The sequence below is a fragment of the Molothrus aeneus genome, chromosome 1 (assembly GCF_037042795.1).
Source record: "Molothrus aeneus isolate 106 chromosome 1, BPBGC_Maene_1.0, whole genome shotgun sequence".
Taxonomy (NCBI): domain Eukaryota; kingdom Metazoa; phylum Chordata; class Aves; order Passeriformes; family Icteridae; genus Molothrus; species Molothrus aeneus.
Genome location: NC_089646.1, coordinates 122,833,174 through 122,977,352, shown reverse-complemented (window position 1 = coordinate 122,977,352; position 144,179 = coordinate 122,833,174). Strand labels below are relative to the sequence as shown.

General features: G+C 34.7%; 2 long non-coding RNA genes across 2 annotated transcripts; both read right to left on the bottom strand.

The window, feature by feature from the left end:
- Positions 1-52,624: 52,624 nt before the first annotated feature.
- On the bottom strand, positions 52,625-56,443 carry LOC136554918 (uncharacterized). The gene is made up of 3 exons (XR_010783397.1): positions 56,273-56,443; positions 53,533-53,886; positions 52,625-52,949 (listed from the first exon to the last, which is right to left on the bottom strand). It is a non-coding gene; the product is annotated as an uncharacterized lncRNA (long non-coding RNA).
- A 14,177-nt stretch (positions 56,444-70,620) lies between these two features.
- On the bottom strand, positions 70,621-107,068 carry LOC136554912 (uncharacterized). The gene is made up of 3 exons (XR_010783396.1): positions 106,890-107,068; positions 106,411-106,602; positions 70,621-70,772 (listed from the first exon to the last, which is right to left on the bottom strand). It is a non-coding gene; the product is annotated as an uncharacterized lncRNA (long non-coding RNA).
- Positions 107,069-144,179: the final 37,111 nt, after the last annotated feature.

Genomic DNA, 144,179 nt, shown 5'->3' with positions numbered 1-144,179 from the left:
TAAATTTAATTTATAATATTGTACCAAGTATCCACTGCTACACTGTCATTGAGATTATTGAAATGATAGTTCTGCTAGATAATCTATCAATCCAAACTGCAGGACTTGGGCCAATCTCGTCTATATTAAAATTACCTTCCCTGTAAGAAGGACATAATTCTTCTCCTTTCTTTCACAACTTTGCCTTCTGTTTTGAGTTTTATGAATAATTGCTTTCTACTGATCAAAACCAAATTCAAATATACTGCACAGATGGTCATTGATCACTATAAGCACTAATGTATAAATAAAAATATGTTTATGTTTCAAACTAAAACTGACATCTCTATAATAAGACCTCATACAGGCAAGCTAGTACATTACTATACCATACCCAGAGAGGCTGATTGCTCAGCTTCTGTGAGAGATTTTCCAGCTGAAATATGGATCCTATATTAATGAAATATAGAAATATTAGTATATATTTTCTGTGCAAAAAACCCTCTATGTATTTGATTGTTAAATTAACTGAACCCTAGGATTCTCCATTAATTAAGATAGTACTGCAGGTATATATTTTAACCAAAGTACATTTACAACTTTGTCTTGGTATACCACTATAAACCTGTTTTCTAATTCTGTTTTAGATGAAAAGTTGTCTGATATTCCTTTCCCAATCTCTAGTGGATAATTACCCATGCCACATGATCACCATGCAATTTACGTACAATTGCTCATCTGTTGTTGATAAAGGTCATAAATAAATATATGGCAAGTCAGAACTGTGATGCACTAGAAATGCTTTGAGGGCTATTTACCCTTGAAAAACTTAAGTAAATATGAGTAAAGGGAGAGGAGAGGAGAGGAGAGGAGAGGAGAGGAGAGGAGAGGAGAGGAGAGGAGAGGAGAGGAGAGGAGAGGAGAGGAGAATTTAGTTCAGTTTTTAAAAATTACCTGAGCATGATTTTTTATTTCTCATGCACCATGTAATCTATATTAGGTTTGACAAGTGTAGACCAACAGTTTAGAAATAAATGAAAACAGGTGTCTACCCTGAAATTCTCCATACCTTCTCTGTAGAGAATTTTTCCTTGCTGATTGTAAGAGGGGCTGCTAAGTGTAAAATCCAAACCAGGACCCCAAACCTATTAAAAAAAACCAACAAAACAACAAAAAACTAAAAAAATAACTAATCAAAGCTTGTTACAGAAAGGTCTAAATTGAAAATAACTTATGGCTTTGGTAAGATTTGAATATTTTGTATTTCTTTAAATACATGACTTTAGTTCATCCATTAACTAAGGTCTTCTTCCCAAAGTTACTGTGCTATATAATGTGCTTCTAAGATTAGGCTGCCTTCACTGAATCCTGAAAGTAGCTCAAGTGTTGTAAGCATTGTCTGCTCTCCTTTTCCACATAGAAGCAAGGAAACTCATAGAAAGTAATAAAAATCTCAGTGGTTTGAATCTAACCTTGACAATGGTATAGGAAGAGCATTTTTCTTTCATGGGATATTGTCTGCTTTCTTCTTATTGGACTTGAAAGGTTCTATTAAGTAGGTCGGGATAGTTCTCAATTCTTCTGCTCTTAGGTGACATAGAAAAAGGATCTTAGAATTTAATTATAACTTCCCACTCTGGAAATTTCCCAAGAAAGTTCTTTGTTTTTTTCCTCTATCCATAAAGAGAATTTTTTGGTCACTTTGGCAAATAATGCACTTCATTACTGCAATAGGAAAAGTGTTGTTATTGAGCAGTATTTTAAAGGAAGATTATAAAAAGAAAAAATCAGAAAATACAATTTTTTATCCTTTTTTTACCTTTTTTTCTGTCCACTTTCTATTTTTTCCCTTCTAATGCTACTTCCCTTTTCTAAACCTCACTAATCAAAGCACCTTCTCTTTTCTTTAGGTGTCTCAAAGAGAAATGAAGCTCATGATTCATGCCACTTAAAAATGATGCCTTCCCAGTGCTACTGCTGAGAAAAAAAAGAGAGAGTTTTGTCTACAGAGTGTTGGCCAAAATAAGGTATGTAAGGATGAACAGAAGAAACACTCTAGAGTGAAGAAAGAAATAGAAATTTGCAGATGAACATGGCGTCTGACTGGCAACTACTTACCTGTGCAAGGTACAAAAGGTATTGTAAGAAAAGGAAACTCAGTCCCCACCTTTTGGGGTATATATGGCAGAAAAAGGTATATAGACACTGGAATATATAAAAGACAAAAAAAAAAATGTCTAACACTTGCCACCGTTTCAAGAGTCTGTAAGCCATTAACTGATAAAAACCCCTTCTTGATTATCCTGCATAGATGTGAATCTATGACTGAATCTTATTTAATTTCTCCATAAAAGCACAGTTTGGTAATATTTTCTATTTAGTGTTATTATGCTATTTTTTATTATAGTGCTTTCCAAAGTAATATCTAGGTTTCTAATGGGCAAGTTGTGGGCCAAATCAATTCCTATTGCTTTCTATTCTTTCAGCAACAGAGGTCTTCCTAACAGATCTCTTGGAGTGCTCCAATCATGTCAGTGAGACACAAAGTCAAAAGCATTTCTGTTCCTGGAACCAAAAATCTCAAAATGGAAAAGCAAACCCCCAAGCTTTGCTTGGTGAAACAATGAGAGGTCTCCTCCTGAGTTCTGCCTGGATCAAATTCCTCTATTACTGTAAGAGTGATATATTGCCCTCATAACTGATGTTCAATGGCTATAAATATTGATGTCTGCCCCCTTCCAATTATGACTAAACCCAAATTGCATAAGAGAAGTTTACTTTAAAACACAGTTAATATGCAGAATAGATTTCTTTCCCCTGTCAAGAAAGCCATGTGTTGTTATGGCTTGCCTTTCATTCAGGTTTTGAACTAGTTGCTAAATAACCATCATTGTTATGAAGACTTATTGTATGCTCCTAGCTTCCCACTTCCCTTCCACAGAGGCAAGGCAACTGTCACTTTTACATTCCATCTTACTGGATACCTTAGATCTCTCAAATGACACTAGAAGTCTGTGTGGAGAACCAACTCTGTGACCAGCAAAGAGCACTATTCTTACTCTAAAATATATATTGCATTAGATGTCAAATCTGGGTTTGAATCTTGTTTTAAAAATACTTAACATAATGAAGAACTCAGGATAGTTGAGTTGCTAAGAGGCTTTGTGTCAAATATATCAACATAATTTTATAAGTAAGAATCTTTAAAGCATTAAATTCCAAAATCCACGTACATTCAAGCTGTACTCCATTTTATTTTCCAAAATATAAGCATATGGTCCATTTAAAATTAATTAGTTGCCTACCATGGCATTTTTATTACTGAGTATGTGCACTATTTATCTAAATATATTCCAATCATTATCATATACTAAAATCCAATAAATTTTAAATATAACACAAAATAAATATTTTACTCTGTTCCTAAATGCAGCCTGGTTACCGAATAATTACCGATTGATAACAAATGTTTAATTTAGTATTTAGGTGTATTATAGGCCAAAGTAAAGGCATACCTGGGACATGGGGCCACATTCCATGACAGAAAGGTTCCAGAGAACTGTTTGATCATTCTTTGTGATGCATAAAATATGTCACAGCTGTACTATAAAAGATATCAGCCATCAGGTAAGGCTGTCATTTGCCCTTGCTGGATAGTATTGGAAAAACACAGTGTTTCTGCCTTGTACTTGTGTGGGATTACTGCTGGGGAAAACACAACCTATTTAGTCTACATACATATTACCATTACCCTGCTCTATTTCAAAAGAAAGTAGTCATAAAATAAACATGGTGAGGAGAATAGATCTGGTTGATATTTTGTTTCAACATACACCCATTTCATAAGTTGTGAATATGCTAAGTACTGGTCTACATTAAAGCTAGGGTCTACAAAAGGATTGCATATTTCTCTGGGGACTAGTTCTTTTCATTTGATTTCTGTTATGCACACATCTTATTTTAGTTCAAAATCTAAGCCTATGTCACAAATAACATGTATAACAAAAGAACAATGGCAGTAAAAAAAGACCAAAATTTATAAACATTTACTACATTTTCCGTTAACTCACAGATTTTTTTAAAACGTATTTATTAAAGCATCCATACTATTACCTACTCATCAAGATACATAGAAATTATAACTGCTAGAATTTTAGTAGAATTTAAAGATTTTGTGTACACTATGTTTGCCCATCAGGAAACACCTTTATCAAAAATTAATACCTCATTATTTATTGGGTAGAGAGGAAATTTGATACTCTACCATAGCAAAAATTGCCTGTTAAAATAACCTTGGAGACTCGCCTTTGTGAACATTTATTAAATGTAGCATGGTCATATAAAATATAATATTTTAATATGGGAGATGTAGGAAGCACACCAAACTGTGCTGGGAAGACCAGTAGTTAAAGTTTATAACAGCTATTGCATCAAACAGTATCTTTACTGAGATGTAGAGATAGATGCTATTCTCTTCTTCTAGTTTAATGTATTTACACTTTGAAGTAATGAGTTTAGTGTTGACGATTTGAGAATTTTCTCTGGGGTCCATTGGTATTCAAAATTACTTTAATTTACAGAATGAAACACTATCATTAGTTAAAAAAAAGCCACAAGAAAAACAGAAATGCAAGCTAAGGAATATTATCATAAAGGTAAATTTATTCAGATTCGCATGAAATGATACACAAGCTGATGAATAACAATCACAGCTTTCAAGACCATTAGAATCAATTTTACCTGTTGTGTAAATATCTTGGGGCTTTCAAAAACTTTTCAAACTTAAACAGACGTATCTAAATCACAGTTTTAACATTAGTTGCTCAGTAAGAAAATGAAAGTCATTATTTTTTTAATTGAGTTTGAAGAAACACTTTTCAGAGAGAATTAACATACGGCACAACAGACAAAATCGATTAAGGCCCGCCATCTGGCAGAAGTCTAGAAAAGTTGCTGCCATATGTTTTGACCAAGACTGCAAAATAAACTGTTTTATACTGTCAGCACCTCCAGTTCTGTTTTATAAATTACATTTGGTTTTATTATATATATGAAAAAGATTAGGAAAGGTTTCATCTAAGACTGGCTGCTTAATTGGAAAACAGACGCTATATAAAATTTTAAAACAGGCACAGGGTGATTTGAGCTCAGTTTGAAAGCTGTTTGACAGCTGTAAGTAACAAAAGTGCAAGGATTGCTATAAATTGTTTATTAGGCAGATCTTTAATTCTTAATAGGTTATATTGAAATCATTCTTCAAGATTCAACAATTGTAGCTTTTCTTTGACAATTACAGAAGAAAGTGTAATACAAAATTCCTAGGCAGAGGGGAAGAACGTTCATGAAATTCATAGGTAACATCAAGAAGTGGTGAAATGAAAAAAAAACGAACAAAACACTTTTTTTCTTAAAAGGATGTAGTTTCATAAAGAATAGATTTTAAAAATCAGTATATATGTATGTTTCTGTTGGAGAAATAGCATCTCAGGTTCAAATGAAATTTAGGAATGTTAATCTCTTTTGCAGCTGCTATTTTTGTTTTATGGTATTTTTACAGCTGTTTTTAATTTCTTTTAAGAAATACTAAACCTTTCAGAGTATTCCCAAGTGAAACACCATGGTACAGATAATTGGTTTCATTGCAATTCAGATTATGAACATCATTTTTCAGTTGTTACTTTCAAACTATATACACAGCTAAATCTGTAAGCCATTTTCTTTATTTCAGCTACTATCAAAAAAGTAGAAAATAGCATAAAGTATCACAAAACCTTAATGCCTTGTGAGGATTTGTGATGTTTGAAAGTGTTTACTCTCTAATGAGAAATGTTCATAGTAAATGCAAAACTATCTTCTAAGATATTTATGTTTATATATATATATATATATATATGTAAACAGATCAATTAGTCCTGGCATAAGGCATTATAAATTGACCTCTGTATGCATCAAAAAATCCCTGAATCCCTGTATTCTGAAGAGGTCCATTCTGAAGAGAATATGGGTAAAGAAGAATTTTAATTCAGTTTTGAATAAGTTTCATGACAACTGTAACTGAAGAGCTGTTAATAAAATCTACAACATTGCCTCTGTCCTGTGCTTTGCACACACCACATACTAGTTTGCTGTCAAAACTCTTGTAGGAAAAAAAACTATTTTTTCTCCCACCCTTTCCCTCCCCTGAGCCTCTGGAAGTACAGAGGACAAAGGGCTAAGAAACACCTGGATATTTCTTTTTATCCTTATGTTCAACATGTGGCTCCACATTGTATTTACGACATATCCTCTAAGCCCTGAAGCAAATAAGCTTTTATTTTTCTTCATGGGCTTCTATCTATGTCATTGCTGTAATATCATTGTGCTTCATAAGGAGTAATGAATTTATTCTCAGAACACTCTTATGAGATCAGGAAATACTTGAATGAATATTTACTATGACAGAACAGAGAGAGCCACTGAGAGGTATAGTGACATTTCAAGCAAAGCAGAAGCCCAGAGTACTTAATTTTAACCCATGGCATCTTTCACAAGACAACTCTCAACTTTTCCAGAGGATCTTAGCTCACTCAGGTTGATCAAAACTTGCTTTATTGTTGCCCAATGGAGATCTAACTCATACAGAGCTGAACTTGTACAGTTTGATTTTGACCTGAAATTAAATGGAGAACAAAAGTCAAATACTTATGTGATCAAATAATAAAGGACCTTATCAAAACATGTGCACACAAGGAAGTCAAGTTCATGCTGCATGTGTAACCTCGACTTTGTCATTTCCATACACCAAGTGTTTCTCTTTTTTTGCACATTTCACTTAACACTAGAGGTAGGAGGCAGTGTCGACATTAAAAAATATTTGTAAAGAGCACTTGACAAATGCAGACAATTCAAAAATATTTTGTTGCTTGGCAAACCAACAGTGAAATTTTTATTCAATATATCCTTTATCCATACTTTTTTTTTAATATCCTTATATATATTTACAAATGGTGAGACAGACAGGCTCATTCCATAAATATCTATAATATAATTCTATATGTATATATGTCTTTGAAGTCTTGCTTTCATATGCATCTTCACTTAATTAAAACAAAAGAAAAAGAAGGACATTTTTAAGTTCTGCTTTACTCCCTATGGACTGTCACTCATTTTGGAATTTCTGTGAGCTAGACACATGCAGAGAACCACAAAGAATATAAAGCAGACATTTATGACAACAGTTACAGATTTCACCATTAATTCATGTAAACCCTTAGCCTGCTTCACACATCAACACCAATTTCACTGCAGCACTAAGAGACACGGTAAGACTGATCCCCAGGCCAAATTTCATTTCTTTAGGCAAATACTCATTGTCATCTTGGTGACTTAGGAACCCCTCTTTTTAAAAATGGAATATACAGGAGTACATTTATCTAATCTTAACTTTGAGACTTAGGGTTTATTAAAAGAGAAGAAAGTGATTAGAAGAACAATTAAAAAATATATCATGCAGGAATTTCTATTTTGTAGCTAGCTATTAGGACCTTGCTTGTTTGCTTTCAGCTCAGGTCTTCATTCAAAAATAAGTTTTGCAATTGAAATTGGTAAAATAATAATTCTTCATGAGCATTCTTCATCAAATTTCTCAGGAAACCATGTTCTAAGGTAAAGTGTTGCTTTTACTGACAGCTACTTTGTATTTTTATTGATAATCTGAAAAAACATTAAATTTTTGCTGGCAAAGCTTTCAGGCCATGTAAGAATTGATGAAGAAGAAAGTTATTATGAGGACACATTAGTATTAGCAAGTGATACATATTTCTTGTGTAACTGATCTCAGACCAACAGCATACACCTTATGGCAGACACATGGACAGTTGTACATCTGGCAACAGAACTGGATGATTATACTTTGGAAATTAGTCTTAATTAGTATTAATATCTGTATTAGATATTAATATGTGTATTAGTATTAATATCTGTGACTACCAGCACCGTTTGGTCACTATGGTGGACCTGGTCCCTGGTTATATAGACAAGGAAATAATGAGGATAATATTCAACCTTGTAGAGTCAGATATTGAAGAAGTCCTCAATTTATTAAGGTGATGAAGGTCCTGGGAGTCACCAGTTCCTAAAATAAAAGAATTGTATAAACAAGAGAGTTTTCTTACACATTCTGGGCGTCTTTGACCATAATAAATTTGTAGGGCCAAAGCATTTATAGAGAAAATAGAATGAGAGAAATATGGAAATTAATGTATATTTTATGAAAGAATTCATTACATTATGTGCAAAATTAGAATAGAAAATGTGGAATTTTTGGCCAATATTTTAATACTGAAAAAAAAGTAAAAATATATTATATTATATGGTTCAGTATTTATAGCAATTACTTCTGGATCAAAATTCTCTTTGGATATACTAAAAGTATAAGTTATAAATAGCCAAGTTGTTTTCAGGTAGAGGTTTGGTTTGTTTTTTTTCTTTCTTAAAGACAGACTCAATTTATAACTCACATTTTATAAGAAAAAAACCCCATATCCATCATTGTTATTTATAACACATACTTAATATATCTAAAGATTACAGAATGGAGACATTGTGGGCATTTGTATTTTTTCTATCTTTTCACTTTTTGCTACTAACAGGATTTGGCATATGGTTTTTCATAATTTCTTTCACACAAGCAATCAGGTGGTGTTTCTTTTGTTTTATGAATGTTTGCCAGGGGAATAAGAGACTGAACTTTACTCTCACCCCCCCCAAAAATACGAACATATAAAAGAAATGATATGAAAACCACAAAAGCTTACAGAATAACTCAAGGGGAAATCTCCTGTCTGACTGTTTTCCAATAACCTGGATTCAAAGGCATAATGTCCTTAGAACACTAAAGACTGCTCCATTCCTGAAATGACTGAATGGAAATTTATCAGGCAATATAATTATAACATAAACAAAAAACAAACAGAGCAACAGTAAGAGTAATATGAGAGAGAGAAAGAGAGAGAGACACACACACACAGACAGAGAGGGAGAGATTTGGTAAATTAAATGTCAAGGTAAATGGAAGCAAGATTCAACGGAAAGTTAATTGCTGAAAGCAAATAAGATTTAGAACTTCACAATAAGATACTCAAGTGAAAGATATACATGGAAAGGGACAGGTTTCAAAGCATCACTTTCCAGATTTATTCATTTTAACTGAAGTAGGGAATGACTACTTCTCAGAGCTCATCTATTCTATCAGGTACAATGGAAAATGTAAAGATGAAATGTAGAGAACCACCTAAGATGAGGTTTGTTCACTTCAACCCATTTTTTACTGCTCTCAAGACACAGCTAATGAGGGACCATGACAGGGCTTCTGAGGGTTACATGTTCTTATTCACTGCTTCTTCAATTTTGTACTTCCTTACTTCCTCCACAGCCTTTACAAGAAAATAATATATTCTCCCTTACTGTATGATAATACTGAGAGTCAGTAGTGCTAAGCCAGAAGAGGGGTTTTTTTTTTTTTGTTTTTTGTTTTGGTTTTTTTTTTTTACAGATTCCAGCTGAAAAATTTTAAGGAAGGAAGAATACTTCAATTTACCAAACCTAGTAGGTTATCCAGCCTTACTCAGGGTCTTAAAGGGCATGGATGAGTACAGACATGCCTAACATGCCTAAACTCCTCTTCTGATATCTCTAGTTGTTTCACAGGAAATCTGCTTTAACTTAAAAATCACATAGCTTGTTCATTTTTCTGTCTAAACTTGAAGGAATTGTTTGGCCTGATGGCTTTAAATTTATTGCCTTGCTCCTTCAGTGCTCTAGCAAAAGAGCATTTCCCCACATTAAGTTACCGTTGTTTGGTACAACTGTTTTAAACAGTGAGGTTCCTCTGAAAAGGGAAAATACTCCCTAATCCTGGATCCTGGACATCACTGTGATTGCAACAGAGGTGAAAATCCATTCCAGTCCTTAAACTGTCTGTTCTGCCAGAAACATGGCATCTTAGAAACATGGCATCTTAGAAACATGCACACAGTTGAGAATGGAGAGGAAGCAATGCCTCTCTTCATTCTCAACCAGATGCCAAGACTGCTGCAGAATGCCAGCAGAGGCTGAAGATAAGGGCCACGTGTCCCATCATGTTCAGGGAGGCCAGCATGCTTTGAGACACAGAGAGAGAGAGGCTTCAAGGAGGCACAGGTTATATATATATTTATGGCTATCTATTGGAATCTTACTGCAATTTAGCTATTAGAAAGGCTACCTTACAAAGCCATAAATGTGGAATATGTACATAAAAATTGTGTATAATGTAAACATTATAAACAATGTTTATAAAAAGCATTGTTGAAACCTGGTCACATGGAATAAAAGAACAGAACCAGATTAGGATCTGTAAATTTTCCTGAATTTTGAATTTATTTTTTTTTTTACATTTGTGGTACTTCTTTTGGTATGATGATTTTCACTGATACACATAAACAGACTAAAAGTGAGTAAAGATTCCTGCTGCAATCAAGAATTAAGTGTATTTAACAAATAAATGCTATTTTTACTGGAAAACAAATGTTATACTACTAAACTAATATAGAATATGACACACAAACAAAAAAAAAGGTCTTTTTCACCTTAAAAAATAAAGTGGCACTTACCTTTCTTTTCAGTAAGACCAATGAGGAGTGGATTTTGCACTCTCATCTTCCTAGGTTTTTTATGCTAATACACATAACAAGAATCTGTTTAGGTAGCATATTATTCTTTTTATACTTGGAAATAGCTTACTACAACAAAGTTAGAGTAAATTATTTAATGTTTGTCCTAATTTTTCAAATCAGTACACCACAAGCTCACAGATAGCCTGCATTTCTTATAGTCCTTGCTCTTGATAAGGTATTAATACACACCAAGCATACATCTATTGCTCAGGCATCAAATACTTTATTATAATATATCCTAGAGATATTGCAATTTTGAGTCTATATTCAACTCTTTTGAATCTGAAATACTGTGTCATTTAGGAACATGAACACTTTCTGTCTCTGCCCTGAATTGTGAAGAGAGAAAAGTTGTTCCTAACTCAGGACTTAGTGACATGTTACCTTCCCCTGTAGAGCTCAGAGGGAAATGTATGCACAAACAGAATACCACCTTAAGGTCACCATTTTCCTCATGACACACTAAGCATAAAACATGTTATTCTGGCAGGGGCATTTTCTGTTTTTGTGAAGTTCACTTTTTAAAACCAGACATAGATATGCCCATGGCCATAATAGCATCTCAAGGGGGAAAAAACCAGCACTTTCTTTCTTGTCTGTAAAACCACATACCCCCAGTAAAGCTAAATTGAACAAAACTACCCTCATGTTTTCAGGATTTTCAAAGAAATAATGTAACAGTAGCCTACAGGTGGTAACATTTTAAGAAAAGTGCATCTGAATGGAGACCAAAGATTCCAATGCCCGTTACAGGACAAAAAGCAGGACCTGAAGGAAGAGGAGGTGCATGCCTCTATTTAACATAAGTCCCAGTGTTGAGCTCTTCATCTACAGCGGGAGGTGGCCCCTCCTAAGGCTAAGTGCCTTAAATTGTACATGCACAGTTCAGAAGTGGGGGTCTCTGGGGAAAACTTCATGAGGAAGGAATAATGCTTTTTAAAAAAATTTATTTCCAAGTAAAGTAAAAAGTTTAATTCAATATACAGATGTGCTTTTTTTCCCCCCTCTTTGATCTCTGAAAAGCTCTGGGTAAACACATCTAACAGCTCTCAGCTGCATTTGTTTAGCTTAGGTAGCTGGAATTTTACAACAGGCAGTTGGAAGAACAATTGGATTTCTACTGCAATTGTTCTGAAAGAGACTGAGCAGTCTTTTCAAGCTATATAGGACTCCAGAACAGAAATTTACCTGTTGTAAATTTAGATTAATTGCAATCGAGATAAACAGAACTACTGATGACTTATTCTCTGTTGCTGATTCCAAGTTTGATCTGTAAATCTCAAACAAAGATAGAAAATATTACTATGCTCAAATTTTGAACCATGTATTTTTATCTTTAAAAGATACAACACACAACAAAATGTATCCCTGGTAACATCTATAATTTTTTTCCTTGCTGGTCAATATCATATTCTTAAAAAATCTGCACAAGTAGCATTTAGGTTGTAGGCTTTTACAGTTATTCCCCAGTTTTCTGGAGTGCATCTGATACTAATACATGAAAAAAATTGAGTCTTTCAGTCAGAAATATGTTCTGAAAAAGGAATCATAATTTTTAAAAGCGGTGGTGTTGTGGTAGTGATATGGTGTATTTGAGATGTGTATGCAGGCACATGCACACAGCAGATTGAAATATGTGATGTAGGAAGGCTCTTCAGGCAGCAGCCTGGAGTGCAAATGTAAATCATTTCCTCTTTTTAGCACTTAGGCAAGTGTACAAAATGTTGTCTTACCATCATCTGTAGACCAAATACAGAGCATATTATGTATACCTATGCATACCGATACACACACACACACACACGCCATGCAAATAGTGAAATATAAAATGCTTATAAATAAATCCACATTACAAAATTGTGTTTATATGAATTTACTTTGCCACATAACCATAAGTACACCCATACAAACATATGAATACAAATGTATATTTTCCATCAAAATAGAAGTAATTTATTTTGCATGTATGCGTCCTTACTTCTTGTAAAGTATATTAAAATACCTTTGATCTCTTTATGTAGTTTGGCTAAAAATCTATAACACATTTTAGCAAATGCTGACAGTGAGTTTTCAGTTGTTGGATATCTCCTCAGCCTCACCTGATGTCATTAAAACTAAAGGACAGGGTGAACACCTCTATGTGAAAAAAAGAATGTGTCAGTGTGAATTATTCTGAGGTGGTAGATATGAGCCTTATCCCTTTCTTCTTTAAAATAAATGAAGTGATTTTAGCTTTTCTTAAACTCAAATGTACAGTAATGGATTTTTCCCTGAGTATCTGAGTTCCCTGTAATAGATCGTATTTTAAGGATAAAATGTTTGTACTACCAGAAACATAGACCGGATCTAACTTAGCACTAAAACAGCCAGACTGTCTTAATACCAGGTCCCTAGTCAAAGCACATGAAAACAATTAAAAAATAATTAGAAAAAAAAATTAGAAACCCTATAAAAACACAGACCTACATCTAAGTTATATCATTAACTGTTAAATAAGTAAAATTAACTATATTGTTGCTGCTGAATAGAGTGGAGAGAAATAACAAAGGGACAGCATAAACTGGTCACACCCTCACATGTGTTGATTTGATGTGTAAGATTCGGTGTCACATTTGTCTAAACTCAGTTTTGCTTCTTCTTAGTTTTTTAACAATAAAATAAGCCAAAAAAATCTTAACTGAAAGATTTTTTTGGAAAATATGTGACAATGAACAGTACTGCTGAGAGAATGCGTTAACCTAAGTGAGAGTTTTTTATAAAAATGTAAACATTTTTTACACTGATTATCTTTAGCTGCCATAATGAAGCCATATTCTAAAACATATTTTTCTCTTATGTTAGTCTTCCTACTAATAGCCATTTCAAAAAACATCTGTATATATTGAACTCCTAACTCCTTCAGGTACCTTACTTTCAGAGACAGACATGGCTCCCAGGGCAGTTATCCCACTCATCAGTTCTGGTTTCACTAGCAATCACACCCTGATAGATGGAGATTCCCCTGCCTCAGTCTCTGGAACCCAAACGCATGGACTCTCCTGACCCATGTCTCCAGCTGCTGGCACACCCCATACAGTCGCACATATACATTCAACTCTTCACCCTCAAAAAGAAAAATGAAGTTAAATTGAGAATACAGGACAGACTGCAGTGATGAGGCCACAGAGAGGCAAGTATTGACCAGGTAATTGTTCAAATAGGACTGCCCTTAATTATTCAATTAACCACCTATTTTCCTGCTTTCCTGCTTTTCCTTCCCCAAACCTTAATCTCTCTTTCCCTGGCCTTGGTTATTTCTTTAAACAACCAATAATAAGGCCTCCCAAAATCCCAAATACTCTTCCCATCATGCATCCCTTAATATGTTCAATGCTGTAGGCAGTAACCCCCTTGATCTGTGGCCCATAGAGCCTTATGTCTGACTGCTGGTGCTCTCTGTTCCATGGATATGCAGTCCTAAGAATGCCCTGCAACAGCCCTTGGAGAGGTCAGGCAAAGATTTTGTCTCTTTGACCTGGATATTGAGATTACACTGCCTAATCATGTACTCTTGAGCTCCTCTGGGCTTGGGGAAACAGGCCTTTGATGGCCTGATATCCCAGGAGATTATTATTCGGGTTACCCAACCTGCCATAGTCTCTCTGTGCTCCTTTGTACGTGTGCAGGGAGTTTCTGTTGCATAACCTGATAAAAGCCAATGCAATGCAAGTGTGTTATTTTTCCCATGACACTTTACCTCAGGATTGTGTCCAGAGAGTTTTTGAATATTTCCAGCAAGGAGACTCTACAGCCTCTGTGGGAAACCTTGGTCACCTCCACTGCAAAGTTCTTCCTCATGTTCAGATGGAACTTCATGTGTTTCAGTTTCTGCCCATTGCCTCCCGTCCCATTGATTGGCACCACTGAGAAGAGCCTGGCTCCATCCTCTCGGCACCTTCCCTTTAGTTGCTTGTAAACCTTGATATGATCCCCTCTCAGTCTTCTTTCTTCATAAGTGAGGTGCTCCTCATCACCTTTATAGTCCTCTGCTGGACTCACTTCAGGATCTCCATGTATCTCTTGAACTGGAGAGCCCACAACTAGACACAGCACTCCTTATGTGGCCTCATGAGGACTGAGCAGAGGGGCACAGTCACTGTCCTTGGCCTGCTGGCAACGTCCTTCCTAATCCTCTACAGGATACCATTGGCCTTCTTGGCCACAAGGTCACACTGCTGGCTCATGGACAGCTTGTTATCCACCAGGATCCCCAGGTCCTTCTCTGTAGTGCTACTTAAAAACCTCAACAGTTCTGAGTCCTTCAACTCTTGAAAAAACTTACTAAATTACTTATTTCATGCCTGGCACAAACTAGCAAGTCATTTAACAAAATGAATCTTAAAATCACACCTACTTCCAGAGAGAAGTTCTGCTTCTCAAGTCTTTGCTCATCTGGGATTGCAGTGTAAGATGTAGATCAATATGTACTACTGGAAATTTCTGTCCAAGGTTGTGCTTTGTCATACAAGTTCTGAATTTATTTAATAGTAAACAGACTTGTATCGTAGATGCAAAAAGAGGTTGTTTGGAGCATTTGTTCAAGTACTTTGACTGCACTAAAATATTTATTGAAACCAATAGAAAACTACTGCAACTCATACGAATGCAAACAAGTGTTATAAAAAAAATCATTGCCCACTTAGCAGATCACCAGCATCATCAGCATCATAGTATCCCAATTTAAAATCTGTTATGAGTATATAATCATGTTGAAGCAACCCATTCTGTAGGTAAGACATATATACTATGACGTGGAAGTTCATATCTGAAATAGAGAAATACAGTTTTAGTCAGAAAAAAAGCCTGATCTATAATTGTGACCATTTAATTTAGGCCAGAGATTTGAGATGCTGCAGTTTTACAATAGTAGCAAAAAAATGATCAGATATCCCTTAGTCAAATGCACAAAATCCTTGTCTCTAAACTGGAGAGACATGGATTTGACAGATGGACCACTCAGTGGATAAATATTCCAGATGGTCATGCTCAAAGATTTGCAGTCAACTCAATGTCGAAGTGGAGAGCAGTGGCACTTGATATTCCTCGGAGGTCGATATTGGAACTTGCACTTCTTAACATATTTATTGGGACTGTATGCACCCTCAGAAAGTCTGCTGATGATACCAAGTTGGGTGGCTAACATGCTAGAGGAAAGAGATGCCGTCCAGAGAGACCTTGACAGGTTTGAGTGGTGGTCCTGTGTGAACCCCATGAAGTTCAACAAGGCCAAGTGCAAGGTGCTGCACCTGGGTCTGGGCAATCCCAACAGAAATACAGGCTGGGCAGAAAATAGATTGAGACTACCTCTGGGGAGAAGGACTTGGGAGTGTTCATAGACAAGAAGCCCAATGTGACTTGGCAATGGGTGCTGGCAGCCCAGAAAGCCAAACACATCCTGGGCTGCATCAAAACTCATGTGAAAGCAGGTCAAGAGAGGTGATTCTTCCTCTCTACCCTGCCATGGTGAAAGCCCACCTGGAGCGCCACATTTTGGGGCTCCAACACAAGAAGGACATAGACCTGTTAGAGTGAGTCCAGAGCAGGACCATGAAGATGATCAGAGTTCTGGAGCACTTCTCCTCTGAAGGCAGGTTGAGAGAGTAGGAGTTGTTCAGCATGGAGAAGAAAAGGCTCCAGGGAGACTTTATATGAGTCTTCCTCATATAAAATCCTAAAGGGATTTGACAAGTAATCTGGAAAGGAAGCTTTTTCAAGGGCACCTAGTAATAGGATAAAGGGGGATGGCCCTAAGCTGAAAGAGGGCAAGTTTAGGCTAGATGTTAGAAAGAAATTCTTTACTGTGAAGGAGGCACAGGAACAGGTTGACCAGAGAAATTATGGATGGCCCATTCCTGGGAGTATTCAAGGCCAGGCTGGACAGAGCTTTGAGTAGCCTGGTCTGCTGGAGAGTTTGCTGTCCAAGGCAGAAGGTTTTGAGCTATGTGAGTGTGGTGGTTTTGCATGGGAGGCACTGCTGGGATTTGAACCCCGGTCTTTAAGGTCCCTTCCAACTCTAATCATTCTATGACAAAAAAATTTATCAACACTGCTGTTCCTTCCTGTTGCATCCTCCAATATAGCAACATCACCTTCAGATTTATCAGCATATACTTTAACTAACTGGATTTCATTCTTTGCGAGACCTCCCACAGATAGTACTTTTGCAACCCTTACTACTAAATAGATCAAGGAAGATACAGTTATAAAAAAGATCATCAATTTTCAGAAGTAAGATGGTCCTCCTCAACTTTACTTTGTATTATAATGGATATATTTTTACTGTATCAAATGTCATTAACTCCTGTCTCCAGCTACTACATCTGTTAAAAGCATGATTTTTGTCTGTGCTTTTTTGTTGTTTTTGGAATTCCCTCTACTGAAGGGAATTCTGAAATAATACATTAAATAAAGTACTGAAAGTATTGAAATAATACATTAAATAAATACGAGGAAAACATGAAAAGGATCTGTCAACTTTTGTACAAAGTATTTGGTATTTTGTGATATATCCAAAAGGATTGCTAAAGAGCAATTTGCATCCATTTACTAGCCCATGAGACTGAAATATACTGATTTTTTTTTTTCTTTCAGAAGAAAAACTGAAGTTTCTTAGAGTTCATAAAAAATTTCTTTCATGGGGTACAGATAGTTTAGGAAAAGACTGAGTAGATACATTATTCAAGGTTTTTGAAAACATAGTGGTAACATAAAGGTGCTTATCCTGATATCTTTGAGTGTGTCATAGGCAAGTATTCATGGCCTTACAAAAAATACTCCAGCTGGGGACCCAGTGTATTTCTTGCTTCTGGGTTATCCCTTGGTGCTAATCCAAATGATTAATATCAAGAAGTTAATGCAGCACAGCCACATGCTATATAATGGTGCCAGATTAAAGGCATCAGGGTGATATAATTATCACAGTCATAAGAGAAAGATTTCAATTAAAGGTACCATAGCAGCATGCCACTAAAAACAGCACAGCAGCATGCTAATTAAACTGCAAAAATCTACAGCAAGCATTGTGGCTTATGCTACTTGAGGCAATGAAACAGCCAACAAAGCAGCATAATAGTATTCTAAAATCCAATAAAATAATGCTAATAAAATAATTATACAGTATTATAACAATAAAGGATAAGGTCAAAGGTTTTAAAGTTGTTGCTTGAATGCTATGGACATTCTTTGAACAATTTAATGAAAATGTAGTTTTGAGATATTTTTTACCTTATATAGTAAAACCAACCTGAAAGCATCCAAAATAACTTTGTTTTCCTGTTCGTGAGGTATTTTAACTCTTAGAGTAATATATTTCTTTTTCTCTACAATCAGAAGAAAGTAAGCATCAATCATATATCATAATTCCAGAAAAACACAGCAGCTTTGACTGTTGGACTGAGTGAAACACAACTGAGAAAACAACTATGTGGGGCAATGTCATCTTATGGAAAACAATGGAAGACAGTGAGCTAAATAAAATGTATTGTCTTCAGAGAAGCAGTTTGGAAATTAATTTCAGTTGTCGAAGCTGTACATCACTTCAGCAAGAGGACTTCATCAAGAAGAACTTGAAAGCATGGCTTATAGATAAACAGGAATTGTTCAATCAATTGTTCAATCTGATATTGTCTGAGTGCTGAGCAACTACATTTCATTAAAAAATTTACAAAATAACATGAGCACTTCATACATAATGTCAACACTTTTGAGGTTCCCTTTCCTTACTATGCAGAAGCATAGAGTATCTCCAGCTCCTACCAGCAACACTGAGAAATGAAAATGGCCAGAACAACCAAGGAATGTCCCATTCATCCCTGGTGATACACAGACTTGCAAATAACTTTCATACTTTTGATGGGTTAAAGAAAGAGCCAAATTTCAAAGAGGTACTTGCTCAATTCTACCCCTCAGCAGGACAGGGGGAAAAATAGAGCAAGAAAGCTCATAGGTCAAGGTAAAAGACAGGACAACCACTTATCAATTACTGTCATGGACAAAACAGACTTATTGGGGAAAAATTAACGTATTTCCAATGAAAATATATATGAATAGTGAGAAACAAATATTAAAGCAACATCTTTGATCCCTCATTGTCCCAGGCTCAATTTGGGTCCTTCATTCCTGTTTCATCCACTCTCAATCCCCAAGCAGCTCAGTAAGATGAGAAATGGAGTTTAGGGTCAATCCATAACAGTTCCATCTATCCCTCCTTCCTCAGTATGCTTTTTCCCTGCTCCATTGCAGGGCTTCCCCATGGGCTTCAGTTCTTCAGGATAGACCTGCTTCAGCATGGGCTCTCCACAGGATCAGCTCCTTCAGGAAATATCTAACTGCTTCACGGGCAGCAGTAGGGATATCTGCTCTGGTGTGGTCTTCTCCATGGGCTGCAGGGGAATCTCATCTTGCAATGTATATATATATATATATATCTATATATATATACTTGGCATTGTAAAATCAAAGACATTATTGTCTATTTTTTGTGTACTTATGTACTTTTCGGTTTTCAAAAGCTATTAATATGGCAAAAAGTAATATGCATAGAAAGGTTATTAAAAAAATCTACTTAATCACAGAAATAAGACATTTCCTCAGACAATATGACTTTGTGCCTTGGACAACAGGCTATCTGTATGATGAGAAATCACTTCTAAAGTTGAACACTTTCAGTAGTTTTAGTTTGATTCCAGAAGTGTGTATATGTATGAGAATTCAAAAACAAGCAGAATGGAATTAGCAACTTTAAGAGATACTTGAAGGAAACTGAGAGTGACATCTCAGAAGCTTTTGCTTCTTAGAAAGTCAGATGACTTTCTAAATATCTTGTGAATTTTCTATGTTAAATCATCTCAAAGTTCTTGAAAATTTCTATAAATAGTAGGCATGTCATGTGAAATATTGATATTTTCAGAGAAAGAAAATTTAAGGGAGTTATTTCTCTCCAACAAATGACACAGAAAGAATATAGATAAAATGAAAGAGTAGAGTTATTCCTGTGCTTTTTTTATATTTTGCTATTTACCTGCTTAATTACAGTAATGGAGAACCCGTAAAACATATTCTTCTGTCCTTTTAGTACATATAAGTTTCTACACTAGTTCTATATTTTGACTACACAGAGGAACAGTGATGACTTCTGTGCTGGGAATGTCACAAAGATCTGTACAAACATTATTCAGGAGCTCCTGGTATCCTAATGTGTGTTAGGATAAATGAGTAAATCATGAGTAAAAGAAGACATTCAAAATACCTAGTCCAGAAAATTTCTTAATACACTCCAGTTGAGGAAAATGGTACATTCATACTTGTTTGGAAAAAGAGATTCAATTTACTCAGGAGAAGAGAAAGAGCTTGCCTCATATCAGGTGAAACCAGGAATGTCTGTAGGGACAACACATCATTCTACTCTGCTCCCATACCATTCCTGCCCTGTTCTCCATGAAAATGTTCATGAAAATGGAGCTACAGCTAGAAAGAACTATCACCCACAAAATTCGCAACTCTTCACCTTTTCCTTCTTTCTCTTACTCTCATGTTACTACTTTTTCTATTTTTTTTAACATAGATGCTCAAATCTTCCCTTAAACTTGGTCCCCTTTTATCAGATCCCTGTTACTGCTTGTACCCTCAGTATTGCCAGTCTTCATCCACTTACCTCTTAGTACTCCCTGAAAATGTTCCTATGTGCAAGTTGTTTTGTATTAAAAATACTGAATTTTCTCAATTCAAGTGATATTCTCTCAAAAAAAAAAAAAAAAAACCAAACCCCAACCGTAAACCCCACTCTTTGACAAATCAATCCTGAAAAAAGAAGCACCTTTTCATCACATGCAAAGGATTTATCCAAAATTTTCATACATTTTTCTACAATCTACAGTGACCCTTCAGAATAATCTCGACTATTTTTCTGAGCTCCAGCAGGAGTCCAGCTGAGTACTCCTTGACCTGGATGCTACTAACTCAGAGGTGGTCTGGTAAAAATTAAGGCAATGCAGACCCTTGAAGAATTAAAAAAAAAAAAAAAAAAAAAAAAAAAAAAAAAAAAAAAAATTGGAAGGCTTGTTTGTATTCCTTGGGGAAAAAAAAGGGCAAAGGAATATGAGAAGATAAGGATGGTCTGTACACAAAAAGAGAAATTCACCTGCAAAAAGCTAAGCCCTGTAGAAACTGGGCTATCTGTAAAAGACATTTTGCATTCTATTTCAGTTTTCTGTATGTGGTACTATAACATCGAATAAATAAATAATATTCATGGAGTGGGGGAAAAAAATACCATATCAGAAATTCCCATTCCTGAGGGCCTGAAACCACTTTCATTCTTCAAATATGTTATGAATTGTAGTCCTTCAATCTTTTCCCTACAACCATATTCCCTAACAAACCTAAATGTTTAAAAAATATGGCAAATCAAACCCCCTTGGACTAAAATTCCTATAATATTTATTGCATTGATTGACTTAGAAGAAATTCTTCTCTTCGGTGGATATATTTTCTTTTCTGTTTTCTGTCTTGTGGTGCCTGCTAATTCTATTGCAACTAAAAAATGGTTGAACACTTTTATAAACCTAAGGGCTAATATAAATAGCTTAAGCAAAAAAGAAAGATGGTATAATGTTGGAGGAACAGCCTAGATTAACAGCTCTAATTGAAACAAAAGTTTTCTACACATCAACTACTGTACAGATGATGGCTGTACAAGTTGCCCTATGATAAAAATCTCAGCTCTGTTCACAAGGGCCCACTTTCATGGATGAGAGGGAAGTTTAAGGTAAATTCTTAACATCTCTGCTAGAATTCCAAACAAAAGTACAGTTTTTTTAGTAGGACTGTTGTTCAGCATTCAGATATTTTGTGAAGAATTCTGGATTGCATTCCTGTGGCTTAGAAGGAATAAAGGTGTTTCACATAATTCAACTCTCTGCAGACAGTTTATCAATATATGCTCTTACATGACTTCATTACAGAGTAAAATAAAAATACTATTTTTTACCTCTTTTTGTATATTAAATGATCTTCTGGATGAGGGTCTTGCTGAATATAGAGGCAAGAAGGTCCTGGGAAACCACTCTATTCATATTCAAAAACATTAAAAATTTTTAGGAAAGACAAGGAATTTTCATTTGGATCATATATACCTGATCATTCTAAATATTTATTAAAATCGTGGCTTTTTAGTCACTAAATAATGTCTTTGGCTCACTGTCACAAGAATTCACCTCAAGTAATATACCTGAAATCCTAAGGGATGAAACAAAATATTTTTGTTCAGAAGTAGTAAGGATTAGGATTATTATGTTTCACTTTTCAGGATGTAAACTTCTTACTTGGAGGGAAATAAGCTTCCTGTGTCTTTGATGCTTTATTTTAATGGTGCCTAAAATATTTCTAACTGATGGACACTGACAGGTTATATAATTTTGTTGAAAATATAATTTTATAGCAAATGCTAGGTTTTGTTCAGGCGAAGTATAAAATACCTATATCTCTTCCTCAAGTTTTTAAAACCAGAAAATTATTTGAAAAATTACCTGAATACCAAAAACACTTTTATAAAGTATCTCTCAGAAAATTCTTTTTACTGTTAAAGCTAATAAACAATTCAGATACTTGTAGAAAAATACAGAGGATGTCTACTTAAAAAGGATTTCCTTGAGAAATAAAAAGAAATAATGTAATAGCCACATCTGAAAATAAATTAGTATTTCGTGAGGGAAGAAATGCACTATTTCAAAGATTTAGTGAGAAAAGCTACAATTATGTAGCCTTCATAAATGATATCATAATGATAGTGCTTTATCTGATTCATAGAAAGTGATTCAGCTTGAGACAAAGGAATAAACAATAATGAAACTCAACAATCTAAAGTTAAATGACTAAGATACTCAGCAGCAGTTATGTCTGTACAATAGATGTTTCTTTTCAAAAGACTGAAGAAAACACTCTGGGACTGGAAGGTTTAGGGAAGAGGTAATGAGATACAGAGCCTTGCACCTCTAGGTCATTAAGTTCAATTGCATTTCGGGTTGCTACTGACTGAAATTTGCTTCAGCTGATGGGTATTCAATAGTCTAATGTGAAATGAGTTGGAGGCCTCAATCCCATCCCTACTGCAAAAGTAACCACATAAGGTTTAGCAGTCAACAGCCATAACACCTGCAGCACGTACAGTGCACCATCACCCCGTGTCTTCCAAAACAAGTCATAAAGGCATCAAACTTTGCTGCAGTGCAGGAGTCACTCATAGTTCTGAGAAAAACAACAGTTCTGACAAAATTTCACACAAAAATTTCATTTTAATTACTTAAATTTTTTAATATAAGTAATTAAATATGAAAATTAACAAACAAGTCTTCTTATCTCAATTATATTTCCTATGGGAATTTAATTATCTTATGTTCCCCCACATAAATGTTTTTTAGCTTTGTTTTACAATTTTGCACCACTTACACTGCCCTGTGCAGAGGTACCCCTGATGAGAGCATCCATGAGATGTTCACTCTGTCCTTACACTGTTTTTCTGAAAATCTCACATCATAAATTCTCTCTTGTAGGCATTTTCTGAAGTATGCTGAAAAATTAGGGAGTTATGCATGGATAGGTTGAGGTTAAGGAACCTAAGAAACACTGGAAGGATTAGAAACTTCTAAGAATTACAGTGCATGAACTGTCTCTACTACTGGGCTGTAGAGAAAATAATTCACCTAGGTGGTCATGGCAACATGATATTTGTGGCTTCCTTGAATCTATTAAAATAGGATTTCACTGTTTTGGAATTGTATAGTCTTGGTTATTTTATTCTTCAATAGATCTCTTTGCTTATGTATGACATTTGCCAGGATTATTTCAGACTTGCTATTATAAATCCTGAAAGGATCCTGAGCAATCAATATTTTTTATATCATTTAGAAAGTCACATCACAGTGTAAGGAAAGAAAGAGAAACAGCCAATTCCACTTTAAAAGAAGTAGTCTGATCACAATATAAATATAAATATTAATCAAACAATGAAGAAAAAGACAGAAATGAAATTACATTCAATATCCTTATGCTTAATCACATGAAGAGAGAAGTAAATCTTGTACGTGTTTGGAACAATAGTACACAGTTTAAACACATGCCATGATGTTTCTCAACTACTGATTTTAATTTGGATCACAGACTGCTTTTGGAGGAGACTAAAGCTTGGCTCAAAATCTGCTTCAAACAAGCTTCACTGACACAAAGTTTGGAGGCAAGTCAGTAGTGGGTACCCCAGGGACTGACACTGTCAGTACAGTTTAAACTCTTCATTACTGACTTGGATGATGTGGAACGGTGAAGGTCAGGAAATTTGCGATGATGCAAAACTGGAAGGAGTGGCTAGTAGAGTAGGTGCTACTACAGGGGACCTAGATAGAGTGAGTAATTGGGCTGAAAGGAGTTTTATGAAATTCAGCAAAGGGAAATGTAAGCGCTTGCCTCTTGGGAGGAATGACCCCAGGCACCAGTGCACTGCTATAACTGGCTGGAAGGCATCTCTGCAGAGAAGGACCATGGGTTATTGATGGTCAGCAAATTGAAGCAACATGTGTCATGAACCAAAAATGTGTCTGTTGCAAAGAAAGATAGTGATATTTTGAGCTGAATTAGGAAGTCTTGCCTGCAGAGACTTAGTAGGTCAAGAGGTGGTCCTTCATCTCTACCCACTACTGATAAGATATCTGAGTATTGTGTCCAGTTCTGGGCTCTGCAATACAAGCAAAATATGGACTTACTGGAGTGAGCCCAGCACAGGGCCACAAATATCACCAAAGGATGATCATCCTTTGTATGAGGAGGGACTGAAGGAGCTTGAACTGTTCAGCATGAAGACATTTGTTACCAATATGTACAAATATCTGATTGAATAGAATGAAGAAGAGAGAGCTAGACTCTTCCCAGTGATGCCTGGTAATACAACAGGAAACAATTGACATAAAATTAATCCCATGAAATTCAATACAGAAAAACTCTTTTATTGCGACTGTGATCAAATGCTGGAACAGGTTGATTGGGAAGTTGTGGAGTCTCCACCTGTGTAGACATTCAAAAACTGACTGACACGATCCTGGACAATGTGTTCTACCTGATATTACTTGAGCAAGAGGGTTGGATTAGACAATCTCAAGAGGTGCCTTCCAACCTAAATGATGCTGTGATTCTGTTGTATTCTGTGAACTTTTTCAACACATGATCCAATAAGAAGGACTTTACTTGTGATATCTCAAGTTGTTTCTTGCTCTTCATTATATCAGTCCATGGTTCTGATTTTAACATCAACTACAAGATATCAAATCTCTGAGATGTAGCTGTCCCTCTTCTATCCAACCTCTCTTCTACCTTTTACATAAATTACCCTATTCTTCTTTGCCTATCTTATTTTCTTTTGATGTTCCTCATTACCAAATCCTCTTCTAAAATCCTTTTCTATTACTCTGTATCATTCTGCTCTGTCCTGAGGTTTACACCAATCTTCTGAGTCTTCCAGAAAAATCTTAGATGGTGTCAGCTGTGCCTTTAAAAAGCTGTGCCTTTGTCTCCTCAGAAGCAGGGTAATCCAGCAGCAGAAAGAGTCAGTTATACTCATGACTTCCCCTTGATAAGAGAATGTTGCACATAGTTCAAGGAGATTAACTTGGTCACCTTATCATCTTAACAGCAATTGCATCTGGCACGTGGCATGGCAGATATGCTCCTATTATGGAAATATTGAAGAGGTCTTCTCTCAGGGATATCTTAAGACAAACAGATTGATTCAGATCCTGCAACTTTAGAAGAGCCCAGAGGGCATCTGTTGCTGCTTCAGGTGTCATTTTCTTGACCCAGAATAAAATCACTGCAAGGCTCATCAGTTTTCAAGGGAAACCTTTTTTATTCACTCCGCACTAAAGTCAACATCAACTCTTATGGTTAAAGCAAGTAAGTCATAATTACTTCTTTATTTGCATGATTTTATTATGGGATGAGGAAAGAAGTTGGAGGGAGGGACTTCTGGTGTGGGCAGTAGTTGTCAGGTCTACAGAACACACGATTGCTGCCACTCTGATCATAAAGGCTGTTCTGCTACTGAAAGCAAGTCCACTGAGACCCTGAGCTATGAAATATTCCACATAGCTGTATTGGAGAGTACCTGCTCAATCCTGTGTAACTGCCTAATTCCATCCCTGCATGTGAGTACACTGTAATGTAGTCCCCCTGGGCTTTTTTGCTACCTCTTCCCAAACACAAGAGTTGAAGTTAATGGTAATGGGGCTATGCAGAACAACTTTTAAGATCTTGTGTTCTGGGTGAGGTTAGAGACATAAAAAAAACCAGGGACTGTGTATCCTTTCTGTGGCATCTTCTGATTTGTGTGCCTTGCAGCTAATACCCTAGGACAGGCACTAAATTGAAATGTGCATCTTGCTGGCACTGCCTAGACAGTTAAGGAATCAATGAAGAATAAAGCCCTGGATGATCTTCTCAACATCTCTCACTTGAACTGCTGAAGCCATGTTGAATAGTGAACTGCTGCCTTAGAGGGCCTGTGTCTGACTGCCCTCAGTGAACTTGTCCATCCCAAGCCAGTTAGCACTGGAAAACAGAGACAAAAGTAAAGAGAATCTGTGGTGGCAACCACCTCTTTGGGTACAGGCATCTACTGCCAGAATTTCATATGGGCAGCAAAGTTCTGTCCTCACTGCAAGCTGTCCTACAGAATAGGCTATTCTTTCAAAATCAAATTCATTGTTTTCATGAAATCAAAACCTATCAAGAACTATTAATTGCTAAGAAACTGTAAATTCCTGTTTCAGAGGAATTGGTAGAAGTTGCTAAGGAATTATACTGGGTGAAACACAACTGCATCCTGTAGCTGGTACTGTTCACTGAGCAGGGACAGGACACGGTAGTCTAACCTTGCAGTCATGTCCGTCAAAAATTAGGCCCATCAACTCAGTCGTCTGTGATTTTGAGTTTTTCCATATTGCTATAATAATAATTCATGTGTATTTGGTTCAATGATGGAATAAAATAACTGTTTTACCAACATTAATTAGATAACCATAGAAGTAACAATGAATTTAAAGTAAATATGAAACTGTTCAGTCCAGGAATAGAGTAAGGCAATTTTTTTAAGGGAAGATATCCTCAATAAAATGGTTGCAATAGGAGAGGGGTTCATATTTACAAACATTACAGGAAAAAAAGGGAAAATAAATCAAACCCATGTATTGTATATATGTCACTGAAGTTAATGCAAGACTTGACTTACTCTTATTTTGTTTCTATGGTGTGGACAGATTGTTAATGATTTTAAGGCAAACCTCCAGCTGGTCAAGAATCAAGTAAAGAATATGTGATCACAACAAAAGTGAAATTTTATCTGTATTCTGTTTCAACCTGCAAAATTCTAGTGAAATTAGAAAGTAGTGGTATTAATTTTAGATTGCTATTTCCATGCTAAATATGAAATTATGTTAAGAAAAACAAAAATTATATCATTGCAATGTATTAACAGCTGCAGTAGAACAACAAAAAAGGACCTTGCTGAGCTGCCAAAATGCACTTCCACAAAAGTGCAGGCAGACAACTCTCTTTCTTATACGAGACAATCTCAAAGACAGAAAAAAATCTAAATCCTTGATATTTTTTTAATTGGATAAGAATTTGGCTTTCAAAATATACATTTGCATGCCTCAGTCAAAGAACAATAAACATCAAGATAGATGACTTCATTCAAGCCATTTCTTTCAAAGAAAAGAGCCTCTATTCCATATTATTGCCATTCCAGTTGATTAACTCCTGCATATCTATTCCATTCACTTTAATTTAAATTTCATTAAATCTGGTTCTCACGGAGTTCAAAGAATCTTTTATTTTTAAACTTCCACCGTGAAACTAATTTGTTCTCATCAATATCATTATTTGCTGTATCTGAGAATGTCTTTCATAAGAACTACTTCCTTGAATATTATAGTCAGAGAATCATAAACATTAAAAAGATAAAAGACTTCTTATACTGCACCCAACCTCTCCTTTTTCAGGAGGCTTCCTCAGGCATATTGTAGGTCCAAAAAGGCACTTCTTCTAATTCCACTCACTCTGTGGTCTGCCATCTTCACAATTCCACCCTTGCAATGTTACAGTCAATGCTGCATAACCCAATTACCAAATCAATAAGAAAAGGTAAATTATGAAGAAGGCAGACATTTTCTGAACACTGAGAGTCTCACTCATGCAGCCTACCACAGTGGCCAGGATTGAGTTCGACATCTCCTGTGGCAGCAATGAACAGTACAGGTCAGGTAGTATTTAGAACCATCAGATCCCAGTCTATATTTCTGCATCTGTGTTAGCAAGCTAAATGGTGCCGGATGATATTCCCAGATTCCCAGACCAAAAAGTACAGAATCATTTGTGCTTGTGCTAGATTCTACTCTTTTAACCTCTAGAAAGAATCTGCCATATGGAAAGTACCTGCAAGAAATTAGTCATACCCACTTCCAGAGTGCTTCCTGGGAATGGCTTCTGTGAGTGGTAGCTGATAAATGAGAGCCTCTCCAGTAGTAAATCGAAAATTTTTAGCAGACCAAACTTTGTTTTTAAGGATATATTTTATGCTAACTTAAAAACTAGCTAAAAGATTCCTTTAGCTACAATGCTTATTTCTCCAGTCCATTTTCTATTAGGGAAAAATGAAAAAAAAAAGCTCCCATATTCGACTTTTCTGCAAAGGTAATAAGAGAAGAGGAAGGCATCAGCATGACTGTACAAAGATGAATCTTTATCTCCTTGTTAATAACTTGAATTGCCAAATCAATTTCAGTGTACGTAAAGGATTAATCATTTCTATATACTAATTATTATTGAATACTGTCTTCATGCTTCTGTTGACCAGTAGATAGTCTTTTTTTCTATTGAGAAATGTTTACTCTGACAAGATTATTTTATATCTCCAATGAAAAAAACATAAGTTAAACTATGAATTCTTTCTCCAGAATATTTTTTAAAAGTTCAGACATAAGATCAGAATATTTGAGAAGTGATTTAAACTTTTTGAATTGAAGAGGTCTTTTTTAATATTCATATCTGTAATACTGAATCTAAATGTTAACCTAGTCAATACATATTCAGTGCTCTAGATAATTATGGTATTTTTCCTCAAAGCAATAATAGAAACTAAAATTGACAGTTAAGGACTAACGAGAGTTAATACTGAGAAAAAGGAAACTGAGATGAAGACAAAACTTCAGCTAAAAGTTATATTTTTTGTGTGACAACCAAGGCTGAGAGATAAATGACATCAGGAAATATAAGGCATACATGATCCAAAACTACAAGAAGATATAACTGAAGAGTTTCACAGACTGAAAATAAATAATTGTTGAGAACAAAGAGCGCCATCGCTGTCATTATTCATTGAACAAAATTCCTATTAATAATTAATACTGGCAGTTTTGATAGAACAAGGACTGAAGAATTTTCCCTTCAAAGATAAAGAAAATTGCAAATGTGAGAAGTGCTGTAGAAAAATCCCAGCTTTCTTGTATTCAATGTTGAGAACTCTGCTGTTCAAAGGTCAGTATTTCTATATGTGTTCTGAAGTTCTAGAGCCCAGGTTCACTTCCTTGGCTTTGTTATAACTTACAGTCATAGATTCAAATCTAAGTTATCTGCATAAAATGTTCCCAGCATATAATCTTCTCACTCCTCTTTCACCTTTCCTAGATATTTTTACAGGTCAGAAATATCAACATTTTTGCATATATTTGAACAAAAATGCAATGATATTTGTTATTGGCATAAACAGTTTTGCTTGTGGGTTTGGTTTTTTTTTTTAATTTTTAAATACAGCCAAAATTACTTCATTAGTGTCAAAACCGATAATTCACAAGATTTATTTCACAGAATCACAATCACTAGGTCAGAAGAGACCTTAAAGATCATTGAGTCCAACCCATGTCCCAACATCTCAACTAAACCATGGCACTGAGTGACGCATCCAATATTTTTTTAAACACATCCAGGTATGGTGGCTCCACCACCTCCCCAGGCAAACCATTCCAATACTTTATGACCATTTCTGTAAAATTTTTTTTCCTAATATCCATCGTATATTTCCCTTGGCTGGTTCCTCATGTTCATCTACACAATCCAAATACCTGGGGAGCATACCCAAGCAGTGCTTACATGAGGTGGAAGATAGCAGAGTTGCCTTCTCCACGTTCATGGCAGTGTAAGGATGAGCAGCAGCAGCAGCACAGAATCATGTGAGAGTCCATTCAGCAGATCTGCACACTTGCAGCTCAAACCTGTCCTGTTAAAAGAGGAAAAGGGAAGGCGTCTCATTTCTACTCATAAGAAATCCAATCTGCAAAAATTTTAGACAGAATTTTTTAAGAATGGATGAAGATGGGCAGGGGTGTGAATTATGCATGGAAAAGCTTCTCAGGAGAACACAAATGATTAAGTAACAGGAGGACAGGGCGAATATGAGGAGAGATATTTCAGTCTCTGGGGAGAGAAAAACAAAGTAGAGACACTGATCCCCTTTTTGAATGTTTGAAATTACTGTAATTGCAGTAAAAAATAAAGCCCAGGTTTGGGGATGAGGATGATGTTAACAACTTAAAACTTTTAACACTTACCTTGTAGAAAAGAATACAAAAGAGAGAAGGAACAACTCATTGATTACTACAAGGAGGCCTTGAGATTGAATTAATTCATTCTAATATAGGGCTAAACACTTCCTATTTGTTCTGCCCATTAAAAAGTAAATACACATGTTATGACCAGATTGGACTGCTGCTAATGAAGGCAGAGTTAAGACTGCATGAGTGTTTTCTGTATTTCCGTACTTCTTGGATTTAGAAGTCCAAATTTGAAATTTTGCATTTCTCTATTTACAGCTGTTTCCATTCAGTTTGGCTCTGTGCTCTGGAAGAACATGAAGTGCCATTCCACATCCTTCCTTAATAATAATTTTTTAGCAAATAATCATATTTTTTTAAATATATGTGAAATAAGGCAAAACCAATGACTGCACCTTTTGACTCAACTTTTCAGTTAAAATCACACATATTATACAATATTATTACTTCACAAATTAGAGAATTAGGTAGGTTTTAGTTTGAAGATAATTTTTGCTGAATCCTAACATTATCATTTGCTATAGTTTGTTTTGGTTTTTTTTTCAAATCTCAGACCAGCTGGCTGCCAAATATCTCCCTTCTCTGCAGTAATCAAGATATAGGCAGTAGGATGTGCTACTGATTAGAGATTTTTTCAGTACATCTGCAAACACTATTTTCCACTCTTATCTGAAGAGACTGTTTCACATGAACTCCCACTAGGAGCCCTTAAGCCTGAAAATATCCCAGCTTTCTTCAAACATATAAATCTAGATGCTTTCCTTGCATAAGAATACAGAGGAATTTTCTTTTATTGAAAACATCATAAACAAAAGCTCCAAGAAGCACGACTTTTAAAAGTGAAAATCAAACTTCAAGACAGGGTTTTATGTATCTGTCAGGAAAAGTTTCTTCTTCAGTCTTTGCAACAATTAGGAGGAGAAAATCAGCTAAGGCAGAATATTTATACTGCAGAAATTTCCTGTTTTTTTTTTTCATAAGATCGTACATATTCAAATGGAAGAAAAATGACAAATGCTGGAGGTAAAGCATTTTAGGTTTAGCATTATTTTTAAGAGAATTGAAATATTGAGAACAGCAAAAATACATCAAAGGTTGTTTTGTTTAATTTTTATGAAGAGCAAGAATATCCACCGTTTTAAGGCCAGAACGTTCTTACTAATGACTGCTGGCAAAAAGGGTCTGTTGACCCTGTGTTTCTCTGATATGCCATGTTACCAACACCTGCAGGCCAGAGAGGAAGAGGAGGAGGAAGAGCAAGCCAGGCATGGATCGACCCAACCTCAGTGATTCACTGTTGACACAGAGGGCAAATCACACTCAACTGATTTGATGCATAGACCAAAGGAGCTTTATTCCTCACATGAGTCCTTCTGCAGACATGTATAAGGTTTGGTCATTTAGTAACAAGAATAATTATTTAATATCATCTTTAATACAAAAATGCACCAACCCAAATAGATCACCTTAGTATCATTTTTGCAGCAAATATTTTTATTTTGAAGAACCCAGGTTCTGAACCTAAGGCAATGTAAGATTTTGCAAGCACACTGCTGAATACAGTGATATCTTATTTTAGTCTAATTTAATCTGTAAAACCAATTAATATCAGCTTGCACACAGAAATTCCTTAAGCAGTAAGAAAGCCTGCAAAGAGTTCTATAACTCTCTTTTGAAAATTTTTTAATTTATATCTTTTTATGAGGAAAATTGTAACACTTCTAAAAAAATGATAACTTCTAATTTTTTATTTCATTGCTATTAAATTAACATTTTATGTGAAAGGTAGCTCTTTTTCACCCAAGGTTACTGATCATTTCAACCACAAAAAGAGTCAGCTAAAGATTCTCTCATTTATTCTGTCTGCATCTGTCATCTTATCATAGTCTAAAGAAAAAAAAAAGAAGAAAATAAAAGAGTATATTACTGTCACTTGTCGAAGCTACTGAACATGCAGTCAAACCATGAGCTGGGTGTAACAGTTGCCTTCAAGATCAAAGCTGGCAGTCTGCAACCAGATCATGGTTCATAATTTGAGTGCCACTAATTTCTATTATAAAGGCAACAGATAAACTACATTTTAAAAAGCTTTTTGCTTTACTGGCTGGACAGATTAGGCTTTCCATTTATTCTGGGACTGTAAATGTAGCTGTTGCTATAGTAACTGTATGTCTCTTGAAAAGTAAATAATTGTGTTAAATGGCTAAATAGCAAATAGGTTTATGGCTACTCTGGTACTGAGGAACTTGAATATGCTAAATTTTAACTGTATTTTTGAAGATCATCTGCACAGTGACCATACTGTGTCCTGTATGGAAATAATTTTTTTTCCTAATGAGTCTTTTCAGCATTATGCTGCTGTGCACTGAATGAATGCCTGACAAATTTTCTGAGTCTCAGAAAACTGAGGAGGAATCTTATTCTAATATGAATCTCTGTTGCAATGATTTATAGTTCTCTCCAAGCAAACACCATAGGAAAGTAATGAAAACATATCAAAAGACTCTGTCAGAATTAGACCCTTAGGTTTAAAGATTAGAGCAACTAAATTGACTGCTGGTGATTTCAAAAAACTCCAAAAGCCATGTAAAAATCCATGGACTTTTTCACAATGCATGTTTTCATTAGAAAAATATTTATTGCTACAGGCAATCCAAAGTAACCAATTTATGCTCTATATTTCTACAAGAGATTTGGATGAAAATGTCTTTGACGTAACCACCTAAAAGCTCCAACATTCAATTTTTATAAACAGATAACTATTCTATGATTTGATGATTCTATGGTTTAATTCAGCATTATTACACTCACACTACATCTCCCACCCCTTCCCCTCGCCTAAAATAAAAAGGCAAAATGGAAAGAATAAATTTGCAGTGCTGCCTTTTACAGAGAAAAATGAGAGATTATACATTTGAATCTTCTCAAGGTAGTGTGTTAATGTCTGTGAATTAAAATGTAAGCAAAAAGACATTGGGTCATCAATGAAGAAAAGGGAAATAACCCTGTCTGTTACCAGATGACTGGTCCCATAATGTTATAGAGCCTGTTGTAACAGACAACATTGCATTACTTTGTCTTTGACACAAAAAATTTCTGCATTATAATTTTCAGTAATTTAAAGGACACACTGAGTTATGTTTTTTTTAATTCATGAAATATACTCAGTCAAGCTTAAGACAATACATATCAGAGAAAGCAGAAAATATTTCAGATATATTACTTGAGAGATCATAATCTTATTAGATAAGTAAATTTAGTCCCTCACTAGAATACTTAAAAAAACCCAATTGCTAACAACACTATAATAAAACAAAATAAAGGATATCTCATGTTACAACCAGTCACGGCTGTTATGAGAGGCAAACAGTAGATGAAAGTTTCACAAAAATTTAAGCATAAACCCAAAATTCTGAGCAGGTATATCACCATTACCAAATCATGTAATCATAGAATCATTAAGGCTGGAAAAGATCTCCAAAATCATCAAGTCCAACCTTTGACCAAACACAACTGTATCAACTAAACCATAGCACTAAGTGCCATATTCAGTCATTTCTTGAACACTTCCAGGAATGAGCCCACCCTTCCCCATGCAGTGCATTCCACTATTTGACAGCTCTTTCAATAAAAATATTGTTCCTAATGTCCAACCTGAACCACCCCAGCCTGTGACCATTTACTCAAGTCCTGTCCCAGTTGCCTGGGAGATGTAGGCTCACTACAACCTCCTTTCAGGTAACTGTAGAGAGTGAAAAGATCTTCACTAAGCCTCCTTTTTCTCCACAGAAAACCACCTCAGTTCCCTCAACCACTTAGGACACATAGGAATTACTCTCTAGACTGCTCACAAACTTTGTTGCCATTCTCTGATCATGTTGCAGCACCTTTCTTGAAGTGAGGGGCTCAGAACCAGAGACAGTACTTGAGGTACAGCTTCACCAGTGCCTGCACTATACCTGCGTGTATATTATGTATGTATGTATGTTTTATAACTGTATGGATCCCAAAACCTCTGCTTTCCTATTTAAATATGCTGCAGTCATGGAGTTGCCAAGCACTTAGGTTGATTTCATTTTGTTTTAAGGTTTCAAGATCAAGTCTGGCTCACTAACAAGGACAACTGTTAGAATCTGCTTTTTCAAGAAATTACCATATATCTGACATAATATTCTAAAAACAATCATTGAATATGCAACATCAGAAAATATTGGAAATACCTTTTCATGCTTCTAGGGAAATTTTAATTTTATTAGAAAAGCTGTTATGACAAGTGGACAGTTCTGAAAAGACAAACCTGTGGATGCGCTATGAAGACCAGAGTGCAACAGCACTGCAGGAGACTGAGTGAACTTTATGATATAGCCAGTGGTGAATTTTAGCAGCTTTCAAGATTGTTGAAAGATTTATCTATATAAATTACCTGTTTTTGTAGTTATGGAATAGCACCCACCAGCACAGAAGTAAAAAACATAGTTGAGTTGTCTGTAATGTAGTGAAATTAATCTGGATTGAACAGTGTAGCCTACTTTGCTGTTCTGGCTCCAACGAGGCAGGGTTCCAGTAACTGGAAGGGAGATTATTACTCTGTACCACTTCATGTCATTTCCAGGGCAAGGGGAAGGGACTTTCTTCTGGGAAGAAAGGTTTCCTGCTGAGAAAACATGGCAGACAGAATGGTCTGATATCGCTTATTGTTGAGGACTTTCCATATAAATCTTTACTTATACCTTTAGTTATTAATATTGTTGCTGTTACTGTTTGTTTTCTTATCTCATCACTGTTTCCAGGAAATTGTTCTTGTCTTAACCTGTGATCTTTGCCTTTTGTACATCCAGCTGGGGAGGGAGGGGAAGCAGCATGTGATTTTAGCAGGAGTAAACTAACTTGGAGAATGCTCTGCCTAAAACATGACAATTGTGCATAAGAGTTGCCAGAGATAAAAAAATATATTTTTCAGCAAATAATGAATGACTAATGAAAAGGCAACACAAGCAATAGCTAAAAGCAATACCTTTCTCTTGAAAAATACCTAACAGCAATGGCTCAAGGATTTATAATGAAAAGACGTTCACTGCTCTAGGCTTCTTGGGAATACCTTTGGCAACCTATTTGGCAAGAAGGATATAAACTGATATAAACTGAGAAACATACAGGCTTATGCTATACATAAATTACATTATTTTATGCATCAACATTGGTAGTTTAGTAATTAGTTATTTAATAAATTTTAATCTTAGGTGAATGTTATCTGGTTGCTGTGATTTGTTTAAATTTAATTTCTTGACCTGTTCCATCATCTGATACCTTCACTACATATAGGAAAGCATGTCTACATTATTCCCTGTGAAGACCCATGTGAAAGAAATCCTTCAGGTTTTCTCTTTATCCTTTAAGACAGATATCCTTCCATATGAATTCCCAATTGAATTCTATATTTGTTAGCAATGAAGTCAACATACTTCATTCTCCTGTCAGACTATTATTCCTGATATTTTTAAATAGACTTTTTTTGGATTATCTTTTGTTCTTTATCCATACAGAACTCAGCACAATAACAATTAGATCATGAATCAGGTTCTTAATAATCTGGAATCATAAAGACAACTGCCCTTATTCTTAGTTTTATATATTGTCTTAAGCCATCTCCTATCTTAAATATATATTTACATAAAAATCACTTTTTTATAGTGTGATCTGTAGTTTCCATTGGATTTCCCCAGTATTTCTTTGTCTGCAGCTAAAGAACCTGGAGCAGGTTCTGAAAAAAAAACTTTTCTTTTTGCTGTTTGCAAAGTAAAATTTCATGACTTCATGTCAGCACTAATTGCCATAAATTCTGTTCTTATTATTTAATGTTATTCTGTAAATCCTATTAAGTTTGTGAGAAAGTGTGTTTACACTGTATTTAATTCTTCTATGTGTTTTGAGGTAACACTTGCTATGTAACTGGAAAAGGGTTAAATAATCTTCTACAAGTAACCCCAAACTGACTTTTTGTTTTAAATAAATCTTTTCTAGGATGTTTTATTTTCTCTTTCCTATCATTATGGTTTCATAGCTTACATGTTTTTAAAGGAAGATATTTTCTTCAACTAGTGTATGAAATGTATTCACTGATATGCTTAAAATTATATGCAGCAGAATATTAATCAAATTCTTAGCAATATTTAGCAATTAATGGCTTTTGGAGAGACTCAACACTTCCACATAAGAGCTACTTTGGTGTTTAAAATTATTTTGGGTAGATCATATTTCAAAGAGAGATGTTTTCTTCATTTTATGTCAGCCAGCATTGGTTGTCAGAGGTAACATCATCCAAACAACTGCAGAGACTCTCGGGGCAGATACTGCTGGGAAGAGCTCAGAGGACAGATACTGCCAAGTATACAGAACAGGGAAGTGTGATAGCTTTTTATTTCCACTGCTCAGCTGGGTCTCCAATGTAAAATTAGCTGAGTGAAGCATGGTACAAGTTCAGCCTAAGCAGCATTTCCAGTCAGAACCTGAGAACTGATCATGGTTTTCCCTTGTAGCTGTATACATTTACATCTTCAAAGAAGGCTTTATTTTATCAAAGCCTAAGCAACCAGCATCTCCTGTTTCAGTTTTAAGCTGTATTTTCTCGTGCTTGTTTTTATTCTTTTTATTCTCTTTCAACTAATTTTATCCTGGTGAGAGTTGGAACTTGGATTTGAGGAAGAGCGTGCATGATTACTGATTATTTCCTGGTTTCTGAAGAAAATGAGACCTACACAATCAGGGCTCTCTTTCTGTCTCTCTTTCTGTCTGTTCAATCACAAAGGCATTTAAAAATACTGGTCAGTTCAAATAAATCTGACAGGAAGTAATGGTCTCATTGTCCTCCTCAATGCTCTCAGGATGGTAATGCTCTTGTCTTCGGCAACAGGAAGAATGCATCTCAAGGATGTTAAAAAACTGTAATTCTAATGAAAACTAGTCAGAAAAGAGCTGTTATTAGTGTATAAGACAGAAGCTGTTAATGTCCAAACATGGACAAGCTCCACTCAGGTCTCACATCTCATTAACCACTACAGGATTAATTATCAAGTACATATCCATAACAAACTAAGTTGGGTTTTATCCTACTTATGAGAATATTTAAATCCTAGACTTTTATGTTAATACATCAATCAGCTGTGAAATTGATAATTCTGTTTTTCATGGACTTCTCAAGGGTTTTCCTAAAGTCCTAGCAAATGGTAGCATTGAGATATTTGAAAGAATCTCTCTAGAGCTTATTTCCTAGGCAAAATCCTACAAATGTAATAGTTTCTGTCAGAAACCAAGAAGCAATGCATTTGTTCTCTAGCACTTTTTTTCAATGTGCACTGTGTGGACTTTTATACTCCTCCATTTCCTTGGCAGTGTACTGAACGAACACCTTTTTCTCTCCTTATGCAAAATTACTTAATTACAGTAATGAGAAAAAATATTAAAATGGCAAATATATTTTCGTATGACCAAAGCCACCAGTACCCAAAAGTCTGATTTCAAAGAAATATTATTAATATCAAATTCAGGATATGGGCAAAGCTACCACTGTAGTCTCCTTTGAAGTCAACAAAAGCCTTTTGACTTGTTTGTGGTGTTTTTTTAGGAAATATTACTAAGACGGTTTCTATTAATTTGTCACTAAGAATTTCAAAAAAGTGCCTGAAGGTTTTTCAGTGCCTGCCCAATGCCGATCAGAAAAAAAAAAAATGAAGCATTGAGTCTCTTAAGTAAAATCCAAAATTATTTATAGTTGTCTTTCTCTGTCAAAACACTGCTGGTACTTTTGGAAACCCTTGGAAAATAGATTTACTTGGTCCATGCAAACAAGTCCATTTGTCACAAGAAAGAGGTCAACAACCCTGAGTGCATCTGGGTAGTAACACTTATATAATAATCAACAGGATGTGAGCTGTGACACTACTTGATTATCTTACATACTTACTTGTTCACTCTGCCTCCATCTTCATGATTCCTTAGTCTTTATCTCCCTTCCACTCCACAATTTTGCTACTGGCCTGAAGTGGCTGGGCAAAAGGTTCAGATTTGATTCTGAGAATCCGCTCATAGCCATGAGTCCCAATACCTCCATAGTTCTCCACCATTTCCAGGACTTTCCTGCCAGTCTCAGGCTTTCATAGAATCATAGAATAGAATCACAGAATATACTGAGCTGGAAGGGACCCACTAGGACATCAAAGTCCAACTCGTGGCCCTACACAGTACAGCTCCAAGAATCACAACATGTGCCTGAGTTTTCTTCATCTAAATACTCTGTGTGCAGAAACACAGCATGTCATGAATTGAGTGCATCCCAGAGAATAAGGACTTGGGGGTCTTGATGGATGAAAATCTTTACACGCCCTGGAAATGCATACTTGCAACCTAGAAAACCAACTGTGTCCTGGGCTTTATCTAAACAAGTGTGACCAGAATGCTGAGGGAGATTATTCACCCCTTCTACTCTGCCCCCATGAAACCCCACCTGGAATACTTTGTCCAGCTTTAGGGCTTCCAAAATAAGAACTTGAACCTGTTGGAGAGACTACAGAAAAGATGCTCAGAGGACTGGAGCATCTCTCCTATGAAGGCAGGCTGAGAGATCTGGAGTTAAGCCTGCAGAAGAGAAGGTCCCAGGGAAACATTTTAGCAGCCTGCCATACCTTTAAAGGGGGCTATAAGAAAGCTAAGTTAAACTTTTTACAGAATATGTAGTGACAAGGGGGAATGGCTGAAAAGGAGTAGGTTTGGAATGGGAATAAATTTTTTACAGTGAGGGTGGTGAGGCACTGGAACAGATTGCCCAGAGAAGATGTGGATTCCTGATTTCATTCAGCTGGATGGGGCTTTGAGAACCTGGTCTAGGGGGTGGTGTCCCTGCCTATGGCAGAGGGGTTGGAACCAGATGATCTTTAAGTTTCCTTCCAACCAAACACATTCCATTATTTTACGACAGTAAACCTTCCTTCTGCTAAACAAACGTTAAAAAGTGGGACATATTACTTTATAACACTAAGAGCAAACAAAAAACCAAACAGATCTACTGTAAATATGGGCACAGGCAGAATCGTAAACTCAGAAATATGAATAGTAGATAATAAAATAAAATGCTTTGACAAATTAACAAGACAGCCTGTAATATTCCAAAATCCAAAGACATGATGTGTTAGGAAAGATGATTTTTTGCTCACATAAAATCTTTATTTGCCTTTGTGATCATTTCAGTGTTGTTTTCTAGTCATGGAATAATCCTTAGAAGTCTCAAATGATGCAGTAAGTAAGTAAGTAAGCAGACAATGCCTAAGTATTTATGAATAAGAACACTTCTGGACTTGTAATAGGCTATGCTTTTCTTGATTCGCTATTCAATGTTAGAGTAATACATCTTGCAAAATCAGTATTAGAAACATTTCATATCACAGTTTAAAGGTTGGAAGGATCTTGTTAACTGTCATATTATGATATATGCATGATATACAATAATTTCCACCAGTTAGAAAATGTTTTATGTTCTTTTGCAGAGAGCCTATTTGACAACTTATGTGACTATTCCTTTTCAATGCTGGAATACAGATATAGCAATCATTTAAAAGTCAGCCTATGTGCAACGACAGAGAAATAATATTTCTTATTTCGTCTTTGCCACAGATTTTTAGAAATACAAAGGATTCATGTGGTTAGGACCTGCAGTCCAGCAAACATTGTAATGATCATAAAGTAGTACTATAAATCATGCAAAGTCAGAAGAGCAATCCTATAACTAGTGATTAGAACTACATAGCCAAGGAAAAATGTAACAAAGAACATTCCAGGAGGACTGAGATTATCTGATTATCTAAAACACATGGAAAGCTACTTAAACCTCCTCAAAAAACCTTTAGCCTGTATTTTAATGTATTCAATGTTTAGCTTTTTATCTGTAGCTTTTGGTTGTCTCAATTTTAGAAAAAAACACTTGAACATTTCATTTTACCTTCTTCATAAACCTAAATGATATATACATGTTATAACCATACTGAAGACACTTATGATTTACACCATCCTAATCCTCTCTTCTTGTAAACTCTTGTGCATCCTAAAGCACAAGAAAGAGACAAGATAAACTACAGTTAACAACAATATAAGAGCTTCAGGACAGAGTTCAACTGAGCAATGTTATATTCTCCATTGCATCATAAAGAAATTAATGGAGCTATTCACTCGCTAATTTCTAAGAATTTCAACAGCTGTTAATAAAGGATGTTGAAACAAATAGTCATACTTCACAATGGATTCTGACTATTCCCAAGAACCAATAAAAAATGGTGACCTCAGTTAGAATCCTACGGCTAATGTTGTTATCTGAACTAAATCTATAAAAAGTGAAAAAAATGTGGTATATCTGTACATGGTCTTGAAACAAAGCAGAAGTTTAGCACATGCAGTTCCCAAGAGTTTGCTCATTGCATGAAGTTTGCATTAAAACTTCCTGAAGAAAAACAAATTTTGAATCCTTCTGAAATGACTATTGAGAGCCTCCTGATATCTATGCACAAATCCTCATGTATTTTTAAAAACTCAAAACCCATGCAAAATTAGACCACAGGTTGAAAGCTAACTTTCATGATGAAAAAACTTCAAGACATCTGACGCCAAAAACAAAGTCAACAGTAAGGAGAAGATGTTTAAAATCTTGGTACGAAAGGAAAATAAATACACATTGTACAGTAAATGTCGTGCTTTGATACTGGCCAAGCTCCAGGCACCCACGAAAGCCACTTACTCACCATCCCCTGCCACAGCTGGGCAGAGAAGAGAAAAATCAATGAAGGGCTCATGTGGTGAGATAAGGACTGGGAGAAAACTCTTCAAGGGTAAAACAGGCTCAGCTTAGAGGTACAAAGTGAACTTATTAATTACAGAGCCAGAGGAGGATAATGAGAAGTAAAATAAGCCCTTAAAAAACACCTTTTCTTCCCCCAACCCCTCCCTCCTTCCCCCCAACAGCACAGGGAGACGGAGGATGGGGATTTGGTCAGTTTGTGATCCAAGGTTTTCTTCTGCTGCTGAAAGAGAGGAGTACTTCCCCTGTGAGACCGTGGGGTCTCTCCCACAGGAAACAGTTCTCCATGAACTTCTCCAGCATGGCTCCAAACCTCATGAGCAGCAGTTCTCTCACAACTGCTGCAGTGTGAGTCTCTCCCATGGGCGCACAGTTCTCCCCAGACTACTGTGGCTTGTGTCACTCTTCCATGGGTGCAGTCTTCCAAGGACAGGCTACTCCAGCCTGGAAGCAGGGGCCCTCTCTCCATGGGTCTCCCACTGGATCACAGCCCCCTCCAGGCATCCATCCACTCCAGCATGGGCACCTCCCCCACCGGCTGTGGGTGGATCTCTGCATTCCCCATGGATCCCCATGGGCTGCAGGGGCACAGCTGCTTCACCATGGTCTCACCACGGCCTGCAGAGGAATCTCAGCTCTGGCGCCTGGAGCAGCTCCTCCCCTCCTTCTCCACTGGCCTTGGTGTCCCCATGTTGTTTCCCTCACATGTTCTCACCTCCTCCACTTCTCTAACTAGATGGAAAAAAACCTGCATGCCCTACTTTTTGTTTTGATCTTCTTCATAAATATGTCATCACAGAGGCATTACCAACCTCTCTAACTGGCCCAGTTTTGGCCAGCAGCGTCCATCTTCAGAGCCATCAGGGACTGGCTTTGCTGGACATGGTGGAAGCTTCCAGCAGCATCTCACAGAAGCCACCTCTGTGACCCCCCTGCTACCTAAAACCAGGCCATGCAAAACCAACACAGTATACTTCAAATTATTTATTATGAAAGAATTATGAGGAAGAGCATAATTTTGTGTTTGTGCACACCGATCTATTTTGAAATAGCTATGCCTCAGAAAAAGATATAAGGGAATTAAGTAACAGTGTAGTCACTGTACAAAAAGAACAGGGGAAAATAGTTGAAAAATTAGGTTCTATTGAAAAAAGGGAAAAAATCCTCCATTTAAAACTATTTCATTTGACCTCTATTTGTGTTTGCAAAAAACACACCTAGGCTGAAACACCTAAGACTGAAGTGATCTGCCTCGACAATAATTAACACATTTACTTATATGTTACAGTTATCCATAATTTCAATTTAAAGAGGTCCTACAATGATCATCAGAAAGAAGAAATAAATTGTATAAACACATTCTAGTTCAACAAAGATTATTTGAAAATTTTCTGTTCAAGGATTTCAAATGCCTGTGCCAGAAAACAAGTCTGACTGCAGTATAATCTAGCTTTATTCCACCAATACTCCTCTCTTCCTCACAACACCAATGTTATCTCTAATTGAATGAGAAACATATTTACAGGAGAAATTTTTATCGATCATAAAATATTCCTTAACAGCTCAGAGATAGTGAGCTTATGGATAATTCCATGGAGACTTTTGCAGGTTAGTTGAGAAAGTGTACACAGAAAATTTCCATAAACAATAACTATAATATAGAAGATTTTCAAATAGAAAAGCCTCAGGGATCCATTCTTAGGCATCTTTTTTTTAAAATTCCTTTTTCTTTCATGCTTTGTTTATTAAATTTTTAAGATAAAGGAACAAAAAAGGACAGATACTAGAAGTTCCAAAATATATATATAATTATTAGATCAATAAACAATTCAGCAATTCTTAGAGGACATTCAAATAACCTTCTGCAATAAAAAGCCTACACTATATGTGAAATACAAATCTTAAGAGATAGTTAACATTCCAGGCAAATACAAGCATGTTGGTAATGTTGATTTAGCACTCTTAATTTTGTTCAAAATTACCTCTACAGATCATAGACTCAAAGAATAATAAAGAGAACAAAAGCAGCCCACCACAAAGAAATATACCTAAAAGGAACAGCAATAAATAAAATAAAAACTGGGAAACTGAATAGATAATAAATGAATAAGTAAGTAGAATAGCAATATTCCATCAGCCTCTCACTAAGCAAACACTGACTCTGAAATCTGATCTATAATATCATTTAATGCAAACAATATATAAAAAATTACTGCCAATCATCCTGTATTATAATGTCTATGGCATAGCATTGTGTTGAAATAAATCACGTTATCTATATTTCACTTGTTATTGCATCTCCATATTTTTGGGAAAGAAGCAACATGTTGCAAAAGAACTGAATTCATAACAAATTTGGTCTGATGCATCCTTACACAACCTCAACTATTCAATTTTATTGGGGCAACCTCCTCAAAATTTTTGTCTGAATTAAAAGAGCACTGTTACTGATAAGTATCAGTTAGATAAGTTCATGTGTTCCTTTCCTTGCAAAATGAATTTTTACCAAGTCTGTCCCATATGGCCTTCAATTATGTATTATGACATCTTTGATCTGGGTTATTGGAAGTGTCAAATCAAACTTTAACAAGGTGTAAGGAAGGATAACCAGCAATGAGGTGATTCTAAAATGAAATCAATATTAAAAGGGATCTTTATTTCACCTCCTTGACTACAGAAAAAGGAAACTATAAATGTTCTCTTTTTGTCATGGATCCAGTACTTGGGCACCATATAGTGCGGATCAAAAAAAAACTTTTGACAGGGCAGATTGCTCTGCAAAACATTCTGCTCACTTTCACCTGTGACAAAATTGTGTATTTACATATCCCTATGGTGTCATCTGGGAAGTTGGAATCCTAAGACACAAATTGGTTTTGTAAACTTGTAACTATAAAACATATTTGGTACCACTGTAATCAGTTAATTACCCAATCTGGCAAGGCTATCAATTTATTTTTTAAAATTTATATTAGTTTGCCTGTATTGATTTCTAATGATATTAGAAATCAATCTATTGTAACCTTAGTTTGATTTACTCTATCATTCCCAAAAGCCTAAATTTGAAAATTATTTTTGTTAGTTTCTACTATCCAAAAAAACACCCCTAAGAATTCCAAGATTTCTATTTAATCAAAATGTGAAAAATTCAGATTGACTGCATATACTTTGTTACTTTTCTGAACTTGAGACATCCCAATAGAACCTCCAAAGCAATCAAAGGAGTTCTGTGAATTTCCTTTTCTGCTATATAAAAAATGTCTTTTATTTAAAATTGCTTATTCTATGTGAACTATAAATATATGTAAATTATTATGAAAGAAAGTTCCTCTTCCAAAACCCTGTGTGTCCTAGGCAAAAAACAGACTATTTTTAAAATATAGTTTAGAAAATGATGGGGAAAAAGTACAACTGTAAAACATGCAACATGGTGCCTGTATTAATAGAAAGCTACATTTATTTAATATTAGTTCCTATGCAACTTGAGAATTTTTTTCAAGTGTGTTAAAAACATAAGACAGAATCAGAAAACACTGTCATGGCATTTTTATAATACGGCAAGGATCTAAACATTTCAGTCAAACTGAGGGAAAAAAAAAATTATGGAATTTTGCCTTGCCAAGGAGTCCAATATAATTCTCTTGTAGACTCATAGTGTTTAAACCAGAAAACCACCAATACATTAAAGAATCTACAGGGCTAAAGTTGTGATTTCCAGCACGTGAGATGCCCTGACCTTGCCAGTGAGCTTTTTAAATGAGGTTGATCATAAGCTAGGTATCTACATCTCCAAAAGCAGTCTTGGGTTTTCCCTTTAGTCAATGGGAAATTTATTGATACAGACAATGGAATTTTTTTAATTAGTCATTTTATTTTTAAAAGGCTTTAAATTGATCAGATTTGTAAGAGACCTAAGTTATAGGCTTTTCAGACTACATAAAGGGACCTATAAAGGGAGCCCACTGCTCGTAGAAGCACTTGCTATTAAAAGAAAACAGTCCCACATATCAAGAATTTTTTTGTACTACAATTTAACTTATTAAACCGTTCATTTTTTCTAGTAACACTTTTCTCTATGTTTGGGCAAGGTGCTTGCAAAGAGACATAACAAATTTGCAATAATTTCCCATAACCCTGTGCAATTTTTATAGAGAATTTGTTTCTTCTTGTGGACCCACACTGGTTCTCATAGTGCTTATCATTATGATATAGACTCAGGATTATTCAATTACCTAGTTCATTTCAACTCTCTTCTTGATGTTGGACAGTTTTTATAGAAGTGCACAAAAATGATAGGCTCTAATTAGGCAACCCATTTTTACCTGTCAAAAAACATTATTACAGATGCTGCCTAAAGTTTCATAATAAAGATGGCAAAAATTATTTAAATTACTCAAATAATTAAAGGAAGGTGAGGCTAAGTTTTATGGCTATATATATGTACAGAATTACAAGCATACGTTTATCTTATGAGAAATAAAGGTTGGATGCTTCTCACCAACTTGACTTGTTCATTTAAATACTGACTTTTTAAGAATGTAAATCAGTTGTCATCATTAAGGGTCTGCATAAATATTGTAGACAAAAATACATTTAAAATTTTAAAATTTTATTATGGGAGCTCCGCAAAATCTAATAAAACAGTCACAAAGTATAAGAACATATACAAAAAAAAATTTACTTTGAGTTCAGTTACTTTATTAACAGGTCTGAAAATTGTACTATGATCTTACAGATAAATTATTTATTATTTTATTATTTGTTCTATTTCATAAGGATATAAATGTGATGGTAAAAACCCCTCAACAGTATGTTTATGAAAACCTGTTGTTGAGCTTCAGATAAAAGATATGGCAGTAAGTTGAGAAGAGAGTTCTTATGAATGCTTTAATTGTTTGGGGCCGTAGGAAATGAAATCAGATTTAAAAAAAAAAAAGACCCAATTTTACTCACTTTTGTTCTTTGATCCACTGATTAACATTTGCAACCACTAACTCACTTTCCTGATGGAGGTGACTGTTGTCAGTTCGTGCTGCTTCCAGAGACTGGCACAAAGTTTCCAGCTGTGGATGCAGAGAGATCAAAGCATATGATGGACTCCCTAGAACACACTCTATCTGGAATACTAATAATAGTCTGCACTGCTTGTAAAGAATCAAGTCATTTTTCTCCACTCCTTCAAATAATCAGGGTTTCCTTGTACATGCTATTAATTGATTCAATATGCTAGAAGGAATGTCTGAACTTTTCCCACGCCTTACATTTACCCGTTTATTATAATATACACTAGTCTACCTCCAGAGGTTGTTTTAATTGAAATCAGATTTATTTTATAAAAATGGAACCATTATAACTTACTATGTTTCAGCTTAAATGTTTTATTCTTTCCACTTTTTGTTTTATTTTTGCTATGTATTTCTTTAAGATTGGCTCTTTGGTCATGGCTCATTGAATTTAGAATAGAAAGATTGTTAGAGGGATGGAGTTATTTTGGTATAGCCAATATATATATTAAAAAAATAGGGAATGCTGAAAGACTGAAAACCTAAAACTTGGGATTTAAATGTCAGACTTTCAAGTTTATATCTCCAAATGGAATCAAATACAAGTCAATGGTGTTGAAAATCTGTTAACACCCGATAGATAGTCAAGGCATAGATTTGATGGTTTCTGAACAACATCATTTGGGTGCAGTTCCTCAGTTTATATCACAAAAGGAATCACAAGAAGAATTGTGCCAGCATACTCTAAATGGGCCAAAAACTATTTTTTTTTCAATAGTCCCTTTCTCACCAAGCTGACAGAATCACTACTAGTGCTAGCTTGCAATAATTAATAATTATGAAGAAATTAATTTCTAGAAAATTAAATGTACTTTCAAAGTCTGTAATTGTAACAAAGTTCTGAGTGGAGAAACCTTTTGTTCAACAAACAATAACTAAAGCTTACATGAAGAAGAAACAGGTGAGAGCAGAATATATTGGTCTTGAATGCATTGGCCATAATAGATTTCAAAACCATTACTTGGCCTCTACATACAAACAAGAAATCTACATACAAAGTCATATTTATATATTTAAGAAATATATATATGTATGTATTTTCATGTTTTTCAAATGAGAACATAGGTTTAAAATTAATACTTCCTTTAATATTATTTTACCATTGTTAAACCCAACAATTAATATCAAAATTAGTATGCTTTTGACTGCTGTTCAACATAGTAGTTTCATATCAATAACATTTAAAACTTCTGAGTGTAATAAACCTTCAAATATTATGCATAAAAGCCACTTATGATATTAATATGCATAATATATAATGGAAGAGACAATATATATCTAATTAAAATCAAATCAAAATAATACCCGCTTGTTCTTGTGAGAGCAATTTGTTATACATATTAATATTATACAATAGATTCCTCTAATACTACAAAATCAATTTACTTTTTTAAAAGACCTTCAAAACATTATCATGAATTATTAAGCTACACACCATTTATATCTGGTTGCTTTTGTAATTATGTAAAATTAGAAAAGAAGGTTTAGTGATTGACAAGTTATGATTTCCTGATGTACTGACAAAGCATACAAAATATGTCAAACAGATGTTGACAAAAACAGGTTGATCTGTAAGGTTTTAGAAAGGTTACAAATACGAGTGGTTTATATATTTATAGAAAGATACATGTTTATATGTTTAAATGAGAGTAATTTGAAACAGAAAGCCACATATTTCTATACATGCGATATCAAAGATGTTGGAAATAAATTTCATATTTCAAGTGTTCTGTCTTAAAAAAAAAAAAAGAGACAATAACAACTGATGTGGGTACACAGTGAAACTCAGTAGGAATAAAACTAAAGTTTTCATAATTTCATCATTTTTATTTAGACTTTTGAAAGGTAGTCATTGGTAGTATGCTCCTTTTTCTTTGCTTTTGAACAATTGTGAGCAAATAGTCCTCATAAAAATGAAATTTCAGTAAGTGCAATTTAGGTAGTTAAGCCATGACTTTACAAGAAAGAGAGCGAACATCCTTCTAGCATTTTCATCACTTTCAATCATTACTATGTGCCTTCCCATCTAGCTTGACATCTCTACCGAAAAGACAAAGGAATATGTAAACTTGTAGTAATTTTGGATCAAGCCATATTATGCAGGAAAAAATTATAGTTACCATTAATTTCTCCCTCTCTCCAATAATCTTTGCTGAATCATTGCTTGGAGTGTGTGGAGACCACCAGGCTGCTTAGAGATTGATCTCAGAAATGAGTAAATGGTTAAGGAGTGTTGCAGTGTGTTGCCATTTCCTGTCTCACCTATCCCATCCCCCTCAGGTGTGCCAACCTTCCCCCCTCCCCCTTTTCCCTCTTGCCTGGGAGCTGTCCATTAATCTTCACCTTTCAGCAAGGCGTCGTGTGATTGGCAGATGCCCCCCCAGGCCTGGGCTCATTGGTTTGTCCTAGCATCCACATCCCCTGACTTCCCCTGCTCACACCTGGTTGGCCCTCACCTGTCCCTCCCCTCCCCCTGTCCCTGGGGCTTAAAAAGGACACGAGACCATGCAGCCAGGTGTCTGTCTGGGAGCTGTTACCACATTCAGAAGTCTACCATGCTACAATAAATCTCTGGATCTAAGCTCCACGGCAGAACCTGCTCCTTTTCTCTTCACTGTCCTCTGAACCTTTTCCACCAAAGGTAAACTGAGTTCCTATTTTGCCTGGACTTGTTCTGAGCACCCAGCTGCAGCACCTAGCCAGCCAAAGGCATCTCTGGGGTGAAAAACGCCACAGCTGCCGCCTTTGGTCCAGCAGCGAGGCCAGATGAAGCCAGGCAGGACACACCCCAGAAGCATTCAGGGTTTAATATTTAATAAAGGAGAACTCTGAGCACTATGTTCTTTAGGTATAAATTTATCACCTCCATCATGTGAGCAGAGGAATACTGGCCACTGGGAATGGGGCAGAGCTGAGCAGACAGCGAATGGGGCTCTACAAGACTATTTCTTTTCATGGGAATTCTAGGTTAGATGGTGACTTGTACAGAAACTTTGTGTTACTTCTGCAGCCTGCCCCCTCCTGAAGTTGCATGCACTCTGCATCCAGCCGTGTGCTGGTAAGTACCATGGCACTCTCCTCAGTTTGATCATGACATTGCCCGGGTAGGTTTCCAGGAAAAGTGAGGTCCAGTGGTTAAAAACAAAGGAAACTGTTGTATACTGAGCATTGCTTCAATACAGAAGTAGTTAAGGATCACATCTTAGCCCTGGAGTACACCAAGATGCTCTAACCTACATGTAAAAAAATGTGCAAAAAAATTTGAACATAATTTTAAGAGATTAGATATGCAAACATGCTTAAGTAGAAAGCTGATATTAAACCATTAAAGTCATACCCACTGGTGTCCTAAGAAATAATTTGAACCCAGTTTCACATAAGTAGTCCTTTTGCTAACCCGGCATGCTGTGAATAAATTAAATTAATAAGATAAACAAATGCAAGGCCCAGTCTTAGTAGGGAGTTCCTTTTACTGGATCAAGGGCTTTTCTTCTGCACCATGTAATTCTAATTCATGACATTTTCCAAATATTGTCAACAGTTCGAAGTGTTGTTTTTCTAGAGATGTGCTTCTGCTACCAGAAAGTATGCAATGTTGTCCATAGTGAATTTTACCAAAAATTGAGGCACTTCTTTGTCCTAAGGAAAGACTACCAAAGCTGTAGAGTGGATAATCACTGATTGATGTGAGTGGACCTGTGTAAATACAAAACAATAAGCCTTGGCTCCTAAGAGATTTTAGGAAATTCCATTACTAAAAATTTTCTTGGGAACAAAATTAAAAATACAGTCAAGTTTCATGATGCTATGTTTTGCATCTGATGACGCAGTTTTGCATAAATGACACAGTCAATCTAAGCATGCTGAAAACGTGTACAATTGGTTATGAAGTATAACTTCAGTGCAAAAGTGAAGTCCTTATCTTGTGCCAAATGAATAAATTTTGCATTTAGAGGTGAATGAAGGAATGAATAATAAAACGGCAAGTTGACAGTGATATTCTGCTTATGTGACTGGTAGAAGATACAGTATATTTTATCAGTTGCCTACAATGTATATCTAATATCTCAAGTAAAAATTTTGTCTTTGTCCAGATTTTAAAACAGTACATCTGGTTTCTACTGTTCTAAAATCTGAAAATTCAGAACCCTTTACTACTGTTCAAGGTTTGACTTCTAGAAATTGTTTTCTATAACTGGATTTATACCCAGTATTAATATAATTAATATAATTGTACTTGTCTAAATAAGATTCCTGAAATATGAACAATCTGGGTTCAGTTGGTGGCTCTGTATTCAAGCAAGGCTTACGGAGGGTGATCTTAGTTTGGCTGAATCTCTCTCTAGAGCTGAGGAGAGAATCAGTTACTTTAAGTATGACAGGTGAGTACAGAGACATGATGGGGGTTTATTATTGAACATATCTCCTAAAACTGGTTTTGTGTCCTAACCTCCCTCTTATGTTTTCTCTGGAGAAATTACTGTAAAAGGGTCATTGCATGACTGCAGAAACATGTTACAATGTGTTATTGGCAGAAATTTCAGTCTTCTGTCACTCTCTCCGTCAAATCTTTTAATCTTTTCAGAACTTTTTTTTTAAAGTATTATCTCATCTTTAACTATAATGATGAGGTAACACTTGTGTCCACCACATATTATGATTGGGAACTGATTATGGAAGATCATGACTTTATGAATGGGAAGAGATACAAGGACATTGCAATGCTTCTACGGACAAAATCTATATATTTAGGAGAAAGAATGACCGAGGTTTAAGACTTTGAATATTACAGGAAACAATGACCCTGGCTTAAAACTTTGAATAGAACTGAAGTGAACAACTCACACATTGTTAGTTCAATAAACAAATTTCTCATTCTAGACTCTGCCATAACATCAGTCAATTGCCAGTCTTCCCAGTACGGAAATGTAAGTCTCAGGTTGTCTGTCTAGTTAGGCAAATATTATTACTTTGTTTACACGTAAGATTTTAATTCCTGAACAAGGAAAAACACAAACAAAACTAACACTTTTTCTGGTGCAAGAATTTATATCATGAAGGTGATACATTGAGTGATTTTTCAGTAATCCTCATATGATATTTTCTCTCATCTCAAGAAATAGCTTCTTTGCAGTAATGATTTAAATCTGAGAAAGATGCCATATTAATGAAAAAAAATCTTATGCAACAAAGAGAATATGAATCCAGGGAACTAGAGAAATATGTTTATATCTTGATTTACAATTATTTTTAACCTATACATATGCATGTTTTCTATACTGAAAACCACTGCTTCATGTTTTCAAATACAGCTTTGTTTTACTTTGTCTAAGACCCTATTACTTTTGAAGTAAATTGAACCAAGTTACATGATCACTTGATATAGTAAGAAAGGTCTTGAGCCTGGGCTTATAATACCTTAAATGCACACTTCAACCTAGAATTTAACTTATAGGATGCTGGTCTAAGTTTATTGTTCCAGTTTTGTGGTTTAGATTTTGCAGAGAGAGCTTTGGAACATTCTAGTAATTTCAGGGTTTTCTCCTATTGTTGAGAGGATTATATGAGTCTTTATTATTCAGGTATACAAAGAACAGGAGATGACATCAGCAATCATTTTACTAGGAAACATATCCCTTCAAAGCCACTAAAATTTGTAAAGAAATCTTCCCATGTCACTTCACCATAGTTGTGGAGCATTTTGTCATCTAAGGTAGGAAGCTTGGTGAATTTCTATGACAGCATATTAGACAATATGTTAGGCAAATAGACAGAAAGATAGGATGAGCAGTCTTGAAAACATCCTTAGATATGTAGCCATGAGTATCTCTCTTAAATTCCTGGTAAGCAGTATACTAAATGGAGTGATAACTTCATTTAACCAGAATTTTTCCTTAGCTAGTCAGTGAAAGCAGGAGATTTTGGGAAGCTTTAAAATTGTGGAATTATGGAAGGAGATGGGTATTAATGAAGAATGGATCCCAGTTCCCTCGTCTGCCTTCTTGTCTATATTGGCCATATTAGAAGTATGTACAAGTTAAATGAGGTTTGCAGATTATTTTTTCCCTTCACAGCTTGTTTTCAAAAAGACAAGATTTCTGAAAGATAATCTCTAATTTTGTGGGTATCCATTTTTATCTACTATTAAATTTTTCAATATTCCTACTGTTTAGAATTCAAGGTTTTTTTTGGTTTGTCAAGTTGAGGATCCAAAATTACAAGGAAATTAAAAAAAAATCTGAAAGGAATTTTTAGAAACACTCATAACTACAGGTGTTGCTTACAGGATGAACAAATTTATAATCAGTTCAAAAAATACTTTATAGGAAATGAAAATGAAAAGCAACAAAAAACCTTAAAGTTTGGAAAATGGCATAATTTAATAAGGAAATTTGACTCATTTAATTACTTTAAATCAGAAGTAGTGCATTACTCATGTTGCATAATGTAATTGTGGAATTAGTAATTCATTACTTACAGAAGTGATATTTTAAAAAAATCCAGCTTAATTTAGATTTATTGTTATAAAGACAATGTAATGGAGTGGACAGGAACGCAGTCTTTTCTTTAATTCCTTTCTCTTAGATGTTACATTTTCAACAGAGGCAGATGGGACAGCTGTGTGGTGGGACGCCTGTCTGACCTGATCACACAACTTCCTGATTCTGACAGCTTCTTCAGTCCCATGTCACTGATGAGAAGACACAGAGAAAGCAATTTCTTGTCAGTCTGAATTCTTGCAGATGTTTGTCACTGTTAAGTATGTGCCAGCATCAGGAGCATTGGACTCTTTAGCGTGATAGCCAGATTGCAGCCTCTGCCAGATCACCAGGTGAGACAGGCTCTTACACACCACCTTTTGCAGGAGCCTGTCTAAATGCCCCAAGATACCTGGATTCATCCTATTTGGATCTAACTGCTTATCTGATTAAATACATTCTTTAAAGATTTTTTTTTTTTGCTCTTTTTTGTGCACTTAGACCAACAGGACCATGTAAATTAATAATTTAACTTTCATGAAATTTATGTCTGGGGATTCTGTAATCTGCCTCCTTGCTCATTAGAGACCAACAAAAACACAATTTGGTGATCCTTGATCTGCCTTCCTACTGAGACTTGTTTCTCTTTATTGATAAGCACAGATACCTATGTTTCTATAGGAGAACCATTTAATGGTGGCTGAATCAGTTTATTAAAAGAATATTTATTAAACTCAGGTGTTAAAGACAGCAAATACAGAAATAAATTAGCATGACTCCTGACTTGCTATCTACCTTCAGATGTACCATCAATGCCAGGTCACAGTATGGTCAGCTGCATCTGCAATAGAATAAATCAAATTGAGCAACTCATGATTTCTCTTAGTTATTGCAAGGGAAAGTAGCATTTAATTGCATACCTTAAAATCACAAAAACTTTTCTTCCATCTCTTCAGCAGAATAGGAAAAACAAGCAGTCTGTGGCACAGCTGATACAACTGACAATTGCAACACCCTTCTCAACCTTCTCTTATGTTTTGAAGGCATTACTACTGTCCACCCTTATTTGCTCTGGGGGTGAAAGTAGTAAGTGATATGCAAAGCCCCGTCAGTATATCAGTATATTCTCATTCTTTTTTCTTTTTTGACCTATGGTAAAGAAAAGTGACAGACAGTATATTGAAGTATATTTTTGAAACCAGAGAATAATCAAGATGATTCAGTGGCTTGCATTTTAAGCACTTTATGACAATGTAATGTAATAAATTTTAGATCTTTCAGATTTTGAAACCAAATATTAGATATGCATCCATTTTAAAATAGGCTGATTTTTCATTAATAGCTTAAAATAAAAGTTCTCTACCATGAAAACACAGAAACATCCAAATGTTTTCAACCTAAATCCTGGAAATGCCTGTCCAAATTTAGCAAGTTTTCTTGAAGGAGGAAGCTTATGGGCAAAAAAGGAGGGGGAAGTAAGGATGAGGGGCTTTACTTTGAACTCCCAGATCAGCTAATTTCAGGGTTTTTAGAAAGAAGAAAGAAATTACGTTTCCTGCAGAAATATAAAGAAGATGCAAATAATGTGGAGAAAGACCAAATACTATTTTTTTTATGGGTAAAGGCTGCCGCAATGGGCTCTGAGAAGTTTGGGAAAGGGACTATTATGTTGCTTGTGCAAACCCATATTGTATGATTTCCCCTTAAACAGTGGAGTTTTTCTTTGCTGCTATGCTTTGGGGAATAAAGATGAAAAGCTAGTAACAATTTGGCTGCATGTCTTTAATAAAATCCAGGTTTTCCTTTGAGGTCACTAAAAGAAGCACAATTTCTAATTCATGTTTTAACAAATCCATAATGCATCACTAGACTCACCTTCTTGCCTAAGAGAATACCACAGAAAAATCATGCTGTGGGTGCAAAAAAGAAGTGCACATCGCTTTGAATAAGTAGTTGAATAGGAAAACTTGTTCTTAAAAACTTCTGGTTCCTGTTTCCTGAACTATCTGCATGTTTATATTGCTCTTTCATTGGGAAGGAGAAAAAAATCAGCAAAAATTGTTTTGGGACTAGGGATTAGACTTAAAGTCTCCCTGCTTCCTTTTGGCTTGATTCCTTTTTAGTCTTAGAAGTCTTGTATTTTTGGCAGCACAGTGAGCTGACTTCAGGAGAAGAGATGGCAGTTTTGCCCATGCCAGCTCCACAAGGCTTTGTGTTGGGCACAGCATGGCAGGTCTGACATGGAAAAGATCTGGCATTCATCCACCTCTCCCACTACCCTTAGGTACCATACAACAAGAGTCCATGCACTTTAATACTGTAAACTTGAGGCTTCTGTGTATGTTAGGCTTGCTGAATTCAGTTTAGCACCAGTTTGTCATGATTATGTCTGATGAAAATGCAAACTAATGTTCTTGGAAGACACTCTCCCATTTGCAGGAAACTTTGTATTCCAATTGCAGGCAACTTGTGTTATTTGCTTAGGTGGCATCTCAAAATACAGGCTGCATTCAACTCTTAGTTTTAAGCACCATAGTCCTAAATGCATCCTTTTGATTTCATTTTATTTAAAACAAATGTAACATATTAGGGACTAAGCATAATTGAAGCAAAGCCCACGCAGTGTAGAAAAGGTTGAAAGGCTTTAAATTCACATAGGAAATAAAGTGACCAAAATGCTCTTTTCTTTAGTACATCTTTTAGTGACAGCTTTCAGACAAGAGTGGAATGGAGAATGTATATATTCTTTAAAAATAACTAACAACACAACAAGCAAATATAATTGGTTTCATAAAAACATAGTAAATGAATATGGTGACAGACAATTAAAATGCTTCTGAAGTAGAAAATTGGTGTTTCTGCTGAGATGATTTCCTCTTTATTTATTTTATAGGGTGAGTGAATTTCAAACATTTCATAAATTGTGTGACTGGTAAAGGTTTTACATTTATTTCCCAACATTTATAAACATAGGAGCAATAAGTTTAGGAGAAATACTCTATATTTTAATTTTTCAAATCTGTGTCACCTTCACTGAAGATCTGGATTACTGCATGTAAATCCATGAAAGAAAAAGTTGCTGTTCTCGAATATATACATGTGGCAGTGTGCAAACTGTTAAACTCAAAAGTTTAGAAACAAATAAATTTAAACTGTCAAAATAGTTTATATGGACAAATGTTATCTGAGTTAAAAACCCCAATAAATAATTGGATATTACCTAAATACATGTGCAAAATGATGATTCCCATGTGAATCTGTTGCAGTGGATTTATTGTAGTAGATGTCTCAAAATACATGGACAACGTAGATTCTGTGTTTGCATGGCTACCAAGTTTCCAGAGTGGCTCAGATTAAACTAAACAATATCTACCACAGCTGCCTTAGCATGTCTTCTCAGCCAGTATTGATACTGATGTAGGCTGTCACTGTAGCCTTGGAGGTTTAGGTCAATATAATGGCCACTCATGTTGAAACATGTTTAGCCAGCCTAACTCGCTCAAAGTATGGTGGGATCCATTTCAACTGCACGTACCACTGCGGAAGGATCTCCAAAGAAAGCTGAAAGACTTTTCACCTAAAAGAGATTAAAATTAGAACTTCAAATGGAGGAATTACGATGTCTTTGCTTAAAGAGAAGGGAATCAAGATAAGCCAGAAATGCATAGCAAAAATGGCAAATCTTTATAATAAACTTTTCGTGGAATCAGAATCACAAAATGTTTTGAGTTAGAAGGGACTTTGGAGATCATCTGCTTTCACCCCCCTGCTATGGGCAAGAACACCTTCCACTAGAGCAAGGTGCACAGAGTTCCATCCAGCCTGGCCATAAACACCTCCAGAGATGGGGCATCCACACCTTTTCTGAGCAGCCAGTTCCAGTGCCCCACCACCCTCACAGTGAAGAGCTTTTTTCTAATATCTAATCTAAACCTACTCTCTCTTAATTTGAATCCATTCATTCCCCCCTGTTCTGTCACTACATGCTCTTGTAAAAAGTCCCTCTCATCTTTCTTGTAGGCTCCCTTCAGGTAATGCAAGGCCACAATTAGGTCACCAAAGCTTTCTATACTCTGGATTAGTTTATGGTACATTTACAGATGAAAATAAAATTTTCCTTATTCACATTATTTGTGAATAAGGATACTTATATACTTATTTGTGACTCCTTGAATACTCAATATGTGTATTTGCTTCATGTATGCAACATGTAGTGCTCTCACAAACACATTTACTATTCTATCTTTCTACTATTTTTTCCATGAATCACCCTATCTTTCTACTATTTTTTCCCTGAATCACCTGGGGTTTAAAGGCGCAATTTGCTTCTATTTTAAAACAAATGAAAGCTGCTGAAAAAACTCTACAATTGAACAACTCACACAGATAAGATTCTCAACCGTAAATGCCATAAAATATTTAAAGGCATAAAAGTATTCCATTCTAACAATTTAAATAAACCCATAAACATACAATACTGAATCTCTGTCGATTTAAACTGCTACTTGCTTAGTATCAATAACTGTAAAAGTGACACATGACATCTGCTGCTTCTTGATTTTCTTTCCCATGATATCTACTCCAGTTTCTAATGCAGGGGAAAAAAAGGGAGGAAATCTTTTAAAGCACAAGTTCTTCTGTCTTTTTTATTTCTGTCTAAGTGAGGCTATTAATTTAAAATTCAGAAAGAAACAATAGGCAGTAGATAATTACCCTTCAACTTTACTAAAATACTTTGCTAACCTCAGTATATTTACAGTTAAGTAGTCATTCACTAGCAAATTAAGTTACTTAACCCCTTTTAAGATCTCCTTTTCATGAAGGTTCCTAATGCAATATTTGTTATTACAAACCTATTTGGAGATTTTATTATATTTGAAGCTATATTTCCATACCTTTTTCTTGGAAAAAATATCTAAAAAAAAGACTCTGCATAAAATTTATATTTAAAAAAGCCCTTGCTGCAATTTTTAATTATTTAATTATGAAAGTAAAAGTTTCATTAACTATTAAGCCATAGTCATAAAAGGCCTTTATGGTTACCCAATTAATGGTCATAGCAGGCCTGGATAGCAAGTAGTGATGACTAAATATACTGGAAAAAAGTTTATAATGGAAAATTACTGAATTCCCTCATCTCCATCCCAAAAAAGAAACCTGTAATCGCCCACTTTTATGCTTCTATATATATATATATATAGAGAGAGAGAGAGAGAGAGATATCATTCATTTGATGTGCTTCCAGATTTTTGCTGCATACAGAAATATCTTCAGCATCTTCTGAACTTTATTTTGTTTGCAAAACCAGTCTGGCTCTGGTGTCTTTAGTCAGCAGTTTCCTGTAAATCACAGAATCACAGAAAGGATTAGGCTGGAAGGGACCACAGGGTGTCATGTGCTCCAACTTCCCTGCTCAGCCAGGGTCTTCTTAGAATACATAACTCAGGACCTCTGTCCAGATCCAGGCAGTTCTTGAATATCTCCAGTGAGGCAGACTCCACAACCTCTCCAGGCAAGCTGTTCCAGTGAAAGGTCACTTGCACAGTAAAGAACTTCTTACTGATATTCAGATGGAACTTAGCTGACTGAATTCCAACCATAACATGAGCAATGACTAATTGAAAGTAAAAAAGATGGGCAAGAAACTACTATGAATATCAAGAAAAATTGTTTTCCAGTGTTAAGAAACTGTAATCTATATGATAATAGGAGGAAAATCTGTCCTTAAGCTGATCTGTACCTCAAATTTTGTTGATGCCAAAGAAGCCCAATAGCAGAAGGGTAGAATATTTTCACCATATTTTAAGCAGAAAAAGGACTTTGTTCGGCAGAGAAGGTTAAGGAAGAAAACAGAGCTATGTCTGGACAGGTGAGTATGGGGCAATTATTCTTTCAGCAGGGAAACATCTCTCTATAATTAAGAACCTCATTGACCAGTTATCTATCAGCAACTTCACCTGAAGATGAATGAAAGGAAGGAAATTTGACTCCATTCTGTCTTTCCAGTAGCGATGCAGCAGAATAAAATGGCTACTATGATGTTGTTATATACAAGAATTTGGAAACCTACTGTAGTATAGCTTTACAGCAGGACCCTATAAAACTTGATTTTCTTACTGTCAAAAATCTGCATTGGGAATTCTGCAGCATATAAATTATTTACAATGGACTTTTTTGTACACCAGATATATTTATCAAAGTGACTTTGACCTGGAAAAATGCAACCAGGAGCAACATATTAGAAAAAATCATCCTATGCATAAGGGACACAGAAAATATCAGATTACTTTGTATTAAAAGGAAAATTACTTTCAAATCAGGGATAGTTTTTGATAACTCTCTAGTTTTTCTTTTTAAGAGATACAACTAAGGATCATTTATATGGTAGTCCCATTATTGTAGGTGCAGTATGAAAGAAAAAACATGGAGGTACTGTAAATATAGTAGTAATGAGGAAATGTAACGTGATTTACCTGCAGGAGATGCTGAAAAATTGTCAGTGGTAACCAATGCAATGAAGGAAAAATGAATTTTTCTCACTAGACGATATGGATACCTAAATAAATCAAGCCCACTATCAAAACACTATTAATTTTTTTAGAATATGTACTCTGCAGAGAAAGAATTTTGATTTAATGTGATTAGAAAACACATAGCACCTTGTGAGTCCTTTTATAATAAATATGAAGAAATAGAATCTATCTGAGTTCTTACATGAACATTTCACTTATAAAGTTCTCCTGATTCAGAAAGGGAAAGAAAAACAAAGAAAAGAAAACAGTGGTAGTACAAGAAAATGTGAATCATGTGCCAGTGTTCTTAAATGCATTATACAACTGCCACTTGAGAAATACTTTGAAGCAGCACTCCTTTTGTGTAACGTATTTTGTTGTCTATAATGAACACCAAAATATTCTACCAGAGAATGGGTAGAATTATTAACAATAAATATGTCAGTTTTAAAACATATATCACATAATTATTAGGAGCTTGACACATAGAAATTGCTGACAACTATATGTTACATCCTTTTTTTTTCAATAATTTCCCATAGTGACCCTATATGTCCCATATTTAAAGTTAAAAAAAAGAAAAGAAAAATAGTAGCAAATGGCAAATGAATGTGTGATAGTTCTTGAGGATGGTAACTGAAAAAAAACGAATTCTTGCAAGAGAAGTGTCAGAAATCTTGTAAGAAAAAGATAAGGCTGATGGTTCCTCCCTATAAAGAAGCAGTGTGACTAGTGTCCCACTCACCTTTTGTAGCAAGTCATGCTTACTTCTTAAAAATTGCCTCTGTCCTTTTAAATGTATTATATTCCATGTCAAGGGGTTCTGTGTCTTTTTCAATTAGATTAAAAAAACTTTTACTTGCGTGTATTTCCTTCTAGAGGGTATATTTGTGAATGTCACCTCATTATCTACTTTTTGAAAAACAGACTGAAATATAGTAGTCTACCACTATGTTTTCTACAGTCTTTTAATTATTTTCCACCTCATTCCCAAACTCTTCTCAGTTTTAACATCAATCTTTCTAATATATTTTATGACAACAAAATCAGTGCTTCCTTTTCCAGAAGTCCTCTTCTTATGTGTCCAAAATGTAAAGTATTCCATCAGTAATCTGTCACTTTACTCTGCCACTGTGAGGTTGCATTAGGTGTTGATGTTGAGTTACTTGTCCACATATAACCACTATTATTCTCCAAATTACTGCATTTCAGGACACAGTCCCCTGCCCTTAGAAATAGCAGATAGTGCATCTTTATTTTATTTACAGTGACTTTATATTTATTTTCAAATCATTAATAAGGCAACTGGCCAAATTTGTATCCTTACAAATCCTAGCTGGATTTCATGATCTCATCAGAGATCAGATGCTTTCACACCTAACATTTATACCCATTTACCTATGTTCTTAATGCTCATTTCTTTTAGTCAGAATACCGTTGTTGTGTTGCCAGTGTGGAACAGTGTTGTCAGGTAAAATGTTTTTCAAAGATTTGAAATATTAAATCTTCACAAATTGAAAATCTAATTAGTTTATTTAACCTAAAAAATATTTTTCTTAAAAACACACTCTTTACTTATAAAAGTGAAGAGTATAAGTGTATAGTACAAGTAACCACGTATAAATGTTACTGAAATTTTTCTAGTGTCACAAGCATGCTACCCAAGTCAATCTGCCAGTTTTGAATATTGCAGCAAAATAAATATTGTTCCATGTTCACAGATAATCCATCAGAAATGCTGGGTTTCAACAAAACCCCAGACATCAAGAACACTGAGATGTCTCCCAGCTCTTTTAGTACTCTAATGCAAATTACTCTAGGTAGCTGATTTAAAGGTTTATCTCTAGCAGATGTTATTGATAGGCAGAGGACAATTCATTATCCTCATGTGCTATAAGCCATCATATTCATTACACAAAGAAATGTTTAACACTTTTGCTTTCCTCTCGTTTATTAGAGGTGTTACCATCTTAATCTGTTACAAGTAGTGGAATGATTCAAAAAAGCTTTAGGAATAATCCTGAGAGTTGCTGGCCATTGATTCTTTACAACTACTTTCAATGTAGTTTAAAGTTAATTAGAGCTAGAAATGCATAGTTGAGTATGATATGTTAAGAACACAAAAGAATATTGTTGTTAATCAACTGATTAGTAGTATTTCTCAAAACCAGACACCTATTCAATAACAGAGAAACCTCACATGAGTTTCTCAGTCTTCTAAAATAGCCCTGATAAGCTCACAACCAAAAATTATCAAGAAAACTAGTGGTTACAGATGAGGGGATGGTTTACAGGTCTGATTCTATACAAGAATTGGGAAATAAAAAATGGAAAATACATTGAAATCTTAACAAGGAATAAATAGTTAGTAGGATGTCCAAGAATTTACAACAGAAATGTTATCTAAAATATGTGTTAATACATAGGAAAAAAGACTATGTGAGATGATGCAGATATGTGAGGTAAGATCTGGCAACATCCCAAAACATTTAGTCAGGGGAATGGTGAAAAAGGGTTGCTAAAAGTCATTGTAGGCAAAGGTTTTTGACTTGTTGTTAATTCCAAAGTTCTAAATAAATTATAACAACTTTCAAATAAAGTAATTTGCTTTATTCTGAACAATGAATAAATTTATTTTTAGCAGGAACTTGCATTCAAGGCATCATATGAATGATCAGCTCTTCAATGGGTGTTAATTATTAATTTTCAGCTAAGTTCAGCAGACCTACCCTGATATATACCACTTTAGAACTTATTTCAAAGTGGTATTTAGAAAAAAATGTAAATGAAAGAGTATTGATAAAATCAGTGGTATATATCTTAAAATTAACCTTGATCATGTCATCTTTAAAGTACACACTTTACAAGTTAAAAAAAGAACTAAATAAGATAAGCAGGATGATCAGAAACATGAAAAAGTTATGAAATTAATTACAAATCAAAGTATTCTTAAATTTAAAAAAGATAAAAATTAAAGGCAACATGAAATAAATGTTTAAAGAATATTTGCCCTAGTAAATTTCCTTAGAATTATATTGTAGATTAAAATTTTAAAGGAAAAGATCCACTTACTTACAGAGATGTGTGGACTTTTTCCTGTAGATTATAAACAGTAGAATTTAATGCCTCCAGTGCAAAATTGACCAATATATAATATAAAAATCAAATAAATTCTCTCTCTCAAATATAATTTGAGAGATAATTTATATTTATTAATATAAATAGGCAGATTAAGTTATTTTATTATTAAAAATGTTATCTCACCATGTTATTTAGGAGAGAAGAAATAAATTATAACAATGTTGACAGTTTTTTACTTTAATCCAAAGTGGGGATAGGTCTGTAATATGAAGATACATGTCCTTTGTATGCTTCTGTGTGCTCGTGAAATTGTTCTATAGATTCATCATCCAATATTTTTTACAAAAATTTTACTGCCTAATTAGTTGTATGTTATGATTGTTTTGCAAACCATTCCATTTTTTTTCTTAATAATATGTATTGTTGTATATTTTTCAGCACCACATGTAAATTATGATGTTATTAAACCAGTGCTGTTAGCATGGTTTAAGAATGTTCTGTGGTCCTTTGCATTATTAGAATTGTTTTGATGATTCTTTTATTTGTTTTAAAATGGAATTTTTAGGGTTTTTTCAGTAAAATCAGAAAAGTTCTTAAATTATGGTAATGTCCACAGTTTATCCAAAAGCATAAAACAAAGCAGATGATGGTGAAAGGGATAATTCTATGATAATGCATTAAATAACTGTATTTTAGAACAAATTTGTAACGATTTTTTTTAAAGTCGTATGGATTGTCAGGCCCACAATGTGAACACAAATGAATGCTTAATATATTTCATGTGAGGGATATGAATTTTGTTTGTAGCAAGTTCAAGAGAGTTAGCAAAACCTGAAAAAACACAGGTGTACTTTATGGAGACAAGAAATATTCAAGTTGTCAAATCAACATTTAATGTAATGTTCATTTGAATATTAAACAAAAAAAAGTACAAGACCTATGGGTTGAAATCATATACAGTCAGTGGCTGAGCCGAAATATATTTAATAGTTACGTGATAAGCTACTAAAAATGGGGTTTGCATAGGAACCAGTGACAAAACTTTAAATATACTGATGTTAGCAGGCATTACTGTAATACAATTTCTTTCACTTTTCTTTGAGTAAAAAGAAACCTTTTTCTTCTGAGGCACATACTGTAGCACGTTAATTCAGCATTAATTATAGAACATGTCAAACTGTATTTCAGTCAAAGCTCCCTGTACGTCTCCAGAGCTTTCTTAATGACAGTAATTATAGGTCATAAAAAGAGTCGTCTAAAATTAACATTTCTCTCATGTCTTGATAGGAAAATGTAAATGGCTGCATAGTACAGATGTTTTGATTAGTAAAATTTACACTTCCTTTTTTGTTTCAATGCTTGTCAAACTTCACAGTGCTAAACCTAAGGTGTTACATTTTTAATCTTTCTGAAGAGATAAAAGTGTATCTAAATTGACGATATGATTTCTTCACACTTTTAAGATTAATTTACAGTTTTATGCAAAACCATTTCAGTAATTTATTGTAAGTAAATCTGCAATTTCAGTCTTAAAAAATATTAGTTTTGGCTGAAAGTATTGGACTAAACCAGTTAAAATTTTCAGTATGTGAAAAAATTAGCAAAATGCAAGTTAGAGGAAATGACAAAAGAAAAATAAGCTTTAAGTACATAAAACATGGTGTTGGGCAGGAAGACAAGGAAGAATGTTAAAGCTGGCTTCTGTCTCCACTGAACAGCATTTTATTATACATTAAAAAAAAAACCCACATAAAGAAGCATACTCTGAACTGCCAAAATTTACTTACCAGAAAATGAGAATAGAAACATTCTGGTTTAAACAATGTTAATATCATCAAACATCCAGGGAAATATAACAAATTAAAAGGGAATCACTTCAAAGTATAAAAGGCCTACACCTTAAGTAATAATAAATCTAATACTTGACATTAATCTCCCTAGAAAATAAAATTAGATAAACTTTTGCAAGGGCATTCAGAACAGCCAATCCAGTTTATTAATAATTTCCTGTTTTCATACTAGAAGCTCATATTATCTGGTCACAGCCACAGTAGACCTCCACAGATATTTAATAAAGCTGCTGTTGGTAATCCTCTCTGATTACCTATAACCTTCCAGCTGTAACACACACTGTGCTGCAGCTCCACAGAAGGACATCACACTGTCACCTGGTATGATGTTTGACAGCTTATTCTGCTACATCAAGCCAGCACAAAATTACTTTTCCCAAATCCATCCCTAGTTAATAACCAAAAGCAATAATGGTATTCAGCATGCGTAATACACTGAGAAGGCAAAATGAGGCAACAGAGAGACAAAGATTGAAGAGTGACTATTATGAGGAAGAGATCAAAAACTGAATCTTGTAACATACAACAATGTTTCAATTATAACACCATGCAGAGAGCTCTACCTATCACTCTACAAAAACCATCCTGCAATTCTAAGAAACACAAGAGAAAATTCCTATTGTGTTTACACATGTTGCATTTTTATTCTAGTTCAAACAGCAACATTTCAAAATTTTTTTTCTAAGTTGTGCCCAGAAATGCTCCTAGAAGCAGAGGCTGACTTCCTTTAGAGGAATATATTTCTTTGGTCTAGTTTTCATCAAAGCACACACATTATCCTATAGAAAGATGAATAAAATACTGCACTTATAAAGATCAGCATTGCTATAATCTCAATTTACAGGAATACTAAAAGCTATTTAGGTAAAATCCAACAAAATATCCCCATGAACAAAGCACTTAAAAGAAAATATATGTATTTCAGTGTGCAGCTGAAAATTGAACAAACAGGAATTCTTCTACATTAAAGCATGTACACAGCCAACTGACACACAAAGACATATAAGGTGCATAAATTAGAAGAATGAGAGAAAAAATATTCACAAAGTCTTTTATACTAAATAATGTATTGCAACTTGTATTCCAAAGAGGAATCCTACAGCAACTTCTTTGTAAACATTGCAATAGTAGGCATTTAATTATTCTTAAAGAGAAAATAAAAGGAACAATCTTAATTAGTTAAAATAATGAGATTATAGAAAAATTTTCCAAATCAGAATTCTAATTAGTAACATGCAGATATTCCCCTCAATACATTTAATGAGAGTGAAACTTTTATGAAAAGAAAACTTTCTCTTTTTTTTCTTCCATGCAACAAGCTGCTCATCTCCTTTCCTGTTATCACATCTTGCACACCAACCAGATATTTCACATTAAATTATCGTTTTACATAATTTTCAGCATTAAAAATGCCACTACCCCCATCTGCTATACCAGTACTACTAAAGTATTGATGGTGTTTGTGAACTAGCATCTAACCTGGATCTTATTCCTCTTCTTAAATCTCAAAATCTCTCTTAAATCATTGGCTGAACAATGACCATGACCAGATTCCTGAGGTTTTTTGACCATTTGGGTGAAAATTAATACAAAAAAGGACTCTCCTGATGACAGAGACCTTATAAGGGATAAAAACTGAACTTGGATTTCATAACTTTTACATAAAAATTTGCAAAGGTGAAAATTGTCTGCCTTGTAAATAATAGTTATGATTTTACTTTTTGGTTTTTTCTTTAAATATATAGAAATGATGCTATAGGTCCAGTGATCCAGAACAACAGCTTCCTTCCTTTGCACATGAGTCAACGGTTTATTTCTATTTTCACTATTAAAAGAATTTCATCGATTTGTAACTCAGAAGCCATCAGCTAAGGTAACACCTCTCCTTAGCAGTGAATCTACATTCAGGCCTTGGTGACTTTTTGAAAGGAAAGGTTGCTGCAGCCAGGGTTACCTGTATGCATTCCTTGCAAGTAACAAGTATCTGCTTTGGTTTGTTTCTCTGTAAAATTTAAAAATGCTGTCACATATCTACTATGACAAAAACACATTGTAAAATTTTAATAACATGTAAATTATTACCAATATGTTATCCTGTTGAATGCAAAGACTGGAGAGTACTGAAGATACTTAAGACAGATGACTAAATACAAATCAAAGAAATGGGGAGAGAAAAGTAACAAAGAAGAGATCACTTAGAAAAAACAGTTAACACAATGTCATCTGGACAGATCAGAAATACAGAAAATGAAACATGGATTTTTCTTTAATGCAAATGTCTGAAAATTACTTGAAACATACTCAATGAGAGAAAGAATGTTTGCTGTCTTAAGAAAGTCACAGGACTTCCCATGTGTGAAACCAGTAACCACATGCTGACCACTGTGTCTTCTTGTTTTCTTCTATTTCCTGTCTTACTATTCATTCTTTTCTTTTTTGCCATCTTTTCTTAGTTGTTTGGGTTTATATAGACTGTGAGCTCTTGGCTGAAAAGACTGTCTTGTTCTTGTGTTTCTCTGGTGCCTGGCATGAATGTCAGAGCTGGTTTTCTACACAACTGTGACAATGCAGCCATTAAAAGTTAATTACTGCACTGATCACAGCACTGAATTAGACAAGTATTTTTGCTAGAACATAATTAACATCCTAGACACAAGTTTATAAAGGCACCATTGGTTTGGGATGTTCATAAGAAACCAGACATATTATAGAATAGAATCAGAGTCTTTCTCTTTGTACTCAGTATAAAACTAATTTTTAAACCATCATAGGGTTTTGTGTCACTCAAGAAAGAGAAGAGCTGAAATTCACACTGTTTTGTAGATTTGTTATTGATAAAATTCTACCCAGAAGGTAAAGGCACTTTGGACAACAGAAACTGTCACAAAACTGTAGGGAAGGTAGAGCAATGCAGAAATAGAATTATAAATGGACAAATAAATATTAAATATATCACAGCTTCCTCTTACATAAAATATATCATGGCTTCCTCCTTGCTGCAATAAGGGGACTTGATAGCAGTCCCTGAATATCTTGGGAGTATAAATCCAAGGCAGGAGAAGAATCACTCAGGATGATAAACAGGGATTTAAACAGCAGTAATAGGATTAAAGTAAGAATGAAAAAGTTCAAGCTGTATATCAGAGAATGTTTTCTGTTAATATATTAACAAATAAACTGTCATAAATGTGTTGTAGAGAACTTTTGTCTCTGGATTCTTAAAATTACAAAAAAAGGGTAGATAAACTTATTCCCATTTCATTTGTAAAAAAGTGAGGAAATCTTTCAGGTAAGGAAAGGTGTAGCTCAATTTGTATATTAAAGTCAAAATACACATACTTAAGCACCATCTGGAAAAGAAGACATAGTCAGTGCTCTGCAAATTATCCAAATTATATGAAGGTCACTATAGACCACATCAGATTGGTCAGGCAAACTTCTCTGGCTGCAGCAGAGTTCTACAAACAGATTATCTTCCCCAGGTCATACATGGACACCCACCACTTCCTAATTTGACCTCCTCTGCTTTGCTGGCAGATGTACATGTATCAAAACTCTCTAAAAGGATTCTGTCTAGACAATAAAAAAAGTCTTGAGTATTTAACAATAGCAAGGTTTTCCTCCTTTAGGTAGAACGTGGTCTTCTGAAAGAAAGCAAAAAAAAAATAGGAAAAGAGAGATGAGTGGGATAGGAACAAAATGTTTTAACCTGGCACAAATGTCATGTGAGCAGCACATCCAAATCCAGCTTCAGTCTCTGAATAATCACAATAGTAATATTTTTACACAGAGTAATTCAGAATCACAGAATAACCAAGACTGGAAGAGACCTTCAAAATCACCCAGTCAGCTGTCAACCAATTATTACCATAATCACCCCGAAACCAGATCTCCAAGTGCCACATACAGATACCACCTGAACACTTCCAGAGATGGTAGCTCCTTCACTTCCCTGTGCAGCCCATTCCAATGCTGTGACAACCCTTTCAGTGAAAAAAAAACAACTTTTCAGTATCTAATCTGAATCTCCCCTGGCACAAATTAAGGTCATTTTTTCTCATCTTTTCACTTGAAATATGGCAGAAGAGATGAAGCACCACCTCACCGCAGTTTCCTTTCAGGTGATTGTAGAGAGCAATGAGGTCTCCTCTTAGCCTCCTTTTCTCCACAGCAAACAGCCCCAGCTGCCTCAGCTGCTCCTCAGAGGACTTGTGCTCCAGATCTTCCCCAGCTTTGTTGTGCTGCTCTGGACAGCAGCACCTCAATGTTCTCTTTGAAATGAGGGCCCTCAAACTGAACACAGTTCTAAAGTTGTGGCCTCATCAGTGCTGAGCACAGCATGACAATGATTTCCCTAGCCCTGCTGGTCATACCAGTCCTCTCAGTAGCCCAATGAAGAGACAGTAAAGGAATGGATTGCACTAATATACACATCTGGCAGAAAAGGTTGCAATTTTCTAAGTAGGTACAGGAAAAAGAAAACACTCCTGGTCATTGTTATATGTTCAACCAGTAACAGTTAAATTTCCAAAACTATGCCAATAATTCTAAGTAAGGAACATCTAATAAATCTCAGGGGTTTCACTTTTATTTTGAGCCTTAATTACTTCCTCCAAGCTGCTATGCTTTCTTTACTTTTCTTTACAATGAGCATAAACTAGACAGCTCCTGTCTTTTTCCCAGTCTGTGCCTCATGTTAGCTGAAGCCATTAATATCATTGTCTAGACGAGTCTCATACAAGCACAGGTTCTGTGCAGGTATCAGTGAGGCGTGTAAAAGCCATTTCTTATTAAAACAGTCACACAAATTCTGTCAAATGCTGGCACAGCATGTTCACGTTCTTTTGTCAAAATTATTACAACATCACACTATTAATATTCTCATTAAACATGTCCTTTTTTTGTATTATGCCACAGATGGTAATGAAACAATCAAATGTCATGATATGACATTATTTATATAATATATTCTATTATATATTATTTGCTTTTGTAGTTTGTTTCAGAATTCTATTGAATTTTTTACTATATATCCTAAAACCCAATATGGAGATCTAATGGCGTGCACTGAAAAAAAAACAGAGTTCAGTGCATAAACCTGACATCATAACATATTTTCTCATCTAATTCTGACCAAGGGCAGTATTATATTGCACAGCCTAGATGTGACTCAGCCTACAGCTAAAAAAATTATTATTATTTTTTTAACTGCACCTGTGTCATCCAAATGTAGGAAAACTATACTGTAAGACCTTTTCTGAAACATGAAGCATAATCTGTACAAATATATGTTATTTTCATTTTGTATACTTGCATTCATGCTAGCCAGCTTGTAGAGCTTTACCTTTGCCCAGCTGGCAAAGGCAGTGAAACTTGCATACAAATAAACCCTCCCAGTAAAGGTGAGGATGCATAATGGAAGCATAATATCATATGCTTTCTCATTAGATTTCTGAATGACTTTTCTTATATGTCAAAGAGTTCAAGTAACAGAAAAATAACTAAGATAACTTCCCTTGAGAAACCAAATGGAAGAGCAAGAGTTTCTCACACCTTTACTATATATTTGAAAGAAATTAACTGCTCTTGATTTCAAGCAAGGCCCAGAGATAAGAGAACACCCTCTCTCAAGACAGAGAACAAACTTGATGAAATTTCACTTGTATGAAAGTGAAGGAAGAAATTTGAAATAGAATGTGAAAATAGTAAGCATGCAGTAAACACAAGAAATTATTAAGAGCATAGAATTTATACAAGAAACTTAAGACAGTACACTAAAACCTTGGGTTCCATGACTGAGAAAAATAAGGACTAGCTTTCAGGAGAAAAAGCCCTATCCAATAAAATAAAACCTTAATAGTTGCATAGGTGACAATAGTTACATGAGGGAATACATTCAACAGGTAATTCCAACTGAAATTCTAAAAGAAGCAGGGGCATTCTTTATATCATAAAAATAAAATAATTGTAGAATAAGTTGCTTTTACCTGGTTGATCCTGCCCCTGCACTACCCTTTCTGTATTTTATCAGTCTGTGTCCTTCTGTGAGCAAGTGATGGGAAAAGTTATTTTGTTAAAAATATTACTTTTTTTCTAACCCTTTTAGTAAGTGGTTTAGTACAATATTTCAAGTCCACAGCTACACCAGATCTACAAAAGCATCGGTGAAGTGGCATGAAGCTGAAATCTGGGGGATAAGCAAGTGGAGAAACAAAGACAAAGGAGAAGACACAATCCAAACTATAATCATATGGAAAATCACATTTCTGACCCTCCCAGACTGTAAACACATGATGCAGAGCTACCTCATCAAAGGAGCTGACTTGAGCTTCCTCCTGTGCCTGAAGAGTTCCTGAAATTGAAGCATGGAAATTATTCAGCTCACCATTTGGATTTGCACTGTTTCTGTAAGTCACAGAGAAGCATAATTGTAAGTGCAGACTAGGCAAATAGTGTGTGACATAGCATCCATCACTGGTGAACTTTCTTCTTCAATCAACCAAACAGAGGTGATATGCATAGGGTGCAGTAATGCCAATGGACTGTCCAGGGTGGAAGAGTTGATAATTCAGCAGGGAAGACAAATAAGCCCCTGGAAAAAAAAAAAAAAAAGGCACTGAATCCTCTCTGTTTCTCTGTCAAAAACATGCATCTTAGAATCTTGAGATTTTTGTTCCTTACCAGAAGCAGAACACAACTCCATACAGTCATTAACTATGAGATAGTCACATAACTATGCCTACAGTAATTGTGATCAGAGAGAACAAAGGTCTCTAGATCTTCCAAAGTCTGGTTTGATTACCTCTATCCATAACTCTATCTATCCATATCTCTAAGTTGATATCTTAGAGAACTTGTATCAATATTATTAATTAGTACAACAGTTAATCAAAGCTTGTAATACTCCTTCAGTAAATACCTTTTATGTCATCTGTTCTGGGGCAGGTATTTTGTATCAAGGAAAAAATAGCACTAAATTTTATTTCCTATTGATCTGAATGCATAGTGCATCCTACTTATTTCAGGGAACAAAACTGATGAAACTGACAAAGGGATGAAAAAATGAAATACCTATAGCAAAAATAGAAAAGGGTCAAAATAGGTAAAAAGAGTAATGATGGTAATAATCTACAAGTTGTAGGAAAAAAGTATTCTAGATTGGAAGATTTGGATGAAAGAATCTCCTGACTTAATGTTTTATATAAGATTATATAAGATCACTACTCTATCAAAAATTAAAAAGAAGCATCTGAAAGCTGCAGCATATTGCAAATATATTTTGAAGATACTGGTATAGATGGATAATATAAACCTTTTACTAAGTGTGTCTCTCATAGCATAAGCAATATCTTTATGAATTTCATAACACAGAAAATTAAAGCCCAATGACAGTCAGTGAGGTTTTTCAATCACTGCACTATGCCTGGATGCATATCATGATCTTAATGTCATAAAATATAACTAAATTAGCACACATTTCTTAACTCAAAAGCATTAAAATTCTGTTAAATCACTTTCAAAAGACAAACTTAAGCTTTGCCTGGTTTTAAAGTCTGTGATTTTGATCTATGGATGTTAATAACATATCTGAAATTCCCAAAAATTATCTGCTTATTCTGTACTTGAAATAATAAATTCCAGTTTAAAAATGAAAAACTAGGTATGTGTGTTTTTAAATTGTCACTGGAGTGAAAAATCAGGAAGGAAATGCCAAACTGTATTTTTTTAATGAATACACTTTAACCTGCTATTTAATTTTAATATATCCCTTACATTTAGATGATCAAATATATAGAACAGTATGGCTATCAGAACAGTATAGCATTACTAGAATCCTTAGAAAAACAGTTTTTCCCAACAGTAGTTTTTAAAAAAAAAGTATGTTTTAATGATTTTGTATTCTTTTTCAAAACCACTGTACTTCAAAATGAATTTTAGCTTTCCTATTTTTTCTTCAAATTGTTTTAATGAAGACTAATTTTAGGGAGACTTTCCTACTATTATTCCTACTATTTCTCTTATAGGTACAATTCTTCCCTTGCAGTACCATTTCCATTCAAACTCCTCTATGGAGCAGCAGGCTGCAATTTCTGCATCTGTGCTGTAATTCTACTGTAATTCTTGCACAGAAGCCTAGTCAATCAACCCTGTCCTCCCCATGCTAGCCAACTGTCCCTTTAATACATCCATAGAATTCAATATGAACTGAATGAATAGAATTGCAGTGCTAGGGAGACAGTCAGCTACTACAGAGAGACGGGATTGATTGACATTAAAGCATCTGTGGAAGAGTTATAGAATTACAGCAGAGTCACTGAAATTGCACCCTCCTCACCTCATGAGAGGGAAGGGAAGCTACAAGAGACACTACTAATAAATAAATCTGCCTTCCAACTATAGCTGCATCAAAACCTTTTTTTTTTCCTTTTTGTATCCCCAACTTCAATTTGTGAGCAGCTTTTATTAACTATGTGAAAATCTTCAATTCTACAGTGGTTACAATTCTAGGACAGTTTTAATTCAAAGTCAGATGGCATTTTTTTTAGGCCAGAATGTAGCTTTTCCACTTCATTCTTCCCTTTCCTCACTATTGATACAGTTGGAAGTGTATGTGGGACTTACTCGTATTGAATTGTAGGCATTTTTTAGTATCAGAACAGGAGTGCACATAGTATTGTTGCTAGGTAAACACAGTTTCTGTTTTTCAATTTGTCCTGGTTTAGGGCAAATTCGTGAGAAAACTTCTGAAGGGGTTTTTCTAGAAAGCAGATTCAAGTGGTCCCTCCTTCGACTGGGTCAGGAATATATATTTTTGGAGAAAAGTGGAAAAAACTCTTTATTAATAGGAAAAGCATCCACTAGCACAAAAAAAATGAACAACATTAAACAATAAAACCTTTTGCTGCTCTAAAAAAGATGAAAAACTCAGAAAGTTCCTTTCATGGGTTGTAGCTCTGCTCATTCAATCTCTTATCAATCCCTCCCGCACTGGGCCACAGGTGTGAGCTGTGGGTGCTGTTCTGGGTGTTCAGTCCAGAGTAGGTCTAAAGAGTTCTAAGGAAAAAAAAAAAAGAAAACTACATTCCAGGGAATTTCTCTGCCTCAGCTAGCAAGAAACCTACTAAAAGCAAAGGAGAGCTCTGTCCTGCCGTCTGTCCTCAAACAGCACCGTGCAGGAGAAGGATGCGGGTGAGCAAGTGCAGTTTCTGAAAACAAACTCTGTTTTCTTCTTCTCTCCTCTCCCTTCCCTCTCAGAACCAGTCTTAAAGGTGCAAAACTTATTTCTAGGCTAAACAGACGAAGGGGGATATAAGCCTCATAAAGTCACCCCATGACACAATTGTAATAATCTATAGAATTATGTGATACAGTATTACTTATTTAAATTGCCTGGTTCTCTTTTGATTTAATCACAAGAGAAGGTGAATGTGTTGAATTTAACTAAACAGTAATTCCTTCTTTATAATGAGTCTTGCTCCAGACTATGCAAACTTCATAAAGAAGGTAAATTTAACAAAAAATGATAGTCTTTCATTCTAGTTTCATGCAGGTTATTTAGAGGCACTGATATGAGAATTATATTCAGATAGCATATGTAGGTTAGCTTTATGGTACCATATGTATGGTGGCTACTCTATATACGGTAGCTTTATTTTGAAGATTTTCGGAGTTGTGCCTAAAGATAAAATTCTTGGTGTAATGCCACTGGCAATAGATGATGTTGATGTTGATGTTGATGTTGATGTTCAGACTGTAAATACATATAGTTTTTAAAGTTCCCTATTTTCATATGTTTTCAGGCATATTTGCTTTTGTCTTGTTTTTCTGCTGCCAGCCAATAAACATCAGTTGTTTCATCATCAGTGAAACCTTAAATCATATAAAAAAATTTCTTTAAGTATTGGTTTCCTCACAAATACTTTTTGAAGGTCTTTATAGACTGAGATGGATATAATGACACACATTTCTCCAGATTTACCTCTGCAGCTGTAAATTCTAGAAGTATTTTCAATTAAATAATCAGATTTTGAAAAAGAAATTGAAACATTTTATTCTACTGTGAAGGCTCATGCTGTTATCTTATCCATATTAAACCACCTGGACAACATGTTTAGGCTCATTTTTTTATTATTATTTTTTTAATATTTTCAATAATAAATCATTACAAAACCCAGTTCTTTTGAGGTAACAGAATGTTTTGAATTGTCTTGAATAAATCCACTTACAGTTTTGCAGTGTTCCAAAACAAAAATAGGTACAGAAACTCTTTTTCTGAAGTCAGTTACCATAGAAAGGAAGTATAATAATAAAATCCTTCATGAGATCATACTTTATTGATCCAATCAGCTTAAAAATGTATGGATTTTTATGTGGCTACATTTTTATTTAACTGAAACAAATGTCTAAAAAATGTATGAATTATTAATGCTTAATTGTAACATTGTTTGGGGTTTTTTCTTATAGTGATGTTAATGAAACAAATCATCCATTTCAGGCACACAAATTACATAAATCAAAGGTACAATAATTTATATGAATGATGCAGCTCAAAAAATATTTTGAGCATGCTAAAGAAACCCTTACAGTGCTTAAAACCAGTTCTATGATCTTCAAAATGCTAAGCAAAAAAGGAAACGGACCAGAAGAAGAACAGTTAAAGGTAATCAGTTGGCTTGTCAAGATGAAAAGACTAAACTCTCCTTGCTCTTGCGTCCAAAAAGAAATTGAATAAGGAAGATCACAAAGTTGCTCCTATTTTCAACAGAAAACCAAGGATGCTTAAGAATGGATCAACCTTGAAGACCAAAGAGAGTGAAAGGCATATTTTTCCATGGTTTGGATATTATTCATTCCATTAAAATGAAAACACTTAGTGCTGCAAGATGTGTACTGATAACTTTTATCTTCCTTCTCAGTTGCCACAAATGTAAGAGCTGCATTCTGTCCTTGACACACAGCAGACAAGGTACCACCTGGTATTCTCATGTCTCATACTGTCTTGCTAGTGAAAAGAAAACCAAAACTGAGAGGTATATAAAAACTTCTTGCTTAGGGAAACTCAGTATAGGAATGGGCAGTCATGCAGCATAAATTCTCTTTTGCTATATTTGTTAAAGCACATCAGAATATTTAGACTGAACACCCATGCCCCCTGCAACAATCTTCTTGTAATGTTGGATCTGTACTTGTCTCTCTCAGCATCTCTTTTCCTTGGATATCCTTCATCAGACAGTGAGATAAAGTAAGCACAACTTAAAGAACAGTGCAATAGTTTATTGGCCGATGCTCAAAGAACGAGTGACTGGAACTAATATCTTCTAGACCACGCATTTATTGGCTCAAAAAGCCCAAAGAGACAATCAACAAATCTTTGTGACTAGGCAGTCATCTGCCAGGTGGGGAAAGGTCAGTCTTCATTGCTGCTAGTAAGACATTAATCATCATCATCATGCTGTTTGTTGAGGATCTTTTTAATCCTTTATATTTTTTCAGATAAGTCATAAAACCATAGATGATCATGAGTTGGAAGGGACCCACAAGTATTTGTCTTATTTAATCCCTGAACTACTAATGACTGCTGTCTCAACAATATTGTCTTCTTTTACCTTTCTCAGTATATTTCTATCCTGGTTGGAGAGTATGGGGATGCCTAGTGATATATGAACTTGTATCATGGGAAGGTTGGAATACATTTAAGGAATTTTTTTCTATATCATGACATTTGTTCAGTTACAGCCCTATTCCTTGGAGATATCCTTGGAGATCTTCACTTAAAATTTCTCTGGCTACAGTCTTTACATATCTACTCTCATTGAAACTCTTTGAGCAGTAATTTGGACTGCACGAATTCCAGAGGTCTCATTAAACCTAAATTGATTTATGATTCTATGACATTTTCCAGAAAGGAATGCCCTGGAATAAATATCTGTTGAAGGAGACAAAATAAAGTGCACAGGTATATGGAAGGACAATGTGAGAAGTCCTATAAAGATTTTACAGTGAGAGAAAGGAATTTGCAAAGGAAACTCACAGAAACATACAAAATTTTGGGTTGGAAAAGACCTTAAAGACTATCTAGCTCCAATACCCCCACCATATTCTCAGTCACCCTTTACTACACCAGGTTTCTGAAAGCCCCATCCAACCTGACCTTGAACACTTCCAGGGATAGGGCATCCAAAACTTCTCAGAGCAGCTTGTTCCAGGATCTCCCCACCCTCACAGAAAACAATCTCTTCCTGATGTCCAATCTAAGCCTAACCTCTTCAAATTTAAAGCCTTTACTCCTTGTCCTATCAGCACCTGCCCTTGTAGAAAGTCTCTTCCCAGCTTCTACAGGAAGACGTCATAAAGATCAAGCTGTGAGAGATGTGGAGGAGAAAAAAGGACATTAAAAGCTATTCTTTCAGATGAATTGCAGACGTAATTTCTCCATGCAACCCCATGATTTTTGGAACTTCCTAGATGTATTCATAATTCTTTATTTAATTCTATGCTTTGCTTCAGATGAATGCTTCCTTCTTCAAACCTAGATGAGCCTTACATAGAGGGAAAGACCTCAGTTGAAAGAAATAATATACACCTAAACAGGTCAACAAGATCTTGAAATCTGGATGTCTGTGCTGTTGGAAACTATATACAAGTTCAATGTTGTCATCCATGTTCTCCCTCTAAAGAAAGCTGTTAATGAATAATTTGTTTTAAATCACGCCAAAAACATTTTCAAGAAATTGCTCAGTCCTGATCTTGATGATAAAAATAATGTCATTTGGAATAGATCTCATTGTCACTTAGGCTAGGAAGGAACATTAGCCTTGTTCTGTATGTTATGATTTTATTGCTATTGCAGCCTTGGAAAACATTCAAAGGCAGAGCCAATATCTCTTTCAAAGGGAGTACCAGAAATCTTGTTCCCTGTATCAGTGTCATTATTTTATTTCTTTTTGCCTTTATTTATATTGTTTTAACTCATTCTCAGCCTAGAATACAGCTGTTTGGTTTTTCTTTGTATGTTAACACTGTATCATGCAAATGAAAACTTTCCTGGCACAAATCATGAAATACATAAATATTCTATAGAAAGAAAATATTCCTAAATTCCTCTTGTCAGTGTAATATATTATGCCCTAAAATTTGACTGGTGTTCCCAGTCACCCAATTCAGCAACTTTTATTCCCAGTCCAGTAATACAAGGGTGGGTATACATGACTGAAGTAGAGGTTCTACATTTTTTGGTCTAGTCATCCTTCTGACATCATATAGCTTTTTCTTTACTTTTGAGGCTGACCAGTCTATTGCATGATAGAGAACAACAGCACAACGTTAACAGCAGCTGTTGAGGTTTTCTGTGTATATATGAAATAGGAGCCTATCAGATGTGAAGTAGATAATGAACAGTATGTGTCTCATGACTGTTACCCATACAACAAAAAGGCTGGCTGGTGCAACACAGCCCAGCATTAACTGTCCATAAAGTTGTCTCTAGCATAAACTTTAATATAAGTCCATAAACAATGTAAAACATTATCAGAGATAATCAAACAAGTGCGTCAATCTTGGATTTAAAAGCTGTACAACTATATTTGTACAATGCCTCATCCAACTGAAGTGGCTGAGAAAGAAATTTCACTAGCCCAGGCACTCATTAGCACTGCATCAACAAATCTGCATTGTCTGTGGGAATCTGAGTTGGCATTGCTATTCACTGTTTTGCCACAGTACATCAACATATGAGTTCTGGTTGCTTGCTTTAAGCTGTACTGAAAATACATGAAAACCTCATAGATTACTGAGAGTCATCATGCACTAGGAAATCAACAGATCATAAAAGGAAAAAATTAGTTCAAACAATGCTGCAAAAAATAAGCCTTAACCGTTCCTCTGCCAGATCCCTCTGGACCTGCAGATGCATCTCGCTGGGTCTCACGGACTTGTGCACATTCAAATTCCTTAAATGGTATCAAACATGATCTCCTATTGCTGGCAGTTTTTAATTCTCCCAATCCCTGCTTTTGTCTTTTATGGCTCAAGTAGTGTTGCTGGAACACTTACTGGTGAAGACCAAGACAAGAAAGTCATTAAATACCTCAATCTTCTCCATATCCTGGTTAACCAGGTCTCCTGTTTCCCTCTGGAGAAGGTCCATGTTTTCCCTAGCCTTCTCTTGCCATTGGCGTCCTTGGCCAAGTTTAGTTTTATCAGAGCTTCAGCTTCCTTAACCTGATCTCTGTCTGCTTGGATAATCTCTCTGTATTTATCCCAGGTTACTTGACCTTGTTTCCACTGTCTGTGGGCTTCTTTTTTGTGTGTGAGGTTGTTCAGAAATTCCTTGGTTATCCACACAGGCCTCCTGTTATTTTTGCCTAAGGTTATCCTTCAATATTAACAAGCTTTCTTGAGCCCCTCTTCTCTCCAAGGCTTTATCACACAGCACCCTACCAAGCAGAACCCTGAAGAAGCCAAAGTTTGTTTTCTAGAAGTCTAGAGTAGTGAGCTTGCTGTGGGCTCTTCCCACTTCACTAAGGATCTCAAAGTCCACCATTTCATTGTCACAGCAGCCAAGGCTGCCCTTCAGCATTATGTTCCCCACCTCAACAGCTCCTTCTTGCTGGTAAGAAAAAGGTTCAGTGCAACATCTCCTTGCTGTACTTGGAGAGGGCCACCAACACGTTCTAAGAACTTGCTCATGCCTGTCTTTGTTTTCCCTCCAACACAGAAAAATTGATGTGATATTGGGGCAGTTGAAGTCCCCCACAGGGGTTTGTGAACATGAGGCTGCTCCTATTTGTCTGTAAGGGGCCTCATAAACTCAGTCTTCTGTTGGGTGGGCTGCCCCAGACCCACACTATAATGCCCCCTCCTGTCCCTGCTCTCCCTTTAATCCTGACTCATAAACTCTCAGGCTACTGCTCATTTATCCCTAGGTGGAGCTCCATGCACTCCAGCTAGTCATTGTCAGGGAAGGCAGCACCCCCTCTTTGTCCTTCCTAAAGAGCCTGTATCCTTGCATTCCACAGCAGCCATTCCACCACACCTCCATGACAATAAGATCATAGCCCTGCAGGTGGACTTGGTTTTGTAACTCCTCTTGTTTATTCCCCACGTATGTGTTAGAGGCATTTAAATTGGGCCCTGGAGGAAGCTGACTTCCTGGCTTCATTTGCAATTATTATTTTCAGGAAGTATTTCTAAGCAGGTATTTACTTCATGAAGTTATACAAAGAAAAACACCTTACCTGTCACAGAACAGACTCTAAGCAAATAAAAAAGCTAAAAAATGAAGTCTGTACAGATCTAAGATGACATGACAAAAGAAGCATTATTAAAGTAGCAAGAAAGATAAAGGGTAATAACCCAAATATTCAACATTTGAAATAAGGCATAGGAGGAATTTTAAAGAAATGCATGTACAATTCTCTCTCTAAAAATAATGTAGAGATGAAGGTAAAGTTCAAGCACCCAGACCCATTTGAAAATACCAAAGAGGTCAGTTGTTCTCAGGCTTACATTAATGGCACATTTCCGTTTGAATATCTTACCAGCATTTTGTCCTCCTACTCTTACTTTTAGTGTTCTAATCATATATTCAACTTCAAAATAGCTTGATATATTTTTAAAATTAGCAGTGAAGGATATGTTTTCTTCTTTTCCTCCACAAGTATAACTCTCCAGAGGGATACTGGCCTGAAGCCCAGGAGTAGTGCTGCAGGCTTAGACTAATAAATCATTTTTAATCAGATAGTTTGTATCACTGTAGTAGTGTTAATTTCCTTTTATTATCTTTGTGTCCAGAGAACTCACTGTGGTTTCTTTCAGCTTTCACAGTTTCATCTTCTGAATTCAAAAGATAAATACATAAAGTAGAATCCCCCACATATGCAAAATTTGAGGTACTAATAGATTATTATTTAATTGAACTTTCATTTCTAAATTCAAAGTGAGAGAACCATGTTCTGCAAAACATAATTTCAAAGGAAAATTTAAAACTATACCAAAAAGATTGCTTCTTTTGTATAGATGCAACTAAAAAAGCAGTTGCCTGTCATCTTAATTCCTCTCTGTTCATCATTACATTAATAATACTGAGTTTATCAATACTGAAAGCATTAATAGGAATTTGTATCTTCTCATGTTCTTGTCCTTGTTTCATGTGCATGAATAATCTAAAAATATTTGTTGAAATTTTTTGTCCTCAAAATATGTATAATATGTTCACATCTACAATAAAATAAATGAACTAGACAACAAAAGGATATATGAAATCCCTGAAGAAGGTATAACCTAAAATAAATCAGAATATTTTAAGAATAAAGTAATGAATCCATTTCATTATTTCTTGCGATGAGAACAGCAATCTGAACATTAGGAAGTTCAGAATGTAATGCATCATTGACTTCCATATAGAGAGCAGAAAAGCAATTCTAATAAATAGGCAGATCATATAAAAATGATTTGTATCAATATCTATCAGTCTGAACTCTGACAGTAGTGCACCCACTGTTTCCCCCAAAGTAGGCAATAATGAAAAAGTGTCTCTTCCATTTATGCATTAATTTCAGGACTGATTGCACCTAACCACATTGAATCTATCCACATCCTTTTCAAGCATGGCAACTAATGATCACAATTCCTGTCATGTAGATCAGTGCTTCAACATCTGGTTGGAAATTGTCAACTCTGCATACTACAAATCTATGCTCTGTCAATATTACAAATGGATAAGCAGACAGGTGCCATTTCAGAACTCCTCTCATACTGTTTTAAGCTATGCTGAGCCATTTTGTCAAATAAAGCTCAAAAACATATTTTCCTGAGCTCAGAAATTGTTTCCCTGCATTTGCTTTTTAATACACAATATTGGATATGTCCATTTCCAGTTTCTAGCCCTGATTCAATTTTTACTTTTCAGGATGGTACAACTTTAAGGTATAATGTCCCAAAATAAAACACTGAGAAAATATCATAACAATTTTCTATGCTAGCTTTTCAGCTAGGCAATATAACTCATACATAGAGGATGTCTAACAGATCTTATGAAGATCAAATTTAATAATTTTACAGGCTGGAGAATTGAGAACAGTCCTGCTGAGAAGGACTTGTGGGTCCTGGGGCACGAAAGGGTGGACCTGAGTCAGCAACGTGCATTTGCAGTCCAGAAAGTCAACCATATCCTGGGCTGCATCAGGAGAAGAGGTGGCCAACAAGTCTGTGGAGGTGATTCTTCCCCTTCATTCCTAGGAGACCTCACCTGGAATACTGAATCCAACTCTGATGTCCTCAGCACAGGAATGATAAGTACTTGTTGGAGTGAATCTGGAGGAGAGCCATGAAGATGATTGGAGGGATGAAATATCTCTTCTATGAGAAAAGTCTGAGAGAGTTGGGGTTGTTCAGCCTGCAGAAGAGAAGGCTCTGGGGAAACCGCATTGCAGCCTTTGAGTGCTTAAAAGAACTTTTTGAGAGAGATGTGGACAAACATTTTCTCAGGGTCTGCTGCAATAGGACAAGAGGTAGTGGTTTTAAGCACGTAGAAGGTCAACTTAGATTTGATATAAGGAAGGATATTTTACAATGAGGGTGGTGTGACCCTGGAGCAGGTTGCCCAGAGAGGTGGTGTATATCCCATCACTGGAAACATTACTGGTCAGATTGGATGGGAATCTTAGCAACCTCTTGTAGTTTAAGATGTCCCTGCTTATTGTAATGGAAGTTTGAACTAGATGATCAGTAAAGATGTCTTCCAACTCAAACTGTTCCATGATTCTAAGATTCTATGATTTTCGTATTTATGTCTCTCGCCATCTTCTTTAATGACTTCCTAATTCCAAAAAATAATAAAGAAATTAGAGTGAATGGAAAAAAAAAAGAAAAACGTATACATCAGGACTAAATTATTGTGAGAGAAAAATTATACTTACAACATAAGCTTCACTTTACTTACTATGCAGAACATAATAAAAGCTAAAATTAAATAAAATACAATATGATCAATAAATTGCAGTGTTAATCATGTCAAATAAGGGACATTGCAGACAATCTAGAAAAGGTCAGTGATGATTTACCTACTACTGTAAAAATCTACTTGACAACAGAATGCTAGCTTTTCTGAAGGAATAGACATTTAAAAAGTTACAGAAGAAGAATGAATGCTGTCAAATTAGGCAAAAAGAGTACTTACAAACTAGGAATGACAAAGAGATAATCATGCTGACATCAAAACTTCTGCATAAAATAACATCTACTGTTAAAAAGTGTGAAGAGTTTTGTTTGTAATGAATATTTTGACAGATGTGTCATACAGGTTTCACCTCTCCTCCAAATTTCCATTCTATTAACACAAAAGAACAAATAGAAGAAAAACATTTTTGGTAGTATACTAAATGCACATATAATGCATACATATTTTAAGATATATATGTGCTCTGATGGTTAAGGAGTATGTGGTCGGACATTTTGAGTATTTTCTGATTTGTTTGCTTTGTTAATCTCCTACCTCTGTTTTTAAGATAAACACCACAGGAAACTTCCATTGGATTTTTATTTCCAAAAGGTTAGAGGTATTCTCTAGCTACTTAAAAGATATTGATCTAAGCCTCATACCAACAGTGTGAACAAGTGCCCTTTTCAGGTCACAGATTTTTTATGCAAAGAGAGATCTATAAATATTTTTTTTTTTTCAGATGGAAAAAATGTGTTCTCATTTCTATAGATATTAGTTTATTAAGTGATTTTTTTTCACACTATACCATTACCAAGCTATTTTAAAAACTGTAGAATAAACTCAACACCAATCCATTTATCCATACCTATGTGTGGTTTTGTTTGTGTCCTTAAATTTATGCAGTCTCTCTGTCTGCCCATGTAAAGTCTGTGGTGGGTTAATCCCTGCCAGACACTATGCCTGGCTCTTGCTCCCTCCCATCTTCCACAGGATGGGATCAAAACAGAAGGAAGGCAAGAAGGTGTGTGGATCAAGATAATGACAGCTCAATAAATTAGGCAAAAAACACTTAGGTGACCAAAGGAGAAAAACAATTTCTTTTAGTTCTTCCCGTTAGTAAGCAGATGTCCAGCTGCTTCCTGGGAAGTAGGGCCCTTAGCATGTATAACAGTTGCTTGGAAAGACAAAGACCACAATCGCAAACTTCCCTCTTCTTACTATTTTCCCTGAGCTTCTTACTGCTGAGCATGACAGCTTACAGTATTAAGCTATCCATTACTTACTATCCATTTGGTCAGTTTGGTTGTCTCAGCTATGTTCACTCTCAAATTCTTGTCCACCCCAAGCCTACTTATTCTGAAAGAACATGAGATGAAGAAAGAAAGCCTTGGTGCTGTGCATTGCTGAGCAATGCATAAATGATTACTGTGTTATCAACACTTTTAGCCACAAATGCACATCACAGCATCGTATGGGTTGCCATGAAGAAAGTTAACTTCATTCCACCCGGACTCAATTCAGAATCTCATTTCCCATTTGCAGATGTGAGGAAAGAGGTACATTTTATACTTCCTCCATCTTTCTAATTTTTGCCATGTTGCACAAAGAGAAAATTATGAGACTACATCAAGAGTGAACCTAAAGATAGTAGTGTACCAAGAAAAAGTTGACAGCTCTACTCAGGTTATTTGTGTGTTTGTTTTTTATTTAAACAAATGGGTTATGGAAGCCAGAAAAGAACCAGAGATCACAGAGGGAGGAAAGCATATAATTATATAGGGTCAGGGCATTGGGACAAACTAATCAGGTTTTACTGTCGTAGTGACCCTAATTTTTACATAACTAGAAGATAGAAACAATAGAACAGATATAGATATATATACACATATATACATATATGCACACTCCTAAGTATTACATTAAATTTATATTATTAATATAAATGGTTTAGATATGGAGAACACATCAGTCTTTAACAATACCACAGTCTTGCTTGGAATATTGAAAAACAGGTGGACATTGCCCATTCACATAAAAGGATGCACAGATGAGTTTTCAGTAAAGCTTCACTATGAATTTTGGGGCATTTTTTGTTTTACATTATCTGAAAGAGTGAGTTATGTAGCTGGTGAAAAGTATTTCCATATCAATTAAATTTAATGTACTTGTCTGTGACTCTGGAAAGACTTCAGAACAGCTGGAGCAATTGACATTGTGACAACTACCTAAGAATTATCACTGTATAGTAGAGCATAAAACTTTAAAACCACTTCTAGAATCAGATGGATTTACACCTGCAAAACCTCGGACTTACAACAACAGAATAGATGGGCTTACACACTTTAATGCCAAAGCGGGTGAGACAGGAAAAGAATTAAATTTTCCAAACAAATCAGGGATTCATTACGTCCTATCAATTACATCTTTCGACTATACAAGAAAAGGATGGCAATTCTGTCCCTTACTGCCAAACCCCACAGCTTAGTGGACAGCTAGTACCTAAAAATCAACAACAAAAACAACAACATCAAAAGAACTTTGAGCATACAGAGAAATTATTGAAAGAGTCGTCATTAAGATTACATTAAAGCATGGGTTTATACTTTCCTCTCTGGCAAAATGGAATCTCTACCAAATCCCAGATACGGATTTATAGTGCAGCTGAGTTTCTGTGACTATTTTAAGTAAAAAAATAATAAATTAGTCAAGTCAGTCAGCAAATTTTTTTTAAAACAAACCAGTTATTTAAAATCTAAATCAAGGGGATTTTATCTCAGCTTAGACTACTTATAACAATAAATATATTTCAAGATAATAAATAAAACATCCAGACTGAACACAAATCCTTCAAAAATAAAAGAATAACCAATATCAGAATGTCAAGAATATCAGAATGTCATTGGAAAGTTATTTGATGCCTAAGCATATTTGCAGAATGTTTCTGTAATTAGGTTTAGCAATTTAAAACATATTTTCTTTAATAGTGAACACTTAATCACAGAAAAAAGTAATAAATTTTGAAAAAAAGAAGACAGGATTTTGTAAATAGGAGTGAAGTAAATTATTCTACTCATGGTTCTTCGTTTCCTCTAATACTGAAATATCAAAACCTGAAAGAGAGCAAATAGCTCACCTCTTTCCCTTGAAAGTAATTAAAGATAAAGTGTGCTTTACAGCTGTCACACAAATGAAAGAATGGAAACACAATTTCCAATAACAGAAAGAAGAAATAAGTTTTTCTATTATTAGAATTATGTCAAACATGCATAGTACTTTCTTCTAATATGGAAAAGTCAACATCAGTAGCAAAATTATTTTCACTCCCTTTAAATACAGTGTCTAAAAGTTACATAGAAACTTAGCTATAGTGAGATTTGGAAAGCCACTGGAAATATTTTTTTGTGTGTCCTACAGTCCCCAGTGCCCTTATTTCTGTCATGGGAATCGAGTATAAAGTCAGTTTATTCATTTTCACACAGAATTCAGTGTCTGAGCCTTCTAGTGCTGAGAAGAGGAGATAAAATTTATATGTGCACAGCAAGAAGCAGAGCTTGAGAAGAAAAGAACAAAGGTTTTATTATTGTGCAGAAATTCTGGCATCTTTGGTTACAACAGACAACAAGAGATCTCTTCCTTCGCTTGCAAAGATGTTGCAGGTGTTGAAACTATTTTCTTTGCACAGATGTGAGCCATCAGCCTAAAAACCAGACTTCTTGAATAGAAATCAAAGAATTCATAACATTAATTTTTAGGTTCATCAACATTAGAGATAAAAGAATGTCTCTAATGTAACACTCGGGGATACGTTGCTAAGATTGAAATCAAATTGTTTGGGTTCCAGTCACAGGATAGCAGTTGCAATACAGAATAAAATGCAAGAACTTTCCTCACACATTTTTATATTTTTCAGAGGATGTGAGTTATGATTTACAGTTATTACTGAATTGAAAATATTCTGTATAGGCTTCAATTAGAAATGGAGTAATTAATTTAGTAAAAATGTAGCTCAAGTCTTTCTGCACTACACTTTAACACTGCCATATCTTCAAATAAGTCATTAAATACACTGTGCGGTGCAAATCCATGGTAGACCTCCTGAAATAAGGAGGACTAGGAAAAATCTAAGGAAAGATTTGGAGAGAATGACTGAATGAAGGGAAGTGCAACACAGAAAACAAAACAGAGAAATTAAATTGATTAGAAGTGTTGAACAAGGAACAAATGTTTGCTGCAAATCTATAGCCAAACTATTAGTGTAACAATGTAGAACATGATATTACAGTATAGATATCTTTAAGAACCTCTTAAGAGACATCTAATGTCTTTTGTCCCTACTGATTCAGGAGCACTGACAAAGACTTTCCTTTGACTGATTGTTCTATACAATTTGACTAACAGAAGATATCTTGTGACCTTCTATAAACCTACTATAAAAATTTGAATTTGTTTCAAAACATGATTTGTGCCTGCTAAATTTGGTAGGCAAAATTTTGAATGGCTCAGTAAAAAAATAAAAAGCTCCCTTTTTCTACCTGCTTTTTTACTGTCATTCAGTATGGATGGCTACAAGGATAGTTAAGATACACATAGCATATTCAGAATGGGGACAATGACCCAAACTTCTTACACCACTCTGCCCTTGTAGAACAGAAACCTCAGAGAATTTTCAGCCTGACACTCTAGCCAGAAAGATGTGAGGCAGTTGGAATTGGGAAAGTTGGAAACTCTGGAAGTCTGAAGTTAAGTAATAGAAATAATAGAAAACCTCACAGATTGTTTTAAAAGAGGGAAATGAGAAAGGATCATGGATAACAGAGAAGAAAGCCTAGAAATTAATTAGAAGGAAAGACTGTAGAATTGCTGGACATTCAATGAGAATGGATTTTGTATTAAAACCATTGAACCTTTTATTTTACTAAACAGCTAATCATCTACTCCTAAGTCTCTCTCTCTAAATAAATAAATAAATAATTAAATATATATATATATATAAAGGGTCAATAGCTATGACACTTAATATATTCTCTGCTTTTTCCTAATTGCAAATACTGAGTCAGCTGTGATATTGAGAAGACTTTTTTTGTAACTGTGTGCAACATTTTATGTAAAATGATTACACAGTGCTATAAGGTGAAACAAAAGCATTACCTTGTCAACTTATAGCACATATAGCACAGGAAGAACAATGACCTGTTGGAGCCAGTCCAGAGGAGGGCCTCCAGGATGATTAAAGGAATGGAAGCACCTCTTTTGTGAGGAAAGCCTGAGAGTCTTGGGTTTGTTGAGCCAGGAAAACAAAAGGCCTCAGGGTGACCTAATTGTGGCCTTCCAGTACCTAATGGGGACCTACAAAAAAATGGAGAAGGACATTTTACAAGGGCATGTGGTCACAGGATAAGGGGGAAATGCTTCAAACTGAAATAGAGTAGGTTTAGATTATGCATAAAGGGAAAATTCTTTACTGTGCAGGTGGTGAAGCACTGGAATAGGTTGCCCAGAGAAGTTGTGGTTGCTCTATCCCTAGGAAGGTTCAAGGAAAAGTTGGATGGGGCTTGGAGCAACCTGTCTAATGGAAGGTGCCCTTGTCCATGACAGAGGGTTGGAAGTAAGTGATCTTTAAGGTCTCTTCCAACCCAAACCTCTCTGTGTTTCTATCACTCTATGAACATACAGTTATCTTCTCAAAAACTTATGCCCTTTTAAATCCTGAATATTCTTTTCCAAAGGAGTTCAGGATTCTTCATGCTTCATTACATATATGTACTCCTATGTATTAAATGGCCCCTTGCAGCCTTTTTAATAATTATTCATAAAACTCAGTCCTTAAAATACGTTTCTTTGAAGAAAAGAGTGAAGCACTGCATGCAGCAAATCTCAGTGGATCTTAACTGATCTTTTTTGCAGGAGGTCCATTTCCTCATTATTTGATGACTAAACAGACTCTTCACACTAAAATAGGCACAAGGTCATAGTGTCTAATTTCTGACCTCCTGTAAAATATCATAATTTTACAGTTTCTTATGGATATCTAGAGGTTCCTGAATATCAAAATATGACATTTCCTTCCCTCCTGCTAATTGAATATTTTAGTAATTTCAACATACCTTGGATGTCAAATGTGAATATTAATGCACATTTTCTTCTGCAGGAAAGGTACATAAACATTATATGTAAGCATATGCACGATTATTTCAATTTCTATTTTTAAAGACCTTTTCCTAAATCTAGCTGAATGCATGGAACTAGACAATTTTGGATTTTTTTCTGCATCAGAACACATAGCATGAAATCATAATGTTTTCTCAATGTATAACATTTTCTCATCCTCTTCTCTTCCCCATGCACAAGCATGACCTAATATTCCCCAAAAATAAAAGGACTTTGTCAAATTCACTGGATATTTTATTGGCAAATATATTCAAAGAAAGGAAATTAAAAATCAGACATATGGATGATATATTTGAAAACTTAGGGCTTTTTCCCTCATATAAAATATTATCTGGCTGCCATCTATAAGCATATTTAATATGGATGATGAAAAATGAAATAGAAATTGTATACTTCAATTCTTTAATTTTCACAATGGTTGTGGAACTGTTCCAGCAGCTATAACCTTACTGGAATGTGATCTTTTCTAAATACATAAGTGTAACAGAAATTGTGTGCACACCTTGATAGCATAGAAAGAGGTAAGTGGTACTAGCCTACATGGTTTTCCTCTCAAGTTCCTCTCATATCATAATGTTTTCTCCAAATTAGCATTACTTCATTGTGTAGTTACCTTTTGCATTGTAAAGTCAATTTAGCAAGACTGAGATATTTTTTCAATTATATTTGACCTAGACGATAAAAGTCATTAAGTGATATAACATAAAAACCATCAACTATTCTACATCCCAATTCACATGAACATAAATTTTTGTAGAATAGATACTGTACATAAAATGCCAGGTGTCTAAGTATATAGAGGCTATAATTCCAGAAATTTCTGTTTTGAAGCAAGGCATTTGCATGGAGCTGTCTACAGATTTCCTAAAATTAATCTGGAAAAGAGAAAAATTATTGAGGAATTAAGGGAAGTATAAATTAAATGAAAACATAATCTATAAAGTATTTTAGTTTTAGAAGTTAAAATTTATGTGAGCAGAAATGGCAGAGCAGCAGCATGCATCCCTCATTCAGGTTGCTACTTAGCAGCATACATCATGTGGGTTTCCTGAATGACTCCTGAGATTGTACCAAATCAGGAGTAAATTATTCATTGGCATGCATTTTGGAGATTGGTCTCACATGACTTACAAGCAATAGTTCTGATTAAAGAATAATAAGGAGAAATTAAAGGAAGAGTCTTCATAGCCATGACTCTCAGACTCTTTTTTTGGTGCTCACTCAGAAGCGTCTTTATAAACCTAAATTGCACAACAACACTAAGCATGCAATGAAGCAAAAGTGGATCATATACCCTTAATTCCACTTTGTACAGGTAGTTACATCACCTTGAATAGAATTCATTTTAACCTGCAGCCAGCTTACTGGTGTAACTTAGGTATATTATCCTTTCAAAAGATAAAGCTATGTTTCAAAGAAATAGAGCAGTTAGAAGATGTGTAAAACTGATGGTCTTATAGCAACCATAAAAAAAGTTTGCAATATAATAGCTATTGTTAAAGTAACAGTAACACTAAATACCAACAAGGAAGCCAATGGAACTTTTTATTAGATATAGCTTATTCAGTATTAAAACAATATGTAACTCAATGTCTGGCTTTTTTATGCTTTGTTTGCCTTTTCTTATTGACAGTTTGTTTTTTCCTATATTGGTTGCTAACAACACTCAACTATATGCAAAAATTAAGTCTGAATGAAGACAAATTAAACTTTGGTACAACAAAGAAAATGTTTATACGATGCTTACTTACCCATCAGCTGAAGTTTGACGAAATCCAGCAGAAGGCCAGGCAAATATGTTCCTAAAACTTTAATATATGCCACAAGGAAATTGAGTATGCCATTCTCCCCATCTTCTAGACACCTGCCTCTACTTATTTTGTAATAAAATGTGAAATTGCTTACTTATGAATCCATAACAATGAGAGAAATGAAAAGGAATTCCACTAGAAAAGTAAAGATCTTTTCACTTTTGACAGAAGATTTCTGTTCAAGGGAAACAAAATCAAAAAGAATAATTTGATACATATTGCTTATTTTAGATAGATATAACCCATACAGTTTAAAATCTGAAGTTACTTATAAGATTTCTTTGAGTAATATAATACACAGAAGTTTACTAATAATGCTGTTGACAGAAAATTACTTATAAGTTCAAATGGAATACTAACACTGTGAAATGCTGTTCTCATAATCACTATACCAGTAAATCATTGTTGCCAGGAACAAACAAACAAATAAACAAATTAGCCATTTAAGTAATTTGATCTGCTTAGAAACATTTGATATCTTAATACTGCTGACTTAGAAATCTGTAATGGAGCAATGTCCTCAAAAACATGATAAGCAAAATCTGGTGCAAGGTAAGTTAAGCTATTTTAAGTTACCAGACTTCTGAACATTTAAAATTAACTTTATGAAGACTTTAAAAACATGGGGTTTAGAATTAGACTTGGAAGAAAAAAGTTGAACTCTTCTCAGAAACTTCAGAGAAAATTAAAGTGTTGGAGATGCTAAACTATGTTTGCCAAAGTATTCCTTGAAACATTTTAAAAAACACCCTCCCACAGATAAACTAAACCAATAATAAAATTAATTTTTTAAATTATGAATTATTCTAGTTTTGACTGGTTCAATCAATTTAAAACACATGAATAATAATTAATAACAAAACTTAGAGTTAGTAATTCTTCTGGCAAGACGAATCTTGAACAAGCCATATTTTGAGCTGCAAACATGTCCTAAAGTTGTTATAAATTTTATGTGACAACTTGTATATAGACACTAGCATGGACATTGATTTATTGATTTGCATGGATACACTCATATGACACTGTGCATATGTGCACAAACAGTATCTTAAGAGAAAAAAAATAAGTGGGATGTAATTAATCAAAATAATTTGAGTATAAAAATAAGATCCTTTATTTAATTTGCTCAATGGCATTACATACATCTGCATCTCTCCCCCATCAAAAAAGAAGTCACTTAAGAAATCAAAAATAACAATGGAATTCACAATACATAGTTTAGTATAAAAACTCCTGCAGTCACAGAAGTACATATAGATTTTTACTTCCCTTTGTAGAACTCCTTAGAATTTTTGGAGAGCTCTTAAAAGTAAAAATTCTAGACCATTTTTAGGCTATATGGTCTTAGAAACTGTGAGAGGTTTTTCAAAAAGTAGAAACTAATACTATAATGCTCTACTAATTCTCTGATAATACTTTTTTGGGTCTAACTGTGAGATTCAAATAATTCCGCTCTGGCATTTACTAATCTATTCCACTCAAACTATTGAAGGACTGATATCATAAATCCATACTAATTTGCATTGGCTGTAGATATAAAGAACACATGTAGATTAATATAATTAGATTAATATAAATACTAAAAATTACTGGGTCTGTACTGTAAACACAGCTTGTCCTGCTATGAGCTGTATTGGTTTTAAGAGATTTCAGGTATTGTTCATTAAGATTAAAAGATAATAGACTTTAGTTCTATATTAAGTTTCATATGACATTTTGAGTAAGAGGCTAAAATGATTCAGAATCAACATATTGCATGTATTTAGAAGCTGGATTTATTGAGAGAACCTATGAAGGATTGTCACAAATTCTGTTTCAGTGGCTTTTTAAAGTCAAGAATGTATTAAAAAAATGTATGCTGTATTTTAATATGCTCCATTTCAGTCACATTTACTTAGACATGATGTACCATTTAATTCACTGAAGTCCTGTGTCCTGTATTGTGTCACATATGAGACTTGATTACACTGTTTCTTCTGGCTTTATGACATATGAATCCATTAATATCCACAGAATTAAGCAGTTTTATGTCTGCTAGTTAAAGACTCATGACTGCATTAAAGGAGGCTAAAAAGTTACCATATTTCAATGTAAAATTATTTCTAATGAACACTTTACATAAGTAAAGATAATAAATAGAGCCTTTAGAAAGATGAAACCTTCAGCATACCTTCCCAAGCTACTTAGCTGGAGAGCTGACTAATTTGGAAGCTTAGTGGCACCAGTTGCTCCCAGTGGCAATCTGCCTCTATTCGGGAAGAATCCACATGCATAAAAATATTAGCATGATGATACATTGATAATCCAAGTGTTAGCATGATTAACTATTTCACTTGCTTGATTTCATTTTCATTGCATATTTACCTCTTCATTAAATCTTTCTTTTCTCTCAAATCACCTCATTATGAAACACTTATGAAACAAGTAAATGACTACAAATTTACTGTATATAATCTTTTTTTTTTAGTACCCTGATGGGTTATATGTCAGAAACACTGGAAATAGAAAACATCATAAAAATAAGTGAAAAATTTAATCTAAATTTTGTGTAGTAATTCTTCAACTACTATTTCCACTGAAATTGCATGTAGTGAAACCTTCATAAACAAAAATATATTTCTTTTATCCAACCTGTTATCTTTTTTATTTTGCCTCTGAATGTTTAAATATTTTCAATGGAAGCATTTTTCAATCATCTGGTTCACAGGTGGCAACAAATTTCAGTTAAATAAAAATTATTATATTCTTTCTGTTCAAAGTTCAGTCAAGCTCCAGAATTAATACACTTCTTTAGTGAAAAAATACAGCAAATAGTCAATCTACATTGATTTGGTATGGTAATAGTAGGGTGGAAAAGAGTATTAGTCATTCTACTATTTTTTCTATTTGCCCACTTTCTCATGTCTTACATTCTGTCATCCTTTTTTTTTCTATTAAAAAAATACATTGTCAAAGCCAAACAAACAAATGCAAATACAAGAGAAAAAATGACCGTAAATATAAACAATAAAAGACACAGACACAGGAAAGATCATCTATTATTTTAATTTTTTTTCCTCTATGTCATAAATCACTCCCTTTTAAATCCTTGTATTTATATATTATTTTTCAGAGCAATGATCTGTATTAATGCCTGTGAAACATTTAATAATAACAAACAAATAAATAAATAAAATAATTTGTAGCAATTCATGAATTTTTGGGAAAAGGTAACTCACCAGATCATCAATTTGTGCATCTGCATTTACTTGGTTATGTGTGACTGCATACATATTCTTCCATTGCATTGAGTGGAGGCCTGGTTGAATGTTTGTCTGGAGACTTTTTTAGACTAGCAACCAATGCTTGATTGGTTTGATGTTTGCTCAGCTCTTGATTCCACTCTCTGAATTGATAAAGTTCTCCAACAACCATAAAGGGAACTTAGGGACCTCCCTCCCATATTTCCACCTAAAGTGGAAATCTAAAGTTAGACAAGATGACTCCCACCCACAAGAATTTAAAAAGAAGTAATGTTCTTTCATGTTGACTAAATATTTTCAGTAATAACTCTCATGTGCTGAAAGTGAATTTTACAGGTAATGTTATTTAAATAATATTTCCTTTTCTAGTGGAATAATAAGCTATAGGAGCATTCGTTTACATTACTTCAAATATTAAACTTCAATTTCATATACTGTACTGAGGCTATTACTGAGCACTATAGTTTTTTATCAATTTTTTCTCTGAGTCCTAGTCCAGCTGGAGAATTCTCACCTGAGACTGCTCTTCTAAAAGCTCCTCCTGCAAATGGCAGGGTTTCTCTTGTGTCCAGCCAATCCCTCCTTCCAGTTTTTCTGTGATTTGCATGCTTTTTAAGCTTAAAACCAGTTTAGATTACATGGTATCATTTAGATGGAAAAGCTTTCATTCCTGGAAAATATTTCTTTTTCTAAAAGTATCCCATTTAAACCAACATTTTATTGTATTGTTCCACTTATCTCAATGCTTTCTTTCCTGTGTATTAATTACAGGGATGAAAAGTATAAGCACTCAAACTACACTATTTTTACACAGCTGTGTTGAATCAGAAGTAAAAATAAATAAACAAACAAAAAGGACATATCTCTATATAAGTACATATGCAGAGAAGGGGAGGCAGAGAAAACTAGTTTTCTTGAGTTTACATGGCTTTATCAATAGAATATGAATTTAATCCAAACCTCCAGAGTGGACAAGAAAAATACAGTAGAGTAAAACAGAATGCAAATATTGAAACCGTGTGCATTTTCCCCCTTTAATAAACACCAAGTAGCCTGTTTCCTTTCCCATAGAAAGAAACATTTTAAAAAGACACTGCCTTTTTTCCCATGAACTCTCAGTTCCTACAGAGAGTTTCTGTAGAATAGGTGGTTCCTGTGGATTCCCATACTCATTTGCTGTTATAAATTGGTCTTTTTCACGTTCCTTTATTCAAATGGTATTGTTCTTTTTATCTTTGCTGATACCTAAGACAAGACACTTCACTATCTTGTGCTCAAAAGTCCCAATCTATGAAAATCAATTTTATTCCCCAATAAATACATAAATACATATGCATCTATACAAAAGTCTAGTAATCTTTAAAAAAATTGGCTTAAATTATACATCCTTAGCAAAATATAACATCTCCGAATGTAAATTGGTAGATAACAGTTAGATGTTATCATCACAGCTATTTATTGTTCATGCATTCTTTAAAATTTGTAATTTTTTTTCATCCATAAATATCATTAGGTATTAAATATTGCAACTATTTTTCTCACTCCAAATTGAAGGCTTCCCCCACCCCTGGTGGATCAGGACTGCAACATCGCTTTGACCAAGAGACCTCAAAATTTCAACAATCAGGTCTCATTTCTGGATCCACAGGTGGAGATTTTATACCTTGCTACTTTTATACTTTCTTTCACTTTTTCTCCTTTTCTCTTATGCATTTTTTCAAGTTAATTTTTTGCTTTTTATTATTGATTGTCTAACTAAAATGGCTACATTTTAAATTTGCTGAGTACTTTGTTTTACCTTAAATATTCTAAAGTTTGGAAGTAAAAGTTCGATACTGAACCACCCAAGAATTTTGTTGTTTTTTCTTTGTGCCACTCAGAGTAAGTCAAGCAACCTTCCCCTTAAAGCACCAAGAGAACTGGGCCACAACAGCTGCAGACAACAAACAAACAAACAAACAAACAAACTCCCCACGAAACCAAAACAAAATCAACCAAGCCACTCAGAAAAATTCCATTCATTTTTGATAGGAATTGAGTGGGCTAAGAGTTGTCAACACTACAATCTACAAGAAAACACTCGAGTCTGGTGAAAAATCTATAACAAAAAGGATGGACTCAGTATTGTCATCCTACGATAAAAGTTTCTACTTCAAAGCATTCAAGTGGTTTTTTTGCAGGACAAAATTTATTTTAGCCTTAAGAAGGGCTCTCATGTAATCTTAAGGGTTATCATACTTAAGAGAATGTAGATTGCCTTTGTGAATTCTGACAACTGAAATATCCATCTGAAAGGGAATTCCAAATTTATGTAAATCAATTAATTGAAAATCAAAGGTAAAATAAACAGAACTATGGCACTCTCTCAATCCTCCTCTTGGTTCTAGAAGAAAGTGCTGGCTGTTGTAGATTGCATTGAAGACAGCAATAGATGACAAATTCAAGTCTATTCCTTATAAATCTCTGACTACAATTTTGAAAAAAAAATCATGAAAAATAACAAGATTATTACCTAGCTTTAAAAAATTATTTTGAATTTTTGCATGATATTGATGATGCTTATCCTTGAAGCGCTAATATATAATTCTGAAAAGTATAGGCAAGGCAGTATTATTTTTATCTCAAGGTTAAATTTTCTTCATTAGAATTTGTTATTTTCAATTTCATTTGATGTCTATGAGCAAAAAATCCTCTGCACACTCACCAGTTTCAGCAAGCTGATGTCATAAAAAAACCTTAGTTGTTGTAGCTTCATTGATTGTCATGATGCCATTACAGTTGTCTATCGTTCTTCCACCTACCATAAAATTTTCCATTATTGGACATGGTTTGGAGTTTCCTAGAGCTTTTCTCAGCTTCATCTGTTTGGATTGAAATTTGTCTTGCTGGGTTTTTGCTCAAGGCCAAATTATCTTGAAACGTGTAAATGAAAATTATATCTATATTTCTAAGGAAGATATTAACAAATAAATACATGAAAGAATGTGCATGGAGAGAGAGTGCACTATCATCTGTCTAAGTTCTACATCCATTCTGCTGAAAAGTTCTTGTGTCCTAAGGTCAGTGCTGTGCTATGGCCCGTACTTATCCTGGGTTTTTTTTGATACCTTGTGGCTTCCCTGCTAGAGAAACTACTTGCCAAATCTTAGTCTGATCTGATTAAGTCAGAAAATACAGCACACCGAGTGAGGAACCCCTTCACAGGTGTTCCTTCTGAAAAATATCCATATAAAAGAGGTGAATCCAATTTTACTTTTAAGTTGGGTGCCTCTTGAACTCTCTTTGACTTGGAAGCAGGCTTTGATGCTGATTTTACTTAAAAAAAAATTAGTGTGGCAAATTCAAATATTCAGCATTCCCAATACATCAGAATTAATGCTGCCAAGTGTAATAATGTCTGTCTAACCTATGTAAGCATATTTGCATGTTTTTAGATTTGCTAATATCCCTTCCTTTAAACATCCAGCTTGTATGATATCTTTTATCGCTTAGCGAACAAATACTTAAACATTTTGATTTCTTATAATTTATCTTTTAGTGTATAAAGTACAATATTCAAGTGTTTATATGGATGAAAAAAATACCTTTCACTCTATCTGAGTTTCCAAAACCTACAAATTAATACTCATGTAATTATTTTTAAAAATCATGGACACTGCACAAAATAATTAAGCTCAAAACAAGACCCTGGAACAAAATTCTAGTCCATTCAATGGCAAATGCTGAATCTGCAACCTACAGCTAATGTCTCTATACAGCAGTTTACATGACTTAAACTGAGAAACACAGCTCACATTGTGACACAACAAAAAAGACAACATAAATAAAGCCACTGATTTTCAACCTAATGGTGTCCGAGTGCTTCATAAATATCAGCATCCATGATATGAGAATACATCTCTATTATCATTTTATGCATAGGCAGCTGAAGTAAAAGGATTTGGGAACATGGGGTAAAAGAAGATAAGGAGCCTCACATTAAGCAAAAATAAATTGTGAAATGCTTTCTATCAGAGCTCTCAATTGGGATATATGAGAACAGAGATTAATTTCTCTTTTATTTTGAACTAACCGTTTGAACTAATATTATTCCATGTTGATCTAAAAGGAATTGGTCTCTAGACTTTCTTGTAGAGCTTTCCCCTTTTCATAGGCAAGTTTAGCAGTTATTGAATCACTCAGAGACAGAAAAACTTGTATGTGCTCAGGAGCTATTGTCCTAAATGCAATGAGAATGACCTTGGCACAAACTCCCAGTCAGAGATAGGACACAACTGAACATTGTTTTCTCATGCCTTTTCTTAATTCTTCTCTGTAAAGACTTTTAACTGTTCAAAGCAAATTAACATTGGCTACAGTAGTTCTTAGCAAAGTTCAGTCTGCTGCAGTTCAGACAGCAGCATTTCACACTGGATATTCAGAAAATTTAGAATTAGTATTTTCATTATGTCTGAAGGAAAGGACAGGAAAGTGTCTAAGTCTCCAGTTGTCTTCATCGCTCAATGACAATTCTTTTCCTAGAGTTTTCTTCTTCATCAGCTATAAAACTTCCTATTTAAAACAAACAAACAAACAAAAAACCCAAACAAAAACAGGAAGAAAGATTCAATTTGTTTCAATGTATGTCCTTGATCACTGCTTTTCTTGTGGTGTTAAGCAAGTGTCATGGTAAATGAAGGAAGTGTGGCATACAAATCAGGCATTTTTAGAAAATAAAAATTTGAAAATAAAAAGCTGCTCATCTGAAGTTGCAAAGTTCAGGGGTTTTTTAAATCTATTAATTATGAAGAATGGAAAGAATTAACTTTGAAAGAAAACTGTGTATACCTACAAAACTGTAGGGTTGTGAAAATTTTTGGCTCAGCTAAAAAAAAAAGCAAAATAAAATGTTTAAACCACATGCACAGAACCACAGGTTTCAAACTTTGCAGTATTTTTAAGTCATAAGTCATAACCTATTTTTCTTTTCTTAGTATGCTGCATCTTTTAAATATATGCTTCATTTCTTAGTCATCTGGCCCTGTCCCATGTTGGAATTGCTCCCTGCTGTTAATTAGAGGTGACCATGATTTGATTAATCTCAAACATGTGTTATATATGCACACTATGGAAAACTGTATTCTATATTTTCTACTTTAAACATTTTTGAGTGTAATGGAAACAAGCCAAACATTTTTTAAGGACCTAATCTTATCTTAATGAACAATATGGATATGATCAAAATAAGACATTCTAATCCATTTAAAGTGTTAAAAGTTCACAGAAATATGCACTAATCATGTACAGTATTTATCAATGTAATACAAACAAGGTTTCAAATGCATACCACCTGAGCATCATTGCTATCTGCAAATCTGAAGTTCTCCATTTAGACAAAGGTTTGTAGCAGTTTGACAACGTGCTTTACCTGACCTCACATTGTTGGTATGTTACCCATGTAGACATTTTTTGAAGACATTAGCCATATTTTTTTATACCTAAAGATAGCAGTCAAGGATGGCTATAACATTGCCTTATGATTTTACACAGCTCTTGATATTGAAGTGTCTTTAATGCCTAGAGAACAAATGTATGATTTTTTTACAGGATTTATTAATATTTTAAATTTTGGGGATAGTAATTATATAGTTATTAAAGAAAAATTCACTATATAAGGAAGGCTAAACATATTGTCTTGGTTTACAAGCATCTGTAAAGACCACTACTAAATAAGAAGTTTTGAATATTTTATGTCACATTCATATAAGTGCCTATGCGTTTTTGTGTAAATAAAAGTACTGTGAGTATTAACAAAAGTTCACTAAAAGATTTACTCCAGCTATTCAAAAGAGATTATTTTTAAAAAGTTAAATATAACAATTTTAGTTTTTAAAAATGACAATTATTTAATTTGCTGGTTCTATTTTTTTTATGTAGAACTCCACTGTTATTAATATACAGCCTCCAGTGGTAAGTGAAATATAATTCCAACTAATTTTTCCTACAGCTGTATACAAATCAATAACTGTAAGAATCCCAGAGGAAAAGCATGTGGTATGGCCCTCCAAGTTCCTAATGAATGCAAATAAGCTGACCTTTCTTTGACAGCTATGAATATGGTTTTTCACAATTTTACCATTGAAATTGCTGCAATCAGCAATTCATACAGCAAAAATTGAGCCAATAGTGCTTGTAAATAATTATGCATTACAAGAAGGTGCATGGTACAGTTACTGTAGCAAACAAACTTCATGATTTTGGGAATCAGTTACTCTAAAGTATTTTGTCAAAAAAGATCTTCTAAGAGAACACAAATGCTCACTTTATTTTTTTCTTTTTTAATATATTTTCTATATCCTTGAAACACTCTAGTTTTAGTGTTCCTTTTTTATTGTTTAAACTACAAATACTGTCACACCTTGGATTATTAATTTCCAACAATAACACCATTTTTATAGGTAGGATAATGAGCGTGAAAGTAAAGGAAGATCATGGTCAAAAATAAAGAAAAAAAGAAGGATTCTTCATTTTAAAGGGATAATATATCTATGAAAATACAGTGTTTCTCATACAATGATATAATAAAACAGTGAAAGAAAACAACATATTTGAAACAATGAGCTACTGTAATACTTCCACCTCTAGTATTTCTTTCTCACAAATACTCTTTGAATAGTGCTGAAAAAATTAATGTATAAATAAAAGATATTTTTAACACCTATTTTAAAATGAAAATCTCATATATGTTTAGGAAAAACTGAAATTTGAAGCACTTGCATTACAGCATTGTATTTTCCACAGAATAATTAAAATGTCTGCAAAAATAGTATTTCAAATAGATCTGAAGAAATAGCACTTACATTAAACATGTTAATTACAAGTGCATATTGATCTTTGAAAAAACCAAAAAGATCAAAAAAGATAAAAAATACAATATTCTGGTTCATTATTCCTATTTAGCAAAAACTTGAAATACATATGGCTGGAAAGTAACAGCCTCAACTGAACACCATACTAATTAAGAAGATTAAAATTCCCCTAGTTTTGAAGACAGAGGTTACTGAATTCTTAGAACTAATTTCATTAAAATCATTAGTTGTATTTTTGGTTTTTTCAATAAGTAAATTTCTGTTTTAATAAGCTTTGAATGCTCAAAGATCATAACAGGATATCAAATAATACTATGCTCATATAATATGTGTGATATTTTAAAAGATCGGTCCTTCCTTGATGACATTTCCTCAGCATCTCTACTCTCATACTCGTAATTCTTTCATGTTCAGAATGAATCCCTGCTACCTCTCACTCAATATTGATCTTCAAGGCATTTCTTCCAATCCTCTCCCCAGTGTGGTCACTGAACAGTATAAAAGTTCAATAGGAAGATCAGCTGCTCATCCACTTTTTGCTAAAGCAATTTGTATTATGGATTTATTTTAGCAGTCTACAGTGGCAGTTGCTGTTTTTACTATTTAAATGCTTTGATTATCTGACCTTGCTTACTTTATCTTTTTAAGTGCTGTGCATGGGCTTTAAAGTTGATCAATAAGTGGGGATTCCTCCACCACATTATGTTGAAATCAATCCCGATTCAGACTATTTGTATTTCACTCTTATGAGTCCATCTGTCTTTCTTAATTTTATATTCTCTTTTCTTAAATAATTTTGTCTGCCACTGCAAATACTTACTGTCAGGTAGATTTCCATTGCAATCAATTCAGCTTTTCCCAGTCATAACTACAGTGTCTGGGAAGACACAAATGTATAGGATCCTATCCTATTCTTGAACAGATAATAGGTTTTTGGTTTTGTTTTTGTTTTGTTTCTTTTTTTAATATTTGTGCCATAGATAATGTCAAAGTCAATAAACACAAATTTTTATTTACTTAATGTCTTACTTTTTCCATTAATAGTTAGAAATTAAAAATCAAACTAAATGGCACAAGCTTATTCAAATACTTCAGATTTGCAATTTCTCTTAGAGAAAAAGATAAAGTAATGGAGTCAAGCAGCCTTCAGCTATGTCACAATAAAACTTAGAATTGTCTGATTAAAACTGGGAGCTATAATTAATCCTGAATTTGTGCAGAGTAAAAAAATGCTCTAAGAAACATTTTGTTATATATTGCATCTAATTTATTTAAAAAACATTTAAAACATTTCAAGTTTTTTACTTCTTAAAAGTTTTTAAATTTGCCTTGCCTAATTCATAATGAAAAAGTTATCACAACTGTAAGAAGCCTTAGCATGGATATGTCAAAATAGAAAAGAAGAAAGAAACAATATAGAAAATCTAGAAATTCAGTTAACATGATATGTACAGAGTCCTAAGCATTTAGGGGATTATCTACCTAGAACATATAAAACTTACTGAAATACGACTCTGATCTTATTTAATATCTCCACAAAGGTTCAGAAGAGGGAATACCATTTCCCTGTTCTTTAACTAAATCACCACATAAACACTAATTTGGATTTCTATTAAATTAACCTAAATTAAAATACAGTCAGATGTTTTGGAGATTTCCTGTAATCCTTACATCATAATTCAATACTTTTATAATACAACATCACAACTACAAAACAAAATCATAAGTGGTCCTTAGAAAAGTTTTCATCTTCAATCTTGCAAGCTTGTGAACAGCTTTTCACATGTTTATAGGGTAATTGGTTTCACAAAACTGTGAAACTGTGACTCACATTCACATATGTTTGAAATATTGGAGCCTAGGATGTCATTAAAATCTGATACTACTATTAATCAGTTTGCTAAATAATACATTAATTTTCCATGCATAGGAAGAAACTTACGTGCTTCAAATTTTCTAATTCTTCACCTGATTGAGACTAATTCTACTTTATCCTGGACCAGTGGACACTGAGGTCTTGAGAAAGTTGCTACTTATCCTCTTTCTTTGGTGTTGTTATTCTTACCTTTAAGTCCTCCACACTTTTCCTGATTCTTTGAAACAAAATAGGAATTATTCAGTCATAAGTTTGATAATGGTAAACAAAGTGAACCTTCTGTGATGGATGGGAGAGCTTCTGCCTCAGTTGTAGCTCCATATGGTGCACACCATCATGTCTCTGATGAGAGGGGAAGGACAAAAGGAAACATGACCACGAATATCTTAAGCATTGTTATAATTAGAAGATGTTAATAGCAACACAGAATAAAGTAGTGGGATGACAGACATTTAAATCATATGAAGACCAGTGATGATGGGGTGGTGGTGAATATTTAGCCTACAAGGCATTATTAAACTTATGTCAAAAACATGGTTCACATGAAAGTGCATAAAATAACTAATAATAAACAGCCACTAAATGAATAAAAGGGATGAGGACTTTCACTGGTAATTTTCTAAGCGCATGAAAGAGAAATGGCTTAGGAATCTAATGTACAAAGTAACCCGTACTAAAGAAACAAGCAAATATGCAACAGTTCTTTTCACAATGGCACAATGCCATTTTTGTTCTTTTCTGGAAATTAATAGCACCAGAAATGGGAAAAAAAAAGTTTTTTGAGATTTGCTTGTATAAGACTTCAGTACATCTACACATTTTTTTAAAAATTATTAGCAACTGTACTGAAATCCGGTCCTCTCAGTAATCTTATAAGCAATTTTAGTTAATGCAGTATGTCACTCCTGAAAATGAATCAGATTTTTCTGATAATTCCTTTCAGATTTTCAAGTGAACATTTTGTCTTCCTCTTTTAAAATTTCACTAACTAATAAAAGCATAGATTTTATTATGGGGCTGTTCTGGTTTTCCTTTGAAGCAGTTCTGGAATTTGCGGATGTAAAGAGGAGGGCTGCTTTTGCCAGAAACTTATCCATTTAAAACATAAGAATGAAAATGCAAAGGAGAAATAGAATTACTAGAAGATGGTACAAATAGCATCTAATGTGGGGGTTAGAGAGGATGTGCAACTTGTTCAATACTTACTAACATCACTTGTGAAGATTTTTCATTTTATTGTGACAGCAGAAGGGAAATTTAAAAGAATTCACTACACCAAATATTATGCATTTCTGTGGAGCACAGCTAAAAAAAGACAAGTCTGTACTGTTTCTCTCAGGTGGGTAAATGTTAAGAGAGAAGAATCCAAGTTTCATGATGCAGCAGCACAAAGCTGGGAAGTGAAAATTATGTTGCAGCAGAGTCCTGAAAATATGACTGTAAAAGTTAATCAATAAAATGTCTATTCCTGTCTATTCACTAGAGGCCCCAGCTGCATAGCTTCACACAATCGATACTACAAATTATTACGATTTCCAGGTTCCCACTGGACATTCTGAACAAATCTTTCAGGTGTAACAGGCTTATACTGGGGGGAGGCAAGCAGGGTGGAGGGCTGGGGAGTGGGACTGGGGTTGTGGTTTCCTCAGGTCTATTTCATCCAGGATAAGTAAACAGCAAACAAAGCCTGTGACTTCTAAAAACTTTTAGTTGCTTCCCTATGAAATAAGTGTATTAGGGGCACCCTGTGAAATTAGCAGAAAATGGTTTTGCCCTGTTTAAAAATAAATACTTTTTTCTGGTTCATTAATGAATATAAGGGTTTCTTATTGTTTTTAAATCCTAGTCAATAATTTCCTTTTTTCACCACTTCCATGAAAAAATAACTTATAACAAGGACTGCACAACAAGGAAATAAAAGCATACAGAAATAAACCTTTCCCCTCAAAGGCCTCACAACAGCTATAGCAGAATCTCAGGACTCAGTATAGTTTTAAGCGACCAATTTATGCTGTGCTGTATTTTTCTTTGTATGGTCCTGTGCTCTCACCCTGATACCAGCTGCATTTGTCAGATTCACTAAGGAGGAAGGTAAGAAAAGTCCAGGACTGTATGACTTTGAATAAGTGAGCACAAAAGGGATGCTACTTTATGACACATGCAGTACCCTTCCTAGTGACTAAATATAACCCTTATGACATTCCCTGTCCCAAAACACCCAGGGGACAGAGATCCATTGTTCTTTCTGTTTCCCAAGGAACAGAACAGAGCAGATACTGGCTGGCACAGCATTACTGTTTTCAGGTACACAGTATGTTGTTTTAAAAGGAAATTTCAATATTTAAATTACTTTGTTGTTAATTTCTTAGATTTATCAGTTTCACTTTACTAAACCTATTGTTTTGAATTTCCAGTTTTAATTTTTCAGATTCAAGAAATAATTTGGTTACTGTAATCCTGAAGCAATGCATCAGAGTACTTTTAAAAAGCAATGGTATCAAAAATAAATTCAAAATTTTACATAAGATTAAATAAAAATAGTTTTGATAATCTATAGAGCTAGGTAAAGGTTTTCCTTAATCAAAGTTTATTATGTTCATGCACTGAATTAACAAACTACCAAAGTCACTGAACAAGTGAAAAAAATACAAGAGCATGAAGGTCAGTTTGTTAATAATTTTTGCATGTGAAGAGATTCATTCAAGTTTGTTCATATAAGGTATAAAAAAATCTAATAAAAAGTCCTGAAAAATCTTTTAACGATTATAATTTGGCCTTCTATTTCAACCTTAGTGAAACTCATTTCAGTGAACTTTTGCAAAATTCCTGCTCTCTCAAAAGCTGTATTTCATGACACAATCAATCAGCTACAGCTGGGAGTTTCAATTCCACTTCCCCCCTCCTTCCCCCATCCCACACCAAGTTACCACAATCAGTAGTCCTAGAAGTTTGTATCCTTTTTATTTACAGAGAACTATCTACAAGATTAGGCATAACATGGCATTTTGTAAACTGAGGAATAACTTCAAATGGTTAAGAAAACCCACTATGGCAAAAGATTAAAGCTGTGTTAGGAAAGTAAATCAGTGACAGTGTTTTCCCTAGAGAAGTACTAGTAATGTCTTTAGAGATATAACTACAGGTTGAAAACCACCAAGCTATTTTATTTAAAGAAATGAAGACGCATAACTGAAGACAGTGTTTCTTCCATGAAGCTTTTCCCAGTCTTCAGCATAAATATTAACTTAAAACATTTGAGCTGAAAAACAGATAAAGTTCCAGTCTAAAAGTAATTTACACTAAGCGTATATAATATTTTGCTTTAGATATGTGATGTTTGTTGCATCTGAATTTAGCTTGTCTTCCTCAGAAAACATTTGCTGAGGTAATATTTTATGCTTGCTACAAATCTGAGATAAAACATTTAGCTCTAAATGTTCAATCCACCTCCAAATGAACAGACTTTCTTTCTGCAGCCAAATTATCTAGTATAAAGTGTTCATCATGCTCGATGATATTACGAAACAGCTTGAAATTCAGTCTGTATATATAGGGATTGCTTAATGCAACATAACTTTAATAACAAGAGAATGACTGCATGAAAAAAGCATCAACTAAGAGAGTAATTTTTAGCATAGTCTGAATCTCAAGAACTCTAAAAATGAATCACTTTGTGGCTCAATGTAAAATATAGTTTATCTTAAGCTAAATGATAAAATCTAATTTTTGAACATTGTTACTTTTTGATAAAATCCTAAGAGCTAGTCTTCAATCTAATAGATAGTAAATTTGACTGGTTAGAACAAAAGTACTTTTTTCAGTGTAAACTCTTTTAAAGTATACAGTTTGTATTTTTTCCTTTATGTTAAAAACTTCATATATGCCTTGCTATTGTGACTAAAAGTTCAAACACCAAATTTTCTTTAATTTGGTAGCCTCTTGCTTAGAGGCAGCTTCTCTAACAAAAAAAAAAAAAAAGAAAGACAATAAGACCCATATGTAACCTTTGGTCTCTAAAAAGAGGAAGATGAGAATACCATTAACAGATAGGTAATAAACAATTACACATACTATTCTACTTCAACGCTACAGAATATAAATTTTAAAAATAAACCAGACTCCTACTAACAGTACTTTTCAACACTCAATTTTTTAAGTGCAGGTCATATTTTAAAACATACATTAATCGATCATTTAGATTTCATAGTTTATTCAATAGAGTTACAGAACATATTTACACTGCATCGTACCTGAGAGAAACGATTAATACAGTGCATATTAAAAGGATTTACTGCTGACTTTAATGTCTTTTGTTTCTCAAATACCAAAAAATAAGTAACTCACTTGTAATCACTAATTTCTTCTTCAGAAGTTAGAATATGTTTTCTCAAGGTCTTCATCTCTCCGTCTGTGATTTTCTACTGTTCTGTTCTTGGCGAACTGTTTCTGCTATTTGCTCACTTAGCTGCTCTTGAGTTGCTTTCAAGCTGGATTCCATTAGAAGAAGTTTTTCATCTTGACTGGCAAGTTCTTTGCCTGTAAGTTAAAAAAAAAAAGAAAAAAAAAAAAGAAAGCTTTGCATTTTAAGCTCAAGCAGAGCAATATTTTTGTTTTAAATGCAATGCAGTGCAACCCTCGGTAAGAGCTGGGCAAATACTGTTTTCAGGAGAAGAGCATCATTCCGTTCCCAAATCTTGAGAGGAAAATATGTTATAAATCTATTAAGAGCTGGTTTAAGTGTCTTTCATTGTATTGCAGTAAATTTAAATAAAGAAACTTGGATTCAATATTCTGCAAACATTTAAACTGCTGTCAGAGCTTACTGTATACATGCACATCCAGTATTTCGTTCCTTCTGAAGCAAACACCTATTGCCTTTGTGTTTTGCAGTATAAGTCAATCTAGAATTCAAAATCACAGTTTTGAAAATAGAGCAGCTTTTAAACCATTTAACAATAGTAAAATGTACAATTTAATCTTGAAATCTTCAATTGCATTATATTTTTTCATGAATTACAGAGCCCATGCATAGTAAAAACCCGTTCTTTTCCAAGGTCATCCAATAGATGGCAATCTTTCCTTAGACCAAAAGAAACCATAGCCATGCACTGCCAGCTCTCAGAAAAATAAGTGATTTAAGACAAAGACATTTTTCCTTTGTTCTTTGTTGACCATTTTCCTAAAAGATATATGTACATAGGCTTTAATTTAAATATTTAGCCCTTAGTATGTGCACACATGAGTCTGTGTTAGTGTGCAGGTGTATGTGTTCCTGCACAGACACAAATCCACACACATGTATTTGTTTTTATACTCTTTCATAAATATATGGCTTTAGACATATAGACACATGTAGTGCACAGGTATAGGATATTGTGGAATAAAACTAAGCCTTAAAACAAGTGCTCCACAACAAGCATTTTATATCACACAGTTCCTTTATTCTGCAGTATTCAAATTATTTTGAAATTTGACACCAGAAAAATATAAGAAATTATGAATCAGTTAGTGATAGCAGTTCAATATGTACAATAAAAGAAGCATTTATGTGATCATAGATTTAAATCCCTGTTTTTAATGAGCCATAATATTAAAGAGTGAAAATACACTCGACTTCAGTGAAGTCAGAAAACAGTATTTTCCAGGTTTAGATTGAAAGAATGCCTTAAAGAAAAACATTTGTGCTCTGTTAACATGATTCTGCATTTATTGTCTTTAATGTCTGACAACATTCACCATATGCACAGGATCTAAATTCAGCTATCATATCTTCCTTTATGAATTCAGAATATTCAGAAGATCAATTTCCTTATACAAGAAATTGCTTTGTTCTTTTCTAATTGACAGTAACATAACCTGACTTTTCACAAAACACAGCAACAGTCACCATTTCCATGAGTAAAAGTACTTTATATAAACTGCTTAAATTTAAATTTTTGCCTCAGAAAGGTACACAGCTAACATTAACAACTAAATGTTTAACAGGCAGTAGATATCACCCAGACTTCATCCTTACTGAATATCAAGCAAATATGAATCTTTGTGAACTAATGAGTTAAACTGTTATTAGTGTCAACACATGTTTAAAAAAATGTACAGCTTAAAAAACAACATAGAACCAACTTTGCTTTCATATCTAAAAAATGAGCAGTACTAGTAAAGTCAAATGTAAACTGTCATCATTCAATAAGAATTATAATATATATAAAAAAATATATTTTCAGTGCATTTTGGAACCTTTTTTGCAAGGTATTTTTAATAACTTTATTGTGGTAGAATGTCTCTCTGGAAATAATATAGCTACTTATTTGAGTAACCTTATTTATCTGTGGGCTCCAAGTATTCGATTGGGTTTTGAAATCAAAAGAAGGGTAAATATTTAACATGTAATGTAAACCTCTGCCATTAAAAGTTTCCCAGTTGTTGATCTATTTAATTGTTTTTCCAGAAGACACTCTTTTATATCAAAAATGAGGTTTATTTGAATTTTAAAACTTATTAAGTGCCTGTCAATTTTGTGAAATAGCACTGTATGTATTATCCCAAAGCAAATCCTTAACAATGCTTTAGAAGTTCTTAGAAGTAGTTTAGAGCTGTGATCTGTTGTGTGGAGACAGACTAATCTTCCCAAATTTATTTTATTTATACCTGCTTTGATTTGTAAACAGATCCAGCAACATATTTTTTGTAATTGCAGAGCTATTTAAACATACACGAGGTGATTTAATCGCTACTTTTAATAATCAGGTTTAACTCACAATGTGTCCTGGTAAAAAAGGGTTAAATTATTTTAAGTTTACCTATGCCTTGGACTTGAGCCTTGGTTGATCCCAAGCCAGAGGCGCTAGCAGCTGCATGCTTTATTTACAATCCCTTTGTCAGACTTACAACTGCCCCAGGCTATAACATAGTGTACCTAATGTTCAAACTGGCAGGTAATCTTATGTCAAACATACTTCTTTGATTTAAAGTGATCAATAGATTCTTGTAAAGAGGTAATTTCTCTGATGTTTCCACCTTGCCTTTCTTACAGGTGATTCACACAAAAGCCTGCTTATATGATGTACGAACAATAACCAGAAAGCTATAATCATGTTTTTTCAGATGTTTCCGGTGCACAACGATTTTGGATCAATACCCTGTGTAATACAATTATCTGCAATGATCTGGTTGTATTGAAAAAGAATTTGCAGCAGACCTCTAGGGGGTTTTATCCAGAAACACGTATCTGGCAATGTTGTGAATAGTGGAAGAGAAAATTAAGGGGTTGACACAGGCTGTCTATTATGTTCCAAATGACTTCATTAATATTTTATTTGGTAAAAGTAGTATATTTCAAGCTCTACTATACTGTGACTTCAAAATATTAATAATGCAATTTCCTTGTTGCATTTGCTTATTTTGAAAACTAGTTCTAGCACACATGTTACTGTGAAAACCAAAAGTATCAACGAAAAATTTTTAAAGCAGTTTATTGCCCATAATGAAATGATTCCTTGCTTTTCCCATCTTGTTTTGCTTTTGTGTAAACTACTCTCCGGAAAAAAAATACTGCATGCATCAATGCACTATTGCTAAAGCTGTTAACTTATCTATACAGGGATTAATCATATCAGTTTTAAAAGTCACCTAAAATATTAGGAATTATATCAAACTTGTTAAGTTTAAATTGCATTTTGCATTGCCAATGACTGAACAGGTGTTCTGGCACAGAAATAGATGTTTCACCAAATCAATACAAGGATTATAGGACAGAAATAGAACTACTGAAAAAAGAACCGGTTGTGTTTATTTTGTTTTGATGAAGTCACAGTCTCTATCTGTAAATTTACCCTAGAGCTGAACAGGGAACTTTTATATTCATTTGATTGCAACAATCATATGCCCATATTGAAAATTCTATTCCATTAGACTGTACAAAATTCATATTTCTGTAATATAACTATTTTTGTACATTATTACCTGTCTTTCTGCACTGCTTATGCACACCCTGCAGTTACTGATTTAGCTGCTGAATCTCAGTTCTCAGTATGGTGGTTGCTGTCTCTGTCTGATTCTTTTCTTTCTGTGTGTCCTGGATACTGGCTTTCAGTTTCTTGACCACACTGTCAAGGTGCTCCACCTCAGCCACTTTTGCTTTGATACCTTCCCTTGCCTGCAGGAAATCGGCTTCCGACTTTCTCAGAAGGTCATCTCTTTTGCGTATTGCCTGTGAAGACAAAAGGTATTCCAAGAGGGCCTTTCATGATGTACTTTTTATACTGCATCCTGCTATTTTGAGCTATAGGATACATGAGATTATACAGCACCTCATTAGCAATTGGGTCAAGTACCCACATCTCCTCTAGGATCAAAAAGTTACAAGGACTTTAATTTAGAAAAGTCTGTTGAAGAAAAGATTCAGTATTACAATAAATACATCATTAATCAATACTTATAAGTTCAAAGGCAAGAAGAAATATTCCATCTAATTCTGAGAGAAAAATGGGAAATGCAGTTTGATCTAAATGAATACTTTTTCTTTAAAGAAAAAGGGAAAATGTTTGATGAATAAAAAAAAAGGAGGGGGGTACTTAATCTCTTGGTTCCAACTGCTACATACCTCTTTCATTTGGCACTCTGGTGAATGCTGTAGGTTGATGTAGCCATAGGGATATCCCAAAGCATAGGGATATCCCAAAGGAAAAAAACTACCATGCTACCTTTTTTTTCCCCTATTTCATTGTTTAAGTATCTTATTTGTGTAAAAATAAACATTTTTGGGCTCTGTTTTGTTATTGTTTAAAAATGTTGCACACACTTTGGACTTTGGATTTAGAAGAGCCCTTTTCCTTAAAACACAGTGCCATGATGTTAATTTTTATCTGCACAGTTGTGAAGTACATGCTACAAGTTTATAGGTATAAGTTTCATATCAATCACTTTTGAGCATTCATGACTGACTGTGCTTTATTGGCTTGATGCCACACCTTGATTCTCTATCATGCTCCATCATGCTTCTTTTAATCTGAATATTTAGTACTCTTTCATGTCTTAATTACAGCAAATTGCGCACAGTTGGCACCATTTCTTGAAATTAATCCCAGAGTACTTTGTTTCTGTCAAGCACAGTCAAAGCCTTAGAGAATAATAGTAAATGTTATTGCAGATCTAAATTTAAATGACTGTCTATGTATTTAACTTAAGCCTTTAATTATTCGTGCTGTACTGTTTTTGGTTCAAATGTTAAATATTCCTTATTGAGAATGTAAAATTGTTTCAGACAGCTTGAAACCAGTGATGCTAACATGACAACAATTATTTGTATTAACATATTTTTTCAGGTGTGCAAAATGTAATAGACAGGGTACAATATCCTGCTGCAGTAATATGTTTCTATTTCTTTCTGTTTATTTGGTAAACAATGAAAAGGTTCTAATTACAGGGGAAAGATTGTTCGGAAGTTAATTCCCTTTTGTTGTTCTTTTTGCTTAACAAAAGATTAGAAATTAAACAATCAGCACTAGTTCCTCATTAGTTGATTTCAAAGCTCTCTGCAGATGTCTTATACCTTGTACATCTCTTTCATAAACCAAATAGAAAATTAAGGGCTTGTTAATTTATATTGTTTTGAGTATACTAGTAAAAAAAAAAACCCAAACAAAATATTAACAACTGAAAGAGGGTATCTTAAATGCTGTCACTGGCAATTGAAGTTATATATTTGGCAAAGTTCCCAAATAAGTAGAAATAATTTCTGCTCATTGTGCATTTTTTTGATAGAGATATCATGCTATTAATAAAGCCCAAACCTTTCCATCTTATGAACATTTTTTGTGCACGAAACATCCACAGAGAAAAGTGAAAAGAGTAAATAAAACTTCTATGTACATTTCATCCAAAGAAAAAGTATGACAAGATAGATTTCTGACATTGAAAATGTATATGAATGGGTTTTACAGTTAAAACTGGCAAATATAGTTATAAAAATATCTGCAAACATAATGGAAGAAGTCATGCTACTGTACTCATTTTATTTTTATCAGTATGCATTTTGTCAGCATTGCTGACAAAACTCTAACATATCTTGAATTTAGAGACAAAACCCAGAGATATATGTACTTACAAAATTAGTGATAAAGTACTTTTTCCAAAGAATTCATAACAAATGTGTATGAGGTAGTGCATGTCCAGCTTCTTCACATTTGCAACGTGATTTCTGAAGAGAAACCTATTTTGCTCATTCTCATAGCAAAAGCATACCTGATCATTTTGACAATAAAGTTCCTGGCATCTCTAAGGTCTCTTTCAAGCTTTGTTATCTGCTGTTCTAGCTGAGCAAGTTCCACTTTGTGTTTCTGCTGGGAAGCTATTACATCCAGATGCAGTGACTGCAAGGTCTTGTCTAGTTTTTCAATTTCAAGAACAGACTTATTTTTTTTTATTTTGGTCAAGTATATTAGCAGCTTCAGCTTTTTGTTCCTGTATGATCTACTCACATTCTTCAACTCTGGAGGATTTTTCATTGTATTGATTTTTCAACATCACAAGCTCATGTTTTATATTAGAAATTATTGTGCATTATACCAGATGTCCTGAGTCAGTTATCTATCATTTAACAAACATAAATTATAGCTCCATTTCCAGATTTCAAATCTTGAACATGTCTCTACCTTTGATTTGTATTTTATTTTCAGTGAACCGAATATTTGGAAAGATTTATTAAATTTATATGTAAAAGAAAATTCTCATTTGTAATCCTAAAAAGCAGATTTATCTCTTCATTATCTGCAAAGACACAATTAGATAATGGTACTATTATTCTGACTCCAAAAAGTCTATATAACTACTTGATTAATTTTATTTAATGCTGGTTGGGTTAATTAATTTCAGTGATTATGCAATGTATTTACTTATCTTTTTTTAAAAATTCAAGTGCATAAATTTTACATGAAATATCCACTGTTGGATTGGTATCTGCCAAATCAGACTGCAGTTGAAATGCAACATTCTCCTTCTCAGAAATCTTTTAAAAGTACAGGGTATATTCTGATATGTACAATACATAAGATAAACCATTAATTAAATATGGCTAAAAATCACAATGCTGACTTCTGTTTTAAAAAAGAAAACTAAATAAATTGCCTTTTGAAGATAGTCCTCAAGCCTTTGAATTTTTAGGCATATTGTTTATAGTATTCTTTGAGCATGCCTGTTTCTTAGAGGTTTTTTATGGTCCCTCTGTGATAAAGACAGATCTTCAGTCAGCTGGTCAATCGTTTTCAAATGTCTGGTGTTACCAGGTGAGTTCAGTTATCAGCATGTCAAGTGTTGCTCACTTTTACTGGGTTGGTAATTAAAAGCATGTCCAGTCATATGGCAGCAAAACATATATAGGCACAGTTGTGGGTATTTCATTCTTGCTCCTAATCCAGCTCCAGTTACTATGAATGTAAATAAGACTTTCAATGTCCCAGCTGTGAGTTCCTTAGATGATAATGATTATTTTTCTAAATCTTCAGTGGTTAAATATTTAGAATAACTGGTTTTATTATCCTATATTTTTCTCTAATATGTGTATTTTGTTTCATTATTTAGTAAATCTAATAGGGAAAATATTAACCAAATATGTAAATGCTCTATCTTTGCTAAAACTTTTGCCATTTCAGTTACGTAGTTAAGACTGAGTTCTTGCTAAAAAGGGCACAACTCAACTAGCCATCAAATTAGCTATCCCAGAGGGCTGATTTTTATGCAATTTGGAAAAGAAAACAACTTTAAAGACATGAAGAAATTACTCTAAGACTGTTTTGCTGAATTCAACAGTTGATTTTTTGGACAAAGGATGGACATATTTTCTGTCACTTCCCTGGATTTTGTCTTTCAATCTGGGATCACAATGCTACAGAGTTTCTTAAAGTTCAGAATTACCTCAGCTGCTTTCTAGGTAACAGTTTGGCTATTTATTTAAAAACCTGTGTCACAAGCATCCCTCATTGTGTAATTTTGAGATATAGGAAGACAGACAAACACAAAGACACAAAGACAGAGAGAGAATTTTCACGTTATTTGGCCATTTCTCTGAGATGTCATTTCTTTGAGTTCTTTTGAAATCTAACTCACTGAATTCCCTTTGTTCAAAGAACACAGAGAGCTACGTGACAGAGGGTTTAAAAAAAATAAATTTTAAGGCTAATTCCCATTTATTGTTTATTCTTCAGAAGTGAAAACGTGTTAGGATATAAGACAGCATGTGGTATTCATTTAGTCCTTAAGGTAGTTTGAACTTGCTTTCTGTAGCCTTAAAAAAAAATGCAAAACCTGCTCATGAGTATTCAAAAGATGCCCAGGTATTCCAAAAAATATAAAATATGATTCTTCATACTCAAGATCATAAACTAATATTTTTAAGGTAAGAATGGCAATTCTATCTGTTCTACACAAAGCAATAAATTTCCTCAAGTATTTATTTTCTCCTATAGCTTTTCTTTTAGGTAATGTTTATTATTTAGAAACACATGTAATTTAGAACTAAACAATTCAGGTGCATGAAGAATCTACTCTAGCATCTGGCAGGCTTGTTCAACATCAGTAACACATACTGTTAAAAGAGAATGCCTAATTTCTGATATGAATTTTTCTAGCTTTCTCTCTTCAACATCCTTGAAACTCATTGTTTTCTGCTTCATTAAGAGGGCCTCTAGCACTAATTTTCTACTTCTATAGTTGCTAGGCATTGTGCAAAAATAAACTCTTCTGATATTTCTACAAAGATTAATGTCACCAGATTTTTCTTGTGTCTCTCAATAAGTTAGTTCTCAGGCTTCAGATATTTCCAATAACTCTTCTGAAACCATGAACATTTGCTGTACTGTTCTTCAAAGTATCAGACAATCAATAAATAAACAATATTGAAGTAACAGCATCCTCTGTCTTCATACAAAAACTGGTAACCTCTCTGTAATTGTATTAAAATTTGCCATAGTTATAGATGAAAAATCATGCCAGGACTGTATCCCAACAATTAAATACTAAATTACATAAAATCCAGCATACTTTCTTTCTACTATAATTTTGTGAAATTCACATCTCAAGGATGATATTTTTGAGATCTCAACAAAAACTCAGTCAAGAAAAAAAATCTAAAAATTGTCATTTAGCACTTTGGCATTTTTATTTCATCTACACATTATATGAGCAATAATTGTGTCTTTTTCCAGACCACTGACAATGTACAAAAAGAGGTCCTTCTGAAAATTCACTAATGCTCCATTAGATTACATTTGCAAGTTTATCATCTTCGATTTTTCAGGTCACTGTTACTGTATTTGATGCATCCTACTGTGATTGTTTATAGTCAGAATAAAGACTGTATTGAAGGGCTGAAAAGAAATTTTTTGGTCTCTCTCATTTGTAGTTCTTTTAATGTATGGTGATAAATCCTCACCTCCCCACCAATCTGCCAAGAGAATTTATGAAACAGATATTCTGCTTCATAGTTTCCTCACACAGATGCTTCCTTCCTACTTACCAGAAGTTAGAAAAACACGGTCCCAGAGGATGGACGATGAGTTGTAACACAATTAATGCTGATGATCCATGAATGTATTTCTGATAGCTGTTCAGTGATGATCTGACAAGGTGTCAGATGCTTGACAAGATGTCAAACACCCTTCCTGAACCAAATGCCCTTATCTGGATGGTATTTCAGTAAACTCAATTTTGACAGGAAACACAAAATAAAGTTTGGATTGTATATGGAAGATGATCCAGCTGAAGAGTCCCCCTGCATTTTTTTTTTCTACTTTTGATAGCTCCAAGTAATCTCCTTTACCTGGTTTATCCTGTGGTTGAAGAAACAGCAGTGTCTGAAAAACACATGGAAATAACTCTAGGAAAAAAACCTGCAGGAGACATGAAGGAGCCTTGCCTAGGACATAACCACTGCCTGGCTATTCAGAAAACCAAAGCCTTATTCAGCTGCTTTTCAGACATAAACCAAATATATTTTAATGCTTGCAGCTATCTGCATAATGATGGATCTTATCTTCCTCCTCAATTAACAAAAGAACATCAGAATTCAGGTTTTTTCCCCTTAATTTAATCATATTTTCAGAATCCTATTTTTTTCTTTCTGTATATTTAACCTTATTTATCAGTTCTTTGTAGTCTCATTTCTCTCATCAGTAATTTCAATGCTTTTCATCTCTAACCAAGGTGCCTTCCAAAATAATAAATATGTCATTTTTTATTTTAAAGCTTTGAATTTGGTACACACAGTAAAGTTTGATTAAAAAATTCCCACTTATTCTTTACTGTACTGGTCAGCCTCTAGCTCTGGTGAATCCAGTGACTAGATTGAAAACAGCAGGACAGGAAGTAATTTTGGTTTCTAAAATGACTACAACAAATACATAATAAATAATTATGTGTTAAATGTGGTTTATGCTCTACACACAAACAAAACAAAAGGTAAAGAGGACTTGCAGTATTTCAGTTTTAGATGTCTTAGGGAAAAAAAAGGAAAGAAAACATAAAACAAAAAGGTAAATGCTTTTTTCAGATAGCTTCTGCAGGCAAAGTCAAGACAACTATTATCTTGCTTGTTATTGTCTATTGTGTAGCAGCTATGCTTGCTATAATAGCAGCTATGCTTGCTATTAAAGATGTAAATGTGATAAAGCCTTAGTTTTCCACCCAATCTACTAAACATTAAAAAAAAGAAAAATTAGTATAGTATAAAACTAAAAAACTCTGATTCATTTTTATCTGATGTGTACTGAACTAGAACTATACTATTTATTCAAATTATCTTCCAGTAGTTTATAAATTAATAAGATAGAACAATTAGGTATGAATTCTGTATATATGAGACTTCAATTAGTTGGGGTTTTTTTCACATTCTAAAGGTTAATCTGAGGTTCTACCATGTAAATGGTTTATCTGAAGCTGAGTAACAACCTAGTACTTTTGGGAGTCTAATTTTTGAAATTATTGCAACAAAATAATGGTAGCATTGGAATATTGTGCTCCAGGTAATAGTATTAGTTCTGATGCAAAAGTTTTCTAAGAAATTCTGATTTTTTTTTCAGAATATTCAATAAGAAGCTTCCATCAAACAAGATTTATCATAAATTTGGCATAGGGATTTCTGTTATGTAAATGCTTTGAAAAACTTTTACAAAGGTCTTGTTAAACATGTTCATTAACAATCTGGATAATGGGGCAGAATGTACTCCCTGCAATTTCGCTGATAACAAAATAGCAAGAAGTGTCTGATAAACTAGAGGGGCATGCTGCAAATCAGAGGCATCTTGACAGTCTGGAGAAATGGGCTAACAAGGACGCCATGAAGTTCAACCAGGGGAAGTACAAAGTCTGGCACCAAAGGAGAAAAAACCTCATTTACCAATTTATACTAGAGGGAGAACATCTGGAAACCAGTTTTGCAGAAAACACCCTGGGGTTCCTAGTGAACATCAGTCGAACATGAGCCAACAGTGTGTCCTTGCTACAAGAAAGGGGAATGTTGTCCTCATCTGGATTAGGCAAAGGGTTGCCAGCAGGTGTAAGGGGTCCTTCCCTTTTAATCAGTGCTGGCGAGGCCACACCTGGAATTCTCTGTTCAGTCCTCGGCTCCCACTGAAAAAGAACCACAGACATACCAGAGTGAGGTAACAAAGGGCCACAAGTGTGATTTAGAAACTGCAGCATCTCTCCCATGAGCAGGGACTGTTCAGCCCAAAGAAGGGATGGCTCAGGAGGTGCTTATCAAGACCTGTGAATACCTGGGAGTTTAAAGAGACTCTTCTCAGTAGTGTTCAGTGACAGGACCAGAGACAAGGGGCACAGAGTGAAAGACAAGAGGTTCCCTCTGAGTACCAGGATATTTTTTTCACTCTAAGCACTGGCACAGGTTGCCAAGGGATGTTGTAGAGTCTCCATCCTTGTAGATATTCAAAAATTGTCTGGACATGGTCCTGGGCAACTGGTTCTAGGCAATCTTACTTGGGCAAGGGGGTTGGACCAGATGAACTTTGGAGGTCTCTTCCAACATCAACCATTCTGCTCTTCCCATAGGTGAGTTATGTAATGCTCTTACATGTTTGATAAAGTTTTCCATTCTTCATAGTGTTCTCAGAAGATTGCCCCGAATAGCACTGAGTTCCAATTTCTTAACCTATAGAGCCATGAAATACTAGACTTGAAAGTAATAAACAGTTTTTGACACACTTTGTTAGTGCAGAGCTAAAACTTTTCTATTCTAGGTCTCAGGAGAGGGAAAACTTCCTCAGATTGTGTCCTTGCTTCCCACAGAAAACAAGTATGGCACAAGGAAGGCAGTTATCTTCAAACCAAGAACAAGGTCTAACTTATCAGGAAATGAGAATTTAATGTCATGACTCAGGTTGAATTCAATTTAGAAGAGCTCATTATTTAATCACATTAACTAAGAGAATCCAGCTCATGAAGACAGTACTCATACAGAGTTAAATGTATGTAGCTTACTAACATCTTTCACTTGTATTCCTTTGCAGTGACTTCCTGTCCACTTTGCACAGAAAATTCATCCCTGACTGTGTGGTGGGCAAATCACGTTAAAGACACATACTATTAAAGTGTCTTTATGACCAAACTACATAGCATTTTTTATTAATAGGTTTTTCTAAAACAAAATATCTTTGGGATGACTAAACAGTCTGCCCTTTTAGAAATTTAAGGGAAAGATTCCTGTATATCTCAGTGTTTAGTGTTTCAGTGTAAACTATTTGGGAATAAAATAAATTTCAAATTCTACCAATTAAATATCAAAATACGTGTACAGAATTCTATCCAAAAATATGCATCCAGCCCCAAAAGAAATAATGATTTAATCTAACCTTCTCTTTTTGCTAGCATTTGTTCTTTCTGAGGGCTATGTATTAATATATTTATGTAACCACAGATGTTTTCTTGCCTAATTAAACATTTCACTAAAGAATTTCTTGATTTCTCACCTTTTTATGGGTTTTACAATTGTCTTGTCCTTGAATTGCACTTATGATAAATGGCACTTTTGTTAGAAGGTAGTAGAACTGCAGGTAGAATCTTTGGTCCAATAGTCATCCATCCTTGAACTTCTTTTTTTTAAGAATAGCAAATAACTTTTTAAAATATATTATATCCAAGTTTAATCACATTTCTCAATGTACAGAAAAACATCCACATTGATAGCATTTTTATCAGCAAAACGACAAGGAAAGAGAGCATACACAAAACAATAAAGTCAGTTCTGTTTTCATAAGCTGGTTTGGAGAGTCAGGGAGAGATCTTATTGACAATTGAACAGTTTACTACTTTGCTGGGGTGCTTCTGGCTCAGCACCCCAGCAAATCAAAGCTCTCAAGGCAAGATCAATGGACTTGCAATATAAGCTGTGTTGACATCTATGAAGATTTCAATTTAAGAATAAGAAGACGTTCATCCTTTTTCAAGTGTATCAGTGTAAGTTCCACTCACTCTGATTGTCCAAAACTGTTGTATACAAACTGCAGAACTGAGAAATGTCATTAATAATAGTAAGCGGCAGAAGTTAGCACTGTTTTCCAAGTGTCTGCTCTGCCTAGTGTAAATTCACAGTAGCAGACAAATACGAGAAGGTTGCTACAACCAGCATTTCTGTGCACTGGCAGAGAGGGTACTCAGGGAGTGCTCACCCCAGCAGGTAGCAGGCATGTCCAGACATGGTATCTCAGCAAAAGGTTGGAGAAGAGATACACATGAAATTACGCTCTCCTGTGTACTTTTGATTTGCTACATATAGTTTATTTCAAGCTTTCTCACACAACTTTTTTTGCTGTGTATTAAGGTTTCTTTATTTTTTTTAAAGAATAAAAATGTATAGGAGTCTTAACAAATAAAAAAAATCTATGTCAACTATTTGTGCTCTAAAAGCTCTTGCTGAAAGTTTGAATCTGTCATAGGTTCTCAGTCCTCTCTGTTTGGGCAGTTATTAGACTAAGACCTCATTTCTTTGGATAAAAACTGCAACAGATGCACATCAGTAGCCATAACATCTATGCCTCAGTATATTTTCCAACTTTATTGACAGGACATCTGGTTTGAACAGTTGAATAAACACCAGTAAGCAAACCCTATCACACTCTAAGCTATTTCCCTGCTTTTAAGACATTACAGAAGGTGCCAAAACAATGTGGAAGGAACAATAATGATGCCATCAGCCATTTCCAAGTAAGGACACTGTAAACATTAAATTGTTACTATCTTCATTTTAATGCATAGCCGCATTGGTTTCAGACCAACTTTTGCTTCAAATGTCATTATGCTGCATGTATATATACTTGAAACACATTGGAAATTACTTGAAACACATTGGAAATGACATAACAATTTGAAAGGAAGTTCCACCTAAAATGGAGAAAGCTTTCTTAGCCCTGAATCTCTGAGCTCTTTCTATGATAAGTATAATTTTTATATGAACCCATCATAATATCTTTATATGAAAAAAAAAACCTCATAGAATCATAGAGGTATAGAATGTTTGAGCTGGAAGTGACCTCAAAGATCATCTAGTTCCAAACCTCCTGGCATTAGCAGGGACAACTTTCACTAGACTGGGTTGCTCAAAGACCCATTCAAACAGGCCTTGAACACTTCTAGGGACGGGGCATCCACAGCCTCCCTGGGAAACCTGTTCCAGCAGCTCACCACCCTCAAAGTAATGAATTTATTCCTAATATCTAATCTTATAATTCTAATCTTGCTAAAAATGTAATCTAAACAATCCTCTTTCATCTTTTGGTTTTGGGTTTTTCCGATCTTTCTCACATCAGTGAATGCTCTTGTAAAGAGTACCTCTCTAGCTCTCTTCTAGGTGAATGTATGTTGTACATAAAGACCAAATGAAGAATATAATACCAGTTATGTATGAATCTGTTCATGCTCCAGTTGCGGGTTCACTTGCTTAACTTGATTTAGTTGATCTTCCTGTTCATTTCATTTAACATGCTGCCTATGTATCTAACTAGATTTTTCCCCTTCTGGTCCAGTTTACTGACCTCAGCCTTTATAAATTTTCAGATAAGAAAAATGAAGACATTCAATTGCTGAGGTTCTCTGGAGCAATGGGTCCATGCTTTCAAGTTTGGTATTTTTTACTGCTTAATATCTATTCACTGTGACTCAAGCATTTTTTAAGATAAATCAAGTATCTGGAACCTATAAAATATTTCTATTAATAAACATTTAAGTTTTTCATCCATATCTTTATGCTGGAAATTTTCTTACAAAAAGAAATGTTGATATTAAGAATGTCTCTGTGGCTTCCATTTGCTTAAAAATCAAAAGCTTATTCCTAGAACAATTTGAGATATTTTAGAAATTACAGTGAAATTAATGATGAAATTATTGTATTTTAATTGAAATGTACACATTTTAATTAAAATTAATGAAAGAAACATAATAAATGAAAAAAAGAAACTAAATAATATTCTATTAAATAGCAAATGAATTAACATACTTCATTGATCAAATTCACCGAAAGTGGTTACATCTTTTACTTGTTGAATCAACAATCTGAGTGTCAGTCTGTTTTACATTGAGCTTGATGGCCAAATTCTAACTGCTATAAGCTAAAGCCAGGAATTCACATGAATAATTAAAGTATACAATGGTCAGACAGGAAAGACAGGGAAAGGGAAAGCAACTACCCAAAAGAAAAGGACAGCCCAAACCACTTTTTTTTGTTTAATTTTACTGTCAGATTAAAATTTCAAGTCTAATATACTGAATTATTCAACTGACAACCTAGGAAACATGTCACCATAAGAAGGTAAATACAATGATGTTTAAGAGCTTAGCATGATGTCTGGACAAAATGTGAAAACACAGAAAATAAATTAAGAAAATTGTGTTACAGAGTCCAAGACAAATTACCTTCTATTCTTGTATTTTGTAGTATATATTTAAGTTCAGTCTTCTACTGCTTGGAAGATAGTGATAGATATTAAGCACAGCCTTCTTCTGCAAAATTTACTGATGGTGAAATACAGATATTGCCTGTTTTGAAATGACATTACTGTTTCAATATATATTCACAGCCAGATCAATCATTTCAGGACAGTCAATATAGAGAGATACATGACCAGTTTGATTTCCTCATGAGAAAGTTATACTGTTCCTATCACTAACCAGATAATACTTCTAACTTCAGGTGCTTTTAGCAAACAAACTGGATTGAGAGAGCCATTTTTGCAGTATTGTAGTATTTCTATAAGTATAATACACTAACTCAAAAGAAAATGAGAGGGAAGGAATTGATTTCCCCTTTGTCTGAGGACCAAATTCTGAGCAAGTTCTGTGAAGCAGATTACTACAGCTGACTGAAAAAAATCCACCAGGTGGGTGGTTTTTGGCTTACCATTATGTATACTGGACCAGAATTTTCCTCTGACAAAGGGATGAAAAATAAAATTAATTAGCCTAGTGCCCAGTACATTAGTAGCAAAGGTGTTTCTTCTCTCTACTCCCTTAAAAATATTAGCTAGTATTAAATAATTAATTTTAAAAGGAACTTACAGTTGTTGGAAGGAAGAATATTTTAATACTTAGCTGGCATAATTCTGTTCTGTAAAAATGGACATGATTGAAGCATGTCACCAACATTTATAACAGCCTTGGCATACCCTACAGAGGAATGAAGCACTGCCAGAGTCTGACATAACTGATATACAGAAATATAGAAACTTAGAAAATAAATATATTCCAAAGAAATGAAATGTTCATCCAAACAATGACAGCTCTGTGCACAAAGGCAGAAGATAATGCTTGAAAAGCACAAATTATTTCCCTGCAAAGGTAAGTCCTCTTTGCTTCCTTTCCACAACTCCTCAAAGAATAAATCAGTAACACTGGGTCTTGACACTGTGTACTTGAATACTGAAAACAAAACCAAAAAAAAACCAGACAAAACCATAGAAAAACAAATGTTTGTTTGCTTTCTTTTTCAAAAAGCTACAAAGTTAAGAAAAAAAGATGATAATGAGTTAACACAAATATCTAGAAAAGTACACAAAACTAAAAAAGGTAATGCTTATGCAAAGCAAGATAACATAATTAGCATACATTTAAATAGGACATTGATTATGGGTTTTTTTTTAACTACGTGGCTTACAAACAATTTTGAAAGTACTTGTGCTGCCTGTTGGAAATTCTCTCTATATATGCCATGTTCATCAAAACTGTAAAACCTGAAGGAGTTCACTAGAGACTAGAAAAATGTAGCTTTTCCCAAGTATTTTCACAAGGTAGCAGAGACAATCATTGTTAAATCTAGGATTTCATTATGTAGGTTCAACTGGGTGTTGCCTGCACTTGATAGCCTCACCCAGATTACTGATAAAGATGTTAAACAGGACTGGCCCCAAGACAGCCCTGGAGAACATCACTCATGACCACCACCAACAGGATGTCATTCCATTCACCACCACTCTCTGGCCTGGCCATCCATCCAGTTTTGTACTCAGCCAACAGTGCACCCATCCACACCCTGAGCAGACATTTTCTCCAGAAGAATGCTGTGGGGAACAGTGTAAAAGGCTTTACTAGATCCCAGATATACAACATGCATGGCATTTTCCTTCATCCACTGAGTGGGTCACTTTGTCACAGAAGAAGATCAGGCTTGTCAAGCAGGACCTGCCCATGTCGACCAAGCCTGATGACCTAGTTGTCCTGTGTATACGGTGTGACGATGCTCAAGACAATCTCCTCCATAACTTTCCCTGGCACCAAGGTCAAAATGAAAGGTCTGTAGTTCTCCAAACCTTCCTTTCATCCTTTCATGGAGATGGGCACCACATTTGCTAGTGTTCCTGTCCACTGGGACATCCTTGGATAACAAGGACTGCTGGTAAATGACTGAAAGAGGCTTCTGCCAGCTCCCCCAGCACACTTGGGTGGGTATCAAGGAAAAGAAGTTTTCCAATATTTACTGGCAAATGATAAGACATAGAAATTGACATTTCTGTGAATATTTCTGAAATTTAAAAAATTAATTCAGTAACTTCTAGTAAACATAAATACATTTCCAAACCTATATTTTTTGTGAGATTACTCTAATGAACTGTTTGCTTTAGAGTTACTCTGTGTGTTTATTCTCCTGCTATAAAATCAAAATATTTGCATTCTTAGTTCAAGACCCCCAAAGTTCAACTCTTGAAAGTCATTGCATTGTTGTATTTTAAAGATTTTTTTGGTTACTACTATCCAGCAAATGATTTCTGAAAGAATTTTTAGTTCTATTTCACTATACTATCACCATACTGGTGGTCTTGGTAATTCATATTTTTTTTATAAATTTTAAACTTCTTGGAAAAAAAAGCCAACAAAACAAAAAATAACACAACCAAAATAAATTCCAGAGTTCAATTTCTTGATATTCTATATTTAAAAGAATATTTATATGGCAATTTTAAAGAAAAATCTAGACATATTTTAGCTATTATGCACATTTAGCTATTTAGCTATTATTAATGCAAAGGCTTTCCCACTTTTAGTACAGTATTGGAAAAAACACAATTTTTGCAACTCTCAGCCTAAAAGTTCTTGTGTCAAAAGACTAGACACAGAATATTTGAGATGCATGAGAGATTTAATTTTCACTATTCAGTCTGACAGAAGTCTGATTTCAAAAATCACTTAAGGAAACAAAAAAATTTATACTTTTTTGACTCTCAACTAATACAATGTAAATAGTAGAATTTTACAAGTAAAAGAAATCAGAAATTGCAAGGTTATTTCCTTCTAAGTCCTTACAATTAATTATTTTTGAGGAGAGAGTCATCTGGGAGTTTACCTTATTATAATCCTTTTAAATTTTCCTTTCAAACTTATTAAAAAGTAGAGCTCATTTCCAATACTGAAATGTTCCCTCAGTGATGTCTTAGAGAAAACATCCTAAAGAGTAAAAAAATTTAGAAAATTAATTAGTAATGAAAATTTTATATCAGCCTGAATCAGTAAAATCACTTTTTTTAATGCAAAAATGGAAAATTGGCTGCAATCAAATATGCAATTAAATTATATGTTGCTTTTTGCTTTCAAACTTGACTTTAAATTGCTGTTGGTGATGAAACAGATGACATTGCCAATGCCCAGTTGGACAGCTGAGAGGTGGTAACTCAATAACTTCTAACTGTCTGTTGAGATCCAAAAATTCATTGTGCTGCATTTGTATTACCCAGCATGGTTTAATTTAATTCCAAAAATAATCTTCTTGCACATTTTTTTTTTAGTTCAAGTTTGTATATACACTGGCTAAGCACTCTTTGTGTGTTTACTATATGACACTGGAAAAAAAATAAAAGGAAAAAAAAATCATATTATTTCGATCAAATCAGATTCAAACTTGTTAATTGATTTATTAAAGATTTAACTGCCAAGCAATGATCTATACATTAGGATATGTATCAGCAACACAAGAGATAAACCACAGTACTACAATATGTTATCACACATGTCCAAATGCCTAAACACCCTTCCATGAAGTGCAAGCTGGGTGCCTGCATGCTGGCCTGGGGGCATCCACAGGGATGTGATGTGGCCAGGTCCACTGAGAGCTCCAAGAGCACTGGGTCTCATCCACCAAGATCATGTCGTCCCTGTTGCTTGTTGTGCTCCCTTTTGTCCTCCACATTACAGGTCCCAGAGCTTCTCTTCTCCTATACTTCAAATTTCTTTTCAAGCTCACTCTTCAGTTTCAAAAGTCTCAGAAATCCCTTGGTTAGCATTTAATCCAGCTGATGGCCATCTTCCTCTTCAGAATTATCAGTCTGTGCTGAATAGTCTGACTGTCACACTCACCCATCCTGTAACTCTTTCCTGCCTTTTTCAGTTGCTGTTATCCCAGAGTTTTGCCAAGGTTGAGCCATGCAGGCAAACCCAGTAACATGATGTGTCCCCCAGATGGCAAATTTCTTGAACAGCCCACCTGAAACAGATCAGTTTTCAGCTCAACTTGAAAGAATTTACTGTGATTGCTATTTACACATTGAGGCTGTAATGGTAACAGACAGCAGAACTGAAAATTAAGGACTGAAAAGAAACTGCTTCTGGCACTTGGACAAAAATCAGGATGGAAACTGTCAGAGTTGCATACAAAGAAACAAGGAGAAGAAAAGGAATGATTAGAAATGAGTGGTACAGTATCTACCAATAACTCATCATTAGTGTTTTTTTAAGAAATACGGCTACTGCATAATGCTATTGTAATTAAGGGTGTTTTGACCATCATCGTAAGAGATAAAGACTGTTTAATTTTTGAGCTGGAAACTTATGGTTACCTAAGAATTCATGATTATTAAATACTAACTTTCCATATGATCAAAGAAAAAAAGAGAATCATAAAGAGTAATAAATATAATTAGTACTTCAAAGACAGGCACCTCTATAACCTAATGGATAATTACAATATTTGAAAAATGGAATGAAAAACTGGGGTGGAAAAGCATGGAATTAAGCATACACACAGAGATTACTTAGAAGTCCACAATTAAAAAACCAGCAAAAAGTATGACGTACTCCCTTGGCTGTAATTGTAAAGTGAATTACACTGTTAAGAAATATAATATCTAGATAGTCCTTGAGGTTAGCCAACAGTGCCATTCCCAATACCAGAGGCCTCAGGCAAAGATTGACAGGATAAGGTGGAAAACAGATAAAACATTTATACTTTGTACACTCCCTGGTGACTAGCTTGCTGGGTTTCCATAACTAGAAAATTCAGCAGCAAATGCTCATCTGACTCAAGAGCAGGACTAGTACATAGATTTCTGTCCCTAGAAATATGTGAAAGCTGTCTGCAGGTAAGATGACTCAGAGAGATTTCATGTGAGAGAGGAGTAAAATGATTCTCCCTTCTCAAGTGACAAAGAAAATTAAGACCTAGACCCCTCTCAGGGAGATCAGAGAATGAGAGTGTCTCAGAAAGCACTGTAGGAGGTTGCTCCCTCACTGTAGGAGTCTTAGCTATGTTTTTTAACAAGAGTAAATATTTTTGGACATTATGTAAATTTATGCAATGCTGTCTAAGATGATGAGTAGACAATCTGTATGAGAGTGAAATGGTGAGAAAGATCAATGAAGTTCATAATAGATGCTGCGCCACTGGCAGGTCAAAAGTGGTAGGAGAGAAACTACAATACAGGCAGGAAAACGGAACAGAGCTTAAACTCCAAATCAACATCTATAAGCCTTTCCCCAGAACAACCTCCAGGAAGCAGAAAATATGAAGTACAGTACAGCTTGGAAGACTATAGGTTTTTAAAGCTTCTGTGAAAGAATTAGGAGACAAACAGATGTAAGCAATCTGAGTTTTAATAGCAGCAGGTGAAGAGAATGCACAAAAGGATATAGGAATAACAGATCACTAGGAGGCTTGCCAGTGTGTGAGAAGCATAGAACCATTTAAGTTGGAAAAGGACTTTAACATCATTGAGTCCACCCATTAACCTAACACTACCAAATCCAGCAAGCTTGTTATCTTGACAAATCTAAAATTTTCACACACACAAAAAATGCACCAGGGAAATCTATGATTCACTGTTCATCCTACCTCAGTGAACAATAATCATGACCCATAGTCTGGTTAGGTATTTCATAGGCCTCTGGCCATGTTGGACCTCATAGTTATGTAGCTCTGTGAAAAGAAGCAAATACTTTTGCATGCAGGGGATGTAATGTCCTAATGCTTTGCTCAAACAGGTCTAAAATAAAAGAGAAGTTAATAGCATTCCCTTACTCTCAGACAAAATGTGTTATATTTATGTAACACGTGCACAGAGCTGATTTTTAATGTATCCTATGTGTGATGTAAATCAAACTGGAGCCTACCATTTAATTACATCTTTCTTATCTTTGTTCAATCCAATCCATCCAGAATGGTCTAACAGCAAAGTGAAATGACAAAGTGCTAAGTAGCTAATATCAACAAACTAATTTCTTGCCTCTACTGTGTTAAAAAACCCCACTTAATACTATGGTTAATGACTTCAAATTGGGGTAACAGTCAAATATGGTATGGAGTATCGTTCATAAAAAGATGCTTGAATATTGATAAATATTTAGCAGACTAGAAAACTGCATTCCAAAAAGGCAAAAAAGCTGATGTTCAGCTTGTATAGTACAGCTATGACAAACAGAAACTCCCTTTCGGTACACAGCTCTGAATTAAGATAACATCAGAAGATGGAAGCCATTGCTGCTCATAGATACCACTCTCTCGCTCAAGATGATATAGCTTCCTGCTCTTCCAGCTTTTGAAATCACACATGAGACACTGACAGATACATAAAAAAAATGCTCTTCAGGGTGAGACCATCAAGTCCAGTTTTCTGTCTCCAACAGTGATAATAGGAGAAGCTGCACAGGGAGAGTGTACACGACTGGACACTTTCTACAGTCCATCTCCTTCACCAACACCTCCAATTATTTTGCTAGAGGTGTAAGAGGTAGATCTACGCTGAGTGCTTTTAGTATCTATTTTTGGACCAATTGTCCATGTATTAGTCTTAATCCCTTTTTATAAATTGACTGATATTCGCTGCTTCTACAGAGTCTCATGGCAGCAAACCCCATAAATTCACTATCTCTTTCCTTTTAACTGTTTTAAACTAGACACACACTTTTTGCACTGAGCAGTTTCTACTTGAGCTGCAGGATTTAATGAATAACAGCTCTGCATTCAGTTTGTGCACTGTTTACAGTTGCGTAAAACACAGTTATAAGCCATCACTCCTAAGTTGTCTCCTTTCCAAACTGAAGAGCCAAGCTGTTTTAGTCTCCCTTCACAAAGTACATTCTCCATCCCCCTAACCACTTTAGTTGCCCTTACATGTACTTTCTCTAATTCCACTATATTTTCTTACTGGAACCAGAACTGTACATAGTACAGTCTAACCTACAGTACTAAAAGGTTTTCTTTTATAAAGATTGTTTCAGCAAAGAAGACAAAATCAAAAAATTGTTAAAAATAAAAGCATTTTTCCATGCTACCTTTTAAAAATGCTTTACTGTCATTTTTTTCTTTCCATCTTTAGAAATAATCCAAAAAGGCTTTCTTTACTCAATTGTGATCACTTACACAGGAATTTCTGTGAGGCAGACCAAAGTGTCTTTGTACTCAAAATCCGAGACCTTGTTTAATTGCTTATTATAAAAAGATGGGATAATGTTAACATCTTTGACTTGAAGCATCTGTTCACTGGAATTAACACATCCCACTGCAGAATGCCTGATGTGATGCTTATGAGGTAAAAAACAAAAAGAAAAAAAAGGAGGAAGACATTTATTTCTCTTTCCTCAAACACCACTCCTGAAATGCTAAGATAAAGATTTAATACTCCTCTGTTAATGAGCTTTCACTACGATGTCACAGTAAAAATGCTGCCAGTTAATTTAGACAAAATAATTATTCTGTTGGGGCCATTTCCATACTCCACATTATGTAATGTTCCACTGAGACAAAGAAGAGAGACAGCAGTTCAGATGTATTACATCAAACTTGGGTTTCCTAACCCTGAGGGCCGCTCAGCCACAAGACTAAAGGGTAAAAGAAGAAACTACACCTACAGAAATTTAAATATCTAACATTGAAAAATGGAAAATATTTGGTGAATTCAAATGAAGTCCATTGTTAGCTTCAAGTAATATTTTTTGGCAAGTGAATTATGCCTTAATGACTCATTCAGTTCTAATGAGTTCCTTCTAGAAGTTTAAACTGCTATGAGAAATGTGGTGAAATGTCTATCTTTTGATAACTTCCAAGCCAAACCAAAAATTTTACAATTAACTAAAGTTTAGAAATGTTCCAACTCTATGTAGAGGGAAAGGAATGCCAGAGCAATTGATTTCTTGGCTGCTTAGAGGGCGAAAGAGACAGACTGATGCAAAAGGAATGGAAAAAAAAAAAAGAAATCTGGGATGGAGAGAACAAAAAGATCTTTAGCACACTGCCTTGTAAAACCTGAACTACCACCCAGGATTTCTTACTATGCTCAACAACCTTTCTGATTTAGGGGTGAAGCAGTTATATACCCCTATACCACTGGGCCAAGTACCACTATATTGATCAATCTGTATAATGTGTCAAAATTCACTATTTATAATATTCCAAAGCTTTACTTGTTGTAAAGTCTTTTTAACTCTAAAGATTCCAGTCCTGCTAAAGTTGTTCAGTGGAGCCAACAAGGCTCTAGCCTGTCTTGTTCATGCGTTTGCTGCTTTAATACTTGAGAATTGCATTGAAAAAAGCTATGATGAAAGAATATCATATTCAACAGTCTGAGGCTAAGAAATGCAGCATCTAGATCTGTTTGTGTAATGTCCCTCTGCCTCTAAATGTATTTTTACCATCTTTGAGTGTCTTCCTCACACTTTTCATGCTCTTCCCCTGAACAATACAAACGTTTGCACTGACTTGGTCCATTTGAATGTATACTTCCTTTCAACATCTTATGTGAAATTAAACTGCAAACTAGAAAATGATTCAGATCTTCATGTATTTCTCATTAGAGAAAAAACTTCTCACATTTCTCGGTGTTTTAAAGATTTTGAAGAAAAAATATAAACTTTTAGAAGATTGTATTAATGTATTTTTGAGGCAAAATATTAAAACTGTTACTAGGTGTTTCTAAAATACATAATTCAGAGGTATACACAGCTCCAGTCTACAAGGCTACATAGGTCAGTGGTACAAATGTTCCCTGTGATGCTGAAACATGTGGTCCTACAAACTAAAACTCCTTTATTTTTCACCCCAGTAAATTTTATTAGCAGAAGAGCATGAGATCCAGTTTTAAATAAGCTCTTAAGCAAAATTGTAACAAAAAAGTTCTGCATTAACAACAGCACACAGAAATGTAAGTTGTGTAAAGTAAAACATTGGATTCTGAAAGTATTTAAAATAAATAATTGTTTCTATAATATTAATATAACAAGAATGTTTAAAAATACAATTTTCCCTTATGATTTTCAATTTAAATGAGTGAGATTTAAAGGCATATTTTAGAGTAAAAAAAGAGTGAAATTTAATATAAAATTGATAACTTTATTTTGACATTTTATCATTAGAATATTCTGTCATTTCCACTGTCATCTGCCTGACTACTGTCCTACAATGATTCAGTATCCTAGTAAAGCTGAATGAATCAAAATAGAAACATCTGCTAGAAAACATGATGTTTGATCATAGAGAAAGACTAAAGAAACCTAAGAAAATGAGGAAGCACTGAACAAGAATCAGAGAAAGAAACCCAAAATAGGAATTTTTTTTCTCTTCTAATGGGCAATATGCTGTATAAAAAATCTTTTGAATTAGTTTTTCATTGACTAATGGTAGTGGCTAGTAACAAGAAGATTGGGTCTTCCATCCAACCCTTTCAGATTTAGTATATTCAAGAGCTGATAATAATATTACTTATTTAACATTTGATTCTGCAAGGTGCTAAGCACTATGATCATCAGCACTTGCATTCTTAGGTAATTTTAAGCAGGTAAGTAGCCCACATGAAAGCATCATCATGGCTTTCATAATCATATGATGAATCACATTACTGACTCCAGACAAGAATGTTCAGAACCTTGTACAATCAAGTTAAGGGCTTTACATGAAGTGAAAAGACAATGAAGACACCCTGAAGAGTTTATAACTATCAGTTTAAGGAATATTAATGTTTTTATTCCAAAAAATCCCCCTGAATGTCTGTGAACACATTTTCTTTCGTATATCATCCTCTTCTGTTACTAATTCTTTGGATACTTTACTGCTGTTATATATCTGACTAGCTCTATTTTTTATAGACCCATAAAGAAAGGCAGTTGGGTCTTGTGGGAGTGGGGGGAGAAAAGGGGGAGCAGAGGAGGAGAGGGGATGGTGGTGATAAAATGTAATTCCTCCGAACACCTGCTGAGTTTAATTGCACTACAGCTGCTGCTGATTGTAAGTGGGAAAGGGAGATATAAGGCGGAGGGGGAGGTGGTGGTGTTACTGACTGATTGGCTGTCGTTACATCCAGTTTTATTGTCTTTTTTTACCCTTTCAGTATTATTCTTACAAGTTAAAAGAGTCTCTGAGTCTCAGGGATTAGGGATCTAAACCCAAGAGGAATCTTATGATCTGTGAGCAGAATGAGATGTGGTGTTTCCTGGATGAAGACATCTGAAGAGAGCATATGTGAACCTCAAGAGCAAGACTGATGATCCCAACAGACAAATTGCCACAGTATGCAGCATTCACTAGAATTAAAGGTTTATAGGTGAGATATTTAAAGAGGTCACCACGCCCAGAGTATGTGGGTCTGCAATGAAATAGAAGACAGTGCTTGAGATGAAGGAGCTGTGGTCATTCAAAAGGGATAGCAAACCATGCAGAGAATTTGCAAACAGGTTCTCATTCTGCAAGAACTTAAAGATAACAAATTATGGTGGGCTTGTATTATCAAGGTACTGTGGAATAAATCCCTGTTTACAAAATTGATAGAAATGGGTACTGAAATCTGGACTGCTGTAATCTGATAATTGCTGGGGACAAACTGCTCTAATGCAGAGAAGCATGATGCACATGGTTGTGATTCAAAGAATTTATTTTTGTAATATGTCAAAGACATGACAGAGCATTACAACTGGGTAACTCTTTAAGAAAACAAAGCAAATCAATGTTACTCATATACCCACATTTTGGGTTAATGCTAACATGGATGTTAAATAACTTTTGGAAAAGTCCAGAGAATTGTCATTCAGTGATAATAGATGTGGGAGGAAGAATTTCCTTCAATTTGGAGCTTGAAATACAGGACTCTTAATTTTCAGAATTATAATAGGCAAAACATAGGTTAAACATAGCAGTTGAATTTTTTGAGAATTTACTTTATATGTATTTTTGAGTATATAAATAAAAAACTGACTATGTTTAAAATAAATAATTTTTGGGAAATGTTTACCCAAATAAAAAAATCTGTAGATGATTCAACTGCCTATTACATGGAATATGAGCTTAATTATAAGTGCCTGTGAAATAGGGTCAGTAAGAAAATTCAAGCTGGGAGAATACAAATGTTTGTGATACATACAGTAAGAACACACATTGACATATAATAGTACTAATTAATCAATTATCCAATTAAAAGGGAAGAGGAAAAAGATGAGATAATGTTTGCCTGGATTAAAAAACTACAAATAATATCTCCAATCCTAGATGAAAAAGGACCTTGAGCTGGCTTAAAGGACCTCGAGCCAGCTTTTCCACCACTTGAAAATCTGACACGCAGAAAGGGGAGATCTTTACACCCTGTTGTACAGCAAGAAAAGTCCAAGAGGTAGCAACTACATAGTTGCAAACATTTTGCTCTCTAACATTCATTCTATTTGGTACTTTACTATCTAGCCTACCCTCCTGACAGTGTCAGTGTCTCTTCATTTGTCATCATGTATCCATCTTGTTTTAAGCAGGCTAAGATCTCATTGGTGTTATTGAAGCTTTTGCAGTTTGAGTGTTTCCTATCTGATGTGCCTTTTAAAAGTTTTCAGGAATGAGTTAATTTGCCAAGTTTGAAAAAATCTCTTCACCAATTACTTTAATAGGGTATGATCTCGACTCTGATTTCACATACATGTATATGTAGAGCCACAAAATATTATCAATAAATGAGCTGTCACTCTTTATTGCTGAACCCATCATTGTATTCATTGTTTGCATACTGGTGTCCTGACTGCAAGCTAGAAAGAGACACACAAATTGCAAAACTTTCTATTTGAGTAATGCTAATTAGAATTTTTTTAATTTTTTATGTGCTGAACTAACTGATCAAAGCCATTCAACAATTTCTATAATTTCATCTTCATTTAGGTTGCCATTCTAAGTAAATTTATCTGCTCTGCTTTGATACTAAAACTAATTAATTAATTTTGAATTAAATTGATTTCTTAACCTACAGATTGACTACTGAGGAAATACAGCAAATATAAAGAAATCAAACATTTTCATTTGCTACTACAAATATCAAAATTCTGACAGTTCTCAGCTGTTATAACAAATGAAGAAAGAATATTTTTAGTCTGGGAACTATGTGGACTATGGAACAAAATGTTCTATTTTTTAATACAACTCTCCAGCATGCAAGCTTCTTGTTGAGACTCTTAACATAGATTGTTTATCTTTCTCTCTCTTTGATCAGTCTAATTAAAAGCCCTCATTACATGTTGTTTTCAAGAGACATAATAGCATCCCTAGTCCACAATGCAAATGCAAACCTTTTTTTCCATAATGGATTAGTTTTTCATGCTTGCTCCTTACAAAAAAAAAAAAAAAAAAGAGAAAAAAACCACACCAAAACCAACAACAAAAAAAACCAAACTTCCTCAGACTTTGGAAGTCAAAAGCTTACTGAGGAGCAAGCACTATGAAGACCTGAGAAATCCTTTTCTCATGTTGGCAAAAACTCTACTGAAAACTTACTCTCTTAATTGCTAAAACAAATTAACAAAAAAGAACACTTACATTAATAATTTATGAACATAGAGGAAAGGAGATTGCAAACTTTGTCTGGACAGGATGTTTTACTGCTGGACTGTCACAGAACCACAGAGTCACATAATCACAGAATTATTTCTGTTGGAAGGGACATTAAAGTCGTCTAGTTCCAACCCCTCAGCCATAGGCAAGAACATCTTTCACAAGGCCAGGTTGATCAAATTCCCCTCCAGCCTGACCTTAAACAGTTCCAGAGACTGGGCCATCCATGGCTTCCCTGGACAGCCTGTTCCAGTGTGCCATGGCTGTCATCATAAAGAATTTTAATTAGGTGTCTCCAAAGCTGTCTCTTCTCCAAGCTGAACAAGCCCAGGGCAGGTCCAGTCTCTGACCAATTGGATCACCTCCCCACCTCCCACTGAGCTCACTCCATAATCAGTATCTCTCTTGTAGTTTTAGGGTGAGGGTGGGGAGATGGGAGCAGTACAATCTGCACAATTCTAGACTACATCTTACAAATACCAAGCAAATAATCACACCCTCATCTACTGGCTGTGCTCCTGCCAATACAGCCCAGGATGCTATTGGTTGCCTGGACCTGCTGCAGGCTCGCATCCAACTGACAGTGAAGAGCCACAGATCTTTCCCAGCAGAGCCACTCCTCAAGCAGTCCATCCCCAGCCTGTATCAGTGTAAGAAGTTCTTCCTTCCCAGGTGCAGAACTTTAGTCTTTGTCCTTGCTGAATAACACAAGGAATGTCTTTGTCCATTCTTTTGGCCTGTCCAAGTCCCTCTGAATGGCAACCCTTCCTGAGTTCATTGACTTATCCACCCAGTTTTGTGTCATCTGCTGACATGGTGAACAAGCACTCTATTGCTTTCTCTACATTATTGATAAAGAAGTTAAACAAAATGGATCCCAATACAGAATTTCATAATTCTCCAGTTCCTAGTCCCCACTACCAGCCTATACATCCAGTTTTTTGGCTATTTACTAGCCACATATCTGGACTGCAATGTTATAAGTTGAACATGAGAATATTCTGGAAAACAGTGTTGCTAGCCTTCCCAAATTCAGGATAAATTACACCTATTTCTCTTCCCTTATCCACAAATACAGACACTTTAATGTTGAAGATGATCAAATTGATCAGGCATGAATTACCTTCTCTAAACCATGCCAACTTTCCCTAGTATCGCTCTCCTTTGGGTGCCCAGAAGTGTGTTACAAGAGGACTTGCTCCATGATTTTTCTAAGGATTGAATTAAATTAAATTAAATTAAATTAAATTAAAATAGTCTGTAGTTCCCTAGATATTTTTATGCTCTTGTTTGCAGATTTGTGGGACATATTCTTTCTTCTAATCTTTGAATATTTCTCCTAAATTTTATGACTTGCCAGATGACAGAGGATGATCTTCCAAGGACATCAAGCAGTTCTTTCAATGCGCTTGTATCCAGCCCATCAGTTCCCATGGAATTTTATGGGTTAAGTCCTCTCCAGTTATCACTAACTCACCCAGTGATGATACTTCTTGAATTCTTTTATTAATCAGAGAGACAGGGAGACTGAGACAAGGAAAGTATTGAGTACCTAAGTCTTATGTGTCTGCTGTTGCCAAATCACCCACTCCATTTAGCGTTGGACAATCTTTTTGTTCAATCTTTTGTTCAATCTCCTTGTTCAATCTTTTACAATATAGCATTAGAAGTTCTCTGGTTGCCCTCAATGTCTGTCACAAGGCTGAACTCCAGCTGAATTTTGGCTTTCCTGACACTATCCCTACACTGGCTGGGCAACATTTTTAGATTCCGCTGTTGAATTCTGTCCCTTTTTTGGTCCCCTGTGTTCTGCTTTTAGAGGTTGGAGCACTATCAGGAAAATCCTGCTTAGCTAAACAGGTCTCCTGATACATCCACACCTCTGTTTGATACATCTACACCTCTGTTTGAGTATCAGGACTGTTCTTACACCTGAGGATAATGCTTTCTTGAGTGCCCTTACCTTTCAGATCTGTCTTTGAAAGGATTGTATCTATCAATTCTCTGTATAAGGTCAATACTTATAATAGCAAATATCTAACTAGGGAGGGCATAATTCCCACAGATTGCCAGCTACAAGGCCTATAACTTTAAAATATGCATTACTTAATTCCAAAATAATGTTATAAATGTGTGTTTGCATTAAAACTCAATGTGAATATTACTTCTAGCTATTCTTTTGGAAGCATCCCACATAGATATTTACGATAGAGATACCTAAATCAGAATCAGTCACATAAATTCCCTGTATGGCCAATGAAGAAAAATAAATTGCTCTGAAAGACAAATTGTGAGTCTAAAAGAGGCAGCCAAAATAATCCAGAAACATGGTCCTGTGGTATCTCTCAGTTGCCTCTCTTTTCCCCTTGTCTTTGAGTTAGAAAATTAATTCATGTGTAGACAGTCACTTGGTATGATGAACCTTCATACAAGTTATACACCTTTAAGAAAACAAAAGAATGTGTCATAATAGAGTATAAATATGCTCTATATGCATTTCCTTCCTTTCTTTGAAACTATTGCAAAATTCAATTCTAATTACTTCTACTTTTTTACTGAATTTGCTTGTGAAATAAACTGGAGTTTTCTTCCTTAAGTCAATTTTTTTTACAGAAGTTTCTATCTAAAAATTACCTAGGCCACAGGTTATGTTTTAACTTTATTGTTTTGCTAATCTATTTTTAAAATGTTACTGACATAAAAGAAACAAAAATAATTAATTTATAACAAGCATCCTTAAAGGTATCTATAAACATCTTTAGAAAAGGCTGAAAAATTATTTTTACCTCTTGAATTATCTTAATATAAAAAAAACACCAGTGGGAATTGGTAAATCTTGGTTTGTTTGGGGACATGGATTATTTTTAGCAAGGAGACTTTGCCAAGCATAGCAGAACCGGAAATAGAGTCTAATGAAATTTTGAGCTGCAATGTAGGCTAATGATACTTGAAAGTGACATGGTTATATCTCAACAGGATAGCACTGGCTTAGCCTAAATGTCAGGAGCTTGACAGGCAAGTATCATAAAGATACATGTCAGTCACCTCCAGTGCAAGAATAAGTGATGAGCATTGTCAAGAATGCCCTTCATTTTTCCTTGGCAATTAAAGCAAACAGGGGCCCCAATGTCTGCTCTGCTGTTCCATTCACTTTCTCCTTTCTTCTATCTAAGCACTTGCTGTTTCATTCTCTTGATTAACAGAACAGTAAAGTGAAAATAAGAAATGAAGTAGTTAAGTCTTCTCACTTCAGCAGTACTGACCCATTTTTTTGCATAGACATGTGAAAGGAAAATTGTGAAGTTCCAGAGTGCTTACAACCTGGTTATTTTTTCAACACTGTTCTATTTATATTCAAAGCTTAGTAACCCTGTAACACTGACTGCAGCAAAAAAGTGGTGAGTTCTTGTCCATAACCTAATCCTCACCATCATTTCTGCCCTGAGCAGCTGAGATACATAAACCATGGAGGAAAGTCAGCAGTAAGTTCCTTATCAGAGAGGAGAGGAAGGTGAAAATCATGCGAGCTTCATGTGAAAATCTAAGGAAACAAGAGTGGGAAAAGAAATAACCAGAAGAAATAAAAGCTAGGAAGAAGCACAGAAATGAGAACTGCCACGAACTGAGAAGAGAGAATACCAGTCAGTTGTCTGAATCAACAGCCAGCTTGTTTCAAACACTGTTCTCCCAGTGAAAGCTCATATGCCTGGAGCTGTGTGAAATCAGAGGCACATTGCCAGGATGGCAAGGAACTGCCTTCATGCAGCCTCCTACCTCAGTTAAATGTTCCCTCCTCCTGTTGTTTTACAAGGGAATAGGTAGCTATGACACTGGATTACTGCCAAAGTCAAGGTGTATGCATCACCCTGGCAAACTGTGATTCATTATAGCCAGGAGCAGGATGCACAGTAGATGAGCAGCATTATTTCTAGCCAGAGCTACTCACTGGCTGATAATGAGAACAGCGCCTTAGGGGAACTCAGCTGATTTTCTTTTTCCAGTTTCTGCACCAGCCTGATTCCTTCCTACGCTGCCAACTATGGGCAAAGAAGAGATGATTCTTGCTTCCATGACTTCATGCTTGATTTAACCCACAAACCAAAGTGCCCCAAGGCTCTCCAAGTTTGGCTTACTAACTGTTCTTGCAATTACATATAATGTGTTCCAATGTTTCAGTTTTCTCAAAGCCAGGAAAAGGAAACCTCCACCGAGCCCATCCACTCAAGCAAGTCTATCAGACAGATAAACATGATCTCACTGAAAAAAGCAAAGAAGGCATCTAGCTCTACAGACACAAGTCTAAGAATGTAAACAGATTCTTGCCTGCCAATTTATCCTTACAGGAAATTTTCTCCAGCATAGATCCTTGCCAACAAATAGAAAAATGGAGATGTTTTACAACAGGCAATCAAAGCCTGGAAGCATCAACAGTGTTCCACTGGCTTGAAAGTCTTTAACTGCTGGGACAGTCTCGTCAATTCTATTATTCGCATCTCAGACACATTTTACATGTTCCTTTTCAAATACTCAATGGAAAAAAAAAGGACAATTAAAAATGGGTAGGTCTTTTGTGCACCTGACCATCAGCTAATTTCAGCTTATTCTGTAGATATTTTGCACTTGCTTGGGTAATAGTTTAAGAGCTTTTTGGCTTATGACCCAAATTAAGATTATCATGGGTCATGACAGCAAAAGATCAATAGTAACAAATCATATTTGTAATGACATTACTCACATCAGTTAGTGTTTGATCATCAATGAAAACTTTTAACAGTTACTAAGATTTCTTGGAACTTTTTTGGCCAGAGAGCCCACTTTAACCCTGGTGCTCCATTAAAATTCACTAGGTCTGGAATTCAATGATAAGTCCACTCTGCGGCCTGAGAAGGACAGGAAAAAAAGGTGTGGCATACCTCATTCAAGAGGATATACCATATTTACAAAGCCATGAATAAATACTAAGGTTTTACTGAGTCTTATGACAAATAACATCTCTTTCCTTAATTTTGGTGTTCAGCATTTTCTTTGTGGGTATGTCAAGCCAATATATCCATGCCAAAGTACTTGGAGAAAACTAATAGCTCTCAGGCCTTGTTTTTTCCTATGGTTATATTTTTCAAGAGAAATCTGCTGACAGTAAGATGCTTTGTGAGTCTGAAACTAATTCTGGATAGGTTTGTGTGAAACTTACCTTCCTCATACCATATTTCTTACGGCACTGCTGAACATTTCACATCTACTATATACCTTTATGCAATTCTGTTTTCCAGATTTTGAATTAAAAATTCTTGACCTTGAAATACTTCAGAGCAAGCACTTTTTGCTCGCTGCATGAATGCTTTTGTCATCACTAAGCATTTCACCAGCTGCCTATTGATAAACAATTGACAACTACTCATGGCTACTTAACAAGATTGGTTAATGAGAATACTTTGCTATTGCTCCAGCAGATTTTACAATCACATGATAATTTGATTAGTTCACTGATAAGGGAAATATCTATTTCTTAGAGATAAGCATTCCAACTGAGTAAAGTAAACCCTACAACTCAACAAGAGCAAAAATATAGTAGTAACTTGAATTGTGGGAAGAGGACTGGAAGAAATTGTATAAGGTTTCTTATTAAATAAATAAATAATTTAAACCCTTCAAAGAAAAGAAGATATAACTTAGAAATAAATTAATTCCTCTATAAAGTAGGAAAGCCTGCTGTGCCTGACACTCTTAAAATAGATAACCATAAATAAATGAAGACCATTATGTTGTGAAATGATACCCAAGGTAAATAAATGTGGAGGGCAGGTAGTGGGGAACCTAAAGTTAAATTCCAAATCTCTTCAGTGACCATATGCAGGCAAGTGGTAAAAGAGAGGATTTTTTTCACAATGAAATGACTTTGAATATGGCTTGAAATTGAGGTCAGCAACTTCATGCAGGGGTTGCAATTATCTTAACAGGTCCCAATAACTGTGTTTGAGTTTTGGTTGAGTTTTCATAACACAATATCATCACAACTCTGAAAAGAATTTAGGAGATTTCCATGATACTACCTTGCCTTTCTGCTCAAGAGTAATGTATATTTTCTTTGGTCTCAGTCTCTCTCCTGTCTTTTACCCTGGAAACATGCTCTAATCCTTGCAATCTTTTAAAATAAATGGATATGGTGAGATCTTCTCAGTCTTCTGTATAATCAATAAAAATTCTGGAACTTTGTTTAAAAGAAATTTAGGTGGAATTTTCAAGGTGAAGTCCTTCTCCTGGTGAAACTGATTAGAATTTCTTTCACTTCTTTTAGGGGTCATTGTTTTACCTTTATTTCTATAATCCTCATGTCAGCGATGGTTCTTCATAAGAGAGGTATGAACAGTGCAACTGCTTTCCTTGTTTAATTGCTAGAAGAGTCTTGGTCTAATCATAGATTACCTAAGCGACATCTCCATTCAAATAACAGTACCATATACAAATAAATTCATATTCAATTTACAGTATTATTGAATTTTTTATACCTAGTATACATCACTTTCTTTTGGTCATGTTGCCTATTAGATTGTTTTCTTCTTCATTACTTTTGTGCCCAGTTCTCCTTATTCTGATTACTAGCTGCTTACTAGTTCTACCTGCTTCTCATCACTGCTTTTCTGTAGCAGAAGAGATGACAGAACCTTATGGACCTCCATCCTAAGTGACTGTATCTTTTTCCCAGCCTGATGCCCTATGTTCTCAAAAAAAAATAAAGTACAAATTGAATCTTAACTGGATTATGCATGCTATATTCTTACAAGTTCAGACCACTTACATTGAAGTCATTGAGAAATAATTAAGCACTGCATGTCTCATAACAAAAATATTCATCCATGAAAGTACAGGTAAAACAGCATAATAGTGTAGTCCATAACCCATCTTTAAAAACAAGATTTTTAGTTGCCAATACCAAACTCTTTCACAAACTACTTCCTGCTTCAAGGTCTCTTGCCAGGGTAATGAGATGCTCCACCATGAAGTTATATATAATTCTGTCAAAATAATCTTAGAAAGTATATAATTTTGAATCATTGTTGGAAGCAGAGACATGAGCAACTGCAAATGTGTTCTTCTAAACTGGGAATGTAATATAGAATTAAATGCAAATGACTACGTTAATGCAACATTATGATTGAGATATGACACAAACAAATGTCATTAAATTCCAAGTATGGTTCCCACAGCAACTGTAATTCTGCTGCTTTGCACTTTCTGTACATATCATATTGTATTTCTGTGCCATATACTGTGCAGTATTAACTTCACTGTATTTTCGTATATTTGCACTGTGACTGAGTAATGGTTGTTCTGGGAAAACAAACTGAGTTTCTATTTTTCTTAATGTAAAATCTCCACAATAATGTTGCCATTTTTTCCCTATGTTTAATTTCTTTTGTTTTTGCTGGTTTGTTTGGGTTTTTTGAAAGAAGATAGTGCATCATTTCAATGTATATCACCTGGTTAGAAGTCATTGCTTTTGCAGGTAAGTATGTTATTGAGCTATTCTCCAAGCCATGAATATGCTTAAATAAATTTTATTTCACTGGATATTAGTCAGCTTGATTTTTTTTTTTTTTTTCACTTTTGGCCTTTTCCTTCCCAGTAACTAAAGTTTGAGCTTTAGTTTCAAACCAAGACACAGGTCTTAACAGGAGAAAAAATTCATGTGCTGTATCTATATTTCCACCACGTTAACCTGCAGGTAAGAAAAGATCAGCAAGAACTCAGTTGCTATCTTGAGGCTGTGACAGCAATTTAAATTTAACTGGTTCATTAAGGAGGAATTTTGGACTGAGTGGCTAATTAACATTCATAAACTCAAATTAATAACAGCTTAAGAGAAAAAGAAATGTCTTGCATGGGTCAACTTTGTTTTTCCCAATTTGCTTTAAAATATAGCTTGTACATACATTACTCCAAGAGAAAGACTAACCATATCATACATTACATTTGGTACTTACTTGTATCACATTAGAGTGATACGACTTATCAGGAAAATAGATTAGAAGTTTTAAACAGGAATATTTTCAGAAGCCCTGTGTTAAAATAAAAAAAAAATTACAATTTGAAGAAAGAACCAATTTAAATAATTTTTTGAATTCCAGGAAAGACACGTGCATAGTTCTTTAAAAGGTGTCTGGGGAAAAGGGTTTATTAGAGGCTGGGCAATCATCAACCATATGAAGTTCAACAGGGTAAAGTGCCTGGGATGGGGCAGCCCTGGATATACGGACAGACTGGGGAATGAGATGCTGGAGAGCAGTGCCAGGAAAGGGACCTGGGGGTACTGTTCAATGGCAAGTTGCATCTGAGCCAGCAGTGCCCTGGCAGCCAGGAGGGCCAACCCTGCCCTGGGGGGCATCAGGGACAGCATGGCCAGCCAGGCAAGGGAGGGGATTGTCCTGCTCTGCTCTGGGCTGGGGCAGCCTCACCTTGAGTCCCATTTTAGGTACCACAATATAAGAAAGGTATAAAGCTGTTGGTGAGAACCCAAAGGAGGGACACAGGGCCGGTGAAGGGCCTTGAGAGGAAGCCATATGAGGAGCGGCTGAGGTCACTTGGCTGGTTCATCCTGAAGAAGAGGAGAGAGAAGGGAGACCTCTGTGCAGTCTGTAACTTCCTTGTGAGGGGAAGTTGGTTCAGCAATAGCTTGGAAATTGAATGTACCTCAGCAAAATTAAGGGAAGTTTCTGAAATTTTTAAATAGCCATTTTCAACATTTTTGCCATATATCGGCTCATTATATCTCAATGTAATTAAGTGGTCTTAGGAAATGTTTCTGAACATCTTCTCATGTGGGCTATAATTCTGCATAAGTCTATAATTTGCTGAAATTCCTGAAAGGCAAGCTCATGATAATGGTGTTTTATAGATAAAAGAGCACATGGTGGAAAATATTTGCCCCGGAATGCTTCCCTAAAATGCCCTGAAATGCTTCTTTATTTTCCATTTCAGAGCTTACCTATGAAGAAAGTGAGAAAGAGAGAAAAAAAGTGTTTCTCAAACTATGGTAACTTGTGATTTACACTAGTCTGAGTATATAAACTACCTCAGTGTATAGTGGAAGAAACGAATAAGCAAGACACAGATAAACTGAATCACAAGACTTTGAAGACAGTAGCATGACATAGTTTAGAAAACAAATTACTGAGATATTATGAATGTCAGTTTGGTTTAACCAATTTGAGATTCTGATAATTGTTTTAATAATTCTGTTTTGAGTAGCTTTTCAAATCCAATAAAATTACCTATATTTTATTTCAAATTCCTGCCCATGGCAGACCTTGAATAATATTTCTAAGGAAATGAATGAGATATTATGTATGATTTAAATAAATTATTATATTCAGTTGAAAGCAAACCTGTCTTTCAGCACTAAAAGTAGTAACAGATTTTTCTAAACTGATAGAATTGTGTTGTATGTTCTAACATCTTTGATTAGCAACTGGGCTAAGATACTATAAAATATGCACCTGAGTTCTCCTGATGTATGTTTACACTTCTGTTCCAAAACTTGTTTCATTCTGTTATTATGCTCTATTTCAAA